Source organism: Geotrypetes seraphini, chromosome 8 (genome assembly GCF_902459505.1).
Source record: "Geotrypetes seraphini chromosome 8, aGeoSer1.1, whole genome shotgun sequence".
Lineage (NCBI taxonomy): Eukaryota > Metazoa > Chordata > Amphibia > Gymnophiona > Dermophiidae > Geotrypetes > Geotrypetes seraphini.
The window spans coordinates 42806063-42950241 of NC_047091.1; the positions used below are offsets into that span (position 1 = coordinate 42806063).

The 144179-nt window shown below is 43.4% G+C and overlaps 1 protein-coding gene across 3 annotated transcripts; it reads right to left on the bottom strand.

The window, feature by feature from the left end:
- Window positions 1-11756: 11756 nt before the first annotated feature.
- PTGIR (prostaglandin I2 receptor) lies at window positions 11757-101638 on the bottom strand. Of its 3 annotated transcripts, XR_004540421.1 has the most exons (4): window positions 100513-101638; window positions 21860-21992; window positions 17195-17358; window positions 13333-13468 (listed from the first exon to the last, which is right to left on the bottom strand). XR_004540421.1 is itself a non-coding variant. In XM_033956096.1 (2 exons), the coding sequence occupies exons 1-2, from the start codon at window positions 101305-101307 to the stop codon at window positions 13199-13201; spliced, it is 1065 nt and encodes a 354-aa protein (XP_033811987.1). In that variant the 5' UTR covers window positions 101308-101638; the 3' UTR covers window positions 11757-13198. The 3 variants fall into 3 exon arrangements, 1 of the variants encoding a protein (XP_033811987.1); XR_004540422.1 differs by lacking the exon at window positions 17195-17358 and having other exon boundaries at window positions 13334-13468; XM_033956096.1 differs by lacking the exons at window positions 17195-17358; window positions 21860-21992 and having other exon boundaries at window positions 11757-13468.
- Window positions 101639-144179: the final 42541 nt, after the last annotated feature.

Consider the following 144179-nt stretch of genomic DNA (forward strand, 5'->3'; position numbering starts at 1 on the left):
ATTGAGGCCAGCAGCGTGCCTGATTTTAAGGCCAAATGGGATCGGCACATGGGATCTATTCACAGGGCAAAGGTAGGGGAGGGACATTAAGATGGGCAGACTAGATGGGCCGTGGCCCTTATCTGCCATCTATTTCTATGTTTCTATGTTTCATGTCTACTCTGTAGATACTTTTAACAAACTTATTATCTGAGTGCGATTTTATAAATGATCACATGGACTTGTTTCTACCTAGAACTTGAATTAATTTATATAGAAGGATGCTAGGATGCATAGGGAGAGGTATGACCAGTAGGAAAAAGGAGGTACTGTATAAGACTTTGGTGAGACCTCATTTAGAATATTGTGTATAATTCTGGAGGCCACACCTTCAAAAAGATATAAAAAGGATGGAGTAGGTCCAGAGGAAGGCTACTAAAATGGTATGTGGTCTTCATTATAAGGTGTATGGGGACAGACTTCAAGATCTCAATCTGTATACTTTGGAGGAAAGGCAGGAGAGGGGAGATATGATAGAGATGTTTAATGTACCGGTATATCATATTTATTAAATTTCAAATACAAACAAAATAGTAAAAAAAATCATTTCAAATACAAGAAGAAACTCAAAATTTAGAGTTAGTATATAATAAACATTATCACTAAAAGCAAATATACCCAATTCGCTCCCCTTTTTTCTCCATTTTAGAACTGTAATTACATATTAAATAATAGGCGACTGCAAGTGTGTGGTATTAATGTATCTAAATAAAGTTGCCAAATAGTAAAAAATTGTCTTCCCTGTCTAGTGTCCCATTCTGATAATTGCATACTTTCCATTATTAAAATGTGTAACATTCTAGAACGCCAATGACTATATGTTGGTCTTAAAGGTCCAATCCAAAGATAAGAACATAAGAATTTCCGCTGCTGGGTCAGACCAATGGTCCATCCTGCCCAGCAGTCCACTCATATGGCGACCCTAAGGTCAAAACCAGTGCTTCAAAGGAGTCCAGTCTCGCCAGTTTAGCATGAACTTGTCCAACTTTGTTTTGAAACCCTGGAGGGTGTTTTCCCCTATAACAGACTCCAGAAGAGCGTTCCAGTTTTCTACCATTCTCTGGGTGAAGAAGAATTTCCTTACGTTTGTACAGAATCTATCCCCTTTCAACTTTAGAGAGTGTCCTCTCGTTCTCCCTACCTGATAAGATTGTTCTTTGAAGAAAGCCTTTAAGGCCTCTTGGAATAGGACGCTTAACATCAAAAATCTGAAATATATTATAACTATTGCAATGCCAATCAATTCCCCACATTTGCGTCAGATGGAATGTGCTACCAAGGTGCAAAGTGGCCTGCGAGGTTCGCTACAGCCGACCGCGATCCTCAGCAGGGCTCCTTTGAAGAGAAGCAGTGGTGTCAGCAGCGGTTGGTGAGTAAGGGCGGGAGGGGAGAGTCGCCGGCGTGTTGCCTGCCTCCGTGTTCGAAAATGGGATTTGGCACAGAGGGACACAGCATGGCGGGCCCTTATCTGCCGTCTATTTCTATGTTTCTATGTTACCTATTTGAGAAAATCCCTGCACAGGCCATCACATCTCTTACCAAACTCATAAATTCTGCCCTATTATCAGGCCTATTCTCCACTGAAATGGGACACATCGCATTGACCCCTTTACTGAAAAAAGCTGACCTAGACCCCTCCATACCATCCAACTACCGTCCAATAGCAAATATCCCTCTCCTTACCAAACTGCTCGAGTCTATCATATCTACCCAGCTCTCTTCCTACTTAGAAAGATTCTCCATCCTCTTACCTTACCAATATGGCTTCAGACCCAACTTCTGCACTGAATCCCTATTGGCCTCTCTAATCTCTAAGGTTCAGCAACTGCATTCTCGTAACAAGTTTGCTGTCCTTCTACAATTCGACCTCTCCGCAGCTTTTGACGTTGTTCACCACGACATTCTAATTTTCCAACTCTCCGAGATAGGCATTAGCTCCATAGTTCTTGATTGGTTCTCCAAATTCTTGCGCTCCCGCTCTTACATGGTTAACATAACCTCATCCTCCCCCTGGATCCCTGAAACTACTCCAACTATCCCCCCTTGAAACTCTTTACACTTAAGCTGATGACATCCTCGTCCTCCTTGAGACTGACTCTAACCTCACCTGGGAAGCCGAAATCCATGCAAGATTTACACCCTAAATGGCGAGATCTTGACAAAAACTGAAGCAGAAAGAGACTTAGGGGTGATTGTCAGGGATGACATGAAGTCTGCAAACCAAGTTGAGCAAGCTTCATCCAAAGCAAGGCAAATCATAGGTTGCATACGCAGGAGTTTCGTCAGCCATAAACCTGAAGTCATTATGCCACTATATAGATCCATGGTGAGACTGCACCTGGAGTACTGTGTGCAATTTTGGAAGCCACATTACCGCAAGGATGTACTGAGACTGGAATCGGTCCAGAGAATGGCCACCAGGATGGTCTCGGGACTCAAGGAGCTCCCATACGAGGAGCAGAGGCCAACACTTTGGTATAGTTTGAAGGATGTGGAAACTCGGCTTTTATTTATTTGTGTTAATTTTATGGGTGATGTTATATGAGGGATTACGCTAACCTAGCTGTGGCTGCTGCTTCTCTGGTGGGGAGGGGTATGGAAGGGTTGGATGGGCAATGAGCAGGTCCAGGAACACCTGAAGGCACTTTGTTTATCGGACAAGAGCCAGGTCAGGGCTCTGTGCAAGGTAGATTTTCCACTGTACCAGGTATTTCAGTTGTGAAAGCATCCTCTTATAAAGGGGAATAATCAGCTTCATTCTAGCACAGTGCCAGAGGAGCCTGGAGCTGCACCCTATATGACATGCCAATACTGACACCCACATGCAACACCTCTGCTAAATCCCATGTGTACCCTGTCCCATCCCTTGCTATTCCATCAGTCAAGACACCCCCTCCCACACACACACATACACATAGGAGCCAACTTTTCCAAATGTTTGAAGTTGCTAAACACCACAGAAATAACCTCCCTGGACACAAAGAGTGTGCTCTGTTTTGCTTATGCACAAACACACAGGCTGGCAATGCGCCTCACTCATTCCTCGAAGTACCATCCCTGCTATTCCAGTTCTGAAACCCAGCCTTCATTCCCTACCACCCCCATCCCCATGCTACATTCAGCTCTCCTAATGAACCTCACCCCTTATATTCCAGTACTGAGGTACTTTCCTGGATCTTATGGTTAACACAATATTTCTGGAGGCCATTGCCTCAGCAAGGCAAATCTTGGAATTATAGGCTCTCTCTTGCAGAGAACCTTCCCTGAGGTTTACAGAGATTGGTGTTTCTCTGTGAACAGTTCCTTCCTTTCTTCTGAAGGTAGTCAGAGCTTTTCATGTCAATCAAGAGATTCATTTGCCCGCTTTTCAATTTATGGTTTTGATTAAACAGGACAGGATTTTGGAGATGCTGTAGTTGTGAAGAATCCTGCTCCACAACCTGAAGAGGACCAATGATTCCCATCTATCTGACCATCTTTTTGTGCTGACCAGCTAATCCAGACAAGGCAGTACAGCCTCCATGGCTTTGATTGCCAGATGGATTCGCAAGGCTATTTCTTTTTCATATATTGCCTATGGAAAACTGCTACCTCTCTCTACTATAGTACATTAGACTAGAAGTGCTGCTGGTTCCTGTGCGGAGTCCCGGGCTGTTCCACACAATAAAATTTGTAGGGCAGCTACTTGATCTACGTTTCATACCTGTACAAGGTTCTACAGAATGGATGTAGCGGCCTGAGAGGATGTTGTATTTGGGTCCTCGGTGCTGCAGGCAGGCTCATCTGTCCCTCTCTAGATATCTAGCACTGCTTTGTTACCTCAGCTTCAGTACAAAATCCTATTTCTTTGAAACAGACACAGGATTCTTATCTTGGTAAACTTCTTTCTGTTAGAAGACATAGGATTCTGTACAGCCCACCCTGTTCAGACTTCCAATTTGCCTGTTTACTGCCTTAGACATTGCTGGTGTCTGTCACAGAACTTCTGCTATCATTTGGATGAGTTAAAAAAAAAGAAAAGAAAGAATGCTATTCTTTTGAACTTTTGAGGAGTTTTATGTGATAGTACTATTGCACATAGCAGGTTGGTTTCTAGATACTTCTAAGTTCGAGTTCATGTTATTTATTGTTAATTATTGTTCTTTTGTCCTGATGTACAGAGCAGAGCAGAAATATAGTTTGTCTCGGGGAAGTTCCCCCTCCTTCTCTTCTGTTTCAGTGGAGTTTGCTTTGGTACTACCTAAAGAGGGAGCTATTCTCCACTGGTGAAGGAGAGGAATTGAAAGATATGAGTAACACTCTTCTGCAAAGTTCATTAACTCTAGGAGGACAGCAGCCTCAGTACAGAATCCCACTTCTTCTAATAGAAAGAATCTAGTTAAGAATCTAATCTTATATTAGTTGTGCCCTACAGTGCCTGCTATGCAGGTACAAAAACCTCCCATTCAGCTCTGTGAATACTAGGCTGCTGTTGGTGGTAGGGTGAGGCAGTGGTGTACCTAGCATATGTGACATCCGGGGCCCATCATTTTTTTGGCACCCCCCCCATCTGTACGAAAAACATGAATTTTAGTAACAAGCCACATGTCACACATGAGTACCTAGGAAAAGGCAGCATCTTACATACTACAGTGAGCAGTACAACATCAATACACCCATTGTAAAACTAAACAAGCCAGACTAGTACAAATCAATCCTACACCGTCAGTCTTAACAGAAAACCATGTCTTTCGAACACACAGAACACAGAAAACACCTTCGCCTAGTATGGAATATGTCATCACAAACTAACCCCCCCCCCCCTTTTACAAAACTGTAGTGTGGATTTTAGCCATGGTGGTAACAGCTGACGCTCATAGAATTCTGAGCATCAGAGCTGCTACCATCACAGCTGGCGCTAAAAAATGCTCCACAGTTTTGTAAAAGGGGGGATAAAATAGAAATACATAGACAAAGGTTAAATTGAACCAGCAAGAAGCTGGACTCTGCATACAATGCAACACCACAGAAACAGTGACACATTTCTCCTAAAGCAATAAATAAATAGAAAATTTTTGTTCTACCTTTGTCTTCTCTGGTTTCTGCTTTCCTCATCTTCTTGTTACTCTCTTCCTTCCATCCACTGTCTCTCTTCTCTCTGCATCTTCCATTTGCTCTGTTACTGTGCCTCTCCCTTTCTCCCTCCTTCCTCTGGCATCTCTGTCTTCTTCCCTGCCAGCGTCTTCTCCCAACTCTTTCTTCCCCATTTTCCTGCAGCATCTTCTCCCCACTCTCTGTTCCTCATTTCCTTTCATCATCTTCTCCCCACTCTCTGTTCCCCATTTCCATTCAGCATCTTCTCCCCCCTCTGTCTTCCCCATGTGCTTTCAGTGTCCTTCTCCCCCCTCTGTCTTCCCCATGTGCTTTCAGCGTCCTTCTCCCCCCCCTCTGTCTTCCCCATGTGCTTTCAGCATCCTTCTCCCCCCTCTGTCTTCCCCATGTGCTTTCAGCGTCCTTCTCCCCCCTCTGTTTTACCCTGTTTTCCTCTCCACCTTACCTTTTCTCCCTTTCTCCCTCCCTGCCCCTTACTTTTGTGGCGCTTTCTCACCCCCGCATCCCCCCCGGCCCGGACAACAGGCCCGGTCCAACAAACCTCCCTGCCCTGTGGCCGACGATTTTTAAACTGCCTTCTTACAGCAGCCGGAGTGTTGTAGTTGCATATGGCTGCCGCAAAGGTCGTCTCTGATGCAACTTCCGGTTGCGTCAGAGATGACCTTTACGGCAGAAACACGTAGCTTCAACGCTCTAGCTCAGGGGTGCCCACACATTTTGGACTTGCGAGCTACTTTTAAAATGACCAAGTCAAAATGATCTATCAACAATGAAATTTAAAAAAAACACAAAGCACACCGAGAAAATGTTAATTATCATTCCTATTCTGGGATTTTTTCAAAGAGGTCAAGGTACGCTGAGAAAATGTTAATTATCATTCCTATTTTGGGATTTTTTCAAAGAGGTCAAGGCAGATGACTCTATGCACTGTCACCTCAGTAACAACCATACAAAAATAGACAAATACCCCCCCTTTTTTTTACTAAAGCACAATAGCAGTTTTTAGTGCAGGGAGCTGCGCTGAATGCCCAGGGCTGCTCTCGACGCTCAAAGGCTCCCTGCATTAAAATCAGCTATTGTGGTTTAGTAAAAGGGGGGCCATAGTGCAAAATATAGACAGCAGATATAAATTCAGACACATTTTGATCACTAAACTTAAAATAAGATAATTTTTCCTACCTTTGCTGTCTGGTGATTTCATGAGTCTCTGGTTGCACTTTCTTCTTCTGACTGTGCATCCAATATTTCTTCCCTTCTTTCAGCCTGTATGCTTCCTCTCCTCCAGACCTCATTCCCTCCCCCAACTTTTTCTTCCTCTCTCCCTGCCCTTTCTTTCTCCCTGCATCCCTTTCTTTTTTCTCTCTTCATGCCCCCTTTCTTTTTCTCTGTTTCCCTTCTTTCCTTCTGTCTCCCTGCCTGCCCCCTTTCTTTCTTTCTCCCTGCCCTTCCCCAAGCCATTGCCACCGCCATCGGGTAATAGGCCCCAAAGCCGCCGCCGCCCCAAGCTCGTCTTCCATGCATCTGGCTGACCAGCATTCCTCTCCCCGACGTCAATTCTGCCGTCGGAGAGGAAGTTCCGCCCAGCTAGGCAGCGATTGGCTGGCACGAACTTCCTCTCCGACGGCAGAATTGACATCGGAGAGAGGCAAGCTGATTGGCCCAGTAGAATTTTCCGAACCTGGACAGCTGTGCACCCCCCCTAAGGCTGCACCCGGGGTGGACCGCTCCCCCCCCTTGGTACGCCACTGGGGTGAGGGGATGCAAACAGGGCAATAGCCTTGGGATAGGATTTACCAGACATCTGGATTTACCCTGACATGTCCTCCTTTTTAGAGGATAGTCCAGGCATCCGGACGGCTTTTCAAAACCCAGCACTTTGTCCAGGTTTTGAAAAGCTTCCAGCTCAGGATTATGTCGGGAGGGCATCTGTGCATGGGGCATGACTTGGGCTGGATGGAAATGGGTGGGCCTGGGAGCAGGGCCTTGGGTCCAGATTTTACAATCGTAAAATCTGGTAACTCTACCCTGGGGGTCCTCAAAATTGCATGAATCTGAAGGAGATAAAGCCTGCAACCAGGCTATGGGTCCCCCTTCCAAATTTCTGTCCTGTGCCTTGGCATGTCTAATATTGTAGTCTTGGTCAATGTAGCTCACTTGTGCACTGCAGCACCCCTTGTTATTCCAGTATTGGCACTTGTTAACTACCTGTATAAATCATGTTGTATTGCTGGACTCTGCTTGTGCAGCTGCTGCCTTTTCCTTGTACTCTTGGTAGCCCACCATTGTGTAGGAGGAGGGAGAATCTCTTGGTGAGATCACAAATTAGAGCTTTGCACATTTGAGCAACAGGTTGTTCAGTTTTATGAGCAGGCAGGAGTAGTCTTCTCTGCTGCCATTGACGTACATCTGTGGATCGGTTTGGAAAAGATCCATGAAAATGCCTTCAGGAAAAAGCATATAGTAAGTGATACCTCGTAACGGCATAAGAGTGTTAACAAGAGCTGCCAAGTTGCGCAGCTTCAGAAATTAGATTGCTGCTATGGCCAGTGCTGTTTTTGAACTTTCATCCTACAGCAGTGTTGCATTTGCAATGATTGTTGAGATTGTCCTGGTTTTGTCACATCTGAGTAATGGAACTAAGGTTTCAGCTATTGTGCAAGACATGGACAGCTGCAAAAATTGTGACACCAGCCGCGGAAGCCTAAGAGAACATGGTATTTGAAATCCCATTATCCCAATTTGAAATCAGCACTGTAGGTTCAATAATGCATCAGGATAGGGTTGTCAGAAACCTAGGACTAGCTCAGAATACTGGGGTACTTGGCAGTTTGTGCTTTAGCATAAACAGGTATGTCTTCTAGGTACTATCAGGCCAGGCTGGTAGTGTGAAGTTTTTTCTGCTATAAAGATACCTGCAAGCACCTGTTTCTAGTGCTGGATGACATGTATATAGTTAGACCAGCGTAGGGTTACCATATTTTCTTCTGCAAAACCCCAGACACATTACCCCGCCCTGTTCCGCCTCCAGCTCCACCCTGTTCTGCACCAACCCCACCCAGTTCAGCCTCCTCTCTTCCCTGACAAGCTCCAGCTGTGTTTAGAGGGCCTGGAGCATCATGGATGTGTGTGACATCATCCATGCATGCTCAGAGGCCCTCCAGATGTGGCCGGAGATCATCGGGACTTTCCAAAACCCGGACAAACTGCCAGGTTTTGGAAAGTCCAGACAGTCCTCTAAAAAGAGGACATGTCCGGTTTTTCCTGGACATCTGGTAATCCTACACCAGGGGTTCTTAACCTGATCCTTAAGACACACCTAGCCAGTCAGGTTTCTATGATACCCACAAAGAATATGCATGAGAGGCATGAGCATGCCCTGCCTCCATTGTATCTCATGTATATTTTTTAAATTTTTGAGCACAGTGGATTTTAGAACATATTCATTTAAAGTAATTTCTGACCAGAGGAGTTTTTTTCTCCTTTTTGGAGTTTTTCTCCTCTGGATCTTTTCCCGTCCTGAGCCAATGAGAATAACATGGATTCACTAAGAGAGACGTTTGTTGGAGTTTATGTCCTTCAGGGATTTGAGGCCCAATTTGGTAGAAATATTTAATCTTTGATATTGGTATACAACCACTGCTCAAAAAAGTAATTGGACACAAATTCCTATTTTTGATTCTCTAGAGTAGACCAGTGGTTCTGAACCCTGTCCTCAAGGCATACCTAGCCAATCAGGTTTTCAAGATACCTACAATGGATAAGCAAGAGATTAATTTGCATGCATTACCTGCATATGCATTGTGGATATCTTGAAAATCTGACTGGTTCAATGTGTTCTGAGGACTGAGTTGAAAAATTCAGGAATAGACTCGAGCAACACCAGAAAATACTTCATAATCAAACTGATGCTCTTAGTGAAAATGGTGGGATAAATACACAGGATCTATAGTTGTGAAATGACATGAGGGAACCTGTGGTCCATGCCTATGCAGCAAGAATGAGATCATACATACTAGATGGGGTTTTACAATTCTAACTGGCTGATGTACTGTTTCTGAGTGATGTGCCTATGAAAAGTTTCCAATCTACTCTGTTGGTGTTTGTAGCAACTAGGATTGCCAAATTTTCCAATCGGAAAATCCAGATCCCTAGACTTGTCCCTAGCCCTACCCCCCGCTCCTTGCCCGACGCAATTTGAGGAGACTTTTCAAAACCTGGACAAAGTGCCGGGTTTTGAAAAGCCACCCAGACCATCTGTACGTCTGGTACCCTGGTAGCAACACAACTGACCATAAACAATGAGCATTTGGATTCTGGCAGTTTCCTATCTAGGCTGGCTTAGCTTCTGTTGCTTTGTAGTGCACTGCTTCTCAACCCAGTCCTCGGGGCACACCCAACTTACTCATATTACTACTACTACTATTTAATTTATTTTTAAAATGTCTATATTTATATAAAACATACATAGCATAAAATTAACATTACAAAAAGCTTCATGACATTTTTTACCCACTTCCAGCTATACAAATAGCTGCGTTTTCAATTGTTTTTTCAATTTCAGTCTGTCAGCACATGGGCGTAATTGCCCCATCAATGTGTTCCACATTTTAACATCTGCCATACAAAAAGCAGCTGCTCTAACACTACTACTATCCATTCAGTTGTGTCCAACCCTGCTGCTCTAGTCTTGGCATATGTATTACACTTTAGTCAATGTTTTAAATAACATGGCATTTTCTGAACGCAGTGCTCTACTGGGACAATATAACATCAGCAATTGCTTAAAATATAAAGGTATTGGATGTTAAAGTGTTTGAATAATCAAGATTACTTTATATTGGACTCTCTGTGCTACATGTAACCAGTGCAACTTCTGAAGGGCTGGGGATGAGTACCCATAACTCATCATGCTGCTGCATTTTGGACAAACTGCAACGCACTGCTCCTGTTTTAGTTTTTCCAAGGCACAGTGTGTTACAGTAGTCCAGTCTGGAGATAACCATTCTCTGATACAGTTCTAAAAATCAAAATTTGTCAGTATCAGCTTTAAACAGTGTAGTATATGAAAGTAACCAAAGCAGGCCTGAATAGTTTTATCAATTTGACACTTCATTTTTAAACCAGAGTCCAGTTTTACCCCTAATACTAATTTCCTTTTTGACCAATAAGTCTACACCCAATACATCTACAATCTCTGGCCATATCTCTTCACCACCCTGCCCTCAAGCATTACTTCAGTCTTTCCCACCTTCAAACTCAAATCATGGGCATTCATCCAATCCACAGCTTTCAACATGCAGGATTCTAATTTATTTTTCAGATCTTTCCCTGATCAATCAACTAGAAAAAAAAATATCATCTGCATATTGTCTACAATATATGTTCAATGACTCAAAAATCTTTCCCAATTACACCATATATACAGTGCATTGAACAATGATGCCAACAATGCTGATCCTTGAGGATTTCCTCTTCCTACAGAAGCTTGTGTGGACATTTCAACTCCATTCGATACACAAAAAGTCCTATTGAATAAATAAGATGCAAACCACTGCAAGACTTTACTACTCATCCCTAGTTTTTCCAGTTTCATCAACAACAATTGTAGGTTCACTGAGTCAAATGCCCCAGATACATCTAATAAAATCATTCAATATGTTTCTTTTTTAATCCATTCCTAACATCAAAGCATTATCATTTATCATTTCTGTAGCGCTGAAAGGCATACGCAGTTCTGCTAAGTATTCAGGAGATCCACAATTCAATACTTGAGATAGATTTGCATTCCATGGAGACAGTGCATGCAAATCTCTTTCATGCATATTAATTGTGGATATCCTGAAAACCCAACTGGCTGGATGTGCCCTGAGGTCTGGGTTAAGAAGTACCACATTAGAGCATTGTTTCCCAACTCGGTCCTGGAGTACCTCCTTGCAAGTCAGGTTTTCAGGATATCCACAATAAATATCCATGAAAGCAATTTGCATATAATGGAGGCAATGTATGCAAATCAGTTTATAAATATTCACTGTGGATATCCTATAAATCTGACTGGCAAACACTGCTGTAGAGGACTGTTCTTAATTGAGGAGAGAAATACAGCTTTAGGGAGCCTCAGAAACAGTTGGTAAGGGTCTAGACCAGTATATCACAAACCGTGTGCTGTGGCAGATTCCAGGTGTGCACCGGCAAGGACGAGAGGTGATGGTGCTGGCTGACTGCTTTCAGGACATGCCTCTCGGCTGGCACTGACAATTTTCCTCCTTGCCGGTGCCTTTCCTCCTCTCCTCTCCCCGCACCTCCCCTCCTCCAGGATCACCCACTGATGAAATGACAGGTTCAGGGGTGTGGCCGGAGGTACTCCATGCATGCACAGATGTTGATGTGATGATATTATGCATGCACGTCCAGTAAGTTTTTTTATGATATCCACAATGAACATGCTTGAGATAGATTTGCATACATTGCCTCCATTACATCTTATGCATAGTTACTGTGGATATCACCTGGCCGGTGTGTCCTGAGAGCTGGGTTGAGATCCCCTGGTCTAGAATAGGATTCCAGGGATACATTATAGATAGGGTTACTAGATTTTAGTTAAATAAAATCTAGATCGTAGCCCCGACCCCAGGCCCACCCAGTTCTGCCCCCTCAACCTGTTCTTGTTAGTCGGGAGGGCATCCACGCATGTGCGGATGCCTCCCGACGCAGTCCCAAGGAAGAACCTTTTCAAAACCTGGACAAAGTGCTGGGTTTTGAAAAGCCGCCCATGCCCTCTCAAGAGGACATGTCCAGATAAATCTGGACCTCTGGTAACCCTAATTACAGAGCTATGTTAGCCAGGACAATCCTGATCTTCTCCATCAGTGATCTCCACCTTTTTCTTTGAACAGCAGGATTTTGTACATAGTAGCTCGGTTTGAGTTTCTTAGAATAAATATGTAATAGATTAATATAACATTGTAAGAGCACATGTGCCCCCCTTTTAAAGGAAGTAGACATTTCAGGCTCCTGTTGATAGCAGAGTTATATGTTATGTTATGTGGTAGGAAGGATCTGGAGGAGAAAGATATATGCTTCTAGGAGCAGATCACATTAATCAGTTTTAGTGGGTACTGTCTGGAGAGTGTTAAGACAAATGCCAGGAGATGAGATTAGTGAAAGGGGGGGGGGAGGGGAAACTGAAAGGAGGGTAGTAGGCAAAACAAGACCGAGTCATTCTAAAATAGTGCCTGCAGTTTCCAGTGCCTAACCTAAAAAATAAAAACTTTACCTCTTCCTCCAGAAGTTTAATTTCTGTCCCACACTAAGAAGTCTGTTACACCCTGAATTATTGTCCGTCTGTCTCCTTTTCACACCTAGAGCTCATCTCCCTTAATGCTCCTCCTGTACCATAGTGTGTGGGGGGGAGGAGGGGGAGGGGGATGAGTGTTATCTCTTTCTTGTCCCTAGATTTCACTCCTTGTTTTTCTCACTGGCAGAAGACTGTCTCTCTTCCTCTCATTCCCAGATAGCTCCTCTCTATCTCATGTCTGGAAAGATGGCTGTTTTTTTCCCCTCTCTCCAAGTGTTGCACAATTTCCTGTAATTTATGTGCACGTATTTTAAAAATGACACAGATACTACTGAGACAATACATCATCACACAATAACTTTACTTTACAAGTTTCTTTTTCTCAGTGCTTCTAGTTCCCAGGACTTAGATCACTGGAACTAGCAGTCAAAACATCCAGACCATTCATGTCATCACATGTGGACTTTCTCGGAGCTGGAAAGAACAGGATCTCTCTGATTCAGGGAGTCATACCTAAATGCTGCTTCTCATCCTCTGTGCTGCAGTATATACTGCTCCATTGCAGCAACAATCCTATAAAGCCGGCACTACTCTACAGCATATGCTCCACCCCCATTTGAAAAGGAGGAGGATCTGCACCACTGGAAGGTCAGAGTGGAAAGTTCACACTAGGCCGGTTGATGGGAATTTCACAGGGCAACCAAAAGTCCATGTAGATTTTGTCTTTAAAGCCCCAAGCAAGCTTCTTCCCTGCTCCCCCTTTTCATGATATTCTCAGCAGGAGTGTTTAGGAGGTTGGAAGGTTGCTCTGTAGTGGTTTTCTGGTCTCACTGACTCCTGGACTTGGAGGTTGCTGCTGTCTTTCCATAGATGAAACCAAGAGAAGCAGCAGCAGAGCAGATGGTGCAAGCTTTGGAAGACAGTCTTGCGGAAGAGGATGAAGAGCCAGGGGTCCACAATGGGGTTTGTAGCACTGAAGCGGAAGGCTGCCAGATCTGCCACGCCATTGTCATTAGGGGAAATAGCATTGATATAACCCCGAATCTGTGGAGAGAGGAAACGGATATGAGATGAGACAAGGGCAGATGCATGCCAGCACTAGAACTGGAGGGAAAGAAAGTGCAGGGCATGTGATCAGTGTATCCTTCCCTGACCAGCCTCTCATAAAATTCCTTCCGCTTTAGTCCTCCTTGTAACACTGACAGATGACAGTTACTCTATTTAGTCTGCCTGCTTAATTTTCTGGTCTTTTATCAAACAAGTTATCCTACATAGTCTTGTTTCTTACTGTTTTCTATCAGCACTTATCACAGAACCATCATATATGATTCCCACCCCACCCCCATATAATGATGTCCCAAATATTGGGAGGTGGGAGTGATAATGCATTTTATCTTTCTGTAATCACTATGACATTTGTTATTATTGACTGTATCATAAGATCATTCTGGAACAAGGCCCAATATTCAAAGCGATTTAACTGGTTAGCAATGGCCGCTGACTGGTTAAATCTCACATAACTGGCTATCCATGAATATTCAGTGGAAGGCAACCAGTTATGGGGTCCTTTTACTGAGGTGCATTAGCCGTTTTATTGCACACTAAAAGCTAATGCACCCATAGAATATAATGGGTTAGCATTTAGCGTGCGCTAAAACGGCTAACGCGCCTTAGTAAAAGGACCCCTATCTTTGCTGAATATTGGCAGTTAGTGCATAACTGGGAGCTGGCAACTTAGGACCTGATATTCAGCACTAACCAGGCAAGATGAGCACATAAATAGGACTGTCCTATCTTTGCCCCCCCCCCCCATTTAACTAAGTCATAGTAGAGGTTTTGTACCATGGCCCGGAGTGCTAAATGTTCCGATGCTCATAGAAATTCTATGAACATCAGAGCAGTGCTGGAGCATTTAGCACTCCGGGCCACGGTGGAAACCTCTACTGCGGCATAGTAAAAGAGGGGTGGGGGGTGGAGTTATGCGCTATCCAATAGCAGTTAGTACTGAATTTTGGCTAATGGCCAAAAATGAAACCAAATATTCAATGTGATACAAAAAAGACCAGCTCCTATAACTCCAAAGATTTTTTGCAAATTGATAGTTTAGATATCAGAACATGATATAGTGTTTTCAGAGTGTCAAGTGCAAAAAATCTTTGGAGATATCGGAGCTGGTATTTTTTGTATCACATTAGTCTTTTGATTCCTCCTTATTTTTGTTGGGCTATATTTTATTGCTGACCAGATATTCAATGCCAGTTGCCAGAAATGGCCTACCATTGAATATCCGGGTTCAGCACTGACAGCGGGCAGTGTGGTTAAAGCCTACTACCAGATGACAATCGAAACAAATGACTTTCACCTCTACTCATTGCCACAGAGTGAGAAAATACAGAGTTTGATCAATTTTGGGGGATGGTATTCCTCACTCCAGCTATGTCCTAAATTCCTACCTTCACTGGAAGTCCTCTATTTTTTTGATATAGCTATAAAACATAAGTGTATGGGCAGGGCAGGATTAACCAATAGGCCAAGTAGGCACGTGACTAAGGCCCGAAATGGTCAGGGGGACCCGATGAAGGAGGGCATCAACATTGTTTTTATCCAAACGGCGATGGGCCCCTCCAGCATCGATCAGCATCGCGTGCCCCCCCGATCGGCAATGCAGGCCCCACCCCAATCGGCAATGTGCCCCCTCCAATCGAAGGAAAGTAAGACAAGCAAGTAACGCGGGTAAGAAAGGCAACGGGAACTGTAATTGTTCAAGCAGTGCTGCTTGCCCAAAGCTTCCCTCTGATGCAGCTTCCTGTTTCCACTTGGACGCATGGTGGGGTGGGGCGGGGCAGGGGGCCCAGTGTACTTGTGTGCCTAGGGGCCCTCGACGAATTAATCCTGCCCTGTGTATGGGACAATCTTATATTTCATTTTTGCTCACAATGTTTAAGTGAAAAGTTAAATAGTGCACTGTAAAAGAGAGAGAGAGGTTTTTCAGGATCAATGATCAAAATCTGGAACTAATAAGTCTCAGACTAATTTGTTTCCAATACGTTCTGAGCAGGTTTCTGAGATACTTTTTCCTCTCTCTTAACATGGTAGCTTACTGTGTACAATAAGAAGCTTGTTTGTTTAGAGCAAAAGGCATTCCCCTCACCCCTGCTACTGAATGTCCTAAATTCCTACCTTCAGGGAACAAATAAGTCTGTATATAAGAGGGCATGTCTATTACTAAAGATGAGAAAGCAAAGAGGGGAAGTGGCTAAAAAGAAGCTTATGTATTTACTTCGTGATAAGACTTATCTCTCCCAACTTCTGTCTTTGAAAGTTTCTTGGTTCTACCCCTGCAGCAAAAACTATAGCACAAAACCTGAGATACCAACTTACCCAGCTCTAAGCTACAGACTTTTTGACTAGCCCTGGTTTTGAACTTATGTCCCAGAGCAAAATTCTGGCCTACATTGTAAGCAAACGCAGATGCTGAACTTATCGCGGCAAGGGATCTCCCTTCCGTGATAAGTTTAGCGGCTGTGGCCATCCCCCCTTACATCGCCATCAGGAGGTTTGCCCAGTCCTTCCTACCAGAATCCCCCCACCTCCCCGTACATCTTGGGCATCCCCCTGTCGGACCCCCCCAGCCCACCCCCCTGGACCTCCCCAGGCCCCCCTGAAGCCCCCCTACCTTAAATCGTTGGACAGCTGGAGGTATCCTTCCTGCTTCCAGCTGGCTGGCCCGCCTTCTCAAGAAAGGCGGGCCTACCCCTTCCCGGTGCATTGTGGGATACGCCGGGGAGGGGCCTTAGGCCCAGATTGGCCCAGGTGCTTAAGGCCCATCCCATAGGAGAGGCCTTAGGCACCTGGGCCAACCAGAATCTTGGGCCCAATTTGCAGTGCATTCTGGGATGCACTCAGAGTGGCCTAAGATTGCTATTGGCCAGATCCCTTAGGCCACTCCCCCATTGATCCTTAAGATCAGAGAACATGATACATTTATGTGTTGATGAGTTACAGCATGTGAGGTATTCTAGTACCAGAGCTTTGGCTATTTCAGTGGCAGGGATGAAGCTTTGGAAAATTCTGATTGGACAATTGAGAATGAATAAGTTTCAGCGTTTTAAAAATTATTATAGTTATTAGTTTATTATTTTTATCACGCCTTTCCCAAAGCGGGTCACAATAAAGTACAAACATGACAACCATCATAAAACATGACAATAATATCAAACCTCCTAAAAGTCACAATAGGCTACCAGCGCCACCCCCCCTGCACATACAATTCAAGTCCCATATTTCATCCTGCAGAAAATATGTTTTTTCAACATTTTCTTAAAGCTACTCAAATTTGTTTGTTGTCATATATTTCCTGAGAGTTTATTCCACTCTTCGGGGACCCACATAAGAAAACATGCTAATTCTAGATTCAGTCAACCGCAATTGCTTCACAGTTGGAATACGCAAATCAGAGTGAGTCATAGAACGCAACATGCGCTGCGGTTCATATGGCAAAATGCTATCCATCAAATACCTCTGCACCAGATTATGGATGGAAAGATACATCGTAACTAGTAATTTATAAAGAAATAAAGAAAATCATCTCTTTTTATAGAAGCTTTTTAAGTGGTTAAGAAGCATTGACTAAAGGAATTAAGTAATTAATAGAATGTGTTTTGATCTTATGATTCCAATGTAATAGGTGTTTCATTCTAGACAACCAAGTCATATCCCAGTGCTCGCGAGTCATGCAGAAGGACTCCACTCCAGCTTTTGAATCCTCACCTGGAGTACTGTTTCACCTGGAGTACTGTGTCCAGTTCTGGAGGCCGCATTATCGGAAAGATGTGAAGAGACTGGAGTCAATACAAAGAATGGCCACTAGGATGGTCTCGGGACTTAGGGATCTCCCTTATGAGGAACGTCTGACCAGACTGCGCCTTTATTCTCTAGAGGAGCGCAGAGAAAAGGGGGACATGATTGAAACATTTAAATACATCACAAGCCGCATCGAAGTGGAGGAAAATGTCTTTTTTCTTAAGGGTCCCACGGTAACAAGAGGACATCCGCTAAAACTTAAAGGGGGAAGATTTCATGGGGACACCAGGATATACTTCTTCACTGAAAAGGTGATTGATCGATGGAATGGCCTTCAACACCAAGTGCTTGAGGCCAGTGGCGTGCTCGACTTCAAGAGACGTTGGGACAGACAAGTGGGGTCGTTATAGAGTCATGCTTAAAAGACGAACTCGTGGGAGAGGGGACTCTAGAGCAGGCAAATTAGCTGAGGGAGGGTTCTTGAGTGGGCAGACTTGTTGGGCCGCCATCCCTTTTCTGCCATCAGACTCTATGTTTCTATGTTTCCTCCTTCTCCAGAGGGCTCTACTGCCCCCCTTCAGTTTTTCCTTTTACATGTGAGCCAGAAGGAGTTTTTCTGATCTGCTCTGATTATTTCTTTATTTTTGTTGGTGTTTTATCAGTTTTTTGCTTGATTTCAGTGCTAAGAGCTCCCTTAGTTGAGGGTCCAGCTCTCCCTGTGTGGAGGAGAAGCAGACTGAGGTCTGCAACTGACAGGCCGATCCCTTGTTGACTAGTCTGCAGAAGCCTTTTTGGATTTTGGGGTCTATTCCCCTTGTAGCATTGTTCACCTACAGCATTGCAGGGGCCTGAGTGCAGTCTGTTCGGCATCCATAGGGGCTTAGCAGGGTCTCACAGGGTGCTAGCTACATTTCACCTCCCCCCCCCCCTTTATTCACATCCGCGGGGGTTGGAGGCTCAGTCAGACACCAGTCAGACTGGCAACCGAAAGAATCATCACTGGAAAAACATTTTATTTTGAGGTAGTGATTTCTTCTCCCAGATCCAGCTACCTTTGAAGTTGAGGCAGGCTGCAGCATATTGTCAGCAAATGTCACAGTGAGTAAGGCTATGAGGAAAATTAGGAGGGGGTTGTTCATCTGTATATCTATAATCCTAAAGCTAGATTTTTTCTTTTTGTGTAAGCATTTTGGAACCGTATTTTGGCACCAAAATGCTGCCATGGTGGCCATCTTGGTTGTCCCAATTTTTTTTTTCAAAGTTCTCTAGAAGCTTCAAATCACCTCAATTTACCTCAAAAGTGGCTGGGATATTGTCTTCAGGCTCCTTTAACCCTAATTCATGTCAGGTTTGTGCTGGATGGGCACCTAAAGTGCACTTTTGTGCTATGTGCCACGCAACATGTGAAGGGGTGGAAACAGTCAGCTTAGCCTCCATTTGCTCTCTAGGGCCAAGAAATGGTCAGGCAGTCTGTTGGTTGTGGATGCATTCCTTTAAGAGCCCTGGAATGGTGGTCATCCTAAATGCAGGGGTACGGATGCCATGAAGCCCAAGAAACACAAGTATATATCAATCACCAGGGAAGCACCAAGAATGCGCAGCTGAGCCTGGAAGCTCTCGTACTGTTTGGGGAGGCAGAGCTTCATCTTCAGGCTCTCTCAGCAGCTCATGTAGTGGGAATGGATAAAACTCCAAGCCATATTTCTCAGCAAACACTAAATCCGGGTGAGTGGACACTGTCTGTAGCAGTCTTCCAAGTCATTGGTTGTCACTGGGGTCACCCAACATTTGATCTGATAGCGGCAGCAAGACATGAGAAAACAGCCAGATTTTTCATTGAAAGATTCAAGTCCGGGAAAGTGGGTCTGGACACTTTGATACAGCCATGGACAAAGAGTGAGCTGTTGTACATGTTTTCTCCGTGGCCCATGATAAGCCAGATTCTCCACAGGATTGTTGGCCATCCGAGAAAAGTCATTCTAATGATATGCAGACCTAGTGCATCTCAGACAAGCATAAATCTCAGACTATGAATACTACTGGACTTTCTTCATAGGGACCAGTTGATCACAGAAGTTGATCACTTTGCTGTTATTGCTTTATTGAGCTTGAAGCATCAAGTTAATCTAGTTAGTAAAAAAAATCATTTTTTCTTTTAAGGAAATTACGGGTAATTCAGAAATATTTTGATAAGTCAGTTTTTGCACTTGTGGTTCAATTGCTTATTCTTTCCCAGATAGACTACTATAATATTGTTTGTTTAGGATGTGCCAAAATATTGTTGAAAACATTACGAACTATGCAGAATATGGCGGTGAGGGTAATTTTTTCTATCTCTAAATATGATAGAATTAAACCATATTTAATTAAATTACATTGTTTGCCAGTAAGTACAAGGATTCATTATAAGCTTTGTATTATGATTTTTAATATTCTATATGGCCAAGTGCCATATGATGTAGTGGAATTGATTTCATTACTAGCAGGAAATAATTCTGTCTTCAATTCCTTCACCAAAGACAATTAGATCATTTGTTCAATGGACGGCATCCTTCTTTTATTAGGCTCCTTTAATTTGGAATGAGCTCCCTATTTTAATAAGATCAGTAGGTCAATATACTGTTTTTAGAAAATCTTTAAAGACATTCTTGTTTAAAAAAAAATTTATCTTGAAGTTTATCATCTTCTATTGTTCTGTTTGAATATTTGTCATTGCATTATGTTTAACTGGGCTTGTTCCCAGTAATAGAAATATATTGTTATCAGCCATGAACACGTAAGGAATTTGGTGGAATATAAGTTTCCAATTTTCTTGATGGGAATGGCATAGTAACAGCTGTTGCTTAAGTCTTATTATTCTTATGAATCTGGAGTGGGGTTACCAGATGTCCGGGAAGGCAGTTTGTCCTGGTTTTGGAAAGCCTTGAGCTCCGGTTGCATATGGAGGGCCTTCAACAAGCAAGTGGTCTCCCTCGGGTCTGCCTTGAGCCCTAGTGTCCAGCGGTGAACATTATTCTTTTATTTTATTATTTCAGCTCCTTTGTCCTACCACTGAGAAAATTTTATGTGGACATTCTTAGTCATACTGTGAAAGAGTGGTGTGCCCTGCCCCATAGGAAGATCAGTTTCCAGTGGGCCTGGCTAAGCACTGGTGGTGCAGGAGAGCACAAGTGACTGACCCTGCCTGCATAGGTATGTGGATTACATTAAAATATCAATTTACCGTATTTTTGCTCCATTTTTTCCCCAAAAAAGTGGGTAGAAATAAGGGTGCATCTTATAGAACGAATACCATGTGTTGTGCTTATTCCCCCTCCCCCCCCCCACTCCTGGTACCTTTATGCAATCCTGGTGGTTCAGCACTGCATCAGCAGACTCCCCTGCTGGATGGCTGCCTGAGTCCCCATCTGCTGCGGCAGCGAGAAGCAGGCGTGAGCCTCGCATCGCCACCCAAATGGTGCTCTCAGCTCGGTCTAGCACTGCATCGGCAGGCTCCCCTGCTGGATGGCCACCTGAGTCCCCATCTGCTGCGGAAGTGAAAGGCAGGCGCAAGCCCCGAGTGCACCTGCCTGGTCCTGCACCACCGCCTGAATGGGGCTGTCAGTTCTCACGAAACTTGCGAGAGCTGATGGCACCATTCGAGCGGCGGCACGGAACCAGGCAGGCACGCTTAGGGCTCGCACCTGCCTTTCACTTCTGCAGCAGATGGGGACTCGGGTGGCCATCCAGTGGGGGAGCCTGCCGACGCAGCGCTGGAATGCCAGGATTGCATAAAGGTACTGGGGGGGGGGGGGGGGCTTGCAGAAAGGTACCGGGGAAGGGAGCCCTCCTCCGGAATTACAGTAAATTAATCACTTGTTTAAATGTATAACAAATGTAGAGCTAAGGCAAGAGGCCTTGTGCTGGACATGTGAATTGTTTAAAAAAAATATAAAAAAAGAAGAAATAAAAATGTAAAGGTGTCGAAGATGTGCATTTTCCAAATCTGAGCAGAAAACAGAAAGACTTCCCTAACTGCCCTGTCCTTACTTGCCTGCCAGCCACTAGGTGCTGCCCTGTGCCAGCCTATCATTAGACCACAAGAGTGGGGACAGGGCACAGAGCCTGGCAGGGAGGGGGGACAGGGTGCATAGACTGGCAAGGAGTATGGGGTTGAGTGCAGAGCCTGGCAGGAAGAATTTGGTTCAGAATGTTTTTTTTCTTGTTTTCCTCAACTAAATCTATGGTGCATCTTATGGTCAGGTGCGTCTTATAGAGCGAAAAATACGGTACTTTCTCCCAGGAGGTGAATATTGGAAAGCAGAAAAAGCCAGACTGCTATAGATCTCTGCATGGAGTGTACCTGCCAACAGAGTATCTCACTTCAGTCATAAACATAGAACACAGACAAAACTTCACGAAATACAGAATCAGTGCCCACAAATTAGAACAGAAACAGAAATGTATTTCCTCCTGTGCTGTGCAAAATACAGACGTCAGAGATATATATCTTCCACAGCTTCGGAGAAAATCAGACTTCTTAATAAAGAATGATGGAATTCTGTATAATCCCTAGGGAAAGAGCAGAAACAGCAGCTAGAGCAGCAAAATACGTCATATCATGTGACAGCCAGAAATGTGATATAACCAGACCTATTATTGCACATCATCAGCCTTGCAAATGGTTTTCTTATTTCTCTTCTGGACTTTGTAAGTCTTTCCTTTCACCACTTTATATATTACTTTGGCAACTTTGTGAGGTCTAGAAAATGCCTTGAATCTGAATCTAAGAAAGAAAGAAAAGAGTATTTAAAATGAGATTTCCCAATAAAAAATGCATTTTGAAAGAGGAAAAAACAAGAATGAAAAAGGGAAGGAGGAAGGCAGAAAAAGAATGACAGAAAGACTGATGAAGGATAGAAAGTTAGAGAATGACGGGTGGAAGGGAAAGTAGGCATGCAGGACACACCCAGTGTTAGCAAGCTGTCCAGTCAAAACCAGGTCAGCTCCCCACTAACACGGTTTTGGGCTCCTCTGATAAACATAAAGCCAGATGTGTTCTGTTTATTTCCTTCAAATAGCTAGTGAGTTCTCATTCAGGAGGGTCAGCCAGATGGGGGAAGACTGGAACTATGCAGTGCTATGACAAGACCCATGAGATTACACACTGCTTAAACTTCTCTTGTGTTAAAAAAACATTAAAATAAAACACCTGCAGATGAAAATCCTACAATCCAGTGCATTTAGCAACTTTAATATAGGTATCAGCTCTTATATACTCTGCAGAATGTCACATGCATTGACAATAAGAGCACGAGGCCAGCAGAGGGTACCATGCCCCCACAACTGAACCCTCCCCTCCCCCACTCCCCTTCCTAAAAAAAAAAAAAAAATCAGCAGGGATGCCCCTGCATCCCAAACCCCTCCCACCCCACCAACTCGAACCTCCCCGTACTTCAAAAATAGATGGCAGCAGGAGGATGCCCAGTCTCTCCTGCTTACAGGCCACCACTCCAAAATGGCAGGCCGTCCCCTTCCCAGTTCATCCTGGGATGCATGAGGAGTGCCTAAGGCTCTGATTGACTCCGATGCCTAAGGTCCCTCCCAGGGGAGGGCTCTTAGGCGTCTGAGCCAATCACGGCCTCAGGCTCCTCTCTATGTCTTCTGGTTTGACTGAGGGAAATCCATGGATCACTGGACTATCAGGAATGATAGGTGGGGGGGAGGGGGGAGCTGGGAGCATAAGCTGGGATGCTTTCAGTACCGGTACAGCAGTGAGTGTTGTAGAATAGGGATGAGGTATCCTTTAGTCATCAGAAAGAAGACATTTTTCTTGTAGGAGTTTGTTTAATGACAGTACATAAGAACATAAGAAGTTGCCTCCGCCGGGTCAGACCAGAGGTCCATCCTGCCCAGCAGTCCGCACCTGCTGCGGCCCATCAGGTCCATGACCTGTCAGGTGTTCCTTGACTTGGCCCTATAATCCCCTTATTTCTATCTATACTCTTTCTATACCCTATCTCTACCTCTATCTGTACCCCTCAATCCCCCTATCCTTTAGGAATTTATCCAATCCGTCTTTGAATCCCCTTAGTGTACTCTGCCCTATCACAACCTCCGGGAGCACGTTCCATGTGTCCACCACCCTCTGAGTGAAGAAGAACTTCCTAGCATTTGTTCTAAACCTGTCCCCTTTCAATTTCTCTGAGTGCCCCCTTGTACTTGTGGTTCCCTGTAGTCTCAAGAATCTGTCTCTGTCTACCTTCTCTATGCCTTTTATGACCTTGAAAGTTTCTATCATGTCTCCTCTAAGTCTCCACTTTTCCAGGGAGAAGAGCCCCAGCTTTTCTAGCCTGTCAGCGTATGAAAAGTTTTCCATACCTTTTATCATTTTCGTCGCTCTTCTCTGGACCCTTTCAAGTATCGCCATGTCCTTTTTGAGGTTCGGCGACCAATACTGGACACAGTACTCCAGATGCGCGTGCACCATCGCACGATACAGCGGCAGGATGACATCCTTCGTCCTGGTTGTGATACCCTTCTTAATGATACCCAACATTCTGTTTGCTTTCTTTGAGGCTGCTGCACATTGCGCTGATGATTTCATTGTTGTATCCACCAGCACACCCAAGTCTTTTTCACGGTTACTTACCCCCAGCAATGATCCCCCCATTGTGTAGCTGAACATCGGGTTCTTTTTCTCTATATGCATGACCTTGCATTTCTCTATCTTAAAGCGCATTTGCCATTTATTTGCCCACTCCTCCAGTTTGCTTAGGTCCCTTTGCAGGTCTTCACATTTTTCCTCTGTTCTAACCCTGCTGCAGTTTGGTGTCATCCGCAAATTTTATGATTTCACATTTCGTCCCCGTTTCTAGGTCGTTTATGAATATATTGAATAGCAGCGGTCCCAGCACCGACCCCTGCGGAACACCGCTCGTAAACCTCTGCCAGTCCAAGTATTGGCCCTTCACTGTTCCACTGGTAAAATATGGCTCTGCAGCTCCTAGAGATATTGCTGACTCTGTGCATACTACTACTACTACTACGATCACTTATTTAGCGCTGAAAGTCATAGGCAATGCTGTACATTTTGACATTTATAGACAGTCCCTGCTCAGAAGAGCTTACAATCTAACTTGGACAGACAAAACATGACATAGAGTGTAATGGATGCAGGACTCAAGGTGAGAGGAGTTAGGAGTCAAAAGCACTCTCAAAGAGATGGGCTTTTAAACAGGCCTTGAACACTGCCAGAGACAGAGCCTGCTGTAGGGATTCAGGCAGCTTGTTCCAAGCATATGATGCAGTAAGGCAGAAGGGATGGAATTTGGAGTTGGCATTTTAAGAGAAGGGCATAGATAGGAGGGTTTTACCAGCTGAGCCGAGCTCATGGGAGGGATCACAGGGGGAGATGTGAAGAGAGATAGTGAGGGGCCGCTGAGTGAGTGCATTTGTAGGTCAGTAAGACTAGCCCGCCTGATTCGCAGGGCTTTAAACTAGGTAAGTTGGGGGAGGGGACCTACTCATATACTGGTGTGGAAAGGAACTATCCTGATGGGACGAGTCGACACTCTGTTTCCGAGGTAAGGACCCAATATGCAAACAGTTCTCTAGGAGCCACACAGACTCAGTCAGGAATAGCCTTACAGGGACTCAGCAAACACAAAGTGTGGAGGGCCATGTATGTTAATGCACACAGTTTAGGCAATAAAATTCTAGAACTGGAAACTGAAATAAGGGATGCCAACCTGGACGTGGTGGCAATATCCGAGACTTGGTTCACGGACGCACATGGGTGGGATATGGCTATACCGGGGTACAATTTACTTCGTCAGGACAGAGAGGGCAGGTTAGGTGGAGGGGTAGCACTATACATTAAAGAGGACATCAAAACCACCAGGATCACTGATGTCAAGTATACCGGGGAATCCCTCTGGGTAAACCTGGCAAGAGGTGGCAAAAAATGCCTGTATCTTGGAGTGGTATACAGACCTCCAAGACAACCGGAAGACATGGACGCAGAATTAATTGAAGACATAGAGAATATAACTCTACGGGGTGACACTGTACTGCTAGGGGACTTCAACAAACCTGATGCAGACTGGAACACATTTTCAGCAACAACCAGCAGCAGCAGGAGGCTTTTGACCTCCATAAAAGGAGTACATCTCAGACAGATGGTAACGGAACCCACTAGAGCCCAGGCGATCCTAGACCTGGTACTCACCAATGGGGAAAGCGTCTCAGAGGTCTCGGTAGGAGATACGCTAGCCTCCAGCGACCATAACATGGTATGGTTCAACCTTGGGAAAGGATCCCCTAAATCAATTACAAAAACAAAGGTGCTCCAATTCCGGGGCACCGACTTCGCACGCATGGGGGATTTCGTTCATCAGACGCTGCAGGACCATGCAGGGACCAGCAACGTGGAAACTATGTGGTCGTACCTTAAATCATCCATACACGAAGCAACTAATCGCTACATAAAATCAGTAGATAAACGACAAAGAAACAACAAACCCCAATGGTTCACTGAAGAGTTCTCGCACCTCATTAAGGAAAAGAAAAAAGCATTTATTTCCTACAAACGTACGCAGAGAAGAGAAACTAAAGTAGAATATAAGACCAGATCTGCAACGGTCAAAACAGCAGTTAGGGAGGCCAAACTTCGAGTGGAAGAAACTCTGGTAAAGAACATTAAAAAAGGGGACAAATCCTTCTTTAGGTATATCAGTGATAGGAAAAGGAATACAGACGGTATAGTACGCCTTAGACAACCGGACGGGAACTACATGGTGGCGGATTCAGAAAAAGCAGAACTACTAAATGAATATTTCTGCTCAGTCTTCACCTGCGAGGCACCGGGACACGGACCACAGTTGATGATAAAACAAGACGTGGATGACCCGTTTCAGAATTTTGAGTTCACACCTGAGGACGTTTACAACGAACTGGCAAGGCTAAAGGTAAACAAGGCCATGGGACCGGACAATTTACACCCAAGAGTGCTCAGAGAATTGAGAGACGTTCTGGCGGAACCGTTGGCAGTGCTCTTCAATCTCTCACTAAGTACGGGGAAAGTTCCGTTAGATTGGAAAACAGCCAACGTCGTTCCTCTACATAAAAAGGGTTGCAAGGCTGAGGCTGCAAACTATAGACCGGTAAGCCTCACCTCAATAGTGTGTAAACTCATGGAAACACTAATTAAGTATAAATTAGATACGATCCTGAACGAGGGAAATCTCCGGGATCCCAGCCAACATGGATTCACCAAGGGTAGGTCATGCCAGTCAAATCTAATCAACTTCTTTGACTGGGTAACAAGAAGACTGGACTCAGGAGAGTCCTTGGACGTCGTGTACCTGGACTTCAGCAAAGCGTTCGACAGCGTCCCACACCGCAGGCTGCTGAACAAGATGAAATTGATGGGATTAGGAGAGACTCTAACTGCATGGGTTAAAGATTGGCTTAATGGCAGACTTCAGAGGGTGGTAGTTAACGGTACCCTCTCTAAAATGTCGGAGGTGACTAGCAGAGTGCCACAGGGTTCGGTCCTGGGCCCACTCCTCTTCAACATATTCATTGGGGATCTGACTCAAGGGCTTCAAGGCAAAGTAACCTTATTCGCGGATGACGCCAAACTATGCAATATAGTAAACGGCCATAATCTACAAGATGCTATGGAGCAAGACCTGCGTACTTTAGAAAGTTGGTCCTTGATGTGGCAGCTGGGCTTTAACGCCAAGAAATGTAAGGTCATGCATCTCGGTAACGGAAATCCTTGCAGAACTTACACCCTGAATGGAGAAGCTTTAACCAGGACTACGGCAGAACGAGACTTGGGAGTAATCATCAGTGCTGACATGAGAGCAGCCACTCAAGTGGAGAAGGCTTCATCTAAAGCACGGCAGATGATAGGTTGTATCAAGAGAAGCTTCGTCAACAGGAAACCTGAAGTCATGATGCCATTGTACAGAGCCATGGTGAGACCTCATCTGGAGTACTGTGTGCAATTCTGGAGGCCACATTACCGTAAGGATGTGCTCAGAATTGAGTCGGTTCAGCGGATGGCCACCAGGATGGTCTCGGGGCTAAAGGGTCTCCCATACGAGGAAAGACTGAGCAAATTGCAGCTCTACACTCTTGAAGAGCGTAGGGAGAGGGGAGACATGATTGAGACATTTAAGTACATCACGGGACGGGTCGAGGTGGAAGAGGATATCTTTCTTCTCAGGGGACCCTCGACCACAAGGGGACATCCGCTCAAACTCAGGGGAGGGAAGTTTCGTGGAGACGCAAGGAAGTACTTCTTCACGGAGAGAGTGATCGAGCATTGGAACAAGCTTCCAGTGCAGGTGGTCGAGGCACGCAGCATCCCAGACTTCAAGAACAAATGGGATACCCATGTGGGATCCCTACGGGGTCATGCCAAGGGATAGGGTCACTAGGACTTGAATGAGCGGGTCAGTAGAGTGACAGTATAATTACAATTATACTTAAGGGGTCAGAAGACTTAAGAGGGTGGGTAAATAGTGTGGGCAGACTTGATGGGCTATATGGCCCTTATCTGCCGTCATCTTTCTATGTTTCTATGTAAGAGGAGTTTGAATTACATTACATTAGTGATTTTTATTCCACTATTACCTTGTGGTTCAAGGCGGATTACAGAAGAGGATTTCTGGACATGTCCAGAGGTGTTACAGAGTAGAGCATGTTGCTTCACAGTCTTCATGGTTATTTTTCTCAATGGAGGAAGATGAATAGTGGAGCCCAATCAGTTTTAAATTACACTCTATATGCAAATGCATAAGAACATAAGACTTGCCATACTGGGACAAACCAAAATGTCCATTGTATTCGGAAATGGATGGGAGGCTAATGAAGTGACTTTAGGAGAGAAGTAACATGAGTAAAGCGGCTCTCCCAGAATACGAATCGTGCAGCCGAATTCTGGATGGATTGGAGAGAAGTGAGATGGCTAAGCGGGAGGCCTGAGAGTAGCAAGTTGCAGTAGTCTAAGCGCGATGTGATGAGGGTGTGGATAAGTGTTTTAGTAGTGTGCTCAGAGTGGAAGAGTTGGATTTTGGTAATATTATAGAGGAAGAAGCAGCAGATTTTAGCAACATGTTGTATCTGGGCAGTGAAGGAGAGAGCGTAGTCAAAGATGACCCCAAGATTACGAACAGACAAAACAGGAAGAATGAGAGTGTTGTCCACAGAGACAGAGAACGAGGGAAGCGGAGAGGTAGGTTTAGGCGGGAAGATGAACAACTCTGTTTTAGCCATATTCAATTTTAGATGGCGGTGAGACATCCAAGCGGCAATGTCAGACAGGCAGGCTGAGATTCTGGTCTGGATTTCAGTAGAGATATTTGGTGCAGAGAGGTAGATCAGGGAGTCGTCAGCACAGAGGTGATACTGGAAGGAGATAACCATTCCAAGTGAGCAAGTGTAGATTGAGAAAAGGAGTGGTCACAGTACAGAGCCTTGAGGTACACCAATCGATAGCGGAAAGGCTGTAGAGGAGGAACTACCATTGCATACACTGAAGGTGCAAAGGGAGAGATAGGAAGAAAACCAGGAGAGGACAAAATCCTGAAATCCCAACAAGAACAGCATATCGAGGAGTAGGCGGTGATCAACAGTATCAAAGGTGGCAGATAGATCGAGAAGGATGATGATAGAGTAGAGGCCTTTGGATCTGGCCAAGAACAGGTCATTGGAAACTTTAGTAAGGGTAATTTCCATGGAATGCAGTGGCCGAAAGCCTGACTGAAGCAGATCCAGAATAGCATGGGATGAGAGGAAATCCAGGCAATGGCGGTGGTACAGCACGTTTAAGTAACTTGGATAAGAAAGGGAGGAGGGAGATGGGAGAGACAGTTGGAGGGACATGTGGGTTTCTTGAGGAGGGGTATGACAATGGCATGTTTGAAGGGACAGTTGTAGTGGAGAGGATGCGACAGATAGGAGGGGATAACAGAGGGCGAGATGGCACCGAATAGGTGATTAGGAATCGAATTGGAGGAGCAGGAGGGTTTAGAGGATGAGAGACAATGTGTAGTTTCCTCTTCAGTGATCTCAGATAAAGAGAAGAGGGTGGCATGTGTTGAGGGGAGGTTAGTAGAAGGGGCAGATGGAGGGAGGGGAGGGAGAAGCAGCCTAGCTGAGAGCTCAAGGTGAATCTTCTGAATCTTATTGTAGAAGAACTCCGTCATTCTCTGGGGAGAAATTGAAGGGGGGATAGGCAGCAACGGTGCTTTCAGTAGGGAGTTTAGTGTGGTAAAGAGACAACGAGGATTGGAGCTAAGAGAAGTGGTTAAGTGGGTATAGTATTCTTGTTTGGCCAGCAAGAGGGCAGACTGGAATGATATCAGCATGAATTTGAAGTGTATGAAGTTAGTGTGCGCATGGGATTTAAGCCAGAGATGTTCAGCATAACAGGCACATGAGCACAGGTAGCGGGTGCAGGGGGTGAGCCAGGGTTTGGGTTTGGCATGCCTAACAGGTCGTGAGATTGGAGGAGCAAGGGTATCTAGAGCAGAGGAGATAATGGTATTATAAGAGAGGATAGCTTCGTTGATAGTCTTGTGTGATATAGTAGTTGAGGAGAGGAATGAGACAGCACTGGAGAGGGCTCTGGACTGGAGTCAATAGCCCGAAAATTCCTGAACATGTTGGTGGTGATTGGCCAGTTCTGTGGGGTAGGGTGATGAATAGTGAACGTTAACAAGGTGATGGTCAGAGAGGGGAAAGGTGGTGTTGCAGAGTTTGGAGTTGGAGAATAGAATTAGGTCCAGGCAGTGGAGTTGAAGAACAGAATTAGGTCTAGGCAGTGTCCTTTCTGGTGTGTCCTTTCTGGAATTAGGTCTAGGCAGTGTCCTTTTTGGTGTGTAGGGATGGTGGAGCACAGCAAGAGATTGTATGAGGGCAAGGAACTTAGAGGTGAAGGAGTCAGGGGTCATCAAGATGGATATTGAAGTCATCAAAGATGAGAGAAGGGGATGAGGGCTCGAGGAAGGAAGAGATCCATGAGTCAAAGTTGGTTAGGAAGGAAGAGTGGGGTGTATTGGGAGGTAAGTACGGTAGATGACTGCTACTCAGAGAGGTAGGGGAGTAAAAAGATGGATGGAATAGACTTTAAAGAAGGAAGAGCATTGAGATGGTGCATAATGGAAAGACTTGGTTCAAGGTCCCTAAGAGAAATCAGGACAAAGAGACATTGACTGCAGTAAAACATTTTATGAAGTACTTGAATTTAAATCAATTAACAAAAAAATGCATTTTCTGTGTGTTACATCTGTAAATCAAATTGGTACAGTCACAAACATAATTCACACCTTTACCCAATAAGCAGGGATTTTCTATGCTAAGTTTCTTTCACTTTTCCAGCATTTTTTTTCTGAGCATTCTACATCACTTTTCGAGGTAAGCTTTCTTTCTTTCCCTCTTAAGTTTATTTTCTTTAATTGTTTTAATGTAGACCACTGTCAATGCGTTTTTGTACAATAAATTTTATCTTTATACCTTCAGTATAGAAGTTTCAGCGTCGGGTAATTACAAACCTTTTTTTGCAGTCTTTTTCCTTTAGTAACTCATGCTCTTCAGCTTCAATACATGCTTGTCACGTCTCCTGGTGCCTCACTTCTGTGTTTTCATTTTGTTTTCACCGATATCACTCAGTAGTGCTGTGTTTTTTTCACCCTTTTCCATTTCTTTATATCAGCCCTCGCTCATGACACATGCCATCTACCTACTTTTTGTCCTCTTACCACTCTGTTCAAGTTTATATTGTCCCTTCATAAGGTATTTGAGACAGCCTTTTTATTCTTAATTTTTATCTGTTATTGTTTTCTACCTTATGTGTTCCAGTTTATTTATTTCTTGGGGTTCATCTTTTTGCTTAATTCCTTAATTCCTTAGACCTTAATTCCCCTGACAAATATTTTTATTTTATACTTTTAGAATACACGTCACTTTTTTTGCATGTATTTACTCTAACTCTTTATCTTATACACTTTTAAAATACACGCTTATGTTTTTTTGTATGTATATGCCCTGATTACATGTGCATGCCATTTTATTGATGTCTGTGCATCTTATATTGTAATTTATGATTACGTTACTTTTATTTTTATATTTATATTCATTTCTGTTCAATCTTTTATAAATGTTTAGTTCAGTGTCCCCCGAGGAAGGTGTCATTTGGATGCCGAAATTAGGATCCTTGTTGGGACTTGTATTTTTTAAATAAAGACAGTTTTTCTTGGCTGATTGGACTCCTCCCTTGCCTCTCCTGCTGTACTGTTTGTAGTTTCGAGGCAAGCTGTTTCTTCTTTCTTTTCGCAGTTTTTAAACAAGTCACTAACCTGTCAGTTCTTAAGAGATATTTGCTAGGCTAAAGGCTGTTTACATATCTATACATTATGTTGTATGTGGTTCTAGAAGCTTCCCCTTTGCCTGTCTGTACTGTGCTTGATTTTATAATCTCACTAAAATCCTTAAGATTAGGCTATCATACAAGTCTGTAAATTCAATAATGCATAGTCTAGAGACGAACCAGGAATCTCAAGCGCTCACAATCAAGAGCCTGATGTTAGTCTCAAGGCTGGTGACTTATTCGGTGAACTATCATCGACCCAATTATGTTCTCTAAACTTTTTTAATATAATTATTAATTTATGATTTTCTAATTATTTTTAAATATTTTTTCTCATTTTTTTCATTTTATTTAAAACAACTGATAAAGTAGTCTAGTGTTCTAAATATCTATTCCTCTCCCATATTTTATTAGAGGTTACTTAGCTTTCATATTCTTTAGCTGAAAGTGCTTATTTCAATTTTTTCCCCAAATGCTTTACTTCAATGTCTTCTCTCGACGGAAGATCTCCGTTTCGCTCTCATTAATTAAACAAGAGCTTCATCAGGGCAAACGCCAAAGGTAGCACTACAAATAAAGCATAAACACTTTGATCTTAGAAAAATACTAGCATACTCAGTCAAACTTAAAAGCATTAACTGCTTGCACTGAAAAGGGCTCCACGGCAACACTAATGGACAAACTATTTCAAACTTCTAAACCTAGACTTTAGTAAATTCAAACATTCCCAACCCTTCTTTATTAAAAGTTCTTTAGAGAATGAGAATATATATTTTTAAGGATAATTTGTAACCACATAACTCTAAACCTGAAACACATACAGATCTTAACAATAATAATAATAATAAGGACAGCCAAACAGCGAACGAGCCTACCACCCGGCGTACCTGATAACACCACTGGCGCCACAACGATAAATTAACGGGAGTTATGAAGAGACTGCTCCATGCAGTGACCCGAACATTTTCAAGAGTCAATGATCATTTCAACGCCATGCTACGAAGCGTCTGACGTCACTTCCGGAAAATGAACTAACCAGCCGGCAAAAAAATGCCGACATAGCCATGCATACGCACCCTCATACATGTTAATTAGCAATCCCAAAATACCAAAGGAAAGCTATAAACACCGCTTTATAAAAGGAAACTACTGAATGAAAAGGAATTTCCTAAGCTGACCCAAGTCCTATATAATGATAACAAGATCAAAAAAAGACCTGCCAATTAATAGCCACGTTCAAACCCTGAGGTTGAAGGCTATGTAGGCGATCAATCCACCTCTGTTCAGTTTGTAAAAGCTTTTTCCCTCTATCCCCTCTCCTTACGGACACCTCTACTCTGTCAATTACCATACATTTTAGTTGGTCAAATGTGTGTTTGTATTGAGTACAATGAGCTACAAGCAGAGCTTCCTTTCTCTGAAGATTTAAACAAGATTTGTGCTCCGCCATTCGGATATTAAATTGTCTAATGGAACTTTATTTTATAATCACAAATGGCAAATTTTACCAAGTTACATTAAATACCAAAGTTAACTCGGGTATGTCATTGTGATCAGTGACTTCAGCAAATCTTTGCATGTCTTCTTCATAGGATGGGAACCTGTTAATCTGATATCTGGTATTTCAAACTTTCATAACAAAATGTCATAATATGTTACCTGGACAATGAGCAGAACCCTAAAATACAAGCCTTACACAGCCAAACCAAATATTTCCTCAGACACCAGCAGAGCATTAACTGTCCAAGAAATGAAAGACTGACACAGGCATACAGAAGAATCGCAGATCCCATTGTTCCAGCCTCTCCGAACAGACACTGCTCTAGAGCAGTGGTCTCAAACTCAAACCCTTTGCAGGGCCACATTTTGGATTTGTAGGTACTTGGAGGGCCTCAGAAAAAATAGTTAATGTCTTATTACAGAAATGACAATTTTGCATGAGGTAAAACTCTTTTAAGTTTATAAATCTTTCCTTTTGGCTTAGTCTTAATAATAATGTCATTTATAGCTAAAGAGACATATGATCAAGAAACTGTTTTATTTTACTTTTGTGATTATGATAAATATACCGAGGGCCTCAAAATAGTACCTGGTGGGCCGCATGTGGCCCCTGTGCCGCGAGTTTGAGACCACTTCTCTAGAGTATGTGCAGAAGGACTGACTGTGAGGGAGCTCACAGCTCCTGCTGTCTCTTATTTTTCCAGCAGGGGCTGTAGAAAGAAAGATACTGTACATGGTTTGGAGAAAACAGCTTGTGCAGTTCCAGTCTCTCCCAGCAGAACACTCTATAGCAGTGGTCTCAAACACGCGGCCCGGGGGCCCAGGTACTATTTTGAGGCCCTCAGTATGTTTATCATAATCACAAAAGTAAAATAAAACAGTTTCTTGATCATATGTCTTTAGCTATAAATGACAATATTATTATTAAGACTTAGCCAAAAGGAAAGATTTAGAAACTTTAAAGAGTTTTACCTCACGGAAAATTGGCATTTCTTTAATAAGACATTAACTTTTTTTCAGAGGCCCTCCAAGTACCTACAAATCCAAAATGTGGCCCTGCAAAGGGTTTGAGTTTGAGACCACTGCTCTATAGGAAATGCTCAGAGGCATCAATTGTGAGGAAGCTCATAATTCCTGTACTCCTACACTTTCCTAGCAGAATATACTGTAGACCAGTGCTTGTTAAAGTTTCTGTGGCTGTGATCCCATCATCACAGCCACAGAGAGCTTGTAACACCCAGAGGCCTATCTTTCTATCTATGCTGCTAATTCCAGTTCTCCAACAGCCATTACTGCTTTTATCCCTAGCTTCTGTGGAACCTGCACAGGCCTGGACTGATGAAGGTTTTTGTTGTTTTTTTATGGCTTGCCCAAGTCACAACACCAAAAGCAGATATTATGATACCATGTGGAGTTGTGACCCACAGTTTAGGAAACCCTGCTCTAGAGAATGATGTAGCAATACTAGGTGCTGGAGAGATCACAGCCCTAGTAATATAGCCTGCCACTGCTGTCAGGGGAATGTCTGTGGATGTGGGGTGAGTGCTGCAGAAGAAGAGTGAAAGAGTAGTTTAATGGTTAATGCAGCAAACTGAGAACTAGGAAAGCCAAGTTTAAATCCCCCCTCTTGTACCTTATGATCTTGGGAGAATTACTTAAAAACTTCCATTTACCTCAGATATATTTAGAGTGTTAAGTGTGACAGGAAAACACTTACTCGTACCACAGCTGCATGCAACTCATCTTGAGCAGCAGTTGTAAAGATATGAGTTAATCCATTTCCTTACATGGTTTACACTGAAATTCTGTTACTTCTTGTATAGATTCCAGGGTTCACTTCCATGAAGAAGACTAGGTTGAAAGATGCTATCAAATAATTGTAATGTTTTGCTGGTTGACTGAAACTGACCAGGGTTTTCTTGAGACTTTTAATTGTAGTTTTTTAAATATATACAGTGGTGCCTCGCATAACGAACGCCTCGCACAACGAACGCTGCACACAACGAACTTCATGTCTTGATTCACACAACGAACTTCGTTTCACACAACGAACTTCACACAACGAACTTCGTTTCACACAACGAACTTCGTTTCACACAACGAACTTCGTTTCACACAACGAAGTCGCCCGAGCTGCCGATGTATTGCATCCTTCCGCGCAGGCACTGCAGGCAGTCGTTAGTCACTGCGCTTAACTGCCCTCTCTCACTGTATACAGTCGTCCTTTTAAGATAAACTCAATATTTTTTATATATCATGGCTTCTAAAAAAAGCAGGAAGGTGATTTCTGTTGAAATGAAACGGGAAATAATTAGAAGGAGTGAATGTGGGGTAAAAGACCTCGTCAAAGAGTTTGGCCTCAGCAAGACCACCATTTTCACCATTTTGACAAATTTATCTTTTTTTATGTCATCTTAGCATATTTTATGCTGCAGAACGAATTATTTTTTTTAACATGTATTGTTATGGGAAAACGCGTTTCATATAACGAACTTTTTGCATAACAAACTTGCTCCTGGAACGAATTAAGTTCGTTGTGTGAGGCACCACTGTATACTGTATGTAGCAAATTTTAAAGGCAGGGGGTCCATGTTGTAAGGGTGGTGTGATGTCTGGAAATGTCACTTAGATTTGCCCACAAGTTGACCCTCCCCTAAAGTTTTGTCTGGAGCTTCCCAGTTTCCCAGAAATAGTTTCATTCTTGCTCTGTGCTAATAATCCATTAGTAAAGGATAAATATTTAGATGTCAGAATCTGGTTGTATAATACGTAAGTGTTGAGTTTTACAGCCAGAGGTTAACGCAGGATGGCAGGAGTATGAATTAATGGTGTAGGGGATGGAAAGAGAGAGAGGTTTTGTGTAATATGTTTAAGTAAACTGTTATCTGAGAACTTTGAAGGCAGGCATTGCCATTCCTGGTACTGTCAGGAGTTCAAACCCCTCACGTTATTTCCAGCAAACCAAATATCATTCAGTGTAAAAGGGAATTAGAAAGAAGCAGGCAAACTGAAGTCCCATTACAGAGCCCATTCACCAACATGTACAAAACAGTGCACATGGCATACACACCCATATGCTCATAAACCCTCGGTGGTGTTTCAAATCACCTATAATACCAGCTGAATATGATCAGGGGTACAATACAAGTTGTTGCCAAGATCAAAGCATCCTAGAAGGCACATATGACTGTAAAAGCACTGCCACGATATTGTGGTTTAACACAATACCTGGTTCAACAAAACATGCATGAGATTTTAAGTTTAACTCGGCACTTAATTGATAGCTAATGCAACCAGTTCAAGAATGGGAGAAATGTCTTTATAAGGCTTTTTGTCAGTGATCAACCTAGTAGTCATATTTTATACCAGTTGCGTCTGCTGAAGCTACTTCCTTGGGAGGCCAAAATAAAGCACATTCAAAACTCAAGTGGGTGTTAATTAGGATGTAAGCTACAGAAATAAGCCCTTTCCTTTCTAAACTAGTTTTCACTTACCTGAAAAAGCATAAACTCAGAAAATGATTCCATATGACTTTGCTACTCTTTGGATTCAAAGTCCTATTTCTAATCACTAGGTTGAAACTCAGTGGTTTGCCATCAATCAAAAGAAGTCTCAAGAGCTACTCACTTCTTAGGTAAAGTAATAGGCATTCAGATTTATCAAGATTTAATTTCAGCTCATTACTCCTGAACCACTAAAAGAAATTGAGCATGCAACAACATTTGTCACAAACGGTGAATGACATAGAATCCAAATGTGCTATCGTCTGATTATCATCTACAAATAGATGACATTTCAATCTAAATCAAAGTACTACAGAAAAAAACAAGGCCTAGGAAGAAATTAAACAGTAATGGAAGAGAATACAAAGTGTTAAAGCAAACTGTGTTCAAGGCACTATTTGAACTCTGCCTCTTAACCCTGGTTGAGCTAATACAAGGCCATTCACATGATTGCTTCTAGTCTTTGGAACAAAGATTGGTCTACTGTATTGAACATGTCAGTCAAATCCAAAAATGTCAAAAGTGAATCCTATCCCCTATCAGCTGCCATTCAAACATCAATCACAACTGACATGCTTGTAGAACATGTAAGATACCATAAATGACTATTTATGGAGCAATTGATTCTGAAACCAACAAAAGAAGAAACAACATTAGGTCTAATTCTTATTGGAAAATATGATCTGATGCAAGGGGTGACAGTGGCCTTGCTGACGTCCTTGCTGACGTCGGAGGTCCACCTTTCCAAGGACACGGGTCTACAGTCCAGAGTCAATGAGTTGATGAGGGATGATATGCTGGCTGATGACATGGATGTTCAAGATGACTTAACCAAGCATTTGCTTACGCGGGCAGGCACCACCACTGCAGGGGATGTAGCTGTGCTCATGAACCTCCACAATCCGGATCAGGGAGAAGCTCCAGATCTGAGTGAGAACCCCAGTGAGGAGACTCTTCAAGCCCTGTGCCTTGATCAGTTTAATTTCTGAATAGCCTCCGGGTGTTGAAATTGGAGGTAGGGCAGTCAGCAGCGGCAGAATGCTCTCTCAAGATTAGCACAAAGCCGCAGTCTTCATCCTTCCATGATCATTCGGATATTACAAAAATGCTCATGGATTACTAGGAGAAAATAGTGACAAAGGTATAATAAAGTTTGTCAGAGTGAGCAGAGGGACAACACTGCTGTAACATTATCTTTTAAAAAGGGAGACTAATAAAATGAGGAAATTAGATAAACACTAAAAGGAGAAGCTGCAAAGGTTAAAAGTTTATGGTTGCTGTTTAAAAATGCTATCTTGGAAGCATGGACTAGATCACGGGTTCTCAACCCAGTGCTTAAGACACTCCAAACCAGTCTGGTTTCAAGAAATTTACAATGAATATGCATGAGAGAAATTTGCATACAGTGTCTCCATTGAATTCAAATCTATCTCATACATATTCCTTGTGGGTATCCTGAAAACCTGACTGGCTGGGTGTATTTTGAAGACTGAGCTGAGAACTCCTGAACTAGATGCAATCTATGAATTAGAAAAGGTTAAAAAAAAACACCAAATACTGGCATGATTAATGAGTGAAATGAAAGAAGCCATTAAAGTTAAAAGGAGGATGATAAAAAATGGAAAATAGATCCAAGCAATAAAAACTGAAAAGAGCATATGAGACCAATTAGGTCTAAAGCATTATTGAGGCAGGCCAAAGGAGCATTTGAAAAGAAGTTTGCTCATCCAAATGCCAGTTTATGCATGTCCAAATTGTGAAGAGGCAGAAAAAACCTCACAGTAAAAACATTTTCAAGGTAAGAAGCGTGTGATAGAGTTGGTTGGATCATTGGATGACAAAGGGGTCAAATGGGTTTTCAGAGAGGATAAGGCCATAATGTAAAATATAAACGAATGTTTTGTTTTTTATTGAGGAGGACGATGAGAAGATACATTACAAACAGTCTTTGATGGCAGTGATATGGAAAAACTGAAATGAGTTAGAAGATGTATTAGAGCAAACTGACAAGTTAGATAAATAAATCACCCGAATCAGATGGTATAAACAAGAGGGTTCTGAAAGAATGCAGAAATAAAACTAGACCTATTAATAGCAATCTGTAATCCACCATTAAAATCAGCCATGGTGCCTAGCTTGTGGAAGTTTTAACCTTCAAAGTTAGAGGTAAAAAGAACTAGCTTACATTCAAGAAATTAGTAAACACAAAGTTATGCACCTGGGCAGCCAAAATCCATGCAAGATCTATACCCTTAATGGTGAGATCTTAGCAAGAATAGTAGCAGAACGAGACTTGGGGGTGATCGTTGGTGAGGACATGAAGGCTGCCAATCAAGTGGAGTAAGCTTCATCCAAGGCAAGACAAATCATAGGTTGCATACACAGGGGTTTCGTCAACCGTAAGCCGGAAGTCATTATGCCATTGTATAGATCCATGGTGAGACCCCACCTGGAATACTGTGTGCAATTCTGGAGGCCGCATTATCGCAAGGATGTGCTGAGACTGGAGTCGGTTCAGAGAATGGCCACCCGGATGGTCTCGGGACTCAAGGATCTCCCGTATGAGGAACGGCTAGACAAATTGCGGCTATACTCGCTTGAGGAGCGCAGAGAGAGGGGGGACATGATCGAGACGTTCAAGTATCTCACGGGCTGCATCGAGGCTGAGGAAGATATCTTCTTTTTCAGGGGTCCCGCGACAACAAGAGGGCATCCGTGGAAAATCAGAGGCGGGAAACTACGAGGTGACACCAGGAAATTCTTTTTCACTGAAAGGGTGGTTGATCGCTGGAATAGTCTTCCACTGCAGGTGATTGAGGCCAGTAGTGTGCCTGATTTTAAGGCCAAATGGGATCGACACATGGGATCTATTCACAGGGCAAAGGTAGGGGAGGGACAGTAGGGTGGGCAGACTTGATGGGCCGTGGCCCTTATCTGCCATCTATTTCTATGTTTCTATGTTTCATGTCTACTCTGTAGATACTTTTAACAAACTTATTATCTGAGTGCGATTTTATAAATGATCACATGGTCTTGTTTCTACCTAGAACTTGAATTAATTTATATAGAAGGATGCTAGGATGCATAGGGAGAGGTATGACCAGTAGGAAAAAGGAGGTACTGTATAAGACTTTGGTGAGACCTCATTTAGAATATTGTGTATAATTCTGGAGGCCACACCTTCAAAAAGATATAAAAAGGATGGAGTAGGTCCAGAGGAAGGCTACTAAAATGGTATGTGGTCTTCATTATAAGGTGTATGGGGACAGACTTCAAGATCTCAATCTGTATACTTTGGAGGAAAGGCAGGAGAGGGGAGATATGATAGAGATGTTTAATGTATATCATATTTATTAAATTTCAAATACAAACAAAATAGTAAAAAAAATCATTTCAAATACAAGAAGAAACTCAAAATTTAGAGTTAGTATATAATAAACATTATCACTAAAAGCAAATATACCCAATTCGCTCCCCTTTTTTCTCCATTTTAGAACTGTAATTACATATTAAATAATAGGCGACTGCAAGTGTGTGGTATTAATGTATCTAAATAAAGTTGCCAAATAGTAAAAAATTGTCTTCCCTGTCTAGTGTCCCATTCTGATAATTGCATACTTTCCATTATTAAAATGTGTAACATTCTAGAACGCCAATGACTATATGTTGGTCTTAAAGGTCCAATCCAAAGATAAGAACATAAGAATTTCCGCTGCTGGGTCAGACCAATGGTCCATCCTGCCCAGCAGTCCACTCATATGGCGACCCTAAGGTCAAAACCAGTGCTTCAAAGGAGTCCAGTCTCGCCAGTTTAGCATGAACTTGTCCAACTTTGTTTTGAAACCCTGGAGGGTGTTTTCCCCTATAACAGACTCCAGAAGAGCGTTCCAGTTTTCTACCATTCTCTGGGTGAAGAAGAATTTCCTTACGTTTGTACAGAATCTATCCCCTTTCAACTTTAGAGAGTGTCCTCTCGTTCTCCCTACCTGATAAGATTGTTCTTTGAAGAAAGCCTTTTAGGCCTCTTGGAATAGGACGCTTAACATCAAAAATCTGAAATATATTATAACTATTGCAATGCCAATCAATTCCCCACATTTGCGTCAGATGGAATGTGCTACCGATGTGCAAAGTGGCCTGCGAGGTTCGCTACAGCCGACCGCGATCCTCAGCAGGGCTCCTTTGAAGAGAAGCAGTGGTGTCAACAGCGGTTGGTGAGTAAGGGCGGGAGGGGAGAGTCGCCGGCGTGTTGCCTACCTCTGTGTTCGAAATTGGGATTTGGCACAGAGGGACACAGCATGGCGGCAGAGATCATAAGAACATAAGAATATAAGCAGTGCCTCTGCTGGGTCAGACCAGAGGTCCATCATGCCCAGCAGTCTGATCACGTGGCAGCCCATCAGGTCCAGGACCTGTATAGTATTCCTCTATCTATACCCTTCTATCCCCTTTTCCTTCAGGAAATTATCTAATCCCTTCTTGAACCCCAATACCGTACTCTGTCCTGGAAGCACATTCCAGGTGTCCACCACCCTTTGGGTGAAGAAGAACTTCCTAGCATTGGTTCTCAATCCATCCCCTCTTAATTTTTCCGAATGCCCTCTCGTTCTTGTAGTTTTTGAAACTTTGAAGAATCTGTTCCTCTCCACTTTCTCTATGCCCTTCATGATCTTGTAAGTCTCTATCATGTCCCATCTAAGTCTCTGCTTTTCCAGGGAAAAGAGCCCCAGTTTCTCTAATCTTTCAGCAAATGAAAGGTTTTACATACCTTTTATCAATCGTGTCACTCTTTCTGGACCCTCTCGAGTATCGCCATATCCTACTTAAGGTACGGCGACCAATATTGGACGCAGTACTCCAGATGCGGGCACACCATCACCCGATACAATGGCAGGATAACTTCTTTCGTTCTGGTTGTAATACCTTTCTTGATAATACCTAGCATTCTATTCACCTTCTTATAGGCCGCTGTGCACTGTGCCGACGGCTTCATTGTCCTATCCACTGTTACCCCCAAGTCCTTTTCTAGGGTACTTTCAGCCATTACCAGCCCTCCCCTCGTTTAGCTGTACTTCGGGTTTCTGCTTCCTATATGCAAGACTTTACATTTCTCTACATTAAACTTCATCTGCATCTCATCGCCCACTCTCCTAGTTTGTTCAGGTCCCTTTGTAAATCTTCACAGTCCTCACTCCACTAAATAGTTTGGCGTCGTCTGCAAATGTTATTACTTCGCACTTCGTCCCTGTATCTAGATCATTTATAAATACATTGAACAGCAGCGGTCCGAGTACCGACCCCTGCAGAACACCACTTGTAACCCTCCTCCAGTCAGAGTAGTGGCCCTTCACTCCTACCCTTTGCTTCCTACCCGCCAACTAATTTTTGATCCATCTATGTACATCTCCTTTCACCACATGCGCGCTTAGGGTTTTGTTATAGAGGATTATTGCCTGAGGATTTGAGAGTGGGCAATGTCACACCGATTTTTTATTTATTTATTTATTTTAATTTATATAGTTTTATATACTGTTCTACCAGAATGGTTAACATGAATTTATTCAGGTACTCAAGCATTTTTCCCTGTCTGTTCTAGCAGGCTCACTATCTATCCAGTGTACCTGGGGCAATGGGCAGATTAAGTGACTTGCCTAGGGTCACAAGGAGCAGTTTGGGTTTGAACCCACAACCTCAGGGTGCTGAGGCTGTAGCTTTAACTACTGCACCACACTCTCCCACTATGGACCAGTGAGCCTAACAAGATGATTTTTTTAAACTGGATTAATAATGTGAATAAGGGTAAGGAGTGTGACTAGATTTTCAGAAGACATTTGTTAAAGTCCCTCAAGAGAGGTTCTTGTGGATTGGAGGCAATACCTTATTGTGTACTGATAACTAGTTAAAAGATAGAAAAACAGAGAGCTGGCTAAATTATCCATTTTCTGATCAGAGAAAGGAAAATAATGGAGTGCCTCGGGGATCTGTAATGGAACTGGTGCTTTTCAAGATACAGGTACAGTGGTGCCTCACACAACGAACTTAATTCGTTCCAGGAGCAAGTTTGTTATGCGAAAAGTTCGTTATGTGAAACGCGTTTTCCCATAACAATACATGTTAAAAAAAATAATTCGTTCTGCAGCATAAAATATGCTAAGATGACATAAAAAAAGATAAATTTGTCAAAATGGTGAAAATGGTGGTCTTGCTGAGGCCAAACTCTTTGACGAGGTCACACTGTTTTACCCCACATTCACTCCTTCTAATTATTTCCTGTTTCATTTCAACAGAAATCACCTTCCTGCTTTTTTTAGAAGCCATGATATATAAAAAATATTGAGTTTATCTTAAAAGGACGACTGTATACAGTGAGAGAGGGCAGTTAAGCGCAGTGACTAACGACTGCCTGCAGTGCCTGCGTGGAAGGATGCAATACATGGGCAGCTCAGGCGACTTTGTTGTGTGAAACGAAGTTCGTTGTGTGAAACGAAGTTCGTTGTGTGAAGTTCGTTGTGTGAAACGAAGTTCGTTGTGTGAATCAAGACATGAAGTTCGTTGTGTGCAGCGTTCGTTGTGCGAGGCGTTCGTTATGCGAGGCACCACTGTACTTATAAATGATCAAAATGAAGTGGTCAGATATGCAGATGACACAAAGTTTTTTCAAAGCTGTTAGATCATAAGCTGATTGTGATGAAGTACAAAGGAACCTTGTGAGACTGGAAGATTGGGTATGGGAATCGCTGGTAGACCTAGAAAAAAACACTGCCAATCCCTAGGGATAAGCAGAACAGAGTCATGGAAACAGGATAGTGGGTTAATGAACCTTTGGTCAAACCCAATATGGCAGTTCTTGTGTTCAGCCAAGCAACACATTATTATCATATTTTCTGTTTCAAAGGAAAAGGATGTGAATGTGAACCATTTTAGAAACCTACAGGTTTATCTCTCTCTAAGCTGTCACAGCACCAAATAATATTTGCCAGTACAGTATTTATTTTTTTTTGAGGGGAGTAAGCAGGCAACTTCCCCTGATCCCTTCAATATAACACTGCACAGAATGAGCAACTTTCTGTAATCTAGGCATCCTAGGGAGCAGGTGTAAATTCTGATATTGATATTGGAATAAATGTGCAATCTCCCTCTGAAAAGGGGAATGAACATATATTTTTTGCCTCACTCTAGTCCTTCCTAAAATATGCCCAGACCATGTCCTCTTACAATATGCATGTGTCTGCAATTTAAAAATGTTTATTCCACCTGTATAAAATCAGGTTTAGTTATGTATATGTTATACACATCTAAATGCCAGTTTATGCATGTCTAAATTGTGAATAAGATTTCTAAAATAACCATCATAGTCTAATAAAAACCTCTCACCTAAAACTTGTTTGTTGTCTCTTAGTATACAGAAGGAACTGTATCCACTTTGCAGTGTTTATGACTGTTGAAATTTAGTAAGGCAGAAGATTCAAGATGACGTCCTAAATGAACATGTCTGCTGGAGCTCCCTGCTAGATTGGTGTTTTTCTCAGTGAGTTAACCTCAACTTTATCTGAGATAGGGAAAAAGAGGAAAGGAATGACATAGCAATTCCCTTCGATGCCGACAACTACCCTCTCGCTGAGGCAAACAACACTGGAACAGTGTCATAAGAACATAAGTTAGCTTTATTGGGTCAAACCAATGGTCCATCTAGCCCTGTGGTCTCAAACTCGCGGCCCGCCAAGTACTTTTTTGAGGCCCTCGGTATGTTTATCATAATCACAAAAGTAAAACAAAACAGTTTCTTGATCATATGTCTCTTTAGCTATAAATTACAAAATTATTATTAAGACTTAGCCAAAAGGAAAAATTTATAAACTATAAAGGGTTTTACCTCATGCAAAATTGTCATTTCTTTAATAAGACATTAACTCTTTTTTTCTGAGGCCCTCCAAGTACCTACAAATCCAAAATGTGGCCCTGCAAAGGGTTTGAGTTTGAGACCACTGATCTAGCCCAATATCCTGTCTTCACAGAAGCCAATCCAAGTCACAGGTACCTGGCAAAAACCCAAAGCAGTGGCTCCTCTCATGTCTGTCTCAACAGCAGACTATGGACCTTTCCTCCAGGAACTTGTCCAAACCTTTTCTAAAACTAGCTACATTAACCACTCTTGCCACATCCTCTGGCAACGCATTCCAGAGCTTAACTATTCTCTGAGTGAAAAAATATTTCCTCCTAACTTCATCTAGTGTCCCCCTAGTCTTTGTAAATCTCGATGCAGTAAAAAATCGATCCACTTCTACCCGTTCTACACCACTTAGGATTTTGTAGACTTCAATCATAATCTTCCCTCAGCTGTCTCTTTTCCAAACTGAAGAGCCCTAACCTCTTTAGTCTTTCCTCATAAGAGAGGAGTTCAATCCCCTTTATCATATTGGTCGCTCTTCTTTGAACCTTTTCTAGTGCCACTATATCTTTTTTGAGGTAAGGAGGCCAGAACTAAATGCAATAATCAAGGTGAGGTCACACCATGGAGCAATATAGAGGTATTATAACATTCCTAGTCTTATTTACCATTCCTTTCTAAATAATTCCTAGCATCTTGTTTGTTTTTTTGGCCTTCCGCACATTGGGCAGAAGGTTTCAGCATATTGTCTACAATGACACTCAGATCTTTTCCTTGGGTGCTGACCCCCAAGTACCCCTAGTATCTGGTAACTATGATTTGGATTATTCTTCCCAATGTGCATCACTTTGCATTTGTCTACATTAAATTTCATCTGCATTTGGACACTACATCAACCAGTTTGTCTTTATCCACATGTCAAACAAATTGGTGAAGCAAGACCTCCCCCGGCTGAAGCCGTGCTGACTGTCTCATTAAATCACGTTTGTCTATATGTTCCACAATTTTATTTTTTATAATTTTTTCCACTATTTTGCCCAGCACTGAGGTCAGGCTTACCTGTCTAATTCCCTGGGTCTTCCCTGGAACCCTTTTAAAAAACTGGCATAACATTGGCTACCCTCCAATCTTCAGGAATTGCAGATGATTTTAGTGACACTAACAACAGATCAGCAATATTATGTTTGAGTTTTTTCAGTACCCTGGGATATATATTATTTGGTCCAGGTGATTTATCACTCTTTAACTTGTCAATTTGGCTTAGTACATCTTCCAGGTTCACCGACATTTCTTTCAATTCCTCTGCCTCAATACACTCAAAAGAGGGAGATGGTTGGAGAGTCTTCTAACCCATCTCCTCTCCTCTCACACATTGTCTGACCTAACTTGTAAACTTCATTAGAACTGCAGACTGCATCTTAAAAGCCAGCTCAGCCATAAATGAGCAGTATCGGAGGCAAAAGGCTTAAAATGCATTACACCATGACTTATTCAGAAAGGCCCTATTTCCTATCCAATGAAAATGGGTGTGTGTGAAAAGCAAGCACTGTTGTAAGTCAAGGAACCCCAGAGAAGCATTGATATAAACCAGGAAGCCGATGCTTGAATAATTTAAAGTTTCCTTATGGAGCTCCTGATGATGCTAAAGTAAGGTATTGAAGTCTGATTAGATATAGAGAAAATTGCAACTTAAACTTTAACATTTAGCACTTTCCCCTAGATCAGATTACTGATCTCTATCTTGTTAAGCTGTGCAAGCAATTGGCTTGGGAACATTACACCTTTCTAAAGACTGTCAATCCTTGTCAATGTCTTTACACAATGTTCAGGTAGATCACTTACATCTTCTTCTGTAAAAACTAAAGCAAAGAATTCAGTCTCTCCGCTATGATCTTATCTTCCCTGAGCGCACCTTTTACTTCTCGATCATCCAATGATCCCACAGATTCCCTCACAGGTTTTCTGCTTCTGATGTACTTAAAAAAGTTGTTACTATGAATTTTTGCCTCTTTGGCAAGTTGTTCTTCATATTTTTGTTTAGCTTGCTTTATCAATGCTTTACATCTAACTTGCTAGTGCTTATGTCTTTCTTCATTGAGATCCTTTTTCCATTCTTTAACGGATATTTTCTTGGCTGTATTAACCTCTTTCACGTCACTTTTTAACCACGTTGGCTCTCGTTTTCTCTTCTTTCCACCTTTTTTAATATGTGGAATACATGGTCCATCTTGCCCAGTAGCCCATCCTCATGGTGGCCAATCCTGGAAACTAGTACCTGGCGTTGTATCCCAGTTTCTATGCCAGAGTCTTCGCTTACGATTGTGCCAGAGCAGAACCTTTCCAGCAGCAGTGGAAATGGGGTTTCTTTGAGTCCCTTGCAGGGGCAGCTTCCATTTAAGCTGGGAATTCCTTGCAGTATAGTTCGTGAGGAGGGAGGCTTTGTAAGCTCCCTCTCTCCACAGGAGGAAACTCCACTTGCTGTTTCTTCTCCTCAGTAACAAGAACGTGAAGAGGAGCAAAGTCATCCATTGCAGTCAAGTGTTCTGGATGCTAGGAAAGAAGCTGAAGACAAGATCGCAGATGACAGCATTCTCGGAGATCCTGCCGGTACCCAGGGCTGCAAGCAGTCAACGCGTGGATGTGGCGCTGGTGTGAGGAAGAAGGATTCCACTTCATGCGCAACTGGACGATGTTCTGGGGGAAGAGCAAGCTATACAGGAAGGATGGACTCCACCTCAGCAGAGACGGAACGAGGCTACTTGCAAACAACATCAAGAGAGAAGTTGAGAAGTTTTTAAACTAGGAAGAAGGGGAAAGCCGACAGTCGACCGAGAAAGAGAGTTGACGGTTCGGGAACCGGTATACCCGGAGGATACCATGCAGGAAGATAGAGGGCAAGACTCACTGGATCACAGGCAAGACAGATCAAAATGGGCACAAGAAGGAAGGAAATACAATAAAGTAACAGGTCGCAAACTCAATGTATGTACACGAACGCAAGGAGCCTCAGGAATAAGATGGGTGAATTAGAAGCTATGGCACTAAAAGATACCGTTGATATCATTGGCATCACAGAAACATGGTGGACTGAGGAAAATGTCTGGGACACTGTGATATCGGGATACAAACTATACCACAGAGACAGAGTGGCTCAAAAAGGTGGGGGCATTGCCATATACATCAAAGAGGGAATTGAATCTACTGGAGAGAACACGCCACAACCGACGGATAAGTTAGAATCTCTATGAGTCAAAATTCCGGGAATAAATGGACTGGAAACAAAGATCAGCATCTACTACCGACCCCCAGGACAGTCCGAAGAAATTGATGGAGAAATGACGGACGATATTATACGCAACTGCAAGGGAGGCAACACAGTTATCATGGGTGACTTCAACTATCCAGGGATAGACTGGAACCTAGGCACCTCCGGCTGCACTAGGGAGACCAAGTTCCTGGATGCTGTAGGCGATTGCTTCCTGGAACAACTTGTCAAGGAAAATAGAAGAGGAAATGCAATTTTGGACTTAATTCTAAATGGACTGCGAGGACCGGCACAAGGTGTAAAAGTAGAAGGGATGCTGGGAAGCAGCAATCACAATATGATCCGCTTCGACCTGGATGCAGGGAAGAAACATCAGTCCAGAACGATGGCCATGTCGCTGAACTTCCAAAAGAGAAATTACGAAGGGATGAGACTCATGGTGGGGAAGAAGATCAAGATGAGGATAAGCAATGTAAAAACGCTAGAGCAAGCTCGGTCCCTTTTTAAAGACACAGTCACTGAGGCACAAAATCTACATATACTGCATATCAACAAAAGATCCAAGAGGAAAAAGAGGTGAAGGAAGCGATCAGAGACAAGAAAACTTAATTTAAGGAATGGAAAAGGTCAAAACCAGACAAAAACTGGAATAAGCACAAACAATATCAACGCAAGTGCCACAAGAGACTACGAGGAAAAAATAGCCAAGGAGGTGAAAAACTTCAAACTGTTCTTTCAATATATTAAGGGGAAAAGACCCGCGAAGGAAGTGGTGGGACCGTTGGATGACTGTGGAATAAAGGGAGTGCTAAAGGAAGACAAAGAAATCGCCAACAAACTGAACACATTTTTTGCATCCGTATTTACTAAAGAGGATATACACAGCATACTGGAACCCATAAGGCTATATGCTGGAATCGAAGAAGAGAAACTGACAGGGTTGACGATCAGTCTAGATGAGGTATGCAGGCAGATTGATAGGCTAAAGAGCGATAAATCCCCGGGACCAGATGACATCCATCTGAGGGTCATCAAGGAACATAAGAACATAAGAACTGCCTTCTCCGGATCAGACTCATGGTCCATCGAGTCCAGTGATCCGCACACGTGGAGGCCCAGTCAGGTGTACACCTGATGTAGTTTCAGTCATCCATATCCCTCTATGCCTCTGGTAAGGAGATGTGCATCTAATTTACTTTTGAATCCTAGAACTGTGGATTCCATAATAACCTCCTCTGGGAGAGCATTCCAGGTGTCCACCACTCGCTGCGTGAAGCAGAACTTCCTGACATTTGTCCTGGACTTGTCACCCCTTAGCTTCAGTCCATGTCCTCTTGTCCATGTCACGTTGGACAATGTAAATAATTTATTTTCCTGTTCTATCTTGTCGATGCCTTTCAGTATTTTGAAAGTCTCAATCATGTCCCCTCGCAGTCTCCTCTTCTCAAGGGAGAACAGTCCCAGTTTCTTGAGTCATTCCTCATATTCCAAGTTCTCCATACCATTTATTAGCTTCGTTGCTCGTCTCTGCACCCTCTCCAGCATTTTTATATCCTTCTTTAGGTTGGGAGACCTAAAGAAGCTGGAACTGAAAGGGACTATAGCTGAACTGCTTCAACTAATAGCCAATCTGTTGATCAAATCGGGAAATATTCTGGAGGACTGGAAGGTGGCGAATGTTACGCCGATCTTCAAGAAAGGTTCGAGGGGGGATCCGGGTAACCACAGACCAGTGAGTCTGACCTCGGTACCGGGAAAGATGGTAGAGGCGCTGATAAAGGACCGCATCATTGATCACCTTGATGGACATGGTCTGATAAGGACCAGCCAGCATGATTTCAGCAAAGGCAGATCTTGTTTGATGAACTTGCTGCACTTTTCTTTTACGATTGTAGTTCTTCCCCTTTTTCTTATTGTTTGAAGTAGGTCTATACGTCTTATCAGAGCTTTATTTTGACACTTAGATTTTATCCAGTATCCCCAGTTTTAATATGTTTTTATGTAAATTTTATATTGTATACTGCTTAGAAACCTGATTAAGTGGTTTAAAAAATCTTTTAATAAACTTGAAACTTGGAGTAAACAGGCAGATTGACAAGGGCGACCTGGTCAACATTGTATATCTGGATTTTCAGAAGGCATTTGACAAGGTTCCGCATGAACAACTACTTCGGAAAATTGCGAGCCATGGAATCGATGGTGAAATACTCACGTGGATTAAAAACTGGCTGGAGCATAGGAAACAGAGAGTGGGGGTAAATGGACAATACTCAGACTGGAAGAGCGTCACCAGTGGGGTGCCGCAGGGCTCGGTATTGGACCCGTGCTCTTCAACATCTTTATAGATGATCTGGACATAGGTACGACGAGTGAGTTGATTAAATTTGCGGACGATACGAAGTTATTCAGAGTAATGAAGACACAGGGATTACGAAAATCTGCTACGTGACATAATCAGGCTCGAGGAATGGACATCAACATGGCAGATAAGGTTCAACTTGGATAAGTGTAAAGTGATGCATGTCGGTAACAAAAATCTCATGCACGAATACAGGATATCCGGGGTGGTACTTGGAGAGACCTGATCTCAATGAAGCCGTCCATGCAATGTGCGGCCGCGGCGAAAAGGGCGAACAGAATGCTAGGAATGATAAACAAGGGGATCATGAACAGATCGGAGAAGGTTATCATGCCGCTGTACCGGGCCATGGTGCGCCCTCACTGGAGTACTGCGTCCAGCACTGGTCGCTGTACATGAAGAAGGACACGGTACTACTTGAAAGGGTCCAGAGAAGAATGACTAAGATGGTTAAGGGGCTGGAAGAGTTGCCGTACAGCGAAAGATTAGAGAAACTGGGCCTCTTCTCCCTCGAACAGAGGTACTGAAGGGAATAGACTTAGTAGATAAGGACAGGTTGTTCACCCTCTCCAAGGTAGGGAGAACAAGAGGGCACTCTCTAAAACTGAAAGGGGATAAATTCCGTATGAAAGTAAGGAAGTTCTTCTTCACCCAGAGAGTGGTAGAAAACTGGAATGCTCTTCCAGAGTCTGTCATAGGGGAACATACCCTCCAGGGATTCAAGACAAAGTTAGACAAGTTCCTGCTGAACTGGAACGTACGCAGGTAGGGCTAGTCTCAGTTAGGGCGCTGGTCTTTGACCAGAGGGCCGCCGCATGAGCGGACTGCTGGGCACGATGGACTAGGTCTGACCCAGCAGCGGCAATTCTTATGTTCTTTCCCAAGTAGAGTCAGGATTCACTTGCTGAGTGTGCAACGATTGCAAAAGCCCAGAGTAGTAACATTTGGACAATCTGTGGGATGCTATGCAGACCATTAACTTTTCTCTTTGTTTTGTGGCAAATATGGTGGGAGAGATGAGTATTTCAAAAGTACAATAGTGGGTTCTTCCCAGGAGTTGGGTCAACTTACCAATATAATGGTTTCTCTTGAAAACTAAAGTTAAAGTTATACAGGAACGTAATGCCTTGATTATTAAGGATAAAGTGTTCATTTATAGGAAAGTGGAATATTTGGAAAATCAGAACCGCAAAAATACTTTGTGCCTTTTAAATTTTCTTAAATCTCCTTTGGTGTCTCTTATTAAGATGGCTCATAAATATATGCGAGAGGTTTTGAAAATTTCATTAGAAACTATGCCACCTATTGTCAAAGCACAGCACTTGACATTTTCATTGAAATTATCTGATTCTGTGCATGTGCAAGAAGGGAGTTCATCTATAATGAATGTTATAGAATTTCTGGAATCCTCTCTTGAGGTGATGACTCAGAAAACCACTTTGTTGGTGATATTTGCACTGGAATTACAGTAGATAAATCTCTGGTACTTAAATCTTATTTTCGTATTATGAATGAAAAGTTTCTGGGCTCAAATATTCAAATATTTCCTGCCACATCTAAAATTACTCAGAAATGCCAACAGGAATTTTGGCTTTAAGGCCTAAATACTGAAGTTTAATTTGCATTTTCCTTGTTCTTGTTTAATACAATCTGAAAATAGATTCTTTATTTTTTTTTTAACATAAGAAATGTCTCCACTGGGTCAGACCTGAGGTCCATCATACCCAGCAGTCTGCTCACGCGGTGGCCCAACAGGGTCCAGGACCTTTGCAGTAATTCTCTATCTATACCCTTCTATCCCTTTTTCCAGCAGGAAATTGTCCAATCCTTTCTTAAACTCCAGTACCGTACTCTGCCTTATTACGCCTTCTGGAAGCGCATTCCAGGTGTCCACCACACGTTGGGTAAAGAAGAACTTCCTAGCATTCATTTTGAATCTGTCCCCTTTCAACTTTTCTGAATGCCCTCTTGTTCTTTTATTTTTTTGAAAGTTTGAAGAATCTGTCCCTCTCTACTCTCTATGCCCTTCATGATCTTGTAAGTCTCTATCATATCCCCTCTAAGTCTCCTCTTCTCCAGGGAATAGAGACCCAGTTTCTCCTATCTCTCCGCATATGAAAGGTTTTCCATCCCTTTTATCAGACGTGTCGCTCTCCTCTGAACCCTCTTGAGTAACGCCATATTCTTCTTAAGGTACGGCGACCAGTATTCCAGGTGCGGGCGCACCATTGCCCAATAGGATAACTTCTTTCGTTCTGGTTGTAATTCCCTTCTTGATTATACCTAGCATTCTATTCACTCTCTTAGCAGCCGCTGTACACTGTGCTGTCGGCTTCATTGTCATGTCCACCAAGCAACTAATTGAACCCCCCCTTTTACAAACTACAATAGCTGTTTTTAGTGCAGGCTGGTGCGCTGAATGCTCTGCGCTGCTACCAATGCTCATAGGAACTCTGAGGGCCTCTTGTACCAAGCCGTTTAGTGCGGGTCGCTATGGCCCATAGAGATTTAAAGGGCTTCAGGGCTGTTGCTGCGTGACTTTGTAAAAGAGGGGGTGAGTGTTGTGAGTAATGTACAGCTGGTCTGTGCTAAAAAACACTACTGCGCTTTTGTAAAAGATGGGGTGTGAATATTTTGTGGCTACAGAAGAGTTAAGGCTCCAAGTAAATGTTCCAGATACCACTGGGGCCGGCTTAGCAAAATGAGCTGACAAGGTGTGTCTACATTTATTACTATTCTAGTCTTTAAGCCCGTTACATTAACGGGTGCTAGAACATATGTGTGTGTGTCTGTCTTTCTTTCTCTCTCTCTCCTTAGCTGCTTTCTTTTTCCTTGGCTGTCCATCACCAACCCTTGCCTGCTCCCCTGTCCATTTTCTCTTCCTTTTACCTCCCCTGTGTCCACCACCACCCCTTCACTGCTCTCCTTATGCAGCAGCAGCCCTTCTCCCTTTGTTTTACCTCCCCCCTGTCTAGCAGCACCTCTTTCCTTCTCCCCCTGTCCAACATTAGGCCTCTGTTCCTTTTTCTTCACCCCCCCTGTCCATCAGCATCTCTTTCCTTCTCCCCCTGTCCAGCAGTAGGCATCCCTTCCTTTTTTTTATCCCCCCTCCTCCTTCTTATTCCTATGATACTCTTACCTTGTTCTGCCCCTGATCAGAGGTTCCCAACAGCCGCCCAGTTGCACCCATTGGAAAAGTTCCCACTGCCGCATCCCGCACCCCTCCTGACACGGCTCCCGCTGTCCTTTCTGTCTGTCTCTGTCCCTGGCCCCCTTTGCCTGTCTGTCTTTCTGTGTATCTCCCTGCCCCTGTGTCTTTCTTCTTTTCTTTCTGTCTCCCTTCCTCCCTCTGTCTGTCTGTCCAAAGCAGCATTCCATCCCCCTCCATTTCCCTCCCCCCACACCAGTTCCCTGTGCACCTGCCCCTGTGTCTTTCTTATTTTCTTTGTGTTTCCTTTCCTCTCTCTGTCTGTCTGTGCAAAGCAGCATTCCCTCCCCCTCCATTTCCCTCCCCCCCCCACCAGTTCCCTGTGCAGCAGCATTAGCGTTTCCTCTACCCCCCCCCCCGTCCCTTCCCGTGGTCCGGACTACAAAGGTGGTGATTCCAGCAGCGCTTGCATCAGTCTCCACACGCTGCTTCGGGTCCTTCTACTGCCCTGATTTACTCTGGCACGTCCCTGATGACATCATCAGAGACGCGGCAGAGCAAATCAGGGCAGTAGAAGGGCCCGAAGCAGCGTGTGGAGACTGATGCACATGCTGCTGGAATCGCCATTCAGGTCAGCGGGAAGAGAAGGGGGTGGGCGGCAAAGGAGGAACGGAGATCGTCGTCTGGCTGCGGTCCGGCTTGTGGAGACGATCGGCTGGTGACGTATTAGCGTGCATGCGCACTCCTTCGGCCACAGACCTACACGCACGGAACATGCAAATAGGAGTGCGCATGCGCAGCTAGCTCTTTATTATATTAGATATTACTTCTATTGATTTCTGTTAGTATAATTATTTGCTTTTATTTTTTAGGGAAGAGATAAATAATTTATTTATTTCAATTGTCACAATGTGCTTTTTTGTGATTGTATATTTAATGATTATAAAAAGAAAAAAAAGAAATTGTGTAAGGCAAGTTGGAACTGGTCTCTTAATAGAATTGGGCAAAGCCAGACTCTGCTAATAAGATTGAGTTGTAAATGTGACGCATATTCTTATCTTGCAGCAGGCATCATGTTGACTTGTGCGTATGGAAGAGTGGCTGACGTGGGATAACAGAAGGACTTGAGTAAATTGCCCAGGATCTAGGGAGAGGAAGAGAATACCAGCAGACAGAGGGGAAAAAAAATCATATACTGGTAACTATTAGGGATTCATAGCTCTTTTCCAGTAGAGGAAATGAGACTAACTGCTTTTCCTCATAGATATAAGAAGTTTATAATTTGCTAAACTTTATTTATGATTTCTGGATCTAGGTCTGAGGTGCTGATACTTAATCCATGTTATAAGAAAGATACTGGATTGGATAATAGGTTTCTTATACTGTTTTGTATATTTATATAACTGATGTAATATTTTGTATCCTTGACATTGCAAACTCTGGGTTCTTTTCAGAGCAGAAGACAGATAGATTATGAAGCATGAGAGCGGCAGTATGCTGGACTCTTAGACTCTTGTGGAGAAGAACTGGTGTAGTCACTTCTTTTATTTTTAAGGTAGAAGAGTAAATTCCCAGCTAAAGCATAAGAACTTGGTAGTTTGTAACAAGCAGCAGTACAGATGGAAGAGTGTGCTGTCTCTCTCTCTTGTCCCTGCTGCCCACAAACAGTGATCTGTGAATGGCTTATGACGCTGCCACAAGTGTGATAGTTTTAATGGCAGGCCCTAACTGGGGTGAGCTTGCCAGTGCCACCCATGGCTATCCCAAGGCATTGGAAGAATAAGTGGCTTGCCCAAGGCCACAAGAAACTGCTATGAGATTTGAACCTGGGCCCTCTGGTTCCCGGCTTGCTGCTCTAAACATTAGGATTCTCCTCCAATGAGAAATGGATTGCTGTCCTAAAATCAGAAAATACTGTACTTAAGCATGACAATCAGAAGGGAATGGAGAAGATGAATGACAAAGAGCTCAGGCTAGGCTGTAGCGATTAGAAATGTAAGCAAAAATACATTTTGATATGTAAGAACATAAGAACATAAAATTTGCTGCTGCTGGGTCAGACCAGTGGTCCATTATGCCCAGCAGTCCGCTCACGCGGCGGCCCTTAAGTCAAAGACCAGTGCCATATTTGAGTCTAGCCTTACCTGCGTATGTTCTGTTCCAGTAGGAACTTATCCAACCTTTTCTTGAATCCCTGATAAAAGCATAATATAGAATACTAGTCTTTTAGCCCTTTAAATTAACGGGTGCTAGAATATATGTCTGTCTTTCTTTCTGTCTGTCTCTCTCCCTCCCGCTGTCTGTCTTTCTTTCTGTCTGTGTCTCTCCCTGACCCCCTTTGTCTGTCTCTCTTTCTTTCTTTCTCCCTGCCCCTGTATCTTTCTTTCTGTCTCCCGCTGTCTATCTTTCTTTCTTTCTCCCTCCCTCCCGCTGTCTGTCTATCTTTCTTTCTATCTGTCTCTCTCCCTGCCCCCTATGCAGCAGCAGCATTTCTCTCCCCTCCCCACTTCCCTGTGCAGCAGCCACAGCAGCATTTCCCTCCCTCACCCCACTTCCCTGTGCATCAGCAGCATTTTTCTTCTCCACCACTTCCCTGTGCTGCAGCAGCATTCCCTCCCCTCCATTTCCCTGTACAGCAGCTTTTCCCTCCCCCACCCTAGTTCCCTGTGCAGCAGCAACAGCATTTCCCTCCCCCCTACTTTCCTGTGCAGCAGCTGCTGCAGCATTCCCTCCCCCTCCATTTCCCTGTGCAGCAGCATTTCCCTCCCCATCCCACTTCCCTGTGCAACAGCAGCAACAGTATTTCCCTCCCCCTCCACTTCTCTGTGCAGCAGCAGCATTTCCCTCCCCCACTACCCTTTGAAGAAACTGAAGCAGCATTCCCTCTCCCTCCATTTCCCTGTGCAGCAGCATTTCCCTCCCCACCCAACTTCCCTGTGCAGCAGCAGTATTTCCTCCCCCTCCATGTCCCTGTGCATCAGCAGCATTTTCCCCTACCCCCTTCCCTTTCCGCGGTCTGGCCTGCTCCCTTAGTTCCTTGCCGCCCCCCCCCCCTTTCCCTTCCCTTCCCTTCCCGCGGTCTGGCTGTCTCCCTTAGTCCCTTGCCGGAGTTTATTTTTAAGTTTAAAGGTGCTGCGGCGGCTCCTCTCACAATCACCGCCTGCATCGGAAGCCTTCTCCGATGCAGGTGCGGCTCATGAGAGGAGCCGCTGCCGTGGCTTTTAACTTAAAAATAAACTTCGGCCGGCCGTGAAGTGTAAGGGAGCCGGCAAGACCACACATCACCTTGGGGTCTGCGAGAGAGGGACCGTTGTGCACTCCTGCTGGCCACAGACCTACGGATCTTGCAGGTAAGAGTGAGCATGCGCGCTTAGTGTTTTATTATAGTAGTTTGATTGATTGATGGTTGTATGAGACTTTTGTTTTTAAGAAGTGCATTTGGCATGGGATTGAGAGAATTTAAGGTAGTAGGTAAGAATGGGTATATTCCAGTGATTTGAGGATAAGGGATGTATGGAAGATTAAGTAGAGTGAAGAAAAGTTTGGATGGATTGTGCGATCATTTGGCATATGTGAATCAACTGAAGTTGTGTGGGGATATATGTGGAAATAAGAACTTATTGAAAGTTGAATTGGTGAATGCTAGATCTATACCAGTGGTCTCAAACATGCGGCCCGGGGGCCACAAGCGGCCCGCCATGTACTATTTTGAGGCCCTCAGTATGTTTATCATAATCACAAAAGTAAAATAAAACAGTATCTTCATCATATGTCTCTTTAGCTATAAATTACAATATTATTATTAAGACTTAGCCAAAAGGAAAGATTTATGAACTATAAAGAGTTTTACCTCATACAAATTTGTCATTTCTTTAATAAGACATTAACTATTTTTTCTGCGGCCCTCCAAGTACCTACAAATCCAAAATGTGGCCCTGCAAAGGGTTTGAGTTTGAGACTACTGATACGTATGAAAACTTCAATTATTTATGATTTGCTGGAGGAGGATGTACAGTACATGATATTTTAGGTGTGACTGAATCTGATCTGATAGCTGTTAGTGAAAGATGCCCTAAGGGTTATGGTTGGGAATGGGTAAGTAGGAAGCATACAAGAGGAGGTGGGGTAGTTCCAATTTTTAGGAAGAAATTAAATTTGAAGGAGTTACTAAAGAGATTTCTGAAATAGGGGAGATTTTAGTAGTATCAAATGCAAGTTTTTCACTTTTGGGTTCATAATCAAAAAGCATACACTTCCAGAAAGTATCCTAAATTGGCACTTGGACATCCTAATCGCTGGGATGTCCAAGTGCCAATAATCAAAACTGCCTTTTTGGACGTCTAGCAAGATGTCCCAGCCTCTGCGCGTCCAGAGCGTGAGATGGGCATGGTGGAGGTGTGTTATGGATGGACTTTGGGTGTCCCTAAAGGCGGGTTAGACTTGGTTGACATTTTTCAAGACATCCTGGACAGAACTAACTCGTTTAGAACTAGACCTTGTTTTAGAAGCATGTAAGTGCCACAAAGGTGGTCAAACTGACCAGATGACCACTGTATGCATCAAGACACCCCCACACTCCCCCAGTGCTCACTGACCCCCTTCCACCACAGAAAAATGAGAACAAAAAGGTACATACCTGTCTCTAAAATAGCAGCATCTGGTATGGGGAAGCCTAGTAGAGCTGCTTATAGGTGACTTAAGTAGCCTGGTGGGTGCACTAGTGAATCTTAGAGAAGAGGACCTAGGACAATAAGCCATTCTAATCACTATATTTATGGTAGGACGTGTGAGCCCTCCCAAACCCTACTATACTATCATATAGGTGCCAACTGCAGCTGTAAGTGCTATTGGGGTGATGCACAGGTGAGTATAGTAGGTGTTGGGGGAACTCACCATAAATTCTAAGGGGGTTATGGTGGCACCCTTTATGTGAAGTTCACAGCAATACCCTCTAAGGTGTTCCATTGCTCTGATAGGATGTCTGTGTGGTCAGCCCATTACTATGCTGGCCCCTCCCATGTCTAAATGGTCTGCATTTGGACGTTTTCAACATGGATGTTTTTCTGAACAAAAATGGGGTATATATAAGGTGACCATACGTCCCGTTTTGAATGGGACAGTCCCGTTTTCGGATCCCCTGTCCCGTTGTCCCCACACACAGCTTCGGGACGCCAAAATGTCCTGTTTTCAGGGACAGCGTCCTGAAGCTGTGCGTGGGGACAACGGGACAGGCAATCGCTTCCTATCCCTCCCTTGCCGCACCAAAAAAAAAAAAAAGCCTCCCTCCAGGCCCGATTTAGGTCCACCACCGCTGCTCCTCTGCTGCCACTACTCGCACCCGGAAGCCTTCTTCCCAACGTCAATTCTGACATCAGAGAGGACGTTACGGGCCAGCCAATCGCTGAGGAGTAGCGGTGGTGGACCTAAATCGGGCCTGGAGGGAGGCTTTTGTTTTCCGAAGGGAGGGGGGAAAGGAGGTAGGCAGGTTGGCTGGCTGGCTCTGGGGGAGGGAGGTAGGGAGGCAGGCAGGCAAGCAGGCAGGTAGGCAGGCAGGCTCTGGGGGAGGTAGGCAGGCAGGCTGGCTGGCTCTGGGGGAGGTAGGCAGGCAGACTGGCTTTGGGGTAGGTAGGCCGGCAGGCTTTTTGGGAGGGATAGGATAGGATGCACAGTCAGAAGGAAACGCAACCAGAGACTCATGAAATCACCAGACAGCAAAGGTAGGAAAAATGATTTTATTTTCAATTTAGTGATAAAAATGTGTCAGTTTTGAGAATTTATATCTGCTGTCTATATTTTGCACTCTATTTGTCTATTTTTCTATAGTTACTGAAGTGACATGGTTGAAAACCCCCCAGATATAAATGATAATTAACATTTTCTCTGCGTATAGGGTGCTTTGTGTTTTTTTAAATTTTATGGTTACCATTATGAAATAATAAGATATTGTGTGTACATGAAAAATGAATAGAAGAAATTGGGGGTGGGCTAGAGTGGGATTGGGGGCGGGGCTAGGGCAGGATTGGGGTGGGGCTAGGGCAGGATTGGAGGCAAGACTGAATATTAATAGATGTCCCGTTATGATGAAAAAAATAAATGGTCATGTTAGGTATACAGTTGGACGTCCCGGTGGTCAAAACGTCTAAGTGAATGATTTTCAAATATATATATTTGGTCGTCCAACAGTTGGCCCTTTGAAAATGGACATTTCTATACCTCCAACTTTGGACATCCAGCTGGAACATTCAAGTTGGACTTAGATGTGTTTTTTTTATTTTTTTCCAAAAATGCCCCTTCACGTGTACTATATCGTCCTCCAGGAATATTAGTAGAGGATTGTTCACCATTGGTGACTTTTTTTAATAGGGCTATCGATTTTGAAAAATTATGTGTTTTAGGTGACTTTGATATTCAATTGAATTTGGATGTGGATGATTTTAAGGGGAAAGGAAATACTGTAGTTTGTTTGATGCATTTAGAGCTTGTAATTTAGGGCAGATAGTGCAGGCTGCTATGCATAAAGCAGGAACTTATTAGTTCTAGTTTTACTCTCTCCAAGATTAAAAAGAGCCTTATATCAGACACCATAAAGTATTGATATTGGATGGAGTAATCATAAGTTGATTTTCTTTTATGTAAAAAAAGAAAAAAATTACAGGATTTAGATATTTATGAATCAAAAAAGATCATAGTAAGGGATTGCTTTGAAATAAAAGAATTGGCAGCAGAATGGATACCAGAATTTAGGTTTGATGCAGGATTGATGATAGGTCAGATGGTTTGATTGTTAAAATTCTATAGTGATTGATTCTTTAGATAAGATCGCGTCTGAAAGGAAGATTTCAATGAAACAAAATTATATACTCTATCCATGGCGATTTTCTGCTATTATACAGGTTAGGCGTGAAGTGTGAAGGTTATCATGCCGTTGTACTGGGCCATGGTGCATCCTCACCTGGAATACTGCATCCAGCATTGGTCGCCATACATGAAGAAAGACAAGGTACTACTCGAAAGGGTCCAGAGAAGAGCGACTAAAATGGTTAAGGGGCCAGAGAAGTTGCTGTACAGTGAGAGACTAGAGAAACTGGGCCTCTTCTCCCTTGAAAAGAAGAGACATGATCGAAAAATTCAAAATACTGAAGGGAATAGACTTAGGAGATAAAGACAGACTGTTCATACTCTCCAAGGTAGGGAGAACGAGAGGGCACTTTCTAAAGTTGAAATGGGATAGATTCCGTACAAACATAAGGAAGTTCTTCTTCACACAGAAAGTGGTGGAGAGCTGGAGTGCTCTTCTGGAATCTGTTGTAGGGGAAAACACCCTCCAAGGTTTCAAGACTAAGCTGGACAAATTCTTGCTAAACTGGGACAAACACAGGTGAGGCTGGACTCATTTTAGAGCACTGGTCTTTGACCCGGGGGCCGCCAAATGAGCGGACTGCTGGGCACGATGGACCACTGGTCTGACCCAGCAGCGGCAATTCTTATGTTCTTATGTGCCATGCAGAATGGAGATTGCAAAAATCAAATGATATTGATGATTTGGAGAGCTATAAATTACAATTGATGGAGTATGTTCCCTTATGCAATCATAAGAAATGTGATTATTATAAACAAAAAGCAAAGACAGTGAGAATGTTAGTGAAAGGATATGAACAGAAAGATTTGCAACAAGGACCTAATGTGATTGCTTTTGCTAGATAAGAAAATAGAACAGAGAGTTAATCAAATTGGATGTTCTGTACAATTACAGAATGTTAGTATTATGAGTGATGGTGAATTAGGAAATTGGGATGAGTTTAAAATTTTGGAGAAAAGTGAAGTAGGTAAAATTGTGAATGTTATTCCCAACTACTACTACTATTAATTATTTCTATAACGCTACCAGATGTACGCAGTGCTGTACAGTCATGAAGAAGACAGTCTCTGCTCAAAGGAGCTTACAATCTAAACAAAATCTATGTTCATTAGAATATTAAGATTAGTGAGTGATCAAATTACTCCAATTTTGAGAGTTATCCTCTATAATAAAACCCTAAGCGCGCATGCGCACTTACAATGCCATGATCCCTGCCACCTTGATGTGTGCTTCCGTGCCGCACATGCACATTGCTTGCCTTCTGCCCCAATCTCCAATGCCGGCTGACTTCCTGCGCTGCCACGCTTGGGACGCCTCTTCTCACCCCGGGACCAGCAAACGCAGCAGCCGTGGTTTCATCTTGCAGCCGCGGGGCATTTGCTAGGTTGGCCCACTTCGATAATGCGAGGTGAGCCAGCCTAGCAAAAGCCCCGAGGCTGCCCGGGCTAGCGGATACTGGACAAGGGGAGCAGGGAAAGGAGAAGGGGTACTACTAGACAGGGGGACCAGGGAAGGGGTGCTGCTGGACAGGGGGAGCAGTGAAGGGGTGATGCTGGACAGGTATTGATGGGCAGGGGGAGCAGGAAAGGTGCTGCGGGACAGGGGGGAGGCATAATGAAGGGAGAAGAGCTGTTGCTGGACAGGGGGAGCAATGAAGGGGTGCTGCTGGACAGGGGGAGCAGGGAAAGGAGAAGGGGTACTACTAGACAGGGGGACCAGGGAAAGGATGCTGCAGGACAGGGGGGGGAGGTAAAAGGAAGGGAGAAGGGCTTCTGCTAGACAGGGGGAGCAGGGAAGGGGTGCTGCAGGACAGGGGGAGGTAAAAGGAAGGGAGAAGGAGTGCTGCTGGACAGGGAGAGCAGGAAAGGGGTGGTGGTGGACAGCCGAGGAAAAAGAGAGACAGAAAGAAAGAAATAAAGACAGACAGACAGCGGCCAAGGAAAGAGAGAGAAAGAAAGAAAGAAAGACACACACACACATCTATTCTAGCACCCGTTAATGTAACGGGCTTAAAGCCTAGTGGTTAATAAAGCTTTAAGTTCAGGAATATTTCTGTGTCATATTAAATGTGCTACTGTGAAGCCATTGCTGAAAGGAGAAAAATTGGATCCAGATGTATTAAGTAATTATCACCCAATTTTAGTTTTACCTTTCCGTGGAAAAGTGATTGAAAAAGTGGTATTGGATCAACTAGTTGAACATGTGGAAAGTGTACAAGTACTGAATCCATTTCAGTATGGATTTAAAAAAATATGTGGAGGGGCATAATCAAAACCAACGTTTAAGTCCATTTTGGCCTAGGATGATAGTTGCCCAAAGTCGGCAGCGTCCTAAGTCCATTCTTGAAAAATACGGCCCCCCAATTTTTTTTTTTTTTCTCGAAAATCTGCTTCTATGTCCAACTGTTTATCATCCAGACAACTAGTACGTCTATCTTTATGCTACATTCTGATCCAAAAAAATCATCCAAGTCTCAAACGCCTAGAACAAAATCTTCTGGATGTGGGAGGGACCAGAAAGTGATGGGCTGACCATCCAGACATGGCAATAGAATAGTGCGGCAGCTTACAGGGCACTGCTGTGAACTTCACAAAAAGGGTGCCACATAAACATCTCACCACAACTCTCTTGCAGGTCATGGTGAGCCCCCGAAAACACCCCCAAAATCTATTATACCCACCTGTCTACAACCCTAATAACCCTTATGGCTGCTGGTGCCATCTATATGGCAGTACAGTAGGGTTTGGTGGGGTTTTGGTGGATTTAAATCTTCCATGATGAATGGTTAGAGTAGTTTATGGGCCTGGGTCCTCTTCTCTATGGTTCACTAGCCCACCCCTCAGACTACTTAAGCCACTTCTTTGCAGCTCTACTAGGCTTTACTATGCCAGGTGCTGATGTTCTGGAGGCAGGTATGTACGTTTTTATTTTGATATTTCTGGCGGTGTGGGGCGGGTCAGTGATCACTGGGGGAGTGTGTCGGGGTCTGTACTTTGTGTCTGCAGTGGTTATCTGGTCTCTTTGGATACCTTCTGAGCACTTAGACCTGTTTATAGATCGCCTAAGTCACAACGTATAAGTTCCGTCAAGGCAGCCTAGTCTAACTTTCTATTATCCCTGCAGCACAACTAAGTCTTGGTCGGCCCACATCCCTCCCTAATCACTCCTTCAAAAATGCCCCTTTCAGCTCTTGGCACACAGCTGGATTCAGAGGCCTATAAAGTCTCTGGATACATCTAAAAACCTGTTTCAATTAGCAGCCCTTGAACAACCTGTCTTTTAGGTCGTCCAAGTGTCAATTTGGTTGGGTTTTTAGATGTACCGCATTTTACCTCCATAAGACGTACTTTTTTCCCAACCAAAAGTGGGTGGAAATCTCGGTGCGTCTTATGAAGCGAAGGTACAAATTTTGTTACCCCCTGTACCACTGTAAAACCCGCCTGCCGCTATCGCACCACCTTTTAAACCCGCCTGCTGTCGTTGCCGCACCACTTTTTTTTTAACCCCTCTGCCCACCCGTCGTCATCGTCCCCCCTTGTCATTGTCCCCCCTTTTTAACCTGGTGGTCCAGTATGTATCCTTCCCTTGTCTTATTTCCCGGCCAGCGGAGCACAGAACAGGAGCACGGACATCAGGAGCAAGCTGTACGATCTCCTGCTCGGCCCCGCACTGCTTTCCGAATGGCTGCCGTAGGTTCTCGCGGGGCTTGCGAGAACTTATAGCAGCCATTCGGAAAGCAGCGCAGGGCCGAGCGGGAGAGTATAAAGCTTGCTCCTGACATCTGCACTGCTGATCTGTGCACCGCTGTCCGGGAAATAAGGAGGAGCCAGATAGAGTGAAGGCTGTGAGCACCATCTGCAAGGTAGGTACCGCAGCAGGGAGGGAGGGAAGCCGGCTGGAGCCAATGGACCCACTAACAGGATTTAAAAAGGTATGGGGGAGGCTGGTGGGCTGGCTGGGTGCAGGCTGGCTTGGGGCTGCCTACCATTAGACGTACCCACCACTAGATGTGCCCTGTACCCTGTCCCAGCCTATCACTAGACCACCAGAGGGGTTTTTCCTCCTCTAGAGGTGGGTGCGTCTTACGGTCAGGAGTGAAAAATATGGTATTTCTGTTTTGATTATGAGCCCCATAGTGTGGAGACTTTGCTAATATCAACTATCGATCAGATTAGAAAAGATATGGATAGGAATCAGACTTTTTATTTAGTGTCTTTAGATGTGTATCAGGAGCATTTCTATTGATTTGAACTTATTATTATTAAAAGTAAAGAGATTGGATGTGAAAGGGACAGTTCTTGAGTGTTTTTTTTATCTTACTTAATGGAATGTACAATGCAAATTCTGAGTAAAGGTGAGACTTCTGAAGTGGAGAAAGTAGGGTGGGGTGTTCTCAAGGGTCTGCTTTATCTGCTCTTCTTTTCAATGTATACATGGCGTCTATAAGTGAAATTTTTAAAAGCTTGGATGTTGAATATTGGCTTTATACTGATGGTGTACAATTCTTCTCCCAAATATGTGGATGGGGAGAAGCATTTGTAAAAAGAATAGATGAAAGTATGAATGTCGTTAGTGAATGGATGAGTGGGAATAAGTTTCTTTTAAATGTGGCCAAAACACAAGTTATGTTCATAGGGAAAAAAGAACAGGTTTGGCCTATGGAAGTGAAGTTAGAAGATTTTGTTGTAACTATAAAGAAATGTGTTTGTTAGGAGTTATGTTAGACTCCAAGTTGACTATGAGTGCTCAAATAGTACAAGTAGTACAGTCATCATTTTTTAAATTATATCTTTTGAAGAGATTGAAACTATTGGTTTCGCAATTGGATTTTCAGACAATTTTGCAGAGTCATGTACTCTGTAAAGTGGATTACTGTAACGCATTATATCTAGGAATGGCAAAATGTAAACTTAAAGCATTACAGTTAATTCAAAACACAGTGGAGAGGAACATGGAGAGAAGCCTGAGGTGCCCTGTGAGGAGCCCTGGAAGGAACACAGACGGGCAGGAAGGTGAGGGAAAGAAATCTTTGCCTCAGCAATCCAGAAACCAGGACATAGACATGGTTGAGCAACTGTCAAGCTATGCTGCAGAGGAAGTTATGGATACTTCAGACCTATCTGTAGAGGTGTCTAAAGGTTGAAGAACACTGCTTTAGAGGACCTGGCTGCCTACCTTGAAGAAATTGAGCCAGATCAGGAGTCCTGGCCACCTTTGCTAGCCTGCCAGGACAATAAACCCATTGTTAAACAGAAACCTAAACCTAGCATGTACATATTTTTAATAGGTATAACTAATGGGCAGACTGGATGGACCGTTCATGTCTTTATCTGCCGTCATATACCCAAAACCTCTGCCTTTCCCACACAGATTTGACTGGGGCCCTGACAAACATAAGCAGGGAACACACACTGAGGAGTAAGCAAAGCAGGAAGCCTCACTCTGGAGAGCTCTCAATGGAGTATTTTTGTCTACTGTTTCTCATCTTTTTTGTCAGTTGGTATTTGTTTTGGGTTAAAAAAAAAAATATTGGATTTATGTAAGATATGTTACCCAATTTTATCTTTGTAAACCGCCTTGGCGGCATATCAAATTTTAATAAAACTTTGAAACTTTAGTAAGTGGCACCAGTTCAATGCATACAACACCAATCTTGAAGCAACTGCATTGGTTGCCAGTAAAATATAGAGTTCAGTATAAGGTTTTAATAATAATTCATCAGACTTTGCATGGTCAGACAACAGAGTATTTAAAAAACCAAACCAAACCATTAACAGTGTATATGTTAAAAAGATCATTAAGGTCAGAAACAGCAATGAAATTGTTGGTGGGTTCGGTATATTATATGTCAACAACCCAGGGATCTTTCTCAATAGGAGGGGGCCAGATTGTTGAATTTATTACCAGGTCAAGTGTGTTTGTGTAAGAATGTGGAACTATTTAGGCAACTGCTCAAGACTCATTTGTTTGTGAAGGAGTTTTATTGCTGATCTAGGTCATTTGTTTATGTAAAATGTGGAGCATTTTAGATAACTGCTCAAGACTTATTAAGCTGGGAGGGATGTTTTGTTGCTGAGCTCACTATAAAAGAAGGCATGTTTTATGTGTCAATGTGCATAGTTGTAATTGTCTTTTCTGTAAATGAATTGTGTATGTTTAATTGTAACCCACCTAGGTGTTAAATGGGTAAAAATTATTAAAATAAGTAAATATAAGTCACTGCTAACAAAGGATGACCATTGCAGAATTATGAGGGCAGGTAGACCACGATCTTGCCATGAGATGCTGCATAGGAATGTAGCTTCGTTTGTGTTCTCAGGGAAAGAATCTAGTGAAGACCCATATTAACCAAGAAAATGTCTCAATTATAGTCTTCAGCATCCATCTTGTCACTAGCATGAGCTGCTATCTATGGCTTATATACACTCTTGTATTGTTAATTTAAGCATTAACCCCCTCATTCTATAACGCTAATGCCTAAATATAAGCCAGGGAAGAAACTATGAGGAAAAAATAGCGCAAGAAGCCAAAAACTTCAAACCCTTCTTTAGATACGTGAAAGGGAAAAAACCCGCAAAAGAGGCGGTGGGACCCCTTGACGACCAGGGAAGAAAAGGGTACATCAAGGAAGATAAACAAATTGCTGACAAACTAAATTCCTTCTTTGCGTCCGTCTTTACGGAGGAGGATACCGCTAAAATATAATATTAACATTATAGAATACTAGCACTTATACAAGTAAGTGTACACTTAGACATGTAAGGGCTATGTACACACTTGGGGTCTGATCCTATAAATGGCACCTAGCGTCACTCGGCACGGCTGTCAATCAACCGCTAGGTGCCGTTTATAGAATCCCACCTATTGGTGTCTAGGTGTGCTTAGGCATGACTAGGCATGCTAGAGGTAGGTGTTGGTACATTAGACCAGATTTTACTTGGCCTAATTTTCCGGCACTTAACGTGAATATCTAACAATGCCTAAGTCAACCACACCTAACCCTGGTACCCAAATCTGGGCATCAAAATTAGCACTCAATGCTGGAATATAATGGTCACTCATCTTTGAGTACCTATTATAGAATAGCATTGGGTGCCAGTTTTTTTCAGCACCATACACATGGGTGGGACATGGGCAGGTTAAATTTTACTTGTGTTCTTATAGAATGCTTTAAGTTACCGTATATACTTGAATATAAACTGAGATTTTGGGGCCAAAAAAATGGCCCAAAAATGGAGGTCTCGGTTTATATTCGGGTCAGCACTGACCTGCCCCCTTCCCAAACCTGTTGCAGGTCTCTGCCGGGCCTGCTGTAAGACCTGGTGGTCCAGTGGTCAGCTGGGACAGGAGGGTTTCCTCCCGTCTCCTGCCCCAGCTAACTAGATGAAAGGAATGAATAATAATAATAACACGCTGTCCCGGAGGCTGTCATAGGGGGGAGACACCATCCAAAGATTCAAGACTAAGTTAGACAAGTTCCTACTGAACAAGGATGTACGCTGGTAGGGCTAGTCTCAGTTAGGGCAGTGGTCTTTGACCAAAAGGGCCACCACGTGAGCGGACTGCTGGGCATGATGGACCACTGGTCTGACCCAGCAGCGGCAACTCTTATGCTCTTATGTTCTTAACAGTTTATATACCGCAGGACCGTGAAGTTCTATGCGGTTTACAATGATTAAAAAGTTACAGATTGAGCAATACTAACAGAGTTAAGATTTAGCGGTCAGTTATTGTGGGGAAAGATTGTTCAGTGTAGCTGCCTAAGTACTTTAGGAACAAATATGTTTTTAGGTATCTCCTAAATTCCCCATAAGTATTTGCGAGCATGAGTAATTGTTTCAGATCTTTACCCCATAATGCTGCCTGATAAGAGAAGAGATGTTGATAATGTCTTTTACATTTACATCCTTTAACCGGTGGAGAAACAAAATTCAAGTATGAGCTTCTCTTATGTCGATTGGTTGAGAAAGAGAAAAGGTCAGTTATATATCTAGGGGCAAGTACCTTAAAGCAGAAACATCCAAATTTAAACTTCACAAGTGCCTCCATCGGCAGCCAATGCAGGAGTCGGTAGGAAGGAGTTACATGGTCGAACTTCTTCAGACCCAAAATCATCCTAATGGCATTCTGCACCAGTTGTAATCGTTGCAAGTTCTTCTGGGAAATTGCTAGATAGGCTATATTACAAAAGTCAAGTTGGCTCAGTATAAGGAATTGTACCAGAATTCTGAATGATGAAGCATCAAAATATGCTCTAATGGACCAAAGCTTCCAGAGAGTAAAAAAACTCTTTCTGACCAAAGAGTCCACCTGGTCTTTCATGGTTAGGCTCTGGTCTAGTATTACACTCAGTACCTTCATAGTAGATTGGATAGGGTAACTGAGTTTATTGATGCATAGCAAAGTTTTAGTGTCAAGTGGGTGTGGCGAGGCTACGAAGAATTTTGTTTTATCTGAGTTTAGTTTCAATCTAAACTCAGTCATCCACTGTTCCATCACATTTAGTACTTCTGTTGCCATAGGAGTGACTTCGGATAGGGAGGTTGTGAATGGGATAATGATCGTGAAGACATCTGCGTAACTAAGTAATTTTATCCTCAGTTGAGACAATTGCGCACCTAGTGATGACATGTAAACATTGAAAAGCAGTGAGGACAGTGGAGACCTCTACGGAACACCGGATGGATTACTCCAGGTTTCAGATAGATTGTAGTTAAAGCGTACTTAATAAGTGCGGGACGTAAGGAAATCTCGGACCCAGTTTAGCACCTCGCCTCTGATACCAATTGCGTCTAAGCATTGTAACAGTTTCCCATAGTCCACTAGGTCAAAGGCAGAGCTCATGTCAAATTGCATATTCAGTGCATTAAGGCCCCTACTGAACAAGGAGCGTAAATTATCCAAGATGGCCACGATTACTGTCTCGGTGCTAAATAGAGGTCTGAAACCAGATTGAGTTTCATGGAAAAGAGAGAACTGATCAAGATATCCCATCAGTTGGGTATGTAGCAATCCTTCCATGATTTTTACAAAAAGTGGAATGGATGCTACTGGTCTATAGTTGGTTGCTACTGCTAGTGATTCTTTACAATTTTTTGGAATTGGGATTATTATAATGTGACCATTATTAGTAAGGAATTTTCCATTTTTTTAATTATTGGTCAGATAATTCAACAAAGTTAGTTTAAAGCCTAATGGGGCTGTTTTCATAATTTCTGGGGGACAGGAGTCCAAGACGCAGTATGATTTAGTGTACTTGTTATATAATTTGATATAATTATTCCATTCTAAATTTTGAAAGGAGTTCCAAATTATATCCGCTGGTATTTCATTTCTTTGTAAGTTAACTATTTGAAGATCATGTATATTATTTGTTGAACCGTTATTTCTTAGGTTTTTAATTTTTGAATCAAAATGCTGTGCTAGATCGTTTGCTGAAGGTAGTCTGGAATTGGCAGTGGAAGTCTGGAATTGGCAGTGGAATTGTCAATCCCTGCTCAAAAGAGCTTATAATCTAAACAAACAAGACAGATGGTTAGGGGGATGGTTAATCTGCTGGCTAGGATGGTGTGCAGTGGGTAGAGGGGAGTAGAGTTATGGACTGAAGGCTAAATCAAAAAGGTGGGTTTTCAAGCTGTTTTTAAAAAAGGGAAGGGAAGGGGTGTGATGGATGAACTCAGGTAGTTTATTCCAGGCATATGGGGCAGCTAGAGGAAAGGAACGAAGTCTGGAATTGGCAGTGGAGGAGAAGGATACAGATAAAGCAGCTTATCTGAGGAATGGAGTTCTCAGGGAGGCGTATATGGAGATATACTGAGGAGCTGCGGCATGAACACACTTGTAGGTTAGTAATAGGAGTTTGAACTGTATGTAGAGGCAGATTGGGAGCCAGTGGAGTGATCTGAAGAGAGGGGTAAGGTGAGTATAGCGAGGTTGGTAGTAGATAAGTCATGCGTCTGAGTTTTGCTCTAATAGTAGGAGGGAAGAGACGGTTCAGCGGGAGACCTGTTAGAAGTAAATAGCAGTAGTCTAAGCGTGAGGTTACGAGAGTGTGATCAAGAGTCTGGGTAGTGTGCTCAGAGAGGAAGGAGCAAATTTTGTAGAGATAGAAGTGACAGGCTTTAGCGGTCTGTTGGATGTGTGTAGAAAATGAGAGGGCAGAATTGAAGACTATTCCAAGGCTGTGAGCAGAGGAGACTGGAATGATAATAGTATTATTTACAGAGATGGAGAATGGAAGGAGAGGAGTGGAGAGTTTAGGAGGAATGAGGAGCAGCTTAGTCTTGGGCATATATAGTTTCAGGTGTTGGCAAGACATCCAGACAGGTTGAGACTTTTTCTTGGACTTTAGTGAAATTTCAGGTATAGAGAGGTAGCTCTTGGAGTCATCAGTGTATAGGTGATACCGGAAGCCATGGGAGATCAGGGCACTAAGGAAAGAGGTGTAGAGAGAGAAAAGAATAGGTCCTAAAACAGAACCCTGGGGTATGCCACCCACTAGTGGGATAACAAAGAGGAGGACCCACCAATGCATACACTATAGGTGCGATGGGAGAAGTAGGAGGCAAACCAGAAGAGGACAGGTTCATGGAATCCAAACGAGGACAGTGTATCAAGTAGTAAGCAGTGATTAAATGTATTAAAGGCAGCAGACAGGTCAAGAAGGATGAGGATCAAGTAAAGGACTTTAGATCTGGCTATGAACTGCAGATTTTGGTGAGGGCAGTCTCCGTGGAGTGTTGGAGGCGAAAGCCTGATTGTAGAGGATCAAGAATCTGTTGAGATGAAAGGAAGTCAAGGCAGCGACGGAGAACAGCATGCTCGAGTAGATTGGATAGGAACAGAAGAAGGGAGACAGGGCGATAATTGGACAGGCAAGAGCGGCCCAGTGAGGGTTTTTTGGGTTTTTTTTAGAAGTGGCTTAACCACCGCATGTATGAAGACATTGGGGACAGTTGCAGTGGAAATGGATAGGTTGAGGATATGGCAGATGGGAGGGATAACAGTAGGTGAGATGGGATCAAGTAGAGGGGTGGGAATAGGGTCTGAGGGGCATATAGTAAGCTTAACTGAAGACAGAAGTTGTGCGGTTTCTTCCTTAGTGATTTCAGAGAAGGAAGAAAAGTCAGCTGTAGTTGATGGAGGGTCAAGAGGGTGGTAACAGCAAGGGAGAGCTTCTTGAAGGTCAGGAGAGTGGACGGTGGATAGGGGAGAAGGATGTGACTTTGCAGAAAATTCAAGGATGATCTTGTGAATCCTGTCATGGAAGTGTTCAGCCATTGTCTAGGGAGAGAGAGATGGAGGGGTCGAAGGGGGGAGGTGCTTTGAGGAGGGAGTTCAGTGTGGCAAAGAGATGGTGGGGGTTGGAAGAAAGGGAGTTAGTTAGCTGGATGTAGTCTTGCTTGACCAGTGCAAGAGCAGAATTAAAGGAGGTTGACATAAATTTAAAGTGAAGAAAGTCAGTATGTGTGCAAGATTTGAACCAAAGGTGCTCAGTATAGTGGGTACAGGAACATAAGTAGCAGATACTGGAAGTAAAGAAAGGTTGAGGTTTGGAACGCCTGGCAGAGTGGGGACAGGGGGATAGTGTATCAGACGTTTAGATTTACCTGGACATGTCATCTTTTTAGAGGACTGTCCAGGTGTCCGGACAGCATTTCAAAGCCCGACACTTTGTCCGGGTTTTGAAAAGCTTTAGAGATCGGGGATGAGTCTGGAGTGCATCTGCACATGAGCGGATGCGACACAGTGACATCACAAGCATATGCACGTGCATGCAAAGTTATCACATCACATATGCCCATGTGAAATGCACTCCAGACTCGGCCCAAAGAGACAAGGTTTGCGTGGGGCTGGGGTTGGGGGGCAGAACGGGGCTGGTCTGGGAGTGGAATGGGGGGACCACACATCCTCTTTTTCCACATGCAAAATCTGGTAACCCTACAGGGGGAGCAAGGGTGTCCAGAGCAGAGGACGGAATAGAGTTGTATGGCGAGATAGCCTCGTGAACAGACTTGGATGACATAGTGGAGGCAAGGAAGAAAAACACCTGCGATGGGCAGCAGAGCCATCACTGCTGCTGGTTGAATTTGGGGGGGGGGATAGATTTTTTCTGTTTAAGTTTCTAAATGACACAGGAAAGTTGTTTACATTTCAAACAAATGCAGATCCCTAGTTGTGAAATCATGGCACTCCCAGAACTTTGTTTACTATCATTTTCCCTTCCCTCCTGCCCCCCCCATCACCTTCCCTGCCCTCCACCCATGAGAAATTGCCATCTTTTTCTTTCCTGCACCTCCCTTGCATCACCTTCTTCATTTACTTCTTATCACCCCCAGCATCACTACCTCCCTTTCTTCTTAACTTGGCATCACCACTTTTTTCTATCTTTCTCTTCCACCTCTTGATATCTTGCTTGCTTCCTCACCCTGCTGGTATCACTGCCTTCTCATACATTCATTCCTAATCCCCTTCCCTCCTTTGAGACTGTCTCCAAGCAGCAAGAAGAAACAGGCAAGCTGCATATGTTGCCTCTGTCAACTTCCCTCTGAAATCAGTGTTCATAGTGTTGCTAGATCCATTTGGTTCTGATGTTAGAGAGAAGCTGGCAACAGAAGAGGCAACAGCATATGAGACATTAAACTTGCTAATGCTAACTCACTTTGATGGCCACCGTGGGCAGAAGAGGGGATGAGGGAAAAGATCAAGATCAGAACTTTACTGTTGGCAGTGATCTCGAGGCTTAGAGCTTGCTCCGTCTTGAATTCTCTGCTATGAAAATGCAACTCAACCCAACTCAAAAAGGAATTGAATGCAATTAAATAAGACTCCAGGACGCTACAGAATACAGATCATTTAATCCCCATTACCATAGAGAATAAAACAACCCAAGAACTTATGACTTGCAGTGGGCTTAGGTAAATTATGACCTGTGACAGAAGTATCCACCCTTCTCAATTGATGTCCACACTAAATTCCTTTGCTGCAATGGAACATTATAATCAGTGGCATAGCCGTGGTGGGAGGGTCTGTAACCACCCCCCCCCCCACCTCCCTACACACACACACTTTGTACCGAGGCCCTATCCAGAACTTCAACACCTCTTTTTATTTGCTGGCATGGATGCCAAGATCCCTCCAAGAAAATAAATAAATACAGTGCACTGCTCCTCTCCTCCCTGTTACATGTTGAGTGAAGAAATATTTTCTCCTGTTTATATGAAATCTGCTACTTGGTAGCTTCATTTCATACCCCCTGGTCCTAGTATTTTTGGAAAGAGTAAACAAGCGACTCACATCTACCCGCTCCGTTCCACTCAGTATTTTATAGATCTCTATCATATCTCCCCTGCCGTCTCTTCTCCAGGCTAAAGATCTCTAGCCACTTTATCCTTTCCTCATAGGGAAGTGATCCTATCTCTTTTACTATTTTTATCTGTACCTTTTCTAATTGTGCTAAATTTTTTTTGAGCTACGGCAACCAGAATTGCACACAGTATTTGAAGTGTGGCCACACCATGGAGCAATGTGGAGGAGTGTGTGGCGCAGTGGTTGGATCTACAGCCTCAGCACCCTGGGGTTGTGGGTTCAAACCCCGCGCTGCTCCTTGTGACCCTGGGCAAGTCACTCAGTCCTCCATAGCCCCAGGTACGTTAGATAGATTGTGAGCCCACCGGGACAGAGAGGGAAAATGCTTGAGTACCTGATTGTAAAAACCACTTAGATAATCTTGATAGGCGGTATATAAAATCCTAATAAACTTGAAAACTTGAAACTTGAGCAATACAAAGCCATTGTAACATTTTCATCTTTGTTTTCCATTCCTTTCCTGATAATTTCTAACAATCTATCCAGGTGTCCTCTTTTATTTTTTTTTACAGAGGAAATCTGGCAGTCCTAATCAAGAAGTCATTATGCTGGTGAGAGTGGGATGCACAGACAGTGCACATGGGCAGGAGGTGAATGTGTGTGTATGGGATAGGGGGGGAAGGCATGGACAGAAGACATAGATGATTGCATAGGGTGGGGGTGAGTTTTAGATGTTTATGTCAGGCAAGTGAAGGGAGGTAAGATAATTGAGTCAGGGGGGTTGGGAAGAGAATAAAACAATAGCAGGTGGTTAAAGAAGGATGGAAGACCTCCTGCTTAGGTGCCTTGATTCCATCTGCATTTCTGGACAGGTGCTAAATTGGTTCACGGGTTTCCTAAAAAAAACGCACTTACCAGGTCTACAGTGAAGGAACCTACTCTCAAGCTTGGTCCAATCCCTGTAGAGTGCCACAGGGCTCTCCATTCTTCCCCTCATTTTACAATATCTACATGGCTTCACTGGGAAATATATTATCTGATTTAAAACTGAAATCATACATATACGCAGATGATATAACAATTATGTAAACTTATGTAAACCTTTTCCTACCCTTTCTCATTTTTAAGTTCTTGTAAACCGTGCCGAGCTCTACTTCCGTGGAGATGATGCGATATATAAACTTAAGGTTTAGTTTAGTTTAGTTTAATTATTATTCCCATAACCTCATTGACGCAAGAGACAAAACAATTCATCTCATCCATCCTTACCAAGGTAGAACATTGGACTATGCACTCCAAACTAAAACTGAATCCCAAAAAAACCAAGATTTTCTTGGCAAGTCCCAATAACAAGATTGTGAACACCTCCTTGAGACTAAATGGATCAGACTACCCAATTAATCCCACAACCAAAATCCTTGGCGTCACCCTGGTCCAAAGCCTGACGTTTGAAGTTCACACTAATGCTCAAGTCAAAAAATGCTTTCTCACTCTATGGAAACTTTGTACCATTAAACAATACTTTGATTTCTTTTCCTTTCGACTGCTGATTCAATCCCTGATCTTAAATACCTTAGATTAGACTACTGCAATATTATATACTTGGGATCTCTCAAGAAAACCATTAAACGACAGAGTCATCCAAATGCTGCAGTCCGTCTCATTTATGGCCTCAAGAAATCAGACCATGTAAGCCCATATTACAAAAAACTACACCGGCTTCCTGTGGAAGCAAGGGTCATTTCTAAGTTTGCTTGCCTTTGCTACAAAACCATGACAGGTTCATCCCCAACCTATCTGTCTCACCAATTCAAATTCCCAGGCATAACTAATACACGCAGTACCTACTTGTTCGCTTTTCCATCCCTATAGGGCTGCACCTACAAGAGATACCTCGATAGAACACTATCATTCCAAGCAGGCAAATGGAACAAATGTTTAACCTACTTCATCTCAAAACGCACTTTCGTACCAAACGTTTAGGAAGTCAATAAAAACTTATCTCTTTGACAAACTTCAAAAAGATGTACCTCAACCTGATGTACTTCCAAAACACTTCCAGATAAACCTGACTAAACTTAACATGCCAATGTAATTTCAAAAGTTCTCTGTAATGTCGCTGTCTGTATACAGTCTCTTCCATTGTAAACCACTTAGAACTGTTTGTGGTATGGCGGTATATAAAAATAAAGTTATTATTATTATATCTTTTTTTAATTGAAATTTCTTATAATGTTACACCTAACATTCAAAGTAATTGCAAAATCTTATACAAAATCAGAAATATTCAACTAACACAGTTACCATTCTAGTCCACATTATGGAGGACCGGTTGAGTAAAAGACAATCCCCAAAAGAAGTAAAATTAAATTACATTTCCAGAACTAATAAAAATATTTTCCCTTTTACCCACCAAAACCCCAATCAAGTAAATATTATAAGGTACTTTACTGTAAAGAAAACTTTCTAGATGAGTAGGATCCAAAAAATATAAGAATTATTCCCTATTTATACCAGACACAAGGAAATTGGGAAGATGATTATATCAGCAGAATAAAGAGGGAAGGAAAATGATTACGTGGTGACTAGATGGTAAGGCAATGAAGGAAAGTTATTATGTCAAGGAGGTAAGGGGAAGGGGAGAATTTTATTATGTTAAATAGTGAAACAGGAGGTAAATTCTGCTGGGAGGAGGAATAGTGAACAAGAGAAGGTGGTAAATCCATCAAAGTGGAGGGAAGGACTATGATTGCACCAGGCAGTAATAGGTTAGGTGAGTATGCCAACGGAGATAGGGGAGGAGGAAAAGAGAATGTGTGTCACAGCAAAATGAACCTAAAATACAGAATGATGTGGGGGAAAAATTGTCCCTTATTCACTCAGATATACTACCAGATCGACAAACTTAAAAGTGACAAATCCCCTGGACCGGATGAAATTCACCCGAGAGTCTTGAAGGAATTGAAGATTGAAATTGGAGAGTTATTGCAAAAACTTGCAAACCTGTCAATCAGAACTGGTCAGATACCAGACGACTGGAGGAAAGCGAACGTCACGCCAATTTTCAAAAAAGGATCGAGAGGAGAACCGGGCAACTATAGACCTGTGAGTCTTACGTCTGTCCCCGGCAAGATGATTGAATCACTGATCAAGGATAGCATAGTTCAGCACTTGGACACACACGACTTGATGAAACCCAGTCAACATGGATTCAGGAAAGGGAAATCGTGTCTGACGAATTTACTCCAATTCTTTGAGACCGTGAACAAGCAAATTGATAGTGGAAAGCCGGTGGACATAATATACTTGGACTTCCAGAAAGCATTTGACAAAGTTCCACACGAAAGACTTCTCAGGAAGCTACAAAGCCATGGCATAGAGGGAGATATACAAAGATGGATAGGCAAATGGCTGGAAAACCGAAAGCAGAGAGTGGGCATAAATGGGAAGTTCTCCGACTGGGAGAGAGTGACTAGTGGTGTGCCCCAGGGCTCGGTACTTGGGCCGATCCTTTTTAATATTTATATCAATGACCTGGAAAATGGAACATCCAGTGAGATCATCAAGTTTGCAGACGACACAAAACTCTGCCGGGCAATCAGATCGCAGGAGGACAGTGAGGAACTCCAGAGCGATTTGTGTCGGTTAGAAAAATGGGCGGAGAAATGGCAGATGAAGTTCAACGTGGAGAAATGCAAGGTAATGCATTTAGGCAGTAAAAATAAGGAATACGAGTACAGAATGTCAGGTGCAACTCTGGGGAAAAGTGAACAAGAAAGGGATCTGGGTGTACTGATAGATAGGACCCTGAAGCCGTCGGCACAATGCGCGGCAGCGGCAAATAAGGCAAATAGAATGTTGGGCATGATAAAGAAAGGAATGTCGAGTAGATCGGAGAAAGTTATAATGCCGCTTTATAGGGCAATGGTCAGACCCCACTTGGAATACTGCGTCCAACATTGGTCTCCCTACCTAAAGAAGGATATAAAACTGCTGGAGAGGGTGCAGAGACGAGCAATTAAACTAGTGAGGGGTATGGAGAAACTGGAATATGAGGATCGACTTAAAACACTGGGATTGTTCTCCCTTGAGAAAAGGAGACTGCGTGGGGATATGATCGAGACCTTCAAAATACTGAAAGGAATTGACAAAATAGAGCAGAGAAGATTATTTACAATGTCCAATTTGACACGGACAAGAGGACATGAAATGAAGCTAAGGGGGGGCAAGTTCAGGACTAATGTCAGGAAGTTCTGCTTCACACAGAGAGTGGTTGACATCTGGAATACTCTCCCAGGGGAGATTATTGCGGAATCGACAGTCCTAGGCTTCAAAAGCAAACTAGATGCATATCTCCTTGAGAGAGGCATATAAAGATATGGTGGGCTATAAAATAAGCCAGGTGAATACCTAGCAGGGCCTCCGCGTGTGCGGATCGCCGGACTTGATGGACCGAAGGTCTGATCCGGAGATGGCGCTTCTTATGTTCTTATGTTCACTCAAAAACAAGTTCACACGGACAAACGATACACACACCCAGCAACACTACAAGGCCTTACTTACAACCCACAACATTCACACTCCCCAAAAAGAAAGGGAAAAAGGAAAAAGAAAAGAAGTGGAGAAAAAGGCCTCAGTTCAGCTTCATCTGGCCAAAAAAACTCCACTCCTACAAAAGCTGTTTATATGTAAATGCTGAAAAATAGTCCAAGAAAACAAGGCAACTAAAGTAGCCTGCCAGGTGGTATCAAACCAAAAATGTGCAGGGGTAACTCTTTGCACAATGAAGGTTACTTTTGAGTGACTAAAGAAATCGGTAGCACAAAAAATAAAGTCACCACATACATCAATATGCTTAGTAAGCTTATTTCTTACTTAGAACTCTGCTCAGAGACATGAAGGCTGATTACTCGGCCTCACCTACCAATCATTGCAGTGTTCAAAAAGAAAGCTTTTTATCTCCAATAATCTTTTAATGCGCTAGCTTGACCGCTATGCTAAAGATGGTAATATTTTCATAAGTTCTTGTGAACTATACAAAAGTACTTATCTTTGAACAGTGACTGGTTCCGACGTGCACGTTTCGTTTGCTGCGTCAGGGAACCGACAATAACAGCTGAGTTTTAAAGCTGGTAGTGAAGTCACTGAAACAGAAATTGAATACTGTAAGTATTTGTATAATAGAATGTGAATGCAAATTATAAAAGAATACAGCACTGTCTTATGGCTATTGACTGAAAGGGCACACTCACCATTAAATTACAGAACTGGATATCTCAAAAAATGTTTCTTCTTGGTCATTTCAAACAGGGCTTAGCAGAATACAGACGCTATTTATAGGTAATGCAGAGCCGGTGGGGCTGTCACGTCAGAACGTTGAGACGTAACTGTCCCGGCCTGCGGATTCTATTGCATCATCAACTGTCTACTTGGAACAAAAGCCTTATTCCCAAAAGAAACCTGTTATTCACTAATGGAAAAAGGTTATGAGTGAATGACAGAATCACAGAAAGGCTCTCCACTCTACCTCACTATTTAAACCTCGGGGGAGCAAAGTGCCTAAGGTATAGATCCATTTTTGTTCTAAGGCATGCAGTTTAGCTTTCATATCGCCTTCCCTGGGGAGAATAGGGGCATCTAAAATAGAAAACCGCAAAGAGGAAACAGGATGTTCATGTTGAAGCCAATGAGGTGTAAGAGGGGCTTCTACAACTGCTTTGACAATCCTACTCACATGTTCCCCGATGCGTACACGAATCTTTCTAACCGTGTGCCCTATATATGACATCTGACAGGGGCATTGAATAATGTAAACCACATTTTTCGTATTACAGTCAGTGGAGACTATAGATCTACGATTAATCACCCATTCAGGAAGTTGTAAATCTTCCAACCTGACACTATATTGACATATAGAGCACGCTGCGCATGGTGAGTGAGTGCCTTTCTCACGCTGTCTAAATGATTCAGAACGATAAAGGGCTTTCGTAAGGTGTTGTTTCAGGTTCCATGTTCGTGAATAAGCAAATTTTGGAAAGGTATTAAAGCATTCATGATACTGTAAAATACCCCAATGTTGTAGTATAATGTGTTTAATTTGAAAAGCATGTTGGGAGTATGGCAAAACACATACTGTTTCAGCTTCATTAGATTTGACAGAGGGGGATAACAGCACTTCCCTATTGGACCAATATGCTCTCTTATAGGCTTTCTTTATCACAGAGGTGGGATAACCTCTTTCTTTAAACCGCTTTTTCATTTCTTCAGCTTTACTTTCAAATTCAGTCCTGGAAGAACATAATCTTCTTAGCCTTAAGAACTGGCCCGTAGGAATATTTCTACGTAGATGCCTTGGATGGTGACTATCGTATCTAAGAAGATTATTGCGGTCCGTTGGTTTCCTATAGATGGAAGTACTGAATTCCCCATTTACGATGGAAATAGTCATGTCAAGGAATGGTAAAGAGTGGATATTGGATTGGGCAGTAAATTGTAACGTGGGGTCTTGTTGGTTCAACCACTCTAAAAAGTACTCTAATTCGGTGTTTGTGCCCACCCAGACTGCGAACACGTCGTCTATGTCTTATAGTGAGCAGCAGGCTATGGACCTTTTAGCAGAGTTTCATTTATTCAGTGCTTCTGAACAAAACACTGCTTTTTCAGATTGGGACCAAATTGAATCTACTCATAAAAGGATAATACGTGCTGAATTGCACGCAGCAACTCTAGCTGAATATTGTAGAGTTAAGCGCATACCCAGAGGCCTGAGAATGCGTACTGAACCCCGTCTTTTTCTAGAAAACAGCAATTTTGTGCAAAAATGGAATGCCATCTTAAATAAATGTTCATACGACTTAATGTTGTTAATCATTGAAACCACCAAAGTAGAAATTGATCAGTATAAAGTTGATTTACAATCTTACACTGACTTTTTGAAAACTACTGTACAACTTGATGTATATGATACACAATTTCAAGACCTTCAAAAAAAACTTGACGAATTTAGAGCTGACTTGAAAGTTTCAAAAATTAAGAAATTTCGACGTGATGAACTTGATTACCAAAGAGGTTTTGTATACAACTGGATGGATAAATCAAGGCGAAGACCTGTTAAACGCCAACCATATGCACAAACATCCAGTGATACGTCAGAAGAAGACACACAGGCCACATCAAAAACTGTTTCTTTAGCCACAAGTTCAGGTACAACAACTTCAAAGAAGCCTTTTTTGTCCACAAATGTAAAAGCAGTCAGCTCAAGATCGACCAGGCAAAAAACGACACGACCGTAGCAGTCCAATCCAACATCTTTAATTTATCAAGCAGACCTTTGACAAAGCATGAATTAGAACTCCTAAATAAAGGGTTATCGTATGTTCCAACTGTTAAATATAATCCTTTAGATACACGAATAGGGCTCTATAAATTCATGCGTAAGCTTAAACTGAAATATTTTTTTGACAATAAGTGTGAAGATGGTACTGATCAAATGAGTGAGCAGGATGAGGGGGACAATGAACAAACATTAAGTACCCCAAGACTTAGATCTAAGTGGTGTCCTCCGGGACCCGTTGATCCCCACATCAAAGCTTTTGAACAATTAGTTGAGCGTGATCTAGCCATTTTGGAAACTCAACCCACTTTGATCAAAAATAATTTAACATCAGCACAGAGAACAGCATTAAATAATTTAATGTCAGATAAGAACATAGTGATTAGATCTGCAGACAAAGGGGGAGGAATAGTCATTATGGATACCAGTGCATACACGCAAGAGGCATGGCGGCAGTTATCTGATGTGGCATATTATCAATCTATTGATCATGATCCTTTAGAAGAATTACAAGAAATTATTTCTTTTCTTTTAGTACAAGCTTTAGAATCAGGAGTTCTTACTGAAGGTGAATATAAATTTCTTATATGTCAACATCCAATTACACCTGTCATTTATTTTGTGCCAAAGATTCATAAGTCATTGATAAACCCTCCGGGACGCCCTATAGTAGCGGGTATAGGCTCTATTTTGGAGCCACTGTCGGAATTTTTGGACCTTCAACTTAAAGACCAAGTCCCTCTAAGTGCGTCTTATGTAAAAGATACTGCCTCCATGATAAATGTTTTGAACACCTATAAGGACATTCCAGATCATGCAATTCTAATCACCCTTGACATTGCAGCCCTGTATACGAACATCTCGCAGGAAGCAGCTGTTTCTATTATACAACATTATTTGAATCTTCAAAATTTATCTGCCAAGCGGATTGACTTTTTAACCACCATAGCGCGGTTGGCATTGAGTAAGAATTATTTTGAATTTGATGGGCATTTTTTCTTTCAAATTTGTGGCACAGCCATGGGAGCAAAGATGGCACCCACTATAGCATGCCTCTATGTGGCAGCATTTGAAGATCAATATCTATACTCTTCTCAATACTTTGCAAAGTTTCTCCTATGGAAAAGGTACATAGACGACGTGTTCGCAGTCTGGGTGGGCACAAACACCGAATTAGAGTACTTTTTAGAGTGGTTGAACCAACAAGACCCCACATTACAATTTACTGCCCAATCCAATATCCACTCTTTACCATTCCTTGACATGACTATTTCCATCGTAAATGGGGAATTCAGTACTTCCATCTATAGGAAACCAACGGACCGCAATAATCTTCTTAGATACGATAGTCACCATCCAAGGCATCTACGTAGAAATATTCCTACGGGCCAGTTCTTAAGGCTAAGAAGATTATGTTCTTCCAGGACTGAATTTGAAAGTAAAGCTGAAGAAATGAAAAAGCGGTTTAAAGAAAGAGGTTATCCCACCTCTGTGATAAAGAAAGCCTATAAGAGAGCATATTGGTCCAATAGGGAAGTGCTGTTATCCCCCTCTGTCAAATCTAATGAAGCTGAAACAGTATGTGTTTTGCCATACTCCCAACATGCTTTTCAAATTAAACACATTATACTACAACATTGGGGTATTTTACAGTATCATGAATGCTTTAATACCTTTCCAAAATTTGCTTATTCACGAACATGGAACCTGAAACAACACCTTACGAAAGCCCTTTATCGTTCTGAATCATTTAGACAGCGTGAGAAAGGCACTCACTCACCATGCGCAGCGTGCTCTATATGTCAATATAGTGTCAGGTTGGAAGATTTACAACTTCCTGAATGGGTGATTAATCGTAGATCTATAGTCTCCACTGACTGTAATACGAAAAATGTGGTTTACATTATTCAATGCCCCTGTCAAATGTCATATATAGGGCACACGGTTAGAAAGATTTGTGTACGCATCGGGGAACATGTGAGTAGGATTGTCAAAGCAGTTGTAGAAGCCCCTCTTACACCTCATTGGCTTCAACATGAACATCCTGTTTCCTCTTTGCGGTTTTCTATTTTAGATGCCCCTATTCTCCCCAGGGGAGGCGATATGAAAGCTAAACTGCATGCCTTAGAACAAAAATGGATCTATACCTTAGGCACTTTGCTCCCCCGAGGTTTAAATAGTGAGGTAGAGTGGAGAGCCTTTCTGTGATTCTGTCATTCACTCATAACCTTTTTCCATTAGTGAATAACAGGTTTCTTTTGGGAATAAGGCTTTTGTTCCAAGTAGACAGGTTGATGATGCAATAGAATCCGCAGGCCGGGACAGTTACGTCTCAACGTTCTGACGTGACAGCCCCACCGGCTCTGCATTACCTATAAATAGCGTCTGTATTCTGCTAAGCCCTGTTTGAAATGACCAAGAAGAAACATTTTTTGAGATATCCAGTTCTGTAATTTAATGGTGAGTGTGCCCTTTCAGTCAATAGCCATAAGACAGTGCTGTATTCTTTTATAATTTGCATTCACATTCTATTATACAAATACTTACAGTATTCAATTTCTGTTTCAGTGACTTCACTACCAGCTTTAAAACTCAGCTGTTATTGTCGGTTCCCTGACGCAGCAAACGAAACGTGCACGTCGGAACCAGTCACTGTTCAAAGATAAGTACTTTTGTATAGTTCACAAGAACTTATGAAAATATTACCATCTTTAGCATAGCGGTCAAGCTAGCGCATTAAAAGATTATTGGAGATAAAAAGCTTTCTTTTTGAACACTGCAATGATTGGTAGGTGAGGCCGAGTAATCAGCCTTCATGTCTCTGAGCAGAGTTCTAAGTAAGAAATAAGCTTACTAAGCATATTGATGCAGGTGGTATCAAACGGCACGCCTAATACAGATGAAAGTGTCAGTGGGTGAATGTATCAAAAGGCAGTATAGTCCAGCTCATAAAATCCATAGCAAAAGCAAGAAAAAATAACTTAGCTGCTAATGGCCTCCAAATCCAGGCCAGGCAATCCTTACACCCAACGGGGAACCCTCCATTTCGCATCAAATTGCTGCATCAGGGGTGTTCATATCATTGCTTCACATCCAGATATTCCAGATCCACCATACTCCTCAAACATCCCCACCACTTCATCGGTCAAAACTGGCGCCATCTTTCATCTGTATTAGACGTGCCGTTTGATACCACCTGGCAGGCTACTTTAGTTGCCTTGTTTTCTTGGACTATTTTTCAGCATTTACACATAAACAGCTTTTGTAGGAGTGGAGTTTTTTTTGGCCAGATGAAGTTGAACTGAGGCCTTTTTCTCCACTTCTTTTCTTTTTCCTTTTTCCCTTTCTCTTTGGGGAGTGTGAATGTTGTGGGTTGTAAGTAAGGCCTTGTAGTGTTGCTGGGTGTGTGTATCGTTTGTCCGTGTGGGGCTTATTTTTGAGTGAATAAGGGATATATTCGGGCCCTAATCCTTGAGTATTTATTTCTAGTTGAAAAAATTGTCCCCATTCCCGCTTTGTCCCCATGAGCTCGGCCCCATCCCTGTCCCCCATCCCGTCTCCGTAAGCTTGGTCCCTGTCCCATCCCCACGAGCTCAGTCCCCATCCCCACAAACCATCTGATTCCATCCACATAAGCCTGTAATAGTTATGATTTTATATTGAACTTATTTTATTAAAGTATAAAAAGAAACAATATTCTGTACAATTGTCATTCTATAAACACAAATAATTCAGAGCAAGGATCAACAAAACCCCGTCTCCCCTCCCCTTCCTAATAACCCCTCTACTATCAAGAAAACCAAAATTAATAAAGAATGCTGCATAGAAAAATCAAGCTAACAGAATTGTTCAGTCACACATGGAAGGAATAGTGTTAGAGAAATGCAACTAGGGATACTAGAGTCAGAGAGAGCCCTAAGTCAACTGGAAGCTAAAGAAGCACGGCCTGGGCTTTGCGATCCCCAGTTATATCTAACACCAGCTCTAGCAGGATACATATTTCAAATCTGATATATTCTAGTCACAAAATGGAAAATTATTATTTTTTCTACCTTTTGTTGTCTGGTCATTTTATTCTTCACATCACTTTGGGCTCAGGCTCTGGTTTCTATTTCTATCTGTCTACTCTTAATTCACTTGCCAGGGTCTCCTGACCATTTGACATTTCTTCTCTCCATGCGCATCATCCATCTTCTATCTGTGTATGCATAGTTCCCCATGTTCAGCATCTCCCTTTTCTATGTCTCCTATACGTCCCTTTCCAGTATTTTCCTTGTGCCCAACTCCCTGCCTTCATCATCTCACCATTGTACAATTCCCCTCTCCCTGTGTACAGTATTACTCCTCTATCTCCCTATGCCCCCCCTAAGTCCAGCATCTTCCTTCAGCGTTCTTATTCTCCCCCATGTCTAACCATCTTTTTTCTGTATCTGTATAACCTCCCATGTCTGGCGTTACCCTTCTGTGTTCACATACCACCCCCATGCAGCATTCCCCTTTTTGTCCCTGATCCTATGTGCCCATCCATGCCCACTATTTCCCCTCTTTTTGTATATCTCACTGTGTCCAGCTTCTTCCTTCTCTTACTCCCTTACACCAATGTATCTCGCACACTGTCTCTTTTCTCCCTTCCTCCACTGTGTTTAATATTTCATTCACTCTTCCTTCATCCCCTTGGTTCAGATTTTTTTCTCTTTCCCTTCCCTTCTCTCTCCTCCTCCCTGCAGGTCCTGCACCTCTCTCCCTTCTCTCTAGTCCTATTCCCATGGATCCAATATCTCTATCCCCTCCCTTCAGCGCCCAGGTGTGGGTCTCTATCCCCTTCCCTCCAGCTCCAGTACCTCCACCACATGGGCCCAGCTCTTTTCCTTCCCCCCAATCCCCAGACCAGATCCAGCACCTATCTTCCTTTCCTTCAGTTCCAGCCAGCCCAGCAGCCCAAGTAAACCCCTCCCCCCTTATGGGTGCAGCAGTAGCCCCCCAGGATTGTGGGTTCAGCAATCCCCCATGATCGCTGATCCAACAGCCCACCTTTCTCCCTCCCTCAAGGTCATGGGTCATTTCAAATGGCAAAATAAAGAAAAATCCAGCAACTCCCCTACCAGGTCGGCCCCTTTGCGTCTCCCACCCCAGATTTACCAGCCTCATAGAAGCATCATCAATGAAGAGGCGACATTGCAGGCCTGCTTCGGGACCTTCCTCTGGCCGAGTTCCTCCTTCCAATGTAACTTCCCTACCCTTAATTTACTGCAACTATATCCCCAATACAGGGGGAACTCTACTCCTGTCTTTAATATATAAGGGATTTGTCTCTGTCCTTAATATACAGCAGGAGTCCTATCTGCTGTCCTCGTTATAAAATGGGATTTGTGTCATTGCTCTTAATACAGAAGGGGTCTGTGGTAATTTTTCTTTACCTACCGCTGCTGCTCTGTGCTTGCACTGCCACCAGAGTTCCTCCCACTGCCAGAGCTGGTGCGAGGTTACTGGATGGCACCCTAGGTGAGCCTTACACCCATCCTCCAGTTAACTTACATACGTGTGTGTGCGTGTTTGAAAATTCCCTACTCTTTCTACATGTAAAGGTATATATTACATAAGAATAGCCTTACTGGGTCAGACCAATGGTCCATCAAGCCCAGTTGCCCGTTCTCACGGTGGCCAATCCAGGTCAGTAGTACTTGGCCAAAACCCAAAGAGCAGCAATATTCCATGCTACCGATCCAGGGTAAACAGAGGTTCCCCCATGTCTTAATAACAGACTATTGACTTTTCCTCCAGGAATTTGTGTAAACCTTTCTTAAAACCAGCTATGTTATCCGCTTATACTACAACCTCTGGCAATGCATTCCAGAGCTTAACAATTCTCTGAGTGAAAAAATATTTCCTCCTATTGGTTTTAAAAGTATTTCCCTTTAATTTCATGGAGTGTCCCCTAGTCTTTGTAATTTTTGACGGAGTGAAAAATTGATCTACTTGTACCCGTTCTACTCCACTCTTTTCCAAGCTGAAGAGCCCTAACTGTTTTAGTCTTTCCTCATACCCTTTATTATCTTGGTCACTCTTCTTTGAACCTTTTCTAGTGCCACTATATCTTTCTTGAGATAAGGAAACCAGAACTGAACATAATATTTCAGGTGAGGTCACACCATGGAGGGGCATTATAATATCTTTAGTCTTGTTAACCATCCCTTTTTAAATAATTCCTAGCATCTTGTTTGCTTTTTTGGCTGCCGCCGCACATTGCGCAGGTTTCATCATATTGTCTTCAATGACACCCAGATGGTTGTTTGAATTTGTTTTGCTTTGATTGCAGCTACCCCCCCTCCCCAAGAAGCTGCTATTCTAGGCAACCACCTAGTCTTGCCTAATGGTTAGGCTGTGTCTTGATCCTTAATACTCAGGGGAAATATAGAGGGGAAACTGCATATCTGTCCTTAATATACAGGGGGAGAACTGACCCAACCTATATTATATAGAAAGAACTTACAAAGCATAATCGCTGCCCCTGCGCTTAGTGTATAGGCAGGGGTGGGGAACAAGGGCCACAATCCAGTCTGGTTTTCAGGATTTCCCCAATGATTATGCATGAGATGTTTGCATACAGTGGAGGCAGTGCATGCAAATTGATCTCTGAAAACCCGACTGGATTGAGGCCCTTGTTCCCCACCCCTAGTAGAGGGGCATTTCTCTACCTCTGTTATATGAGGGAAGCTCAATCCTGCTTGTACAGACAGATCTTTGTACTTGCTTTTATTATATGGGGAGTGTTCCATCCTGCCCTAATTATACATCCTGCCACTATAACAGGGAAGTTCCCCTGTGTCGCTATCACTTCCTGTGTTGTGCTCCCCTCTCTCCCTTATAATGTAGGGTCTTGTGACCTTCCTGACTAAGTTCCCCTCTCATCCCTATCCTATATAATAAAACGCTAGCCGCGCATGCGCACTCCTATTTGCGTGTTCCATGATCAGTAGGTCTGTGGCCGCAGGAGTGCGCATGCGCACTTATACGTCACCAGCTGCCGATCGCCTCCACAAGCCGGGACCGCAGCCAGCAACCGATCTCCGTTCCTCCAGCGGAAGGGGGGGGGCTTGGAGGAGAGGGATCGTGGCCGCTCAGCGCCCCCACCGAGGAGCCCAGCAACTCTCCGCCCCGGCTCTTAAACTGACCCCGCTGCCCGGGACCCGAGTCCTTTGCCGCGTCTCTGATGATGTCATCAGGGATGTGCCAGAGTAAATCAGGGCAGTTGAAGGACCCGAAGCAGCGTGTGGAGACTGCTGTACACCCTGCTGGAATCACCAGGTTTGTAGTCGGGACCGCGGGAAGGGAAAGGGGAGTAGAGGAAACGCTAATGCTGCTGCATAGGGAACTGGTGTGGGGGGAGGGAAATGGAGGGGGAGGGAATGCTGCTTTGGACAGACAGACAGAGGGAGGAAGGGAGAAAGAAAAAAAAGAAGAAAGACACAGGGGCAGGTGCACAGGGAACTGGTGTGGGAGGAGGGAAATGGAGGGGGAGGGAATGCTGCTTTGGACAAACAGACAGAAGGAGGAAGGGAGACAGAAAGAAAAGAAGAAAGACACAGGGGCAGGGTGATACACAGAAAGACAGACAGACAAAGGGGGTCAGGGACAGAGACAGACAGAAAGAAAGACAGCGGGAGTCGCGTCAGGAGGAGTGCGGGATGCGGCAGAGGGAACTTTTCTAATGTGTGCAACTGGGCGGCTGTCGGGAACCTCTGATCAGGGGGCAGAGCAAGGTAAGTGTATCATAGGGATAAGAAGGAGGAGGGGGGGAGAAAAAGGAAGGGACGCCTATTGCTGGACAGGGGGAGAAGAAAAGAGGTGCTGATGGACAGGGGGGTGAAGAAAAAGGAACGGAGGCCTAATGTTGGATAGGGGGAGAAGGAAGAGGTGCTGCTGGACAGGGAGGAGGTAAAACAAAGGGAGAAGGGCTGCTGATGCATAAGGAGAGCAGTGAAGGGGTGGTGGTGGTGGACACAGGGGAGGTAAAAGGAAGGGAGAATGGACAGGGGGAGCAGGCAAGGGGTGGTGATGGACAGCCAAGGAAAAAGAAAGACAGAAAGAAAGAAAGCTAAGGAGAGAGAAAGAAAGAAATAAAGACAGACACACACACATATATTCTAGCACCCGTTAATGTAATGGGCTATAAGACTAGTACTGTAATATTAGATGAATTCTCCTGTGTGCTAGCGAGGAATTCCCCTGTGTCTCTGTCTCCTTCTGGGCTCTGTTCCCCTCTCACTCCTAGAAAAGCTCTCCTGTGTTCCTGTCACCTCCTCAGCTTTGTTTCCCTTTGTAGCACTCCCATCCCTGGGTTGCTATCACCTCTTGGGCTCTGCTCTGTTTCCACCCCATGCTGTAACACTAATGTGACCATATGTCCCATTTTGAATGGGACCGTCCCATTTTTAGCTCTCCTGTCCCATTGTCCTCACACACAGCTTTGGGACGTCGAAATGTCTTGTTTTCAGAAGGAGTGGGACAGGCGAGCTAAAAATGGGCTATCGCCACCTATTTCTCTAAGCCATCATCTTCGTGCAGTGAATGCACAAGCCTCCCCCTCCCCCCCCCCCCGACAGAAAGGGAGGGCCAGGAGAGAGAAAGAAATACAGAAGGGGGGGCCGGGAGAAAGAAAGACAGAAAGAAGGGGGGAGACAGAGAGAGAGAAAGAAAGACAGAAAGAAAAAAAGAAAGATTGGATGCCTAGGCAGAAGGAAGTGCAACCAGGCAGAAGGAAGTGCAACCTAGGCAGAAGGAAGTGCAACCAGAGACTCATGAAATCACCAGACAACAAAGGTAGGAAAAATGATTTTATTTTCAATTTAGTGATCAAAATATGTCAGTTTTGAGAATTTATATCTGCTGTCTATATTAGTGCTGCCCGATTCAGAGAAAAATATTTTGATTCGATTCGATTCACCCTGTTGAATCGATGATTCGATTTGATTCACTGTTAATGACACAGTTTTTTAAGTTTAAACAAAGTACAATAATAAATTTCACAAAGTACTTAAAAAAAAAATCACATTTTTCCATTAAAGCAGTTTTGGAGACATTTGCTTGAACAGTCTTTTTTCCCAGTCCAGTCCATAAGCAAGCAATATGAAAAAGATTTCCTTAATTATCTACTCAAACATTTTTGCTATTTACTTTCATTGTACCTAGACTATTATTCAGTAGAAATTTAGTTTGTTCAATTAAGCAGAACATTCACTCATAGAAGTCCAATGTCCAGACAGGATTTGATTGAACAAACTAAATTTTTTCTACTGAATAATAGTTTAGGTATAATGAATAGCAAAAATGTTAAAGCCACACAGAAAAGCAGTAAAAGTCAATAGGTTCTCCGAGTGGGAACAACCTGATGTCTCAGCACTTGAGGAAAAGACCACGTAATAATGTTTATAAGATAAATCATATAAATGATTATATTGAAGCAGGGTGTCCTCAGCATGAGAGGTAAGCGAGGGGAGAGAATTCTCCAGCGCTTTACACAATAAGGCACAGGTTAATCACCCTCTGCCTGCAGTGCACACCATCATAGGACACTTCACGTGTGCTCAAATTAATCAATGCGATAAATTAAACAGTGATAAACAATTGGTCAATCACACGAGTGCAAGATCAAACAGGTTGTTCCCACTCAGAGAACCTATTGACTTTTACTGCTTTTCTGTGTAAGTAGATAATTAAGCAAATTTCTGATAGCCTACAGAAATGATTCTCAGCTTCCATCCCCAGCCCCCAGACTCACCAGCCCCCCTGCCAATTCCCAGCTTCCATCCCCAGCCCCCCAGACTCACCATCCCCCATGCTGATTCCTAGCTTCCATCCCCAGCCCCCCAGACTCACCAGCCCCCATGCTGATTTCTAGCTTCAATCCCCAGCCCCCAAGACTCACCAGCCCCCCTGCTGATTCCTAGATTCCATCCCCAGCCCCCCAAACTCACCAGCCCCCATGCTGATTTCTAGCTTCCATCCCCAGCCCCCCAGACTCACCAGCCCCCATGCTGATTCCTAGCTTCCATCCCCAGCCCCCAAGACTCACCAGCCCCCCTGCTGATTCTCAGCTTCCATCCCCAGCCCCCAAGACTCACCAGCCCCCCTGCCGATTCTCAGCTTCCAACCCCAGCCCCCAGACTCACCAGCCCCCCTGCCAATTCCCAGCTTCCAACCCCAGCCCCCCAGACTCAACAGCCCCCCTGCCGATTCCCAACTTCCATCCCCAGCCCCCAAGACTCACCAGCCCCTTGCCGATTCCCAGCCCCTCCTGCCGATTCTCAGCCCCCTTGCCGGTTCAATTACTTACTCGACTGGATGTGGAATCGCAGGGAAGCGAGGAGAAATGTGGAGACAGAGCCAGCAAAAAAATACCCTTTGCTTCTGAGGTCCGCTGCACGAGATCTGCTTGCTCCCCCCTCGACGCTCCCAAGTCCTCTGTTTCTTCTGATGTAACTTCCAGTTTCGAAAAACCGGAAGTTACATTAGATGGGAACGACTCCGGCGGCCGGCAGTGATAAAAGAATGAACTTGAATCGGGGCTGAATCAGTGAGTCCGGTTTTTTTTTAAAATGAACCGATTCGAATCGTGAATCGGGCAGCACTAGTTTATATTTTGCACCATATTTAACGGGTGGGGGGGTCCCCCAGTCCCATTTGAGGAAAAAAATAAATGGTCACATTATGTAACACTAGAGCAGATCCCTCTGTCCATGTAGTTTTCTAGGCTCTGTTCCCTTCTCTCCTTTATTCTGTGGCACTAGAGCAGGTCTCTTGTGCTTGTAATCTCCTGGGCATTGTTCCCCTTTGACCCCTATATTATAAAACAGGGGAAAGTGTGGCACAGTGGTCAAAGCTATAGCTTTATCACCCTGAGGTTGCTACTCCTTGTGACCCTGGGCAAATCACCTAATACCCCTCCCCCCCCCCCAATTGCTCCAGGTACATTAGATAGATTGTGAGCCCACCAGGACTGTGCCTGAATAAATTCATATAAACCGTTCTGAGTTACCCTGGTAGAACAGTATAGAAAACTGAATAAATAAAAATAAGAGTTCCTCTATATCCCTGTCATTTCCTGTGCTTTGTTCCCTTCTCACTCTTACAGAGATGCCATGTCTCATTAGGAATGTGTCACAATCATTTGAAACCGAGCAGAATATGGATGGGACTCAGGGAACCAAGCAGAAGATGACTGGGATTTGGTGATTGAAGGGATAAATGTTGGGGGGCAGAGTGGAGAATTATGGATGATTGAGATAGGGAAGAAATTTCAAGTGGATAGCAGGTACTTGACAATTGAGGGGGTTGCATTGATGGGTTGGGTTGAAAGCCCCTTTCTTGGGTATTCTCACTCAATGACAGCCCTTACAGCTACACGATGGGAGGGCTGTCATTGAGTGAGAGTACCCAAGAAAGGGACTTGGAGGTAATAGTGGGCAAGACAATGAAGCCATCGGCACAGTGCGCAGTGGCCGCTAAGAAAGCGAATAGAATGCTAGGTATAATCAAGAAGGGTATTACAACCAGAACAAAAGAAGTTATCTTGCCGTTGTATCGGGCGATGGTGCGCCCGCATCTGGAGTACTGCGTCCAATATTGGTCGCCGTACCTAAAGAAGGATATGACGATACTTGATTGGGTTCAGAAGAGAGCGACACGCTTGATAAAATGGTAAACCTTTCATACGCTGAAAGATTGGAGAAACTGGGGCTCTTTTCCCTGGAGAAGCGGAGACTTAGAGGGGATATGATAGAGACTTACAAGATCATGAAGGGCATAGAGAAAGTGGAGAGGGACAGATTCTTCAAATTTTCGAAAACTACAAGAACGAGAAGGCATATGGAAAAATTAAAAGGGGACAGATTCAGAACCAATTCTAGGAAGTTCTTCTTCACCCAGAGGGTTGTGGACACCTGAAATGCGCTTCCAGAGGGCGTGATACAGTTTTGGGGTTCAAGAAGGGATTGGATGATTTCCTGAAGGAAAAGGGGATAGAAGGGTATAGATAGAGGATTACTTTACAGGTCCTGGACCTAATGGGCCGCCGCGTGAGCGGACTGCTTGGCATGATGGACTTCTGGTCTGATCCAGCAGAGGCATTACTTATGTACTTATGTTTTTATGTAAGACAAAGTGAGTGTGTACAATTTGGATTAAGAGAAAGAGGATGAAGTGAGTGGAAAGGCTGAGACATATTGTAAATGACTAGGAAGACTGGAGAGAGGATAGGCAATGAAAATGTACTATGGAGGGGTATGATAAGAGGAACAGGATGGGTCTCTGCAGGGTTTGAGTGAGGGTAGAAATGAGGTTAGGAAGATGGTGAAAGAGAGGCAGCAGAAGAATTACTTGCGGCAAGAGTAAGAAGGAGACAGGAATGGAACTGGGGCTGGTGAGGGGATAAGAAGCAGTGGGAGGTAAGTGAGGGCTGAAAGATGGAAAGGGGTTAGAAACAAGGGGCAAGAGGTGTGCAGGAAAACATCTGAAAACTTGGCTATTTTCAAAAATGTAATACTTCCTCCCTCTATGGTATACTAAGTCCTTCTAAACATTCTTTATACTAAGTTCCTGTAACCCTTCATTGGAGTTCCTTCTTTATACCAGTTCCTGTAAACCGTGCCGAGCTCTATGATTGTGGAGAGGATGTGGTATAGAAACTTAAGGTTTAGTTTAGTTTAGTATAGAGAGGTGAAAACAAGACTAAGAGGGTAAAAGAAAGGGAGAATAAAGGTAAAAATCAAATGAGTGGATATGAATGCAGAAAAAGGCAAAAATAATAATAATAATAATAAAGATCTTGTTACCCTCATAAGTTGTTTTGTTTTTATAGATTTCCCCTACTTTTATGATGTACAATCGCCTAGAATTAAGATAGGTGATATATCAAATGTTCATTAAACTTGAAACTTGATATACCGAAAACAGTTCAATGTGGGGTACAAAAAGAAACCAGAGCATACTCTAGGAAATATATTAAATGAAACAATAAAGTAGATCATACCAAAACTTAAGAAATGACATATTTCTGAAATAAATACATTTTTAATAATTTCCTAAATAGGGAATAATCGTTTGTTAGCCTAATTGATACTGGTAGGGAATTCCATACTGATGCAGCCTGATACACTAATGAGGACTGATACAATTTAAAGAAAGTGGTCTCATGCAATTTTTGAAAACTACCCCCCTCCTTTGCAAAGCCGTGCTAGTGTTTTTAGCGCTAGCTGCCGTGGTAACAGCTCCAACGCTCATAGAATTCCTATGAGCATCTGAGCTGTTACCGCCATGGCCAGCACTAAAAACCCTAGCACTGCTTTGTAAAGGAGGGGGTAATATACACTCTATTACTATTCAGAGGCTGAAAAAAAAGCCAAGATTATGGCATATCCTCATAAAAAATTTTAAAATTAAAACACTCAAATTGTACTCTTTCAATGTATTTAATAAACAACAAAAATCTAAGCGGTTTACAATAAAAAAAAAATTTAAAAACAAACCCTCCAAATTAAATAGGGTAAGAACAGAAAAGACAAAACGTAAAAGAAAACAATTGAGAACATGGGGGAAGAGAGAATCATGGGGATTACAATAAAAATAAAAAGGTTGGGGGAAAGGGATGAACAATGTGGTAAGGGAGGGAAGGTAGTCTTGTTGAAGAGGTGATGGAGACAAAGACTGTCTGAATTCAAGAAAGTGTGGGACAGGCACATGGGATCTCTTAGGGAGAGTAAGAGATAGTGGATACTGTGGATGGGCAGACTGGATGGGCCATTTTGCCTTTATCTGCCATCATGTTTTTATGTTTCTAAAAGAAGATGAGGTGAGAAAAAAAAATGGAAAGGCAAACCTGAAAAAAAATTAGGAGGAGATAAGGAAAGTGGAAGTGACCAGGACCAATACTGGAAAACTAAAATGCCCAAACAACAAAGGTAGAAAATAAAAATGTTATTTAATCCTTTTTGAAGAATGGGATGTGTCTGCACTGGGAAACATATGTCTATTCTGTTTTTGTATTTTAGAGTACAGGAGAAAATGCATTTCCGTTTCAATTTTGCTTTCTTAACTGGAAGGGAGAGTTTCAGGTTTATTAAAGGATCTTTAGCCAATCTTTAGCTTTCAAACTCTCAACTATGGAATGAACTCCCCTTAATTTTGAGGAGCCCTTTTCAATTCTTCTGCAAATCTTTAAAAACTTTTCTATTTGCTAAACACTTTGAAAATTAATCGTTTTGAAATTCATGTTATTTTTCTTTCCGGTATACAAAGCTAAGTTTTAGTTTAGTTTGGATTTAATCGCTTATCTAATTTCTACGCGATGTACAATAATAAAACAAATACAAAAATAAAAACTTACAGGCATTCTATCAAATTACTCTATAAATACAGACAGGCAATAGGGATGGAATGGGAGAAATACAATGAAGATAGGACAGAAAGACATTTAAGGGAAAAACAATAGTGTGCGGGATAAAAAGTTGAAAGAATCAAAGGGAGAATGGTAATAGTAAAGCCATTTTACTAGACATTATAAATTGAAAGCATCTTTTAAATAGGAAGAAGCTTTTTCATTTGCCTCTGAATCGATCAAAGGTTTTTTTTTTTCCCTTAAGTGAGTCGGCAGGGAATTCCAAAGATGGGGTGCGGTAACAGAAAAGATGTCTTGACGCCTTGTACCAATGACCTTCAAGGAAGGGATTGTTACTGAGTGTTGATCATTAGATCTAAGCTAGCGTAAAGGCAAATACGGCATAAGAAGTTTATCTATAAATTGCGGTGCTTTTAATACTTGTGTTTTAAATGTCAAGCGTTATTATTTTGTACTAGTGTTTAAGCCCGTTACATTAACGGGTGCTAGAATATATGCATGTCTGTCTTTCTTTATTTATGTCTCTCTCCCTGCTCCTGTCTCTTTCTTCCTTTCTTTCTGTCTCTCTCCCTCCTGCTATTTTTCTCTCTCTCTCCCTGGCACCCTTTGTCTGTCTGTCTTTCTTTCTGTCTGTCTCTCTGGTCCCCTGTCTGTCTTTATTTCTGTCTGTCTCTCTCCCTGGCCTCCTTTGTCTGTCTGTATTTCTTTCTGTCTCCCCCCCCCCCACTTTCCTTTGCAGAAGCAGCAGCGGTATTTCCCTTCCCCTCCAGGTCCCTGTGAAGTAGTAGCAGCATTTTCCCCCACCCCCCATTCCCTTCTCTCCCCCCCCCACTTTCCTTTGCAGAAGCAGCAGCGGTATTTCCCTTCCCCTCCAGGTCCCTGTGAAGCAGTAGCAGCATTTCCCCCCCCCCCATTCCCTTCTCTTACCGTGAGCTGTCCTGCTCCGTTTGGCCCCTCCCTTCTCTTAACGCGATCTGGCCTGCTCCGTTTGGCCCCTCCCCCTTCCCGCGGGCTGGCCTGCTGCGGCTGAAGGTTTTTTTCAAGTTTAAAAGTGCCGGCGGCGGCTCCTCTCACGATCCCCGCCAGTGTCGGAAGCCTTCTCCGACGCTGGTGCAGGCTCGTGAGAGGAGCCGACACAGCAGCTTGAGAGGTGGAGAGCAGGGAGTCCAGCGCTGCCGGCCAGTTTGACGAAGTGAGGATGGGAGGGGGGGAGTCGCTGCCGAGACCGCTATGTTAGACGGAGTGAGGGACCCTTGTATGCGCGCATGCACACTCTGCCGACCACGGAACTACATATCAGGCAACACAGTGGTAGAGTGCGCATGTGCGCTTAGCGTTTTATTATATTAGATTCTGGACAGCAGTTTGGATACACATCTGTAGTTGCCTACCTATATATTCAGAACTATCTTTCGAGATACTAATTTTTAGATCCTACATTCTTTCTGACCATCTGACAACTGATCAGAAAAAGCTATTTGACATTTTAATCGCATTGTCCATTCAAATGATTCTCTCGAACTGGAAATCTAATCTCCTCAATTCTACATTTTGGTGCGCTACCATAATGCTAACCCACAGATATGAATGTCTGGCAACTTCTTTCTCGCTTAGGAGATCTAAAATTGAAAAGATTTGGCTACCCTTAGCAGAAGGTTTTACATGAGTATAATCAAACTTCATATATAATCACGTTCACAGTTTCCGTCATGGGGTGATGTCACATTCCTGCACTCGACATGAACCTAATGTTTCTCTTTCTCCACTTATAAATTCTCTTTGCTGCAGAGGTGTAATTTCCAATCTACAAATGCAGGACTCTACTTTTTGGCGATCGTGGTGGCTGATCCTCCTCTAAAGAGCAGCCTGCGATGGTGGCCGGCTTTAGCGATCCCGTGCGTCAGAGGGAACGTGCTACCAAGGTTGGAGAGCGGCCTACAAGGTTCGCTAAAGCCAGCCACCATCACAGGCTGCTCTTTAGAGGAGGATCATCATCAGCAGCAGCGGCGGCGGCGGCAGCGGCGAGTGAGGGCGGGAGGTGTGTTCCCTGTTGAGGACGCAGGCAGGGAGAGAGCTTGCCTGACTTCCATGGTGAGTGAGGACGGGAGGAGGGGAGTGGCCAGAATGTTCCCTGCCGCCGGGTTGGTGGCCACGGATCACACACCACAGCGGCAGGGAACCCAAAATCTTAAGTGTGCATGTGCGCTTAGGGTTTTATTATATAGGATGTGATCCTATGAGAAACAGGGAGCCAATGTGCTTTTTCTAAGAGTGGTGTCGCACGGTCAAACTTTCTTGCATTTATAATGAGCTTTATGGCGCTACTGTATTCTGTAACATTTGAAGGGGGATCTGGCCACAATTTCAGTTTTTGTTTTAATGTGTTTTGAGGTCCCCTATTTCATATTAGGTGAAGGTCTGTCTATTTTCTGCATGTGCAACTAAGGGAATGATTCTATTAGCATGCAGTGTCCGTGTTTGGTTTTGGTTTATTAGGTTTTTATATACCGCCTATCAAGATTATTTAAGCGGTTTTACAATCAGGTAGAATCAGGCATTTTCCTTATCTGTCCCAGTGGGCTCACAATCTATCTAACGTACCTGGGGCTATGGAGGACTAAGTGACTTTGCCCAGGGTCACAAGGAGCAGCATGGGGTTTGAACCCACAACCCCAGGGTGCTGAGGCTGTAGATCCAACCACTGCACCACACAGTCCAGCTTGTTCTAGTATCCCGGTAGCAGGTGTAGGGCAGTGTTTGTCAAGTCAGTCCTGGAATACCCCCTTATCAGTCAGATTTTCAGGATATCCACAACAAATGTGCAAGAAAGAGATTTGTATACAATGGAGGCAGAATATGTATGATTCTCATGCATATTCATTGTGGATATCATGAAAACCTGACTAATAAAGTGTTACTCCAAGACTGATTTGGGAAACATTGCTGTAGAGAATCCAGATTCTACTCCCACACTGAATAAATTGTTGAATGTTGCTAACAAATATAATGGTGGTTTTACTGAGCAGCTAAAACTAGCTGGAGGGGAAGAGTTTCTTTATTCATAGAATGCCCTGGTGTCTTACATCATAAACTGGGGGTGAGGGGAGAGGTGTATAATGTGATGGTGGAAATTATCACTTTGGCTTAGCCCTCTCCATAACTAGATTGCCTCATTGTTCATATCTTTAATACTTCTATCTGTACTTGTGAACTCCTGAGCTCTGCTTCCTTCTCACCCCTACACTGTAAAACTAGAGGTGTTCATCTGTGCCTTTAGTCTCCCAGGATCTGCTTCTCTCTCCCCCTTGTACTGTACAACTAGAGGATGGAGTTCTCCTGTGTGCCTGTGATCCCCAGCGCTCTGTTCTCCTCTAGATGCACTAAAGTTAGCGATTGTCAAATGATCGTCACTAAACAGGCTTTGACTGGTTTAGCAACGATCAGATTTGCCGACCCAATGCAGAAAACAGCTCTCCATGTGGTTTTCTGCAGGATCACTCATTCTCCAATCCAGCCATGTAAATAAGATCATTAATATTTAAATGCCATGTAAACTACCAGAGCGATTGATGCTCTAATATGGATTCCTGATGCACAAAAAAAAAGTGATCGCTATTAGCGATCCGAAAAAAGTAACTGGTCAAGACCAGTCGCTTACCTGTATGTGTTACACATGCACAATATCTGCCTCATTAAAAACAAACAAACCATGAGCTGAGCCCCTCCCCCCTCCCCGATGAGGAGCCGCTATCTCCCTGCCAACAACTGCAAGTCTTGTGAAAACTCTTGTGCCAACCAAAATTGGCATGAGGAATGCCCACTCCCTCCTGCCACTGGATGCCCTCATGCCACTGAAAATTAACAGGAGGGATGCCCACTCCCTCCTGCCATGCCGACCCCCCCACCCACACACACATGAGAAAAAATTGCCAGGTGCTCTCCTGAACCATCCCCTACCCTCCCTCTTTCCCCCTTCTAAAAAAGGCAGTAGGGATGCCCACTCCCTCCTGCTAATGGATGCTCCCCCGAACCTGAGCCAATCAGGGCCTTAAGCCTCTCCCTGTGCATCACATGGTGCACCAGGGAGGGGAAAGCCTGCCATTGTGGACCGATGGGCCTCAGAACTGATGAGTTTCACTCCTGCTCTCTTCGGACAAAGGTACGGGGGGGGGGGAGTTCAGGGGGTAAGGGAGGTTCAGGGGAGCATCTGGTGGCAGCAAGGAATGGGCATCCCTCAGCCTTTTTGGGGGGGAAGGGGGGGAAGGGGAAAGGGGGAAGGATAGGAGATGGTTTGGGAGGGCGCCTGGTGTGGGGTATCTGGTGGCAGAGGGAGTGGGCATCCCTCCTGCCAATTTTTGCTGGTGTGGGGGTGTCAGTTCTCGGTGCCAGTTCATCAGGGGATGTCAGGGGGGGCAGCAGCAGCAGGGGGGCTTTTTTCTTCTTTTTTAAAGGCAGATATTGTTCATGTGTAACACATGCACAACATCTGCATCCATTAAAAAAAAGGAAAAAAAAGGTTTCCTACCCCAACAACTGAGTGGCAGGAGGCTGTTTCAGGGCTTCCCCTGCCTCTCAGCTGTGCAGGCTTCTCCTGCCAGCTCTGTGCATGTGTGAGAGTCGCTCTCACAGCGATTCATTGGTGGGATCAGACATGAATTACGACATCAGCTCATCATCTGCTCAAATCATTTGCATGCATACTTTTATGTACATCAATAGCTCTTTTGAAATCGGCCAAAAATCAGATCGGAGCAGACCCACGCGGTCTTGCCAACCCTGTTTAGTGCATCTAGCTCTAACACTGTAACACTAGAAGAGTTTCCCTGTGTCCTTGTCACCTCCCAGTCTCTGCTCCCTTCTCATCTTATATATTACTTTAGAAAAGTTCTCCTGTGCATGTTACCTCCCGGGCTCTTCTCCTCTCTCCCCGCTGTACTGTAAGAGGAGAGGAGTTCCATTATGTCTCTGTCACCTCCTGTTTTACCTTCTCTCTCTCTCTCTCATATTATTATGGCCATTAGTAAAAGGGCTGAAGTTGGGCTTATTGCTCAACAAAGCAACTTTTTCTCAGTAGTTTCAAAATGCTATCATAAAATTTACTTTAAAATCACAAAGCAAACATACACATACACGAGACCTTAAAAGACTTAGACTTTGGGCTCTGAAGTCTCAATTTCTATCCTGAATCAAAGATGCTCTCTCACACAGCAGCAAACCCAGACCCTGCTGGGTTTCTTTTAGAGATTTAATGATGGGAAAAATGTTTAGCTGATGAAATATATTTGCCCAGCTCTGGATTACATTTTTTTCATGTGTCCCCTTCCCCTCCCCCCGGACACACCTCCCACTAAATATTCTATGTACTTACCGTGAGTGGAGAGGAGCAGATGACAAAGATGGCTGTCATAAGAGCCAACAGGATGAGATGGTCCACTTCATCCTCTCCCTGCCCAAACCAGCTCTTCCGCCGCCGTCCAGCTGAGATCACTGACCCCCGCCGTGTCCTTTGCTTCCTGTACATTTGGCACAAGCTGATGATGACTGAACCATTGCAGAGGAAAATGGCCAAGATGAGCAGGGCTATTAGGGTTGCATAAGCCAAGGAGAAAGCGATGACCCCTGTGTGCTTCGATGTCATCTGGATGAAGCACCAGGTACCTGGGCAGTACTGATTATATTTTCCAAAGCCAAGGAAGGGTAATGAACAGAACACAATGCAGAAAGCATAGATGGTGGGCAATGCAACCTTGGCTGCTCGGCGGCTGTCATGCTGAGAGTAGAAGTAAGGGTGGCTGATAGCCAGGCAACGCTCCACTGCCATGGCGAAAAGGATGAGCATGGATGCCAGTCCAAACAGTGTCATGGCAAAACCAAAGAAGTCACAGAGACCTGAACCCCCCACCAGCCCTAACACTGAGGCATTGCGGGCATAGGAGACAAAGACAATGGGGCTAACAAAGGATGTGCCTAGCAGGTCTGTGATAGCCAGCCCGGTGACGAGGATGCAGAAGGCAGAGGACTTGGTCCGTGACTCCTTGCGGTGTATGCCCAGAATGGCCAGTGCCAGCATATTGCCCACCACACCAGCAGAGAACATCAAAGTAGTGATCATAAGACTCCCAGTGTCATGGACCTGCGTGATGTTATCACAGACAATCCTCATAATGTGACAAGGGTGGCCCCAGCTGACAGACACATGGAAATGTTTGGGGTCAAGATTCTACTCCAGTGCTTATTCATGCCTCTGTCACATCCTCAGAGACAACAGCAGAATCCACAAATGAGTAATGCTTACGTTATCCCCTTTCCTTCTTGATTCTATGCTTTACCCTTATGTACCATCTTCCTCAGGAACTGCCTGCCCCTTCTCTTCTCACTGCCCCCATCCCGAAAGGCCACACTCCAGGACATCCAGGTTGCTGCTCCAGCTGTGCAAACTTCTCATCTCCTGTGTCTCTCGGAATCACTCTGCTCTGGATCGTCATAAAACTGTGAGAAGTCTTTTCTCAGAGAGAGAGAGAGAGAGAGGGTGGGAAGTAAAGAAATAGGCGTGACTCAGCATCAGCAACAGCCAAGGTTGGGAGCCTGTATTTGGGGCAGTCCCTTAAAGTAAACAGCTGGCTGAGGCAGTGCGCTGATAACTTCTTATTCAGACAGTGTGTACTTTCAAAGTCCAGGTCCCTGCCCCGAGTCTGTCTTTAGGTATTGTGGAAGAGACTTGTGATACTTGGGACAGAACTAGCTGTTAGCAGAAGCACAGAGCCACTGAGCATCTGCTCTCACAGAAACCCTAAGAAGAAAGTGCAAGGAAAATAGTACCTGCTGACCACTGGAACTTTTTCATAGTGGCTCCCTGTATTAGTTGCTTTAAGCTTCTCCCCATGGAAGCAGCAGTATGAGTAGAAGCTCAGAATGGGTTTACATGAATTTATTTAGTTGCTCAAACATTTTACCCTGTCTGTCCTGGTGGGCTCACAATCTATCTAAAATACCTGGGGCAATGGGAGATTAGGTGACTTGTTCACAAGGAGCAGTGCGGATTTGAACCTACAACCTCAGGGTGCTGAGGCTGTAGCTGTAACCACTGTGCCACACTCTCCCGTGTGCACTGGAATCTGATTGAATTTGAACTAGGGTTACCAGTCGTCCGGATTTCCCCGGACACGTCCTGCTTTTGAGGACACGTCTGGGTTTCCAGATGGCTTTTCAAAATCCAGCACTTTGTCCGGGTTTAGAAAAGCTTCCAACAAATCACCGTCAGGCAGGAGGGCATCCGTGCATGCGCCGATGCCCTCCTGCCCTACGAGAGCAGGCAGTGGGGGGCGGGACTGGGGAGCGGAACTGGGGCATAAATGGGGTGGGGATGGGTGGAACTGGGCAGGCCTAGGGGTGGGTCTAGGGGGGTCTAGATTTTCCGTTCTGGAAAATCTGGTAACCCTAACTTGAACTGTGTGTGTCTGGTGTGTTTGTGTGACATTGTGCCTACATGAAACAGGCATGGCTGCACTCAGAGGGCTTTTGGAGAGTGGAGGTGACAGTCTAGAATATACAATATTCAAAGTGATTTAACCAGCCAGAAATGGCACCTGGCCAGTTAAATCACTTGTTCAAAGTTAACCAGTCATTTCCAGAAGCAGTTAACCAGTTAGTGCCACTAAAAATGTCCGGTTAGCACCTATCTCAAAACTGGCTATTTTGAAGGTGTTCCAGGGGTAGAGTTAGCACTTGTCTAGCTCATTACTGAAATCAGCAATTAACCAGCCAAGGTAACTGCATAAACCAAAACACATTAAAGTCAGTCCTGTCTTTATGCAATGCCTCATAGCCGGTAATATACTGAATATCGCACTTAACTGGTCATGCTTTAGCCAGCTCCACAAACCCAGAAATTCAATGCCAAATCTACAATATGGCCTGGCATGGATTTATGGGCATAATGCAGGCAGCAGTTAGCAAAATGCTGAGCGCTATTGGCTGAATATCAACCCTTTCACTGAATGTTATAGGAATCACTATTTCCAGATATAGATTTATATATAGTGTTGATAGTTTACGAGGTAAACATAACTTGAGTGATAGAAGGAGCTGTATAGTTATTGATTAAAACAAGTTAGGTGAGAGAGTCACCTGTTCTGAAGAGCTTACCATGCAAATGCTTTTTCACTGAGCTGGTTACAAACATAATCAACCAGAGTATACACATGAGCCAATGTTTTGCACCTTCTTAGGTCAAGAGAGCATTTTAACGCTTTGGAGCTAGGGAGGGGTTTCTACATAAAAAGAACAGGAATGGTAACTCTCATGGCTGAATAAGGGTGAGGGGCAGTTTTCATGCCCTTATATAATGTGTACTGTATTGTGTGAATGCATTATTTGCATTCATTAGTCATTTCCTCTTGATCCCTCCCACCCCAAGAAAAAAAAAAAATCACTGATATCATCAAATGTGCACTTGCTAGCTATTCCTGCTCCATCACGATAAAGACTTGCACAGACTCATCAAGAAGCATTCAGTTCCTTGGCGTCTTTACTGTGAAATGCTTTACCCGTTGATGTTCATTTAGAGAATTCCTTTAAGAAATTTAAGTCCAGAGTGAAAACATGGCTATTTGGCCAAGCCTTCTGTGACGCTTGATTTACCTACAATGGGACAGGGTTCATTCTAATGTCGGTACAGCAAGTCATCTATTTCCCTCCTCATGTTTCTCTGGTCTTTATATTTGATCTTTTTTTCTAGATTGATATCATTGTGTGGTGCATTCCATCCCTAGTGTTTCCATGGTCTTGTTGTGTCAGGTTTTTTTTTGTTATTGTTCTCGCCAATGTATCTTTTTTTAATTTATATATCTTTATTAAGTTTTCAGTCTAAAAACAGTGCATAAAAGAATACATACAAGTAATTTGAAAAACAGCACTTACATTCATCCATAAATACATGAGAAACCATTTTCACCCTCCTCCCACCCACCCTGATTGCAATGTTTTCAATAAAACCATACAATACATACTTGTAATTAATAAGCAAATCCTAATTTAATATCCGTGTCCCTCCCCTTCCCTGGATGTGCAATTCAAACCAGAAATAGGGAAATAAACCATTTAATTATAATTGATAAAATTGGTCAATGGACCCCACGTCAATTTAAACAACTTATTATTACCCGTTTGTTCAGAATTCATTTTCTCGTACTTATAACACAAGCATAATGAATTCCACCAAAAGGTGAATTTTAATCTATCAAAATTCTTCCAATTTGTAGTCACCATTTGCATGGCAACCCCGGTTGTTCTACCGAGTAATCTGCTCTGAGGTCTACCTATTGGAGGAGTAGGAGATAACAACGCCCCACAGATTACCACTTCATACGACAGCGAAACCGCACTCTCCAGAGTCAAATTAATATGTCCCCATATAGACTTCCAAAAACTGAGTATCAAAGGACAATAGATTGTACACTTCAGTGCTGTCAGTTCTCTATTTGAATTACAGTATGTCAGGAACCAAAAATAAATCCCTGCTCTGTGATGCCTGAAAGTTGAAGTCTGGAGCAGGTTTGAGTCTCTCTTGAGCAGCCAGTGATAAATGAACTGGTTGTTGTTAGTCCCCTTGAATGATACTACTACTACTAATCATTTCTATAGTGCTAAGCACAGGGGTGCCCAACGCGTCGATCGCGATCGACCAGTAGCTCAGGAAGGCAACTCGAGTCGATCGCACTCGTGTTGCCGTCCTGATCTACGGGCCGATCAGCCTTCCTCTCCAGTGTTCTCCCTAGGGCCTTTTAGCTGGGCGGTCCGCCCAGCTGTCATCTGCCGCTGCTGAACATTTAAAAAAAACCCCAAAAAAACGGCTTGGAGATTTCAGCCCCTAGCGAACTTATGCTCCGGGCTCTAACGTGTGCGTGCAGGCTTCTCTTCTCTTCCCTCCGAAACCGGAAGTTATGCCCGGGGAGGGGGAGGGGGGGAGAAGGGAAGCCTGCACGCACATGTTGAGAGCCCTGAAGCAAGCGTTCGCTACGGGCTAAGGCGGGAGACAGGTCAGTGAAGCATTTCTTCTTCTTGCTGCCGGGTCCTGCCTACTTTCTGTTTCCGCGAAGGCAGGACCCGGCAGCATTTCCCCCAACAGTTCCTCGCGATGCTGGTCGGCCGAAGCAGGGAGAGGTTGGGGCGGCGGCGGCTTTTGGGCGTGTTATTGGTGGCGGTTTGGGTCCTGGTCCCCGATGGCAGTTTGGGTCCCCGATGGCAGTGGCAGTGTCTTGGGGGAGGGCAGGGAGAAAGAAAGAAAGAAAAAGGGCAGGCAGGGAGACAGAAGGAAAGAAGAGAAACAGAAAAAAAGGAAAGGGAGGCAGAGAGAAAGAAAGGGCAGGGAGAGAGGAAGGAAAAGTTGGGGGAGGGAATGAGGTGTGGAGGAGAGGAAGCATACAGGCTGAAAGAAGGGAAGAAAGACTGGATGCACAGTCAGAAGAAGAAAGTGCAACCAGAGACTCATGAAATCACCAGACAAGGTAGGAAAAATGATTTTATTTTAAATTTAGTGATCGAAATGTGTCTCAATTTATATCTGCTGTCTATATTTTACACTAAGGTCCCCTTTTACTAAACCGCAATAGAGTTTTTTTAGCGCAGGGAGCCTATGAGCGTCGAGAGCAGCGCTGGGCATTCAGCGCAGCTCCCTGCGCTCTAAAAACTGCTATCGTGGTTTAGTAAAAAGGGAGGGGGGTATATTTGTCTATTTTTGTATGGTTGTTACTGAGGTGATAGTGCATAGAGTCATCTGCTTTGACCTCTTTGAAAAACCCTGGAATAGGAATGATAATTAACATTTTCTATGCGTACAGTGTGCGTTGTGTTTTTTTAAAATTTTATTGTTGGTAGATCATTTTGACTTGGTCATTTTAAAAGTAGCTCGCAAGCCCAAAAAGTGTGGGCACCCCTGGCTAAGCAGGTACTTTGTCTCTAATGGTTTCACAGTCTAAGTTTGTGTACCTGAGGCAATGACTTGCCCAGGTTCACAAGGTGCTGTGGTGAGAATTGAGCCCAGTTCCCCAAGATCACCGTTGCCTGCACTAACCATTAGGCTATTCATCCATTCCCAAAAGAAAGCAGGAAAAAAGGTTAATTTTGGGGCCCATTCTCTCTCTCTACTTGACCTGAAGAGGACTGCTGAAAGTTAGAATGATCAGATAATTTGGAACTGACCACAAAGGGCTTAACAAAGATTTGGGGTTTCTAACAAAGTAAAATTCTACGGTCTGTCACCTTGCAATCATTTATCACCCTCCTCCCCTTCACCTTTCCCCTTCAGACTGGCTTTGTGACTTTTTTTTATTTTAAGAAAGCCACTTATGCTGGTAATTTTGCCATCTTTTTCTCATTCTGTTCTGATCTGAGGAAAAGGTGGGGGTGGGGAGTTAACTCCAGAGAAAGTTGGCTAAGTGCAATAAAAAGGTTTCTTTTTACAATAGATATTTTTTTTTTTGTCTGAAGAGCTTACCACGCAACTGCTTTTTCACTGAGTCGGTTTGCTTCTTAATCTTTTATTTCAGGCGAATCAAAGATGTCACAGCCAGCAGAGAACCTAACTTCCTCAGGTACTCATTGCCTCACTGGGTTCCAGGGACTGGGAAATTCAGTACCTCTCACTAATTATAAACAGCCCAGCAGAGGGCGACCCTCTCCCACTAATCTCCACTGCCCTGTGGAATGGAAATGTATTTGCCCCAGAGCAATTTGTTGTGTGGCTGGAATGATTTTTTTCTCATCATTCACATTTAAGGCTCCCTTCTCCCTTCATGCACTTTTTATGCGTATGTTCTGATCTGACTTTATGCTGCACGAGCAGACAAAATGCAGGAGAACTCTGGGCTGATTGATCTTTCTATGGTTAATATTTTCCAGCTGTACACAATGCCCAAATTTATAGAACCATAAAAATGTTTTACGGAAAACATGTGGGATTGCAATCCTTAGAATTTAGGAAGATAGAAGGGATAGAAGCACCTGGAGGAGGACTAGCCTGGTGCCTCAAGGATATTGCTGTACATTGCTGGGGCCGATCATTTTTTTTAACACCCCCCATCTTTTTGTATAAAAATATTTTTAGTAATAATACACAAGGCACACAACAAGGGTGAACCTAGGAAAAAGTAGCATCTTAAACACTGCAGTTAGCACTAGAACATCAATGCACTCATAACAGTAAACAAGCCAGATTAGTACAGATTGAGCCTGCATAGTCAATGCTAACAAAATACCATGTCCTTTTCATACACACAGAACATGGATACAGCCTCACCCAGTGTGCAATAAGTAATCACAAATTAAAAACCGAAATATATAGACAAAAGTTAAAATGAACCGCCAAGAAGCCAGACTGCATACAATGCAACATCACAGATACAGGGCTCCTTTTACTAAGCTGCGATAGCAGAATTGCTGCGCACACTAGATGCTAACGCCAGCATTGAGCTGGCGTTAGTTCTAGCCACGTAGCACGGGTTTAGCGTGCGCTAAAATTCTGCGTGCACTAAAAACGCTATCGCAGGAGCCTAATACTGTCCCCTAATTACTAACACATGTCCCCTAATAATAATAATAATTTTATTCTTATTTACCGCCAAAGCCATAGTAGTTTGAGACGGTTTACAATAAGAGGAGCTGGACAATCAGCGAAGATAGGTACAAGATAGGAGTGTGTGGCGCAGTGGTTGGATCTACAGCCTCAGCACCCTGGGGTTGTGGGTTCAAACCCCGCGCTGCTCCTTGTGACCCTGGGCAAGTCACTTAATCCTCCATAGCCCCAGGTACGTTAGATAGATTGTGAGCCCACCGGGACAGAGAGGGAAGATGCTTGAGTACCTGATTGTAAAAACCGCTTAGATAACCTTGATAGGCGGTATATAAAAATCCTAATAAACTTGAAACTTAAAACTTAAACAAAGTAAGTTAAAGTACATGAAGCGGATACAGGGAAAAGAGGGCTGGAACATGCTGCAAACAATCAGCGAGAATAGGCGCACTGGACAGTCATCAATACATGTAGGCCGAGAACAGAGCAGGAAAGAGAGATCGTGGTAAAAATCAGATGGAGTAAAGCGAAAGGGCAAAGGGAGCATTTAGGATACAAATCGGTTGAACAAGTTTGTTTTTACTAGTTTTCTAAAACTTAGATAAGATGAAGAGTGCGTTATTAAGTTGCTCAGCAAGTGTTCTGTCTAGGTATATTTTCTATCGGCAGGCCTTTATTGATGGATGGGGGAACATGTGGACTCTGCGAGTAGGTCTGCTGGGGCAGTCCAAGTTGAAATGTGGACCAGGTATGTGGGGGCCGCACCAAGTATAGATTTAAAACAAAGACAGGCACATTTGCATAGGACTCTTGCCTCCAGGGGCAGCCAATGAAATTTTTGGTAATAGGGGGTTATGTGGTCCCATTTTTTAATACTGTACCAAACTTAAAGAGAGCAGATGTAAATTTGAAAAGAGCTGACAAATAACAATCATCGCTTTACAAATTAACAAATAGACATAAAACAAAAAATTGAAAATAAGAAAATACCATTTCATTGGACTAATCTATTATTCAATTAGTAATTAGAGACTAAAACCTCCTTCTTCAAGTCAGTACAGTATACTGAGGAAGGAGGCTTTGGTCTCTGAAAGTTAGTTAAAAATGTATTAAAATTAGTCCAATACCTTATTTCCATTTTCTATTTATAATGTTTATCAATACAGCTACAATACTACTTTATTCTTTTTTTTTTTTTTTTTTTTTTTAATTGACACAAATTTTATATGGGCAAGAAAACAAGGATAGATAACATTGAAAGTTTCAATATCACAAAAAATGTACTCTGTTCACACAGCCCTCAAAAAGCACTGAAGAGAAAGTTATGCAGTTTTCTTTACTGGATTATACAGCCTTTATTCTAAAGCAACAAAAAAATATTTTTTCTACCTTTCGTCATTTCTGCCTTAATCTTCTCTTCACTCTCTTCATTTCATCCTACGTCTGTCATCTCTCTCCCTTTCATGCAGCAACTGCCCTCTCTCTGCCCCTTCCATCCACTGTCCACCCTCCCTCTCTCTTCAATTCACTGTCTACTCTCTCCCCCTTCCACATGGCATCTTCCCTCTGTGTCCCTTCCATAAACTGTACTAATTGTAATACCATTTTTTCCATTCATTTTTCATATATACACAATATAATCTTATTAACAATACATAATGATTTTTTTTTTTTTTTTTTTTTTTTTTTATTATTATTTATTTATTATTTTCAACTTAAATTTCAAGTATTACACTTGTACAGAAAGCAAGAATAGGATAGATATCAAATACAAAGCAATATAAATCTTAAATTAAACAAATATACTATTTATGCTCAAGTCCACAATTAGGATCCAAGAATTATTGAAAATTGGCGAAATTATCTAAAAAGAAAATTGTAAAAGAAGCTGAGAACTATAGCACTGAGATGAGGTCACAATATCCTAAATATAGGGCTCAAAGATTGTTAACATTCAGGCGAGACATAGCCACAAAGTTTGTCAATTGTGATGGTTCAAAAAACACATATTTAAGAGTACGGTGATATACAATACATTTACACGGATGTCTCAAATAAAAGGTGGCTCCCAAAGATAAAACCCCAGGTTTCAAAAGAAGAAATTCACGGCGACGCCTTTGCGTCTCCCGTGCCAAATCTGGGAACATTTGTATTTTATAACCAAGAAAGCTTTTTTGTCTATTTTTAAAGAAAAGTTTTAACAACCATGTTTTATCAATTGGCAAAGCTAAAGTAATAATCATGGTGGCTGGTGATGCTAGATCCTTCTCAGATGTTTCTAAGATCTGTGATATATTTGGAAGTTCTTGATCTGAAGGTTTTTCTTTTAGTTGTTGATTTTGTTCTTTATCAGGCAAATAATAAACCCGTGAAAATGGTGGTAATGAATCTTCAGGTATCTCTAAGTTCTCTACTAGATATCTCTTAAGCATTTCTCTAGGTGTTACTAACTCAAGTCTTGGAAAGTTAACAATACATAATGATTAACCACAAAATTAAACTACGCAAAGCACACTGTATGTTTCTCAACATTCATTCCTACCAGAACACCTGTCCTTGTTCACACATGCAGAACACAGATAACCCCTATGCAAATACAGGACCACAAACTACAAGTACAGTAAAACCTTAGATTGCAAGTAACTTGGTTTGCAAGTGTTTTGCAAGATAAGCAAAACATTTTATTAAATTTTAACTTGATATCATCTGTGGCCTTCATCTGAGTGCCACTCATTTTAAGGTGGTGGCTTTTACTGATGATCTTCTAGTTTTCCTGACTGATCCGCACCGTTCCTTGTCTACGCTCTTGGAGAGCGTTCAGGAATTCGGGGATTTTTCGGGTTTTGTGCTGAATTTGACTAAATCCGAGGCATTGGCCTCTAAGGCGAGGCTCCGAGAGTTTGGGGAGGGACATTTCCATTGAAATGGGCTGAGTCTTCATTTCGCTACTTGGGGATCCAGCTTTCTATGAATGTGTGGGAGCTTTACCGGCTGAACATTATGCGTCTCTTGTCTTCTATGGGCTCTGTCCTGGCTACTTGGCGTGATTTGCCGCTCTCCTTGATGGGGAGAGAGCATCTCTTTCGGATGGTATTCTTCCCTAAATGGTTGTACGTTCTTCAGACGCTTCCTTTGTGCCTTTTGCAAAAGGACATTCGGACTTTTTACTCTTTGCTTTCGAGGTTTTGTTGGGGGGGCCGTAAGCCTAAGCTGCGGTGGCGCTTGATGGTGGGCTTGTGGGACCGGGAAGGCTTTGGGGTGCCAAATATAGTGCTATATAACCAGGCTTGTCTATTGTGGCATATTTGAGATTGGGCTTTGGGAACTGCTCTGTATACTGACGTCTCCTTTGAGCGTAATTATTTTTATCCTGCTCACCTCCTGTCTCTTCTTCACGCTCGGTTGGTGGAGGTGCCTGTTCCTAGCAGACGTAGTGTCTTGTTTTGCTCTCTTTGGGAGGTGTGGCGGCGGATACTCCCCCTGTGGCATCAGGACTCCCATGCCAGTGTGTTGTTGCCTCTGCCCGGTAATCTTCAAGTTTCAAGTTTATTAGTTGACTTGATTAACTGCTTAATCCAAGTTTCTAAGCGGTGTACACTTAAAATTTACATATATTAGGGAACAAAACAATACATACAATTAATAAATAAGATTAATATATTAAAAATTAACATTACAAAAACAATAGGTAAGGAGGGATGAAATACAATTCATAAAGAAAAGGAGAAATATCAAGGGAAAATACAAAAGGCTAATAAGACATATGAGGAAAATAAAATAAGCCAGAGCAATAAGATAAAAGATTAATTTGCAAATGCATCTTTAAAAAGAAAAGTTTTTAACTCATTTTTAAATTTTGCAAACTCCTTCTCCTCCCGTAAAAACATTGGGAGGGCGTTCCAGGTCTGCGGTGCTGTACAGGAGAAGATGAATTGTCTCCTCGTATTAATAATTTTCAGTGAGGGAATCGATAAAAGATTCTGTTCGCTAGATCGTAAGATTCTCTTTGCAGAATAAGGGATAAGTAACCTAAATAAAAAAGCTGGGGTCTTATTATATAAGGTTTTAAAAATAATTGTACATAGTTTATGAGTAATTCTATATATGACTGGAAGCCAATGAGCCTTTTTGAGGAGAGGTGTTACATGATCAAACTTTTTGGATTTTGTTATTAATTTGATTGATGCATTTTGAATAATTTGTAATCGATTTATTTCTTTTGAAGCAATTCCTTTAAATAGGGAATTGCAATAGTCTATTTTAGACATCACCAGAGAATGAATCAGTATATTAAGTGCTTTAGGACAGAGAAACTTAGAAATGGAACGAATTTTACGCAGTCTATAGAAGGTGGTTTTCACAATGCTACTGATATGATCATGATAATTAAGTTTATTATCAAAGATTACTCCTAGAATTTTTATATTTTTAACTAATTGAAGTGGAACGTTTAGAATTGAAATAGGAGTAACAAGAGAAAAACTATCCTTCCAAGGAAAAAGCATAACATTTGTTTTTTTAATATTGAGAGCCAATCTATTTTTGTCCAGCCAATGATGAACTTGATCTAGTTTCTTATTTATAGCCGAAATTTCATTTATATCATTGTTATTTAATGGATGCAATAGTTGTATATCATCGGCATAGGCAAAAATATGAAATCCAATTGATTGGCATAATGTCAACAGCGGAGCCAAAAAAATATTAAAAAGCAAAGGTGAAAGAATAGATCCTTGTGGAACCCCTTGAGAAATATGTGAAGGTAAAGATGAAGATTCATTAAAAATAACTGTAGATGTGCGATCACTAAAGTATGATGTAAACCAAGCTAGAACCTCATCTGTAACCCCTATAGAATGAAGTCTAGCAAGGAGTAATTGGTGATCAATCGTATCAAATGCTGCTGAAAGATCAAGCGAGGTTAACAGCACCGATTGATGGTGATCTAAGAAATATTGAATAGAAGTTGTCATACCTATGAGAGAATGTTCCATACTATGGTGTTGTCTAAAATCTGTTTGATTTGGATGTAACACATTGGTTTGTTCTACAAACTCTGAAATTTGATTAAAAACAATTTTTTCAGTTAACTTTGCCAAGAATGGAATGTTGGAAATTGGTCTATAATTAGACAGGTCAGTTTGACTAATATTTTTCCCTTTCATAATTGGTCGGATATATGATTTTTTCCAGTCTAAGGGCACAGTATGTTGGTTTAAACTTTCTGTAACTAATATGTGAATCAGAGGTCCAAATGTCAAAATATTGTTTAAGAATTAGTGGTGGTATTTGATCAGCTTTCGAACCTTTGATATTCAGAGTTTTAAGAGTAACCTCAATCTCCTTTAGGCTTGGTATTTTGAATCTTTCCTTCCCTCCAGGGTTGGTTCCTTCAGTTTTCGGTAGATGGCGGGCTAAGGGCTTTGAGCTCCTTTTCAGGTCTTGTGGGATGATGGGGAGCTGAAGTCCTACGTTGACTTGCAACACTGTGGTCTTCCTTCCCTTGGTCTTGCTTACGCACACTGTCAGTTGCTGCACTATGTGAGATTGCTTCCTAGGGATTCCCTCTCTTTGGCCTTTGGGATGCGGTTTTGAGCTTTTTTGGAGGGGGGGAGGATCCGGAACCTCGGATCTCGGTTTCATTTTTTCATCGGCAGCTTGGTGCCCTGGGGCCTCCTCATGATTTTTCCTCTGTCTTGGAGGCTTGGCGGAGGGATTTGGGGAGGGAGCTTGGGGCGGACTGGTTGCTCCGAGCTCTCCGACGGGTCCCGGCCTTGGTCTATAATGCGGAGCTGCGTGAGTGCCATTACAGAACCCTGCTGCCGCCTATACCTCCCAGAGCCGGGCCTACTATATGGGCTTTGTGAATACCCAGTACTGCCTCACCTGCCTCACTGAAGTGAATTCTTACTTTCATGGCTTTTGGAGTTGTGAGAGTATTCAGGGTTTTGGGGGGGCCTTGGCCTCCTTCCTTCAGGGCCTTTCAGGTTCCTGTCCCTCTTTCTGTGTTTCACATGCTGTTTGCTCACTTCTCTGCATTTTCTGTTTATTCTTCTGCAGAAAAATTGTTTTTGAGCAAATGTTATATTTTGGGGAAGAAGTGTATTTTGAACCACTGGCTGGCAGATGTTCCTCCTTCCTTTTGGTATTGGAGAAATAAACTTCATGAGCTTATGGGCTGGGAAGCCAGGCTGGCTTGCTCCTCTTGTCGCAAAAGTAGAGACTTTGTTCACACTTGGTCTCCTTACTTGGAGAGTTTGACGCCGAGGAGTTGTAGCCGAATTTTGAACAGATTGCAACTGTATCCTGTCCCACCTGTCTGAACTGGGATTTCTTTTTCAGTTGGGAAAGGGGGGGAGGGGGATTTGGGGGATGGGGGTAAGGGTCTGCGAGGGTTGGGTCTCTTTGTAACCTGAGAGGACATCAGAGTCCAGTCCTCTTGGGGGGGGGAGGTGACCCTCTTTTGCCTGTTGTTGGAAAAATTACAATCCTTATTTGTGTCCTGTGGTTGTCCATTGTTATTCTCTTTACCAATAAAAAAAGATTTCAAGTAAAAAAATTTTAACTTGATATACAAGCAATGTCTTGCAATACATGTACATACAGTATACAGTACATGGGTTGCATCATCACAACAGAGCCGATGGGTCTTCTCTCTCGGGAGTATAATGATTGTTCTAAATGAATGAGGTCTTGCAATACAAGTACATATAGGGCTCCTTTTATCAAGCCGCTCAAGCGGGGTTAACGCACGTGACTTTTCATCACGCACTAACCCCCATGCTAGCTATAAACTACTGCCTGCTCAAGAGGAAGCGGTAGCAGCTAGCGCGGCCGGCGGTTTAACGCGGGCTATTACGCACATTAAACCGCTAGCGCAGCTTTTTCACAAGCTGGGATTTATATATATTTTGGGGGGGATTTATTATCACAGTAACTTTTGAACTGAAACCAGCAGCATTGACTTTGTACAATATTAACATCATCTAATCTTTTGCACCTGAACCTGAATGTTATCTACTATCAAGTGAAGCTAAATATCTGGATACTGGACTTTATCATCAAGTGAAGTTACCATCAAATGAAGCTAAGTACCATCTGTAGTTTCAATTAATTTTTCTTGTGGTTCAGTTTCTATACATAGCTACATCAAGTGATCATGAGTAGGCAGGTAGGTAGGTGGGTGCAATGATGGAAAGTCATAATATCTTTATTCAACAATTCTGCCATGTTTGAATAAGATTATACACTGAGCACTCAATTTTAATCAATAGTGAGTTTATTGATTGTTTATCTTTTTAAGTAGGTGATATATTATTGAATTCATACATTTCTATATATTTTGATAAAAGGAGCCCATAGTATATTGTCTTAAAGTTTTTAGGTTGTAGAATTAATCTTCTGAGTTCCCATTATTTCCTATGGGGAAATTCGCGTTGATATACGAGTGCTTTGGATTACAAGCATGCTTCTGGAACGAATTATGCTCGCAAACCTAGGTTTTACTGTATTAACCCTAAGATGCAAGACTCTGCATGCAGTACAACCCCCAGAGAAATAGAAACAAATGCATTTCTTCCTGAACAGTGCAAAATATAGACAGCAGATGTAATTTCTCAAAACTGACACAATTCAATCACTAAATTGAAAATAAAATCATTTCCCCTACCTTTGTTGCCTGGTGATTTTGGTTTTCAAATCTTTCCCAGTCTCTGACTGCACGTCCTCATCCATTTGCTGTTTTTCTCTCCTTCACTTTCTGCCATACATACGTCTTTAGCATTAACTTTTAACATACAACTTTCTTCCATTTTTCTGCTTTCTTCTTAATCTACTTTTCCATGCCTTCCCTTCCCATCTATCCATGTGTACCATCTCCTCCCTCTTTCTTCTCCCCTATTCCCATCTATCCATAAAAAGCATTTCTTCTTATCTCTTCCCTGTTGCACCCATCATTGTACACCATCTCTTCCCTCTGTTTCCCCTTCTCCTCCATCCCTAAGCACCATCTCATCCCTCTCCCACAGTCAGACATCTCTGTCTTCCCCCTTCCCCCCTCATATGGTCTGGCATCTTTCTCCTCTCCTTCCCATAGCCTAGAATCTCTCTCCTCTCCCATGGTCTGGCATCTCTGTCTCCTTCCCTCCCTCTTCCCGAGGTCTAACATTTCTCTCCTTACCTTTCTGCCATCTGGCATCTCTCTCTCCCCTCCTTCCCTTCCATTCTGTGGTCTGGCATCTCTCTCTCTCCTTCCCATTCGAGTGGTCTGACATCTCTCCCTTCTTTGGGTCATCTGTCCTCCCTCCCAGTGTAACATTTCTCTCTCTCTCCTCTCCACCACTATCATGTCCAACAATTCTCCCTCTTTCTTCATTTCCCCATATGCATCATCTCTCTTTCCCTCTCACGCCACACATCTAAGGCCAACAATTCTCTGTTCATTTTCACTTCCCCACTGGCAGCATTTATTTCTCTCCCTTCCCACTACTCTACCTGTGCAGCATTTCTCTTTTCTGACTTTCCTAAGCCCCCCCCAAGCCCGTGCATTTGTCCTTCCCAACCCTCTCCCAGTATGTGCAATATCTGTCTTTTCCAACCCCCCCCTGAGCATCTGTCCTCCCTGCCTTCCCAACTCCTTACCCCCTGAACCCAGCCTCTCCCTGCCAGGCTCTGCACCCAGCCCCCCCCCTCTCTCCCATGTCAGGTACTACACCCAACCCTCTTCCCTCTCTCCCCTGTCAGACTCTTCACCCAGCCCCCTTCCTTCCATCCATCCCTCTCCTGTCAGACTCTGCACCCAGCTCCCTTCACGCCCAACCCCTGTCAGGTCCTTCACCTAGCCCCCTTCCTTCCTTCCCTCCCTCCCCTGTCAGACTCTGCACCCAGCTCCCTTCCCTCCCAACTCCTGTCAGACTCTGAACTCAGCCTCCCTCCCTCCCAGGCTCTGCAGTGCACCATGCCCCATCCTCCTACCTCCTCCCAGTCAGTGGCAGCTCATTCCCTCCTGCCTCAGCAACCCTAGTGCATCCACCCCCGACATGAATGCCCCCTCCCACAAGTACCCAAAGAAGGCCCTGGTATCACCTTCCCCCCCCAACGACATGAAGGCCCTCCATTCTGACCCTCCCACCACCCCACCAAAGTCCCCAAAAGAAGGCCCTGGTGGGCTGGGGAGTTGTGGTCAAACCCCCACCCAGCTCAAGGACACACCTCACTCCCCCACACTCCCCCCTGACACAAAGGCCCCCCTTCCAAGCCTCCCACCACCCTACCAAAGTCTCCAAAAGAAGACCCCCCCCCAGGTCGACATCCCCAAAACCCCATACCTTGTAGGCATCATCATCATTGAAATCTGGCAAGGCCCCATCTCTGCAAAATGGCAGGCCTTCCCCTTCATGGTGCATCCTGGAATGCACTGGGAGGGGCTATTGGCCCAGGTACCTAAGGCCCCTCCAATGGGGAGATGTAGGATGCAAGAGGAAGGAATGTTGGCATGGTGGTGGATGGAGAGGGGACTCAATGAGGTGGAGAAGGTGGGAAGAATACTAGGATCAGACTTTGGAAGGGAAAAAGGAAGTTTTTCACAACTCTGTGCTAGTCCAGAGAGATTTGTACTCTCCATTCCCCTGCAAATCTGACATCCCTACCCACTGTTCTTTCAAACTAACTAGGCCAAATACACACAGATTCTCACATGTTCCAAGTTACATACAAATCTGACTTAAGAACAGTTTTAAAAATGGAACTCGTTCTTAACCCGAGGACTGCCTATATTTAAACCCAACGTAATTGCATTGTTACTCCACTGACCTTTTATTTATTTATTCAGATTTATTAACTGCCTTTATGAAGAGATTTACCCAAGGCAGTGTACAGCAGGTATAATTCAACATAAAACTTACAATTTTGATAACAGCATAACAGTAGTAAAAAGACCAAATATGTACATAAATACCTTCCATGAGGTAAAGTTAAAATCAGTAAATTGAAGAGAGGACAACTGTTCAAAACTTGTCAAAGATACATTAAGTTAGTTTTATATAAATATATTACCCTCTCATGTAGCCAAACCTTTAATTGGGGGGGGGAGCACAAAATGTCCTTCTCCTCCTCCCCCCCCCCCCTGTGATCTCCAAATACCTGAGCTGACTGGGATCTCCTAGCCTCACCAACGGAACAGGTCTTCCAAGAGTAATGTGACCATATGTCCCGTTTTGAACAGGACCGTTCCATTTTCAGATCCCCGGTCCCATTGTCCCCACACACAGCTTCAGGACGCCGAAATGTCCCATTTTCAGAGACAGTGTCCCGAAGCTATGTGTGGGGACAATGGGACAGGCAATCACGGAGAATGGGCTCACTCCCTGTTTCGCTGCCCGCCGCTAAAACTATAGGAAAACAAAGTCCAGGCGCCGGCCCTCAAGCCTTCTCCCCGACGACATCAGAGAGGAAGTTCTGGGCCAGCCAATTGTTGCCTGGCTGGCCCGGAACTCAGTGGCGTACCAAGAGTGGGGCAGGAGGGGCAGTCCGGCCCGGGTGCAAGCATGAGGGGGGTGTTCCTGGCCTTGGAGTCATGATCCGGGAACTTCCCCTTCTCACGGCCCTTCTCTCCTGTCCTGTCTGATATCCCTTTACCTTCTGTCAATCTGAAAACACTGCCAGCCTTGGCAGTGATTCAACTACGTTGCCCGCAGATTCCCCTCCAGCTTTCCGCATCTGCCGATGACACAACTTCCTGTTTCGGCCCGAGTGGACCATGGCAAACACAAAGCAGGAAGGGGAGTTGTGGGCAACGTCGCTGAATTACTGCCGAGGAAGGTAAAGGGATATCAAACCGGACAGGAAAGAAGTGAGAACATGCTGGGCCTGGACTAAATGGGTTAAAAAAATAAAAAGTATAAAACAGGGCTGGGGGGGTATTAATTACAAAGTTCCAGACTGGGCATGGGGGATGGGAGAGAGCTTATTGGGGGGGGGGGGGGGAATAGAGAAATCCTGGACCGAGGGGATGGAGAGGGTAAAAAGAAAGATGCCAGACCTCTAGGGTAGAACAGGGGAAGACAGAAATGTCAGACCATGGTAGACAAGAGGAAGAGGAGGAAAGAGGAGAGAAGAGGAGATAAACCACAAAAAGGGAGAAAAGGAAGGAGAGAGATGGACAACAAAGGTAGGAAAAATGATTTTATTTTCAATTTAGTGATCAAAATGTGTCAGCTTTGAGAATTTATATCTGCTGTCTATATTTTGCACTATATATTACATTACATTACATTAGGGATTTCTATTCCGCCATTATCTTGCAGTTCAAGGCGGATTACAAAAGAATTATCCAAGATGTATTACAACAAGAACTTACAAAAAAAAAAAAAAAATTGGTCATTTTCAAAAAGAGTGAGAAATGGGTAAGGTTATTTGTTTGGGGTAGTTGGCTTTAGTGAGAGGTGGAGTTACTGACTCACATTGCATATTTTAAAGTCATCTGCCTTGACATCTTTGAAAAAAAAATGAAACTCGTGAATAATTAACATTTTTTCTGCGTACAGTGTGCTTTGTGGTTTTTTAAAAAAAAATTTATGTTTACCATTATGAATTAATAAGATATTGTGTGTACATGAAAAATGAATGGAAGAAATTTAGGGCGGGGCTAGGGCGGGATTGGGGTGGGGCTAGGGCGGGATTGGGGGCGGGATGTTCCATTTTGATGAAAAAAATAAATGGTCACGTTATCCAAGAGCAGCCTGATAGTCAGCAGTCCTTTCCATGGGGCTGACTCTGTGCTGGCTCCCTCTCTGTGCAAGCCCAGTTTTATAAATGCATGAAAATGGAGGATGCCTGGGGAGAAGATCCCTGTGTGACAGCAGCCCATGGAAAGTACCACTGACTGCCAGGCTGCTACTAGAGGACCGGTTCTGTTGACAGGGCTTGGGGATACCTGCCAGTCATAGCAGCAGAAGCTGCTGCAGTTTTCTTTTTTTTGGAGGGGGGGCTTGGCTACACCATTAGTATCCCCTACAACTTGATTAACTCTTATTTCCACCTAGCCAAGGTTTTACTGGCTTGATGTTTGGAAAAAAAACCAAGTACAGCAGCCAAAAACTGAAACCCAAATTTTCAGAGTCATCATGGGCCTTGAGCTGAATATTGAGGTCCTCATAAATAATGCTGTCAAACAATTTTTTTCTCTAGTTAGGTCATATGCGAAACCTTCATCCATATGGAATTATTCTCATATGAGTAAAGGCTAGAGAGATTAGTGCTTTTCAATGGAGAGGATACAGCTGAGGTACGCCTAAGTACCAATTATTGCTCTTTAAGGCTCTTAAATGGCTTATTAACCATTTAGTTTGGACACTTCAGTCATGCTCAGCGTTAGGTGTGATTTAGGCGCCCTTAAAGAATCAGGGCCTAGATCTGAACCCACCCTGGACAAATCCATATTAAAAACCTTCCTCGTCAAGGATGTTTACTTGACTTGAGATGAGATCTTATTCACAGTGAACATAATCCACTCTGGCAGAGTATAACAAACGCTTCCCTGAAGCGACCCCCTCCTTATTGTGCTCTCCTTAACCTCTTCCCTTCCCTTTTCTATTATTTTTATCTCAATGTATTTTTATTCCCCTCCCCCTACTGTTTCAGCTTTGTACTTTTGTCTCGTAAACCTCTAAGTACTTTAAATTTTAAACATACTTTTTATTTTAATTAGTATTGTAAACCATTTAGGTATTCCTTGATAAACAGTATATCAAATGTCGAATAAACTTGGAGATGAAATACTTTGTGGACAAAGTGGAACAATTTGTGCACACATATCAGGAGTTTCAATTATTGTTAGAGATATTTCTTCTTTAAGATTTAGGGTGAAATCTGGACATCTGTCAAAGAGTTCTAATCTTCACATTTTGGATTTTTGTACTTACCTCTAATTTCTGCTACAGAGATTTTGAGGGGATAATTATTAATAATAATAATAATAACTTTATTTTTATATACCGCAATACCACAAACAGTTCAGAGCAGTTTACAGAGGAAGAGACTGTATACAGACAACAATATTACAAATAAACTTTCAAAATGATGTTAGCATTGCAAGATTAATCAAGTTTTTCCTGGAAGGGTTTTAGAAGTACATCAAGGCAGAAGTGGAGTCAGAGAAATTTATCAAAGAGATAAGTTTTGATTGACTTCCTAAAGGTTTGGTAAGAAAGAGCGTTCAAGATAAAGTTGGTTAAACTTTTATTCCATTTGCCTGCTTGGAATGATAGTGTTCTATCAAGGAATCTCTTAGTGGAGATATTAGAAATGCCACAAGATAAATTTCCACTTGTTGTTTGAATTTATTATTTTATCTAACTTCTCAATCCCAGGATGCAGGGGATGGTTTATTAAATGTTAGAGTGTTTTTAGAATCTTCTGTTTCCATGACTTGTGACCTCCACTACTTTGATGGTGTTGTTTGTACTTTGCTCAGATAAACAGTGGCTTTTAGAAGCACCATAATTTCCAGGTTATGTTGTTCTTTTGAGTTTGAGGGGTGATAGATTCAAGAGCAATTTTAGGAAATTCTACTTTATGGAGAGGGTGGTGGATGCCTGAAATGCGCTCCCGAGAGAGGTGGTGGAGAGGAAAATTGTGATGGAGTTCAAAGAAGCGTGGGATGAACACAGAGAGGGGCATAATCGAAAAGGACGTCTAAGTCCATTTTCGTCTAACTCGCAAGTCGTCCAAAGTAAATAACAGCCTAGGACACATTTTCGAAAAATACAACCAAATTTTTTTTTCTTTCGAAAATCGTCTAATTATACATTCTGCAGATCTGATCGTCCAAGTTGCTAAATTGTCCATCTTTATACCACATTTTCGTCCAAGTCAAAACGCCTAGAACAAGCCCTGTTGGACGTGGGAGGAGTCTGCAAAGTGATGGACTGAATACCCAGACATGGCACCTCAATAGCGGGGTACCTTACAGGACACTGCTGTGAATTTCATAAAAAGGGTGCCATGTCTTCACCTCACTACAGCTCCCTTATAGGTCATAGTGAGCCCCCCAAACCACCTCCAGAATCCCCTAAACCAGTGGTCTCAAACTCAAACCCTTTGTGGGGCCACATTTTGGATTTGTAGGTGCTTGGAGGGCCGCAGAAAAAATAGTTAATGTCTTATTAAAGAAATGACAATTTTGCATGAGGTAAAACTCTATAGTTTATAAAACTTTCCTTTAACAGTTAAAAGGAAAGATATATAAACTATAAAGAGTTACCTTATGCAAAATTGTCATCTAATATAATAAAATGATAGGCCGCGTATGCGCACTAAAAAAATCGTGTTCCCTGATCCCGTCGTGGAAACACGAGTGTGCATGCGCGGGTTTTACGTCACCTGCTCTCTATCTCACGCCACCAACGATCTCTGTTCCTCACTGCCAAAACCACCACCTCCTCCTTCTCGCCGGCTCACCCGCTTCTAAAAATAAAGAGAAAAGCTCTGCACTGCGCTAACGCTGGCTTTGCTGTCTTCTGTCCACTGCGGCCCGCCCTCTCTGACTACTTCCTGTTTCCGCTAGGGTTGGCCGCAGTGGATAGAAGACGCCGAAGCCAGCGGCTGTAGCCGCCGATCTCCGTTCCTCCGGGGGGGGGGTGTCTGGGAGGAGAGGGTTCGCGGCCACTCAGCGCCCCCACCGAGGAGCCCTGCAACTTTCCGCTGCCCGGGACCCGAGTCATTTGCCGCCCCCCCTCTTCCCTTACCGCGGGCCCGACTGGCGATTTAAGCAGCGTGTCAGCAGTCTTCACACGCTGATTCGGGCCTTTCTACTGCCCTGATTTGCTCCAGACGTGCCAGAGTAAATCAGGGCAGTAGAAGAACCCGAAGCAGCATGTGAAGAGTGCTGACACGATGCTTAAATCGCCAGTCAGGCCCGCGGGAAGGGAAGGGAAGGGGGGGCGGCAAACGACTCGGCCCCCCGCTTTTGTCGTCGCGACTGTGCGAAGGGAAAGGAGGTAGAGGAAACTCTACAAGAAGAAAGACACAGGGGCAGGTGCACAGGGAACTGGTGTGAGGGGAGGGAAATGGAGGGGGAAGGAATGCTGCTTTGGACAGAAAGACAGAGGGAGGAAGGGGACATAAAGAAAAGAAGAAAGACAGGGGCAGGGAGATATACAGAAAGACAAACAGACAAAGGGGGCCAGGGACAGAGACAGCCAGAAAGAAAGACAGCGGGAGTTGCGTCTGGAGGGGTGCGGGATGCCGCAGAGGGAACTTTTCCAATGGGTGCAACTGGGCGGCTGTCGGGAGCCTCTGATCAGAGGCAGAGCAAGGTAAGTGTATCATAGGGATAAGAAGGAGGAGGGGGGGAGAAAAAGGAAGGGACGCCTACTGCTGGACAGGGGGAGAAGGAAAAGGAACGGAGGCCTAATGTTGGACAGGGGGAGAAGGAAGGTGCTGCTGGACAGGAGGGAGGTAAAACAAATGGAGAAGGGCTGCTGCTGCATAAGGAGAGCTGTGAAGGGGTGGTGGTGGACACAGGGGAGGTAAAAGGAAGGGAGAATGGACAGGGGGAGCAGGCAAGGGGTGGTGATGGACAGCCAAGGAAAAAGAAAGAAAGAAAGCGGCTAAGGAGAGAGAGAGAAAGAAATAGAGAGACACACACACATATATTCTAGCACCTGTTAATGTACAGAAAGCGGCCAAGGGGAGAGAGAGAGAAAGAAAGAATGAAAGACAGACATACATATATTCTAGCACCCGTTAATGTAACGGGCTTAAAGACTAGTTTCTTTAATAAGACATTAACTATTTTTTCTGCAGCCCTCACATTTAAAGTTTAATATCTTTTCTTTCTCAAAACTGGCACATTTCAATCACTATATTGAAAATAAAATCATTTTCCCTACCTATGTTGTCTGGTGACTTTATTTTTCTGTGCTTTCAACTATGTTTCCAGGGCCTTCTTGTCCTTTGATTGTTTTTCTCTCCGTCTTCATTTTCTGCCTTGCATCCATCTTTAACAAAAAACAGGGATAATATGCTTTTATAGAACGTCAGTAAAGTCTAATTATGATAGAAACAAACTGACTATAATGAACACCAATTCCAAGAGAGTGAAATTACTTTGAAGTACGCTCAGAGAAGTGAAACTCTGAAGAGAGAGACAACCCCCTCTTGGGGACAAGAGTTTACCATCCAGTCATTGCATATTTGATAAATCGCTCTCTGAGAAATGGTAAACGCTGGTTTATATCTATTTTTCAAAATTTTAAGTTCAAAAAACGTTTCTTTTCTTGTTTTGCACCTTTGTTTGAAACATGTGTCACTGGAGTATTGTTACAATCTCACTTATCTTATGAGGAAAAAGTCCTGTAGGGTCCCAACGCAGCCCCATTTCGTTATCTGCTTCAGGAGACCCAGCTGTAAAGTTGAAAAGTTTCTCACTCAAAAGATAGAACTGAAATGCTGTTTAAGATGTCCGTGAAACTGATTCTGTAATACAAACAAACTGTTAGAACCACACACAGACCGCAGCGTATTACTTTAAAACTGCACTGTGGTGAAGCTTCATGCTTTACTGGCTATTAATGAGAGGAGGAAGGCACAAATGTGAGCTACATACCGCTTGAAAAATCTCTCAATGGCTCCCAACAACAGAGAACGCTGCCAAACACTCCGGATTTTAAACCGGAGGGAGAGGGGGAGGAGCTCCGTGTAAGGAGCAAAATGATGACATCATGACATTGCTGATTATTGCAACATTATTTACCTGGCATCCTACAAGAAAACCATCCTAAGACTCAGAGTCATTCAAAACACGGCAGTTCGGCTGATCTTTGGGCTGAAGAAATGGGAACACATAAGCCCCTACTATCAGAAACTCCATTGGTTGCCCCTAGAGGCGCGGATCCTGTTTAAGTTCTCCTGTCTATGTTACAAATCAGTATTTGGCCTTGCCCCCACTTACCTCGTTTCCCACTTCAGTCTGGCCAGTTATCTCAGACCCACACGAAGAATACATCTGTTCTCCTATCCGACAATAAAAGCCTGCCACTACAAAAGATTCTTCGACAGATCTCTTGCCTTCCAGGCAGGTAAATGGAATGATTGGCTTAGTAACGTTTTCGCGCTCTCATCATCCTACTTCCTAGAAAACAGGCAAAAACGAGCTTGTTCAACCGATTTGTTAACTAAGAATCTTCTCAGCTCTGCTTAATCAACCAGTATCCCTAATGATCTAATCAGCTTTCATATTCCTTCTTTATGTAAGATTGTATTGCTGACTTTGACTGTAACCTCTTCGCTGATTGTCCAGCGCTTCTTGCTGTAAACCGCCTCGAACTTCTATGGCTTTGGCGGTGTATAAGAATAAAAATTATTATTATTATTATTGATGCAAGCTGACGGTGAACTACTGCTGAACAATAAAGTTTGATGAGATGAAAAAACTGGAATAAAAAAACAAGAATAACATGAACAAACTTGGTGAAAATCTTCATAAAAAAGCTTCATAAAAAAGCGACCCAGTCTATTTCGTTGTTCAGCCCGGACAGGTCCATTTCGAGAGAAGCCAGCTTTACTTTTGTGGTGTTGCTAAGAAGCGTGGAGTAACCTGAATAACATGGATCCCCTGAAGTAGCCTTTCTTTAGGCGAAACAGAAAGTCTTTTCTGTCGGGACTAAGAAGTTTTTCATCTCCAGATGAGTGATACATTTTCTTAGAGATATTGATACTCCGGTTTTACAAGCCACGTGGCTTAACCGTTTTTGTATGCTTACAGCTGAGCTGACCGCCATAGTTTAGTTAGTTTGGGATTTAGTTACCGTATTTGCCGGCGTATAAGACGACTGGGCGTATAAGACGACCCCCCCAACTTTTACAGTTAAAATATAGAGTTTGTTATATACTCGCCGTATAAGACTACCCCTTCTTCCGCACACCTTCTGCACAACAAATAAAACTTAAAAGAACATCAGAATTTATTTCAACAATTTTAATTAATTCACTAAAGCTGAATAGAACAATAAACCCATGGGAGCTGCCATGCTATTTGTTTTCTAAACTGTTAACCAAACTGAAACTGTCAAGTTTCAAGTTTTATTAATTTTGATATACCAACCATCAAATTAATATCTGGCTGGTTAGCAATATGTTTAAAAGAAAGAGAAATTATACAAAACTAAAAAAAAAGAGGCATTGTGTATATACATATAACATCACAAGACGAACTAGATGGTGAGGATAAAAGGGAAGGGAGGGTGAAGTTACATATTTGAGAAGAAATTGGAGATAGTAGGGTAAGGATAAAACATAATGGAATGATAGAAGGATAGATAACACATAGAGGGAGAGAACAAGTGCCGGGCAAGTCCCTAGCAAGTTTGCTGGCATGACAGTTTCCCTTTAAAAGCCTTCAAAAGCCTCCTGTTCGCCCCCGCAACTTCCTTAAGGGCATCTTTATCCCTCTCTCATTTCTCTGCTGACCCCATTTCCAGCATCAATCTCTCTCTACTTTCTCATTCCTGTCTCTCCCCTTTCCCTCCTCTAATCTCCCTGCCAGCTGTTTCCTTCCTTTTTACCTTCTCCCTTCCCTCCTCCCCCCTATCCAACAGTAGCTCTCTTCCCAACTCTTTCCCTCTTCCCCTCCCAGCAGCATCTCTCTTTCTACCTCTCTCCAGGTGCAGTAGCAGCTCTCCCTTTATCCATCAGCTTCCCAGCCTCCAACAGTGGCTTCCTCTCCTTCCAGCAGCTCTCAGTACTTGCCTGCAGCAGTGATTTCCTTAGGCAGCCTTGGGTCCGTTGCCGCCTCTGAGGAAAGGGGAAGTTGCCAAAGTGAATCACTGCCCTGGTAAGTACAGAGCTGCTAGGAGAGGAGACAGCCACTGTTGAAGGCTCCCCATGATCTTACTCCTGCTATGCCCTGCACATTCGCGACCCCCCCCCCCAAGCCGGCAAAAACAGCTTTGCACCGCAGGCCCAGCCGCCCAAGACGAGTCGGAGGCCCCTACCCGCCGCATCCTGCACGTGGGCAGACTCAGCACAAATGCTGCTGATGGCCCCAATCGACACGCTGACCTCCCCGCGCACGCTGACCATCTTCTCTCTGCCTGCACTTTCCCCGCGGCCCTCTTCGGCGACTCAGCAGGGGCAGCGATCAAGACAGGCTGCAAACGTCGGGACCTTCCCTCTCTGAGTCCCGCCTATTTTGTTTCAACTTCCTGTTTCCGCATAGGCGAGACTCACAGAGGGAATGACCGCCTGTCTTGATCGCCCGAGGCTGGGAGGAACAGAAGATTTCTGCAAACACCATCGGGGCAGAAAATTTAACGGGTCCATCTCGCCGGTCCTGTGTGGACCGGCAGGAATTTTCTGCGGACCGGCACCGGTTCGCGGACCGGCGGTTGAAGAACTGTGATGTAAACAGTACCCGGCGTATAAGACGACCCCCGACTTTGGGGAGGATTTTAAGGTACTGAAAAGTCGTCTTATACGCCGGCAAATACGGTACCTTTCTTTTGGACATATTGGAATGTTGTCACTGAAAATATTGAAAATACTGAAAGTGAAAAAATTGGAAATATCAAATTTCTACGTATGAGAGTTATTTATATTTGTACGGAGTTTTTTTTATAAACCAGTGATGATGTGGGCGGCTTAGGGCACTTGTGTAGTCCCGGCTGCCCACAATTGAGGTTTATTTTTCTCCGTTTTGGTCTATGATTTTGTCAACAGTTCTTTTTGTCTGTGGTATGAATGAATCCCTGCTGCTATATATTATTTACAATACGTTTTCAACCACACATTTTTTTGTAAAGTGTTTAGGTCATATATCTATTTCTGTTCTTTTCTCCAAAGAAGTTTAGCTGTGTCCCCACCTCTGACATTGGTCACTGTGTCTAACACTGAAAATCTCAATGCTGCCGGATCGTGCTGTTTATTGAGCCAATGCTGGACTAGAGGAGTTTCTTGTATACCTGATCTTATCCTACTAATATGCTCCCCTAGCCGCGTTTTGATGCTACGATTAGGGCAACCAACATACAATAAACCACAGGGACATTGAACAATGTATACCACTTGTTGAGAGTTACAGTTGGTAGAGGCAGCAGAGGAGCAACGGCGGTGGACCTAAATCGGGCATACACATTTGGACCTTGCAGGCTCAGAGCATCATAGAACATGAAGCTGATGACGATACTGTATAATATCAGAAAAGAAGACAGTTTTCTATATGCAGATGAACAAGTAAAAAAAAAAAAAAAAATCAGCATTGGAAACAAATTACCAGTACGTAAAGTTTGTACAAAAGTTGCACCTTTGCATAAGTCACATCCACAAGTTGTTATGTGACTTATAACTCCAAAATTACGGTTATTCTTCAAAGATTATGAGAAACTTGTTCTCACATGATAAAAATGACTGTACACTACACCAGTGGTTCCCACCTTGTCCTAGAGGACCACCAGCCAGTCAGGTTTTTGGGATAGCCCTAATGAATATACATGAAAGAGATTTGCATGTAATGAAGATGATAGGCATGCAGATCTGCCCCATGCATATTCGTTAGGGCTATCCCGAAAATCCCCCAGGAGAGGGTTGGGGACCACTGCACTACACCAAAAAGAAAGCACAACCCCAAGTATAGCAATGCAATGCAAAACAAAAAGAGTGGGGAAGGGACACCACACAACAGCCGCAGAGACAATCAATTTATTTCAAATATATAAATGATAAAAGCATATACATTTAAATAGCTAAAACATAAAGCAAGCATCACAGAGAGTCTTTAAATCCTTTCTGTACTGGACCCCAACACAGTCCGTGTTTCGACTTGAAAAAGCCTTCCTCAGGGGTGAATAGATAAAAATCTAGTAGATGGCGTCCGTGATGCAACTTGATAGCTCGCAGCATTCCTTTGACCCGGGCAATATGCAAGCTTTTAATCACATGTGTATGGTTTGAATTGTCATAAATACAGGATCTGTTGGTTCCTGTTTCAATGGCAGAGGCTGGTTGATTTGTTATATATTTATTGAGTTTTGGGTGTTTAGAGAGTGGAGTACTGTTTGATTGTTTGATTTGAGTATATGTGGTTTTTCCAGTCTCCCGGGCGTTGTTATTGTATTGTGCATGTGTAATTACAATGCATGTTTATTGGTGGACTGGTTTTGTTTTGTGCTGTAGGTATGCGTTGTGGACATTAATAGTCCATTAAGAATCATCTGGAATGTGGCTGTATGGGGACGATTTATTTCCTGATCTGCTGAAGAAACTCAGGGTGAAACGGGTCCCATTGAGATCAGCGATCAGATGCTTATTAATGAAAGCTAAGTTCCAGTTTTTTTATTCTTTACTAATTGAATCTGTTGCATATTCAATTTATGATTGGAGGGAGTGATGAACTGATGATTGACAAGACATCTCATTGAATGGACCAGCATATGCTGTTCTATTGTGAGCTGGGAAGAGGAGTCTGAGGTCCTTCTACCTTCCTAAGGTATTATTGTGAGATTTTATAGTCAGCACATTATAGGTTTGTGAAAGTATTTAAAAAGTTTGATGAAGAACTGATTTTTGACAATTTTGAAGAATTGTGAGTCCACTCCACTTTTACTGTTTTTCTAATGCTTAGAGCCTGGTTCTACTCATATAAATGGTGCCTAGCAGCTAGGAGCTGTTGTCAATCAACCACTAGGCACAGTTTATAGAATCACGCCTAGAGGTGCCTAACTTGACTTAGGTGCCAATAGGCTTCATAATGTTAGGTGCTGGTACATTAAGCCAGGTTTTCTTGGTCTAATTTACCAGTGCTTAAGTCAGTTCACACCCAAACTCCATCTCTAACCATGCCTACATTTTGGGTAAGCACCTTGGTGTAGACCAGGGGTGGGCAACTCTGATCATCAAGGGCCAGAATCCAGTCGGGTTTTCAGGATTTCCCCAATGAATATGCATTGAAAGCAGTGCATGCAAATAGATCTCATGCATATTCATTGGGGAAATCCCAAAAACCCGACTGGATTCCGGCCCTCGAGGACCGGAGTTGCCCACTTCTGGTGTAGACACTTACATGTTGTCTACTGAGTTAAGTGCCTACCTGAAAATTAACAGCGCTGTTTGAGCCAATTAAAAAAATTAAGCTGGGTGCCTAAATTGGCTAGGCTGGTGTATTGCAAACTGTGTGCCGCAGTGAGATTCCGGGTGTGTCATGAGATGCCAGCGAGGAGGAGAGGCACCAACGCTAACTGCCTACAGGACGCGCCTCTTGTGGCGTGAGGCACATTCTCTAAACAGTCAACTGACATTGGCACTTGTCCTCCTCGCACCAGCACCCCCTTCCCACTGGTGGCTCAGGGCCCCTTCGGGAGGGCCTTCGCACATGCGCGGACATCGACGTGATGACATTTTGCATACATGTGATGTTATCGTGTCGGTGTCCACGTATTTGTCGATGCCCTCAAGCCATGGCACAGGGTTCAGTGTGCCGTGGCTTCCAGAAGTTTGCAAGACACTGGGCTAGGCCAATCTAGGCACCTAATGATAGGCACTCGTAGAATCAGAGGGCCTTAATGCTTAATGGGGGTAGTAAAATGTTAGCATATGGTTTTGTGCCAATATGTACTACCGAAAACTGCCCACCCATCCTCTTCTGTACAAGAAAAACCTAGCAAGCAAATGGAAAAAAAATAACTTTGTAGGTGGATGAGGAGCAGAGGTGATCTTGTCTCTAAATGTGTGCTTAAGGAACAGCACCATGGCTGTGAAACAATGGGCAAGGTAGATATTACAAAATAGTTAAAGCACATAACGTGTGCACATGCAAAGCCCCTCCAGGTCCCAGTCTAACATCTGCACAAAATATTGATTCTGTGATTTAAGAACGCCTGACATGTTAGAAAGTACAGCAAGTTTCCGTGGCATTTGGCATTTGGCCCATGTTTAAGCACTTTTTTTGGTGCTAAAACATTTTTATGCATACATTGGGAAACCGTGCGCTAGACCTTAGCTCTGACACATAGCTCATTACATCAGCCCCACGCTGTGATTACCATGGCTGCTCTGACCAGTCTGAGAAGCAGAAGCTCAGGCTGAGAATGGAGCCCAGCCATGCAGGCTGCTTACTATGGCACTCAGCAGCTGGCATCACTTTCCATCTTAGACTTCTGAAACATGCTTCCGGCTTCCTAATAACTCACTTAAGGCTTTCAGGAAGATGGTGAGCACAGGGAGAGCATTAATGGGAACAGCTCTGACTTTCTGACAGCCGCAATCAATTCTTCCCTGGACACCTCAACCACTGTAAGCTCCAAGAAATGAGTATGAGGCAAGCATTAGACTGTGGGAGGCTTTTAAATGGAGATAAACATGTGGGCTGGCTCAGTGTCAAGGCTATGTATTGTCATTTACAGGACCTGGGTTAGATTCCTGGGTTGGATCTTCTATTCTAAAAGATGTGGAGATAATGCTCACAGTCCCTCTTTAAAAAACAAAAGAAAAAGAGGGAGGCTCAGTAGTCACACAACAGACACCCACTGGTTGGACTTAGGTTGCACACATACCAGGCTCCAAAGTCCAGAAGAAACTGCAATCTATAGCTTCTAGCCAAGGGCCTTCTTTTGTAATGGCTGGGAAGGAAGGCATTAAAATTGGGGAAATACTTGGGTAGATATGAATAAAGATTCTTGCACCATATGCCAAGTCAGTTTGAAGCTTAAAGGAGCAGGAGCAAGCCAAACCTGCAATTAAAAGGCTTACAGAATCATCTGCCTGGTAAAGATGTCTGTACAGCTCTCCACCCCCCCCCCCCCCCCCAAGCTCTCACTCTTCCCACTTTGGGGACTAGTGTCTGTTGCTTCATTTACTAGAACAGGCTTGTCCAAGTTTAATCTTCAAGGGCTACAAATAAAGCAGGTCTTCAGGATATCCCTAATGAATATGCATGATAAAGATTTCCATGCCCACTACATTCACTGTATGTTTCCAAGTTTCTTTATTCTTTGATATATCGTTTATCAAACAGATACCTAAACGGTTTACAATGGAATGAGTCTAAAAAAGTTTAAAATGAAAAAAATAATACATTATCTAAAAATTAAAATTAAAAGTAAGAAAATAATAGGAGAGGGAGCATAACAGACTGACAAACTGGAAACAAGATAGGAGGAGGGGCTTGGTAAGTTAATAAATACATCGAGATTGAAAATAAAAATAAAGGGGTGCAAAGTGGTGGGAGGAGGGAAATACATTATGGTAGGGCTTGCTCATGCATATTCACTAGGGATAGGGTTACCAGATGGCTGGGAAAACCCAGTCATGTCCTCTTTTTAGGGGACTGTCTGGTTGCCCAGACAGACTTTCCAAAACCCAGTTTTTGTCCAGGTTTTGGAAAGCCCCGACATCCCAGCCGTATCAAGAGGGCCTCTGAGCATTCACTGATGATGTCACAAGCGTCTGTGCATGCTCGGAGGCTCTCCAGATGCGGCCCAGAGGTTGGAAAAGAAAGACAAGGCTTTGTGAGGGTGGGACTGGAGGTGGAACAGGGCAGGGCTGGGGTGGAAAAAGGACAGGCTGAGGGTGGAACTGGGCAGGAGTCCAGGTTTCTCTGTGGAAAAATCTGGTAACCCTGTAGGGTCATGAAATAGTTAACTGTTGTTTAAAATATTGCTCTGGCCTACATAGCTGAAAACAGTGTATAATCTATTGACTGCATCTGCCTAAAATGTATGTCCCTACCTTACCACATTGTAAGCTGAATAGATAAGAGTTTGAGCCATGATGTACCCTGCCCTTCTGTACATTTAACTGTTAGAGTTAGATAGGTGTCCTGCTAGTGACCTGCTAGTGTGAGCTTAGAACCAATGAGTGTTAAGAAAAGTAACACGTGAAAAGCTTTTTCTAGAATTCAGTTGTATAGCCAGAAAAAATGAATAAATATCTCTGTAACTTCCTGGTTTCGGCACTTCTGAGCCAGCTTGGAGCTCAGGGGTCCAGCATGCATGCTGTGAATAAAACTTGTACTTCTTCACGCCTCTGACTTTGTGTGTCCAAGTGACCTTTCATTTGGCTTCCGAACAGGGACTTGAAGGTCTCTTGACCACTGGTTACTCGATTGGTCACTTGTTTCTGGTCCTACGGCTGATATGTCTGCTTAGCCGGCTGCCTTCCTTTTGGGGGGTTTGCAGACCTCAGGACGTTGGACCGCTTCAACTGACTTATTTAGTCTCAGTTTAAAGTACAAGAATCTGTATCTGTATCTGTATCTGTACCTGGAGTGGCCACTATCTGGTAAGTGGGGATTGATCATCCCTATCCTGTCTCTCGTCTCCTGCCTAGTAAGCCACGTGATCTGTCGCTGAAAAGTTGTGGGAAAGGGATTCTAGGAACTGTTATTTTCTGGTTGAGTAACTGAACTGAAATCTGTTGTGTTTTGTGTGTTTGAGAGTGTCTGAGACGTCCTTGAGGACGAAGCGAGTGTGGACCTGTTAGTACTGCGTTTCCCTAGTCCGGAGACGGGCGGGGCCAGGAATTCAGGGAAGTGTTTTTGTCCTCCATTGCACAATGGGGGGATGTTTGTCTACCTGTGGGGATCCCTTGATATGTTAGCTAATTTTAAAAAAGGAATTTGTCTTTGATTATACTTAACAAATCAACCCTTATTTGTCTGTGCCAGTTAGAATGGCCGATATTTGGTGTGGGCTGGCCCCCTCTGGCTCCCTGGAAGAGGACATAACTCGTCAGGTTTTTATGCATTCGTTTGCTGTCAGTTCCTCTTCCAGTCAGCCAATTTTTGCATTCCAATGGGAAAACCCTTCCACTGGACAAACCTCCTAAGTAACCTGGACCCGTCTACCCCAGGGCTTTAAAATTAGCCCTCTCTATTCAGCACTGCCCTTGCTTCAGACCTTGCCAAATTCTTCCCTTCATCTGATTCCCAAGTCCTGCAGTATCCCGGGTTCTTTATGACTTCTGTCTGTTCAAATGTATCAGTGAAGTTTAAACTGTCAGTTGTTCACAGCATGAGAGGAGAGTACTTTTCCTTTTGTGCTGATAAGGGCCATGAAGTGTGTAGCACTTCCAATGTAGTTTCTCCTGAAACAGATAAGTGGTTTTGCATTTGAAGTTTTTGGCTATGTTATAAAATGTATATGCATATTCAGAAATGCATATAAACGAAAAATATGATTTCTGGAACTTATATTCCATGCTAAAAAGAAGTTCTTTGTCCAAATTTAGTAGTTATTTGTCTAAATTTAAAAGTTCTGAAAAGGACTACATCTGTAATTTGATCTCTTTGATCTTTATGCACTTCTCTCTCTCCTTTGTGAAATTCTGTAGGAAGGGGGAGTAAGTCTCTACTGAGACCCATGTTGATTGTAACAAAAAAAGAAAAAAAATGAAGTGTTTAAACTTGTGAGTACAGTAAAACCTTGGTTTGGGAGCATAATTTGTTCCAGAAGCATGCTTGTAGTCCAGGGCACTCGTGTACAAAAATATACATACTTGTATTGCAAGCCCTTGCTCGTTTGGAACAGTCACTGCATTCCTGCAGCGTCATATAGAGAGGAACCATTGGCTCAGTTGTGAAAATGTGATGCTTCTATACTGTATGTACGTGTATTGCAAGACGTTGCTGGTATAGCAAGTTAAAATTTAATCATTGCTTGTCTTATAGAACACTTGCAAACCAAGTTATTTGCAATCCAAAGTTTTACTGTATATTCCAATCTTTGTTTTGTATTTCTGTATATAAAAAATGTAAGTTTAGGTATAACAATGTAATTTTTAGGAATGCTTTTGTATTGAAGTAAATATTTTTGCCAGTCAGCTGATAGTGAAGGGACTGCTGCTTTAGAGAGCGCTTGTGTCAGACTACCCTGCTTAGTGGATGGATCCAGAACTGCATTTTACTTAATTTTTACAAGTCAGCTCTTTGGGATAGGAACCTGATATAGAATAGGGATTGAGAACAATTCCTATGTGTTAGTAGACATCTTAAGTTCAATTATTTTGTACCTTCTGTAATCTTTTGTAAACCACATAGCTCTTCACGGTATTGCGGTATATAAACTGTTATTATTATTATTTATCTGAGTCTTTCAGATAGTGGGTCTGCCTTTTAAATTTTCCTGTGGCCATATTTACATTGATTTCAAGTATGCCTTCCTCGTGTCACCTACCTTGGCTTTCATATTTCCCAGGGTACCAGGTCCCTTCCTACACCCGTGTCCAGGCTGTCTGTAGTCTCCCTGTCCCTGATAACTGCAAGGCTCTGAGCACCTTTCTCAGTATTGCAGGATACTGTCCCATCTGGATCCCTGATTTCTCTACTATTGCTCGTCCTCTGTATGATTCCACCAAAGGCGCTGACTCAGCCCCTTTTGTCTGGACCCAACTTCAGGAGCGGTCTTTTCGCTGCCTCCAAAAACTTCTGACTCAGGCCCCTGCCCTCTGGTCCTTCTGCCCAAGAAGCTGAGCTGTATGCCCTCACTTCTGCCCTGCGCCACTCTGCCTCTCAGTCTTGCAATATATATATACTGACTCCAAATATGCTTTCCTTAACTTGCATTCCCATAGGGCCATCTGGAAATATCAAGGTTTCATTACAGCTTCCGGCCGACTGATCCATCATGCTCCCCTCATTCTTGACCTTCTTGAGGCCGTACAACTACCCTCACGTGTTTCTGTTATGCACTGCCATGCTTACAGATGCGTGACGGACCTTGTCTCTCGTGGCAATGCCCTTGCCGACCGCACAGCCCGAGCTGCCAGTCTCTGCCCCCTCTTTCGACTCCTCTGTATACAATCATTCCTTTTCTGGATTCCCTTACACCCCAGTACGCTTCTCAGGAACAGACTTGGGCATGCATTATTTTGGGCCAGTCTGTCCTGAAAGGGGGGTGGATACAAAATGCGCCAATTCAAGTGCCAATCTAGACCCACACACTGATACTTCAAACGCAAGCACAACACCCTCATAGTTATTCCTCAACACCTGGCCCTCACGATTGTCAAAAGATGCCATGATCTGGCACACTCTGGAGAACCCGCTATGAAAATTGACTCTCAAGAGACATTTCTTTATCAATCACCTTGATCAGCTAGTCCGGAATATGGTCCGACAGTGTGTTGTCGGTTCTAGAATAAAATTCCCAATCAGATGACTGCCACCACTTGGATACCAACCTATTGGAACATATCCGATGCAGGTTCTGTCTGTAGATTTTACCCACATGCCCATTTCCCGTTCCCTCAGTCACTTCCTAGTCTTCACAGACACCCTGACTAGATGGGTCAAAGCCTTCCTTACTTGCACTGAACGCGCCAGAGACGTAACCAAACACCTCCTGAATAATTCCGTGCCTTGATCTCCTTGTTTTTATAGGCAGTGACAATGGCCCTGCTTTCATTGTCAATGTATTCCAACAAATTGCTCAGGCCCTCCAAATTGAATAGAAATGATATGCTGCTTACTATCCTGAGAGCTCTGGTCAGGTCGAAAGAATAAACAGAACTCTTAAGACCCTTCTCACAAAATGAATTGAAGAAACTAATCTGTCCTGGCCTGTCCTGCTGCCTTCTGTTCTTTTTCAGATTAGATGCATCCCATCTAAGCCCCATTTGAGCTCATGTCCGGCCGGCCACCACCCATTGTGAACCCAGATCCTGGTTCCTTTGCTACTCTGGGATCAGATATCCTCCAGAGTCAGGTCCAGTCTTTAGCTAAAGCCCTTTAAGAACTCCACAAATGGGTCCTGGAAAGGGCCCCACTATCGATAGCTACACAAGTCCATGGGTATGTCCCTGTAAATACAGTATGGCTAAAACTTGGAAGTCAGACCCCCTGAAACTTAGGTGGATAGGTCCTTTTACTGTAATAATTTCTTCTCTTACAGTTGTCAAAGGTGTCCGGACATGAAACTTGGTTCCACTACAACACGGATCTTCAGCTGAAGCTTTCTAAGACCTCAAAAGTTCTGAATATTTACCACTGTACTTAGCAGGTGTTCTGAATATAATTCTTTAAAAGTGTTTGAGTTTAATTGACTGCCTGTGGTTCACACTGCCTTTAGCAAGTGTCTTGAGTATAACTGTTTGAAGTTTTCTAAGTTGTGCCTGAAAGAAAAATGAGTTTCCTATGTTAGTATATATATATATATGATATTTGTGTTGCCCTCACTTATGTTTCTTTCTTCTGTATTTTGTACTTAACAAGTGCAGCCCCTTTGCCTGATGTTTGTTTGCATGAAGGAGTTAAGTACAGAAAATGTCAAACATTTGAGGGTATTTTCTGTTTCCAACCTACTGGTGATGAAGTTTAAAAGTGGGCGGAAATCTGCATTGATGATGTTGAGGGTCCACTTATCAACTAGACTCTTATTGTAGACCCCACTCGCCCGGTATCTTTGTATTGTGATACATGTGTGCTATTTGATGTTTCTCAAGGTCATGGTACTACCCCTAATTCAGTTTTGTGTGGCTCCCTAGATTGACAGCGTTATTATACCAAATGTGCTAAGTATATAGGTCTGTATAACCTGATGCCTTTAAGAACTGCCCCTATGAGGAAACCTTCACTAATGGTGGAGCCTGTCCTTTATGAGAAAGAATACCCCGTCTGCCTCCCTTACTATAGGTCCTAGCTCCGGCCCCTTGTGTACTACAGGCTACTGTAATCCCATGGTTTTCACTATCACTGACCCATATAACTGGAATGCCAATGTCCAAGTCCAGAAGGCCAGAGACTGCATGGCATTGTATATTGATGGTAAAAGGTGAGACTCAGGTACTGATGTATATGTCCGAATTGTATCCCACTCATGTGCTCCTGTCCATCACTCTTTGGTGTTTCCCCAGTTTTATGAAAGTAGATACTGATATCCTGTAATCACTAGAAATCTGTTTATATAGTTTGCTGAAACTATAGGTCAGACTCTTAATGTTAGCAATTATTTTGTATGAGGAGGGACTGGTATGGGAGAACAGTGGCTATGGGAGGCAATGCAGCTGGACATGTTAAACCTGACTTCACAGACCCTCACTTTTACGTCAGGTCCACGACCTTCACGATGGGCCTTGTGAACCTCCATTGTTGCTTCCCACTGTCTTCAGCCCTTCAGACACTGCTTAATGGAACTTCCTATGAATTATGGTCAGCTCCTGATAGTTGATATTGGCTCTGTGATCCGTTTGCCTACTCTTGGTTGCCTGCTTAATGGACTGGTACATGTGTGCTTTGCATGATCCGCCCCAGCTTCTTCCTGTTACCGCTGGCTGATGGTGAACACCTGGGAGCCCCTGTATTCAACACCAGAGGTCGCCAAAAGCGGTCTACTTCCACCAATTCCCTTAAAATAGGTGAATGGGGTGATGACTGGCCTGCAGAACGGATCATTGCTGCTTATGGACCTGCCACGTGGACCGAAGATGGCACCTGGGGCTATCGGACCCCAATCTACATGCTGAACCGCATTATTCGTCTACAAGCTGTACTTGAACTGATAACTAATGAGACCTCCCGAGCTTTGAGTACCATTGGCAGAGCGAATGCTAAAATGCGCACTGCTATTTATCAGAATCGTCTAGCTTTGGACTATTTACTAGCTGCTGTGCCTGTGATAAATTCAACCTCTCCAACTGCTGCCTTGAACTTGAGTAAAGTGATTGAGAACGATGTGGATCATATCACCAAACTGGCTCATGTTCCTGACCAGACCTGGCGTGACCTTACTGCAGACTGGATCTCTGGTACCTTCAGCTCCTGGTTGCCCTCTGGTTCAGCATTGAAGATCATCTTGCTGGTTGCTGCCCTGTCTTCTCTGCTCCTTTGCTGCCTGCCCTGTATGGTCCCCATAGCCATAAAGCTGCTCCACTGAACTATGGACTCTGTTGTCAAACGTTCCACTGCTGCATTGGCCCTCTCCCAGTATCGTCCCTTACCCACTGGGGACCCCGACTTTCCTGACCCCTAACTTTATTTTGTCAGGCTTGGCTCCTTAGGTACGCCAGCCTGAAAGGGGGGAATGTAGGGTCATGAAATAGTTAACTGTTGTTTAAAATATTGCTCTGGCCTACATAGCTGAAAACAGTGTATAATCTATTGACTGCATCTGCCTAAAATGTATGTCCCTACCTTACCACATTGTAAGCTGAATAGATAAGAGTTTGAGCCATGATGTACCCTGCCCTTCTGTACATTTAACTGTTAGAGTTAGATAGGTGTCCTGCTAGTGACCTGCTAGTGTGAGCTTAGAACCAATGAGTGTTAAGAAAAGTAACACGTGAAAAGCTTTTTCTAGAATTCAGTTGTATAGCCAGAAAAATGAATAAATATCTCTGTAACTTCCTGGTTTCGGCACTTCTGAGCCAGCTTGGAGCTCAGGGGTCCAGCATGCATGCTGTGAATAAAACTTGTACTTCTTCACGCCTCTGACTTTGTGTGTCCAAGTGACCTTTCAACCCTAACCAGGGATATCACGAAAACTACTACTACTACTACTACTTATCATTTCTATAACACTACTAGACATACTCAGCACTGAAAACCTGGTCTGTTTGCAGCCTTCAAGTACTGAACTTGAACAAGCCTGCCCAAGAGTGACACCAGGTGACTTAGCCTTAAGAGCAGCCACGGGAGGATGATGGTTCACCTCAGGGTGTCTCTGAAGGGCAGAGAAGGATAAAAGTACCATATGTTTATTATTTTTCTACCATATGTTATTTTTCTACCATATGTTCGGGTTTCCTGGATATGTCCTCTCTTTTGGCAGTCCATCTGGCATCCATCTGGGTGGCTTTTGTCTGGGTTTTCACTGAAGGGGGGTGGCAGTAGCGGCACAGCAAATCAGCACATAAGGGGGTGCTCTGGGACCGGCGTCAAGGGAACCCCTTCCCCTTCCAGCAGAGGCAGCAGCAGTCACAGTGTTCAGAACTCGCTGCTCTTCCAGTGTTGAGTCTTCCTCTCTGCTGGGTCCTGCCTTCGCAGAAACAGGAAGTAGGGAAAGGGAATAGAAGTGGGAAAAGCTGAACAGAAGGAGAGGCAGGGTCACAAGGGGAAGAGTGAGGACACAGTGCTGAACCTTGGGGGATTAGGGAGGGTAGATGCTAGACAAGACAGATAGGGACAAAGAGGGGAATGATGGTGGGCATGGAGGTAGAAGAAATATTGAATGGACTAAAGACTCTGGAAAGAACAGAAGATTAAACTCAGGGGTGAGGGGAAAAAGTAGAAGATGGCAACAAGAGGTCATCCATGGAAAATCAGGGGCGGGAAATTGCACGGCGACTCCAGGAAATACTTTTTCACCGAAAGAGTGGTTGATCGCTGGAATAGACTTCCACTTCAGGTGATCGAGGCAAGCAGCGTGCCTGATTTTAAGAAGAAATGGGATCGTCACGTGGGATCTCTGCACAGAGCTAAATAGGGGAGGGTCATTAGGGTGGGCAGACTAGATGGGCCGCGGCCGTTATCTGCCGTCTTTTTCTATGTTTCTATGTTTAACTAGAGGAGGGTTTAGGGGAACAGAGCAGAAGATGAGTAGAAATTTGTGATTGAGTTGGGGAAATTGCCAGATCATGGAGGGGGAGAGAGAGATGCCAGGACATGGTAGGGAGGAAAGGGAAGGAGACAGAGATGCCAGACCAGGAAGGAGAGGAGATGCCAGAGCAATGGAGGAGAAGGGGGAGATGAAAGGGAAGGAGAGGAGAGAGATGCCAAGGCATGGAGGAGGGAAGGGAAGAAGACAGAAATACCAGACTGTGGGGTGGGAAGGAAGGAAAGAAAGGAGAAGAGACATATGCCAGAGCATGGGGGATGGGGTGGAGACAAGAGAAAATGGTGGGGGTGAAGCTGAAAGGAGAGAAGGGGCACAGAATAGATAGTTTAAGGAAGGGGCATAGAAAGAGGGAAGATGCCATATGAAAGGGGGAGAGGGCGGACAGTGGATGAAAGAAAGGGTGGATAGTGGATGGAAGGAGCAGAGAGAGAGGGTGGACAGTAAATGAAAGAGACAGAGAGAGGGCAGACACTGGATGGAAGGGGCAGAGAGAAAGAGAAAGAGAGAGAGAGAGAGGGCAGATGCTGCCTGGAAGGAGAGGACAGACGCTGGATGGAAAGAGAGTGAAGAGAAGATTTTTAAAGCAGAAACGACAAAAGGTAGAAAAATATTTTATGTTGCCTTAATGTAGCTGTACTGATAAATGTTAAAATAGAAAATGGAAATAAGGTAATCTTTTTATTGGACTAATTTTGCTACATTTTTTTACTAACTTTTGAAGACTAAAACCCCCTTCCTCATGGCAGGACAGTAACAGCAGTATATTGTACTAATCTGAGGTTCTGGCCTCTGAAAGCTAATTCAAAAATGGGTTGGTCCAATAAAATGGCATTTTCTTATTTTCCATTTTTTGTTTTCTTTGTTAATTTTGTAAAGTAGTGATTGTTATTTATCAGGGGTTTTTTCAGATTTACATCTGCTACAAGCATCTTTATATTTTGCACAGTATTAGGGAACATATGTCACTGGATGGAAGTGAGGAGAGACCCAAGAGAGAGTGGTGACACACTGGATGGAAGTGGAAAGAAAGAGAGAAGGACATGCTGGATGGAAGGGGTAGAAGACAGAATTAGTGAAAGACGGGGAATGAGAGGTGTGATGTGAGAGAAAAGAGATAGAAGGCTATAGGTAGACAGTAAAAAGAGGAGAATTAAAAACTATAGAATAAGCATGAATGAAGAGAGGGAGAAAAAATAATAATGTTAGAGATGGATGTAGTGGAGGAGATGAAGACAGGAGGAGAGTGAAAAATGACAAATGAACACAAAACCCTGCCTTGAGAATTAAGAGACGACAGAGGAAAGCAGGAAGCAGAGATTGGTGTGAACATGATTAGAAAAATTAAACAGACAACAAAGGGAGAAAAAAGAATTTTGAATAAAGTACAAAACTCACAAGTGAAAGTCTAAGATATCATGGGCGCAGTACAACAAAGAATTTGGGGGGGGGGGGCAGCATGGAGGTCAAACCACATGGGGTGCAATTATAACGTGCCACAGCTCTGATTGATCTACCAAAACAATAGACTCACTCCTTATAATAAACCAGTCAAACAATCACTCAGTGCAAAGCAATTCTTGTTTCAGTAGGAATTCTGACTCCACTTGCTCAAAACGAGTCCGTGGTCATGGAATTCTTCATTATTCCCCTACTGATAGAATTATTTTTATATTTTTATACTGTTATATATCATTTTTAAACTTCTTTATAACTTCTTAAATAGATATAAAAGTATGGTCACTTATCTTAAATCTTTATCGGTTCCCCTTCCCTTTTTTTTTTCTCAGTGGGAATTCTGACTCCACTTGCTCAAAACGGATAGCCGGTGGCAGAATATTGGAGTAAGATTACCCTTATCTTATCATTCCCCCCAACCTTGAAAAAGGACTTCGAAACGCGTCGGAAAGGGGAACCGATAAAGATTTAAGATAAGTGACCACACTTTTATATTTATTTAAGAAGTTATAAAGAAGTTAAAAAATTATATATAACAGTATAAAAATATAAAAATAATTCTATCAGTAGGGGAATAATGAAGAATTCCATGACCACGGACTTTTTTTGAGCAAGTGGATTCAGAATTCCCACTGAAACAAGAATTGCTTTGCACTGAGTGATTGTTTGACAGCTCTGATTGCACACCTGGCAACCACCAAGGTCTGGGGTGGGGCAAGGGGGCAGGGCCATGTGTCATCTTTTTTTTTTTTGTCATCACAAATATGATAACCCTACTGATTCTGCCACTGATTTTATGTAACCCTTGTGTGATACACTTTCTATCCCTGTGCTTCATATGTGTGCAGATTCCTATGTAGATCTCTGAGGCATATCTAAGTCTCTTTGCAATGGATGGGTCAACAATGGACAATTATTGTATACTAGAGATTTTGTTTCATATTGGTTTCCATTATAATCTTTTACATAAACCATGAGAAAACTGCCTATGAAAGAAGAACAGGCGACCTAAAGGCTGGGCCTATAATTTCAAAGTAGTCTAAAGCTTCCTTCCAAGCCTGTTTGTGGATGACAAAATATGCAAGGAATTAGGAAGTCAGCTCCAGTGCGCTTATTTGAAGCTTCCAGCTTGGCTGTATCACAAGACTTTTGGCTGGGCTAATTGACATGTTTTTCTGATTCAGATTCTGGGCTGGGCCATCAGGCTGCCTAACCATATATCCAGGCATAGTGTTCTTAAAATGAAATTCTAGAAAAGCAAAATAAATCTTGTTTGCTAGTATTGGTATAACAGTGAGACAGCTAGATTAGGATACTGCCGTGATGAGATTTTACCATCACTGGGGAATGTTGCATTTTTGCCAGAAGATGGCACCAAGGCAAAGGTTGGAGGACATGAGAGAGAAGCTGACATGGTAAGTCCTTTAGAGAAGCATGAGCTAGGAAGGGAAAACTTAAGAAAGACATAGGGACAGATTCTCTAAAATCACCATGCATTTAACAATGGCGCTAAACCATCGTTAAATGCACATATTTTACCATCCGATTATTAAAACAGCTCACCGTGGTCTTTTCCGTGCTTTCTAGCAGCCGCCAATTGTACTATGCAAATGTAGTACAATGGAGGTCATTAATATTAAAATTGTAGTATAACAAGGTCATTAATATTAAAATGACCTCTCCTGGTGATTCTCGAAAAGAAACACCCCTCCATTTATGTGGAATTGGGACCAATATTTACCAGCAGGGTCTGAGCTGTCCTAGCCTTACTTTCCTATCAGTGGCTGAGTGATGATTGGCTCAGGCACTGGCAGGAAAATGAAGCAGCTCAGATCCACCACTATGAATGGCCCTGATTCCTCCTAAATGGAGCTCAAAAAAGCCTGGTGGTCTAGTACCCCCCCCCCCCCCTGCCATTGCTGCCCAACACCAATGCCTTCACCCCATGCAGAAGATCAGCAGGAAGATGCCCACTTTCTCCTGCCACTGGGTCAGGGACCCCCTGATAGCAAGCTCCCCTGCCGACAACCTCTCCCCACACCAAGCCTGGTGGTCTAGTGGGCCATCCCCCCTCTGAGCCCCTCTCCAACCCTCCTATTACCTCCCTGTCAATGGCAGCGACCATAAAGGTGGTTCCTTGGGCCAGAGCACACATGAGACCTCTCCAAGGTTCTCTTATTTCTCACTGGTCTCCTAAGTCAGGTTCACTACAACAGCTAATCCCATGGCTATCTACAGCAAAGAGCAGACTGTGATGGTAGCTGTGGTCAGCTGCCTTTTCCAGGGCTTTGTCACTGGGAGATGCTAACAATTGATGCCAGCCTGTACAGTTGGGGAGGTCACTATGACGGACACCCAGTCCAGGGGCGTTGGTCATTGGCTCAACACAAGTGGTTCATAAATCAAAGCCAACTGTATTGCATTTCAGGCACTTGAGAATTCTCTGGAAGGCAATGCAGTCAGAGTCCTCTCAGG

Coding starts and splice junctions, on each gene's coding strand:
- PTGIR (XM_033956096.1), bottom strand. CDS start 101,307: ATGAGGATTGTCTGTGATAACATCACGCAGGTCCATGACACTGGGAGT. Junction 13,469..100,512: donor TCTGCTCCTCTCCACTCACG/GTAAGTACATAG, acceptor CTCTCTCCACAG/ATTCGGGGTTATATCAATGC.